General features: G+C 34.2%; 4 protein-coding genes and 1 long non-coding RNA gene across 12 annotated transcripts; 1 reads left to right on the top strand and 4 right to left on the bottom strand.

Annotated features, from left to right (window-relative positions):
- Nucleotides 1-42,721: 42,721 nt before the first annotated feature.
- LOC128237026 (uncharacterized) lies at nt 42,722-56,123 on the bottom strand. Of its 8 annotated transcripts, none has more exons than XM_052952200.1 (10): nt 55,961-56,123; nt 55,705-55,767; nt 55,336-55,575; nt 53,608-53,685; nt 52,069-52,134; nt 50,756-50,808; nt 49,908-49,961; nt 46,514-46,567; nt 45,669-45,719; nt 42,722-44,170 (listed from the first exon to the last, which is right to left on the bottom strand). In XM_052952200.1, exons 3-10 carry the CDS (start codon nt 55,562-55,564, stop codon nt 44,126-44,128), a joined length of 630 nt encoding a protein of 209 aa, XP_052808160.1. In that variant the 5' UTR covers nt 55,565-55,575; nt 55,705-55,767; nt 55,961-56,123; the 3' UTR covers nt 42,722-44,125. The 8 variants fall into 8 exon arrangements, 5 of the variants coding, with proteins under 5 accessions (XP_052808160.1, XP_052808161.1, XP_052808163.1 ...); XM_052952201.1 differs by lacking the exon at nt 49,908-49,961 and adding an exon at nt 49,059-49,112; XR_008261480.1 differs by having other exon boundaries at nt 44,126-44,170; nt 46,467-46,567.
- On the bottom strand, nt 55,682-65,615 carry LOC128238056 (uncharacterized). Its single transcript, XM_052953633.1, has 8 exons — nt 65,447-65,615; nt 63,701-63,749; nt 63,035-63,177; nt 59,619-59,637; nt 58,342-58,376; nt 57,987-58,061; nt 56,623-56,665; nt 55,682-55,767 (listed from the first exon to the last, which is right to left on the bottom strand). The coding sequence occupies exons 1-8, from the start codon at nt 65,456-65,458 to the stop codon at nt 55,682-55,684; spliced, it is 462 nt and encodes a 153-aa protein (XP_052809593.1). The 5' UTR covers nt 65,459-65,615.
- Nucleotides 65,616-66,761: 1,146 nt separating this feature from the next.
- LOC128238054 (uncharacterized) lies at nt 66,762-119,612 on the bottom strand. Its single transcript, XM_052953632.1, has 8 exons — nt 119,292-119,612; nt 93,518-93,617; nt 91,469-91,606; nt 88,382-88,714; nt 72,774-72,869; nt 70,129-70,178; nt 69,942-70,007; nt 66,762-66,917 (listed from the first exon to the last, which is right to left on the bottom strand). Exons 1-8 carry the CDS (start codon nt 119,610-119,612, stop codon nt 66,762-66,764), a joined length of 1,260 nt encoding a protein of 419 aa, XP_052809592.1.
- Nucleotides 119,613-121,792: 2,180 nt separating this feature from the next.
- LOC128236985 (uncharacterized) lies at nt 121,793-124,960 on the bottom strand. The gene is made up of 3 exons (XR_008261470.1): nt 124,884-124,960; nt 123,880-123,986; nt 121,793-122,984 (listed from the first exon to the last, which is right to left on the bottom strand). It is a non-coding gene; the product is annotated as an uncharacterized LOC128236985 (long non-coding RNA).
- Nucleotides 124,961-142,988: 18,028 nt separating this feature from the next.
- On the top strand, nt 142,989-144,001 carry LOC128238053 (baculoviral IAP repeat-containing protein 7-A-like). The gene is made up of 4 exons (XM_052953631.1): nt 142,989-143,137; nt 143,227-143,339; nt 143,523-143,574; nt 143,784-144,001. Exons 1-4 carry the CDS (start codon nt 143,044-143,046, stop codon nt 143,999-144,001), a joined length of 477 nt encoding a protein of 158 aa, XP_052809591.1. The 5' UTR covers nt 142,989-143,043.
- The last annotated feature ends 178 nt before the right edge of the window (nt 144,002-144,179 follow it).

Below are 144,179 nucleotides of genomic sequence, written 5' to 3'. Positions count from 1 at the left end.
GATGCCGACATATGGTATGTAAGACACTGAGTAGTCTGAACTAGAGTTGTATATGTGTTTGTTTGGCTCTAAATGGGCTTTATGGTGCCGACATATGGTATGTAAGACACTGAGTAATCTGAACTAGAGTTGAATATGTGTTTGTTTGTCTCTAAATGGGCTTTATGATGCCGACATATGGTATGTAAGACACTGAGTAATCTGAACTAGAGTTGAATATGTGTTTGTTTGTCTCTAAATGGGCTTTATGGTGCCGACATATGGTATGTAAGACACTGAGTAGTCTGAACTAGAGTTGTATATGTGTTTGTTTGGCTCTAAATGGGCTTTATGATGCCGACATATGGTATGTAAGACACTGAGTAGTCTGAACTAGAGTTGAATATGTGTTTGTTTGTCTCTAAATGGGCTTTATGATGCCGACATATGGTATGTAAGACACTGAGTAATCTGAACTAGAGTTGAATATGTGTTTGTTTGTCTCTAAATGGGCTTTATGATGCCGACATATGGTATGTAAGACACTGAGTAATCTGAACTAGAGTTAAATATGTGTTTGTTTGGCTCTAAATGGGCTTTATGATGCCGACATATGGTATGTAAGACACTGAGTAATCTGAACTAGAGTTGTATATGTGTTTGTTTGGCTCTAAATGGGCTTTATGATGCCGACATATGGTATGTAAGACACTGAGTAGTCTGAACTAGAGTTGAATATGTGTTTGTTTGTCTCTAAATGGGCTTTATGATGGCGACATGTGGTATGTAAGACACTGAGTAATCTGAACTAGAGTTGAATATGTGTTTGTTTGTCTCTAAATGGGCTTTATGGTGCCGACATATGGTATGTAAGACACTGAGTAGTCTGAACTAGAGTTGAATATGTGTGTGTTTGTCTCTAAATGGGCTTTATGGTGCCGACATATGGTATGTAAGACACTGAGTAATCTGAACTATAGTTAAATATGTGTTTGTTTGGCTCTAAAATGGGCTTTCTGGCGCAGACATATGATAAGTAGGGCACTGAGAAGTCTATATTAGAGTTGAATATGTGTTTGTTTGGCTCTAAATGAATTTTATGGTACCAACATGTTGTATATAAGACACTGATTAATCTGAACTAAAGTTGAAGATGTGTTTGTTTGGCTCTAAATGGACTGTATGGTTGCTCACATATGGTAAGTTGTGCACTGAGTATTCTATATTAGAGTTGCAAATGTGTTTCTTTGGCTCTAAATGAGCTTTATTGTTACTAACATGTGGTCATTTTATGGTAATGAGTAGTTAGTGTTGCACATGGTTTTATTTGGGTCTAAATGGGCTTTATGGTTGCCAACATGTGGTCTTTTTTATATTGAGTGGTATAACTTAGCATTGCACATGTGTTTGTTTGGCTCTAAATTGGCTTTATGTTGACAATATGTGATAACTTTGGCACTGAGAAGTCCTAATATGTGCTGCACATGTGTTTGTTTGGCTCTAAATTGGCTTTATGTTGACAATATGTGATATGTTTGGCACTGAGAAGTCCTAATATGTGCTGCACATGTGTTTGTTTGGCTCTTTACGGGCTTTATGGTTGCCAACATGTGGTCTTTATGACACTGCGCAGTCTAAATTAGAGTTGCATATGTGTTTGTTTGGCGCTTAATGGGCTTTTACTAGGCACTAAATTTCCTTCGATATAACCTACTTTGGATTTGTTTGACACTAAATAGTCTTCAATATAGCGAAAATGTGTTTTATTTAATACTTTATCGGCTCCAAAGACTCCCTTTTATGATATGTTTAACATCAAACTAAGTAATACAAGGCAGTCCAAAGGAGGGCTATATCCCCGCCGTTGTTTTTTAGTATATATTTTTTTCTCGCAACCTGACTGGTTCGCTGAATCTGACCAAAATTGTACACAACCACTGGTCAAGAGTGGGAATATAGGAAATACAAGTTGTTTGATCGGTTACCTAAATATTCTTTGATATATGAACATATTATAAAAGGATACTTCTTAAAGTTATTCATATGGTGTGTAGTGTAAGTTATATCAATGACAGGGTAATTATGGCTAAAAAAGAAGGAAAATGAGTCCTTGATTTATAACATCGATGAAATAGCATTTGTACCAGGTTATATGATAATCCTTTAATGCATAATTTAGTTATAGCGTGGACAGGAGCATGTGTACTCTGGCCTTTGAATGTCTCGTGTGACCTTGATTTTTGAGGTATGGACCCGGGTCAAGGTCACTGCACATCGTCTCAATGAAGATAACATTTGTACCAAGTAATATGGTAATCCATCAAGGCATAAGTATGTTATAGCCCGGACACAAAATGTTGCGGACAGACAGACGGACGGACGGACAGACTGACAGAAAGACGAAGTGCATTCCTATAATCCGTGGCGGGGGATTAAAAATGTTTTTTGAATACAACCCAGACTTGAACAGAGCCAGTCGTTGATGACTGCCTGACCGATTAGGATTGGTTGTAGACATACTGTGGTTGATTAAACTCTGGAATTGCCCTGGGAGAACCTGTCTTGGGTTTTAATAATGGGTTGGCTTGACCGAACAAATTAGAGGGGAGTATAGAGCTCTTGAAATAAAGTTGTTGGGTACCTGTTGGATCTTTAAGGGACTGTGTCACAGATTTGCACCAAAAAAGTTTTTTTTCTGTAACAAATCTCAGGGCAATTATCTAACAGAATGTGTTATGCTTTGATATCATAATTGTTAAAAAAAGTACCAAAAAGTAAAAAAAGCATTGTGTCGGAGACCGGGTTCGAACCCGCGTCGCCAAAATTAGAGTCCATCGTCAAACTCACTGAGCTACAAAAGCTTATGCTAATCGGGTGACATAATTAAATTATACACGTACCTCGGTAATATCACGTGATAACACCGACTAGCCAATCACGCATAAGGAATGAATTCTACCTGGTAGACATACCCAGTAATCTTTTTTAATGGAAAAATGCGAAATAACTGCTAAACTTAAATGAATTTTAAACTATGTGGTACTTCAGTTAGTAAGTTTCAATGCATTGTACACATCGATGCCAAATTTATGTCAGTTTTCGAAAATTTTCTCTTTTTTTTCGCTATTTTATCATACGTGAGACAGCCCCTTTAAAAAGACAATTTGGAACTGGCTTGGTGCTTAGAAGGCACTCGGTAGGCTTAGGTAGAAATATTTTATGGTTTGCTAAACATTTAAATCAAACTTAAATTTATTAAAAACAATTGTTTACCTTCAAATGATCTTGACATTGAAGAAGGCAGTAATTTATGCTATCAAAAAAGCATGGAAAAGCTACATCCCATGCTATTGAAATTTTGAGTGTCGCCCACTTAGGCTAGCACAAATTGCCATACAACTATAATTATAGCAACCTTTCGACAACCCTCGGCATGTTGTAATGACATTGAAAGCTGCACTCTCACAGGTTTATTGTTTTGACAACTTTTTAGTCGTTGTTTTCTTTGAATGAGTCAATTTTAGCGTAAATGTGTGGAAACCAGTGATATGAGACTGCTGACAAAAGATCAAATCTCAGTTTAACATATCTACGTGCAAAAAATGATGGTTTATGGTTTAAAGTATTTCTAATGCTTTAAGAAAATGACATTTCCGGTAGTTAACTAAGGCATCGATGCCAAAATGAGCCGATTCTGGGACATTTTTTTTAAAGTGTCGAATCTGACAATATGTGAGCGTGCAGCTTTAAGAAACCATCTCAAAAGTTTACCCTAAAATATTCTTTTAAATGGGGGAACATACAATTTACACTTCTGCCACAAAATTAAAAAAACACGTAAATTATTTTCAATAAAAGAAAAGAATGCATGAAAATACAAGAAAAATCACATTTTGAGTTATTTTTTGTACTTCAACCTTGAAATGACATAGACCTTGACCTTGAAGTGAACTTGACTTTGCCACACATTTGGGTATATACCATTGCTTGTTTTACTTTTGTTTCCAGTCTTCCTCAAAATTCACCAAAATTGTCAGTAAACTATTAACGCCAATACAGGTGGTGTATAACTTTTAAATGAACAGTAATTTATTCTCAAGTAAAATGCTTCATACAAAATACATGCCAATAGTCCATTCATTTATAAGAATTTAAAGTATTAATGTATACATATAAATTAAATCATTTAATTGTAAAAAAAAATGAATGAATATTGCTTGTTGAATAAAACTACAATGAGAAACCGTTCAGAAAAGTTGATATAAGAAGGTGGTACGTAATTGGCTGGTTTATCTTACCAGAATATCTTAGGCGGTCCTCCTTTGGATTATTATGATGAGAAATGATAATGTTATTTATCTTTTGAATGCAATATCACCTTAGTTTGCAAATTATCAAAAAAATAAGGTAAATAACTGATATTTTAGCACTTTTTCGCATTTCAACCTTGAAATGACCTTGACCTTGACCTTTGGTGACCTTGATGTTCAGTATGTTAGAAAGCTTAGCATACTTACATAACTTACTTCAACCATTTAAGTCAATACATGTTTATGTTAAATAGTTATAATAAACATTGTAAGACAAGTCATTTGCTAAGAAAATAGCGGCCATCTTGGCTGTTGTCTTGGTTACCATCGAAACCTGGAGGATGCCAACTGTCCACCCTCGCTAAAAATGAACTTGAGACATCTTTCGACACAAATATACCAAGAAACGCTCTGAACAAAAAATGCACACAAATACCTCTAGGGACTGTACTGTGAACAATCGCATTATTTTCTTCGTTATTTTATAAATCAAGGACATAATATTCAAGACCTACTAGTTCAATTTCGCCCATATTAAAACTTAATCGATATAGTATTGCTATACATACTCGTGATACACATGATTAGGATTATTTAAGAAATGGTGATGCTGGTGTGTGAACAATGTTAAATATGGCACTTTCTGAAAATTCTAGGATTATTATTAAAGATCATCAAGATTTTATGGTCACACATTTTCGTTTAGACACTAGATTGCATCTCAGTGAATTTTATAAAGAGTGAGTTCTTAAATTTGATAAACAAAGTACTAAACCTTGTATTTTATTATATACAAGATTTATTATTAAATAATTTTTAAAAATTTGATTTAAACTTCACAATGTTACTAGGCAAATTATCAAACTACATTCTTACCGTTGACAACATATACCTTATACATGTTTACTATTCTCTTGGCAATTATTAAACACAATTCTTATCATAGCATATATCTTATACATGTTATCCAGCTATCCTATTGTTAGTTTTAACAAAACATCAACACAAAATATTTTTTCCTGGATTTCATGTATAGCTAAATCAATTCCTATTCGTAAGGTGAACGCATTATATACAATGACCGATTTTGTTATGTTCTTTTTGATTATGTACTAAGAAAAATGTAATGCTTATTCATACTTTGGTTTCAATATATTTAATCGGTAAATACGTCTTTGCTTTAAATAAAACAATATTTATTTCAATAAAACATTTTAAAGATGCACATGGTTTAAGCATAATCAAAGAATTTACTGTAGTAAAAATACAATAAATACATCAAGTGATATATGCACATAACAAAATAATCACGACATAATTGAGAAGGAAACTTTAAAGCTTATACTATGCATCGCGTCTGTCATCTCTTCAACCTGCTTGTACTGGTGTTAATGCTGTTATGATTTGAAGACTACTTTTACTTGTTATAATGTGATGGATAAGTTGGAAGGTGAATGACAAATGTATGACGTAGTAGGTGGTAAAATGCGTTGGAAGTACGGAAATAGACACCGAGGGAGAAACGTAAAGTAACAGGGAGATGGGGGGGGGAGGAACTGATTGTTTGTTTAGGGGAATAGATTATATTGTAGAACAGAGTTAGTTTCTTTGTTTCAGGGATTGAAGTCCTGTTTCAATATACAGAAAGGAAATAAGTTGGGTGATGCTCCGTAGATGATTCGCGCTGCCTTATGCTGAACTTTCTCTAGGTCCTCGTCGTTAGCTTCGCCACATCTGCATATTCCAACAGAGGCCGAATAAATGTTTTATATAAGACTGTTTTTCAATATACGATTACGATTATTAGTTTTTAGTGTATTGACTGTACGATTAAAATTTTCAGTAAATTGTCCTAGCAAATTCAAAGGTCTCAGTAATCTGACAGCTGTATGTGAGGTTAAGGCCTAATCGTCTGCAAACAATAAAGAAACCATCTTTTTTCTCTTGCTCCATCCTCTTCAAACTTTTTGTCGAATTCATTCACAAAAAATACAAAAAGCATCGGTGAAAATAAGCAACCGTTTAAGTCCTAGTGGGAATTCAAATTCTGCCGTATACTTATTTTTACTATCTCTCATTTTTGCCTTTACATTGTAAAATATTAAAATCAGAGCCTTGTTTAGTTTTTCTTGTATTCCATTTTCGCGTAATATTTGAAAAAGCTTCAGTCTTTGTATAAGGTCAAGGGCCTTAAAAAACCCACACATGCCACATATAATTTGCCGCCTTTTTATAATGTTGCTTGTTAAAAATACCATGCACCACAAACGCAGTATATGCCAGGGTAAGGTGCAGTACGATTCTCTAATACCGGCTTAATTTTGTCGAAATTATTAGCATAAACTGTAAGACGCCTGTTCATAATACTGGGGTATATTTTACCGAGGACATTCAATAGCGAAATGCCCTTTAATTGTGTGTTGTCGATTGGTCGCCCTTTTTATAAATCAGTATGATTATTGCTTCGCGCAACTTGAAGATCAAATAGCGATTTATTATAGATAATGGTACATCTATGGATGATACATAACAATCTGGTATGATATTATCGCTGCCTCCACTTTTTTCAGTTATAAGGTTTGAAATAGCTCTGACAGTTTCATCGTCCTCTATTTCAGCGTTGAATATAATGTCCGTAGTCTAATTTATAATTCGTGTAAACTATTTTTGGTATGGCATTATCCACATCAATATTTGTATTAAACATAATTTCAAAATGTTCGACCCATTTATGTTATGTTATTGCTTTCGATGTGTGCACTCGTACTGAGTTGTTATAGCTTTTTCAAAAATGCCGTTATAACACTAATTTAAAAGATTGTTAAGTTGATAATAGATAAGAAAATAGAGTTTTTTAACAATAATCCGTTGGCACTTCCCCCAAAGTCTATTTCGATAACTCCAAAGTTAAGTTTTCCTACATAAAAAAACTTGTATTTGTACCAGCTGATAAAGCAGCTAATAATGTAATCATAGTTTGACGTTTATATTATGTAAATACTATTATTGGAGAGTTGCAATCTTCCAGAACTTACAACTCTAGCCAACTCGATGAAGAAAGTGTTATTAAAAATCATATTGATTATAATGCTAAATTTCAAGTTCTTTTGAATGATGATCATAAAAACATTCCTACAATACACTGGTTGCCTAAGATGCATAAAAATCCGTATAAATCATGATTTATTGTTAACTCTATTTCTTGCTCTACTAAACAAGTTTCAATTTTACTTACATCATGCTTAATTGCTATAAAGTTTCATGTGAAAAAATACTGTAGTAATGTGGAATTAATCTCTTTTGGTCTATCAATAATTCTTTAGATTTAGTTAATGATTTTGAAAATAGACGGTATAAATCTCAGTACTTAATACTTATGACTTTTCAACGCTCTATACATCTATTCCACAATCTTTAGTTACAAACAAATTGACTCCTCTTTTCGAAAAAACTTTTGCGAGGGAGAAAACTACTTACATGGCAGTTAATGTTAAAAAGGCTTTTTTTACTAATGATCGCTCAGATAAATATATCTATTGGACATGCACATATGTCATTGAAGTTTTAAATTTTGTACTTAATAATTCTTTTCTTAAATTTGGTAAATGTTTATATAAGCAAACTATTGGAATTCCAATGGGAGCCAATTATGCACCTTTACTTGCAGACCTCTTTTTTTACTGCTATGAAAAAGAATATATGTTAAAATTATTTAAGTCTGGAGATCTAGCTCTTGTTGATAAATTCAATAGCACGTTGAGATATTGATGATATTCTAAGTTTAGATAATTCTGTGTTTACAGATAACATTCATTCGATATACCCTTCACAATTGCAACTTAATAAATCTAATACATCCGTTTTAAAAGCATCCTATTTAGATTTTCAACTAGAAGTAAAGGAAGATATATTGAGCATCTTTATCTTTATTAAGAATTGTTGGGATAAGAGTGAGGTTTGTGCACATAAACTGGTTTAAACCCCCAGTAAATTTACATTTTACTGACCGTTCCAAGGCGGTACCTAACAATTCTTGATAAACATTCCAATTATTTATATATATATATATATATAGTATTTATGCACTGTGCTGTTTGTAGAGTTGTGTGCTGTTCTATGTTTCTTTTTGTGAATTTGTGTTATATGTCTTTGGCGTTGCCCATTGCCACTAAACCGGGTTTATGTTTAAACTTTTTGCTACTGAGCATGTTTCTGTAGCTTTTTGCATATATATTGATATTAATCGTATTTTAGTTTTTATTTGTTAAAGACCTCTTTGCTTCGGTAAATTCCACTAGGAATCTGTTTTATGCCTTCTAAAACATCTAGTGGCTTTGTTTTTCATTTTTTCAAAGTTGGTAAAAGTTTAGATATTGCAATTGTTTTTAAAATCAAGGGTACAACGATCTACTGTTTCAAGTTTACCCATTATCAAACTTGACTGTATAGAAGCATACATATTCGTCTTAAGGTATGAATTGCAGGGTTGATGGCATTATCGGTGTATGCACGCAATTGGGCTCGTCAATGTGTGTGGAGTCCAAAGGACTCCATGCGAACTTTGACCAGCCCAATTGCGTTCATATCCCCGATAATGACATCAATTCCGCATTTCATGACTTATTTTTAAACCAAAAGTTCTTTATTTCATTCTAGAATTGCTACAAAAAAAACTTTTCAGTAATCCTTTCTTACTCATTCTTTAAAAAGAACACAACTGTTACCGGAAACTCTTTTTTTTCTAATGACGTCACAATAACGCGGGAAAAGATCAAACACTTGAAATCACTTTTAAACGTAAAATTTAAATAGTTATGGCAACAATATATTTGAAATATAATGAATTAACACTTTCTAAATATTGATTTATATTTAACGGGACCTGCTGACACAATACAAACAATAAGAAGATCAATAGTGTTCATGTATATTATTATGCGATAAATAGGGATTGGAACATATCCGAAGATGTTGCGTTCATCGATTGATAAACGCTCAGATTTAATCAATAAACGAACTTGGCCGAGATCTTATTGTTATATACTTAAGAGTGGTAACAATAGGATACACCTTTCGTCGTTAAATGTTTTGTGTCCTTTAATTTTAGTCAATCCATGTTACGTCATGTCCAAACAGAATACGTGTTTGACGTGAGGAGATTCGTGAATTATCACAATACTTTTGTTTGTGTCATTGCTTCCTGTTAAAATAATTATGCGTTTACGCTTTTAATCATCGCGTTCCCAGGTTGCCAATTTCTATGTATTTCCTTTAATCGTGATTAATTGTAAACTTTTCGTTTTTCTTTGTAAATGTCTGTCCGAGTATTTGTCTTAGTATTTTATGTTTATTTGTTGTAGGACGTTTTTATTTTATACTACAACCACGACAAATATATTAAACAACTAGACATACGACCCCTATACTCAACACAGTCATACTGGTTAAATAATAATATATAAAGAAACTGTCCCCTGTTACAAACAAAGGCATAAGCTCTTGACCCATAGTCAAACTTGTCCTAGATCTTGTGGCCATATACAATGTGTTCAATAACTATTGTTTCAGAAATATGTGGCAAGTAGAGCTGATTCTATTGTTTTATGTCATGTATTTAGGTATCTTTATTTGGTCCATAAATAGTTTTAGGTCCTCTGTTAAAGTGTACTTAATGGATGGACTAAGGTGATTCTTATTTTATTATATTTGTTTTTAATTTTGTTTCTTGTCAAAGATAGTTTTATTATTTGTACATTTATCGTGGTCAGATGAGATAAACAGGAAATGTAAAGAATTATTAAAAAATATGATATATGTTGTTTCGTTCAGAGTAAAAGCGTTAATAACCGTTGATACACTTATGGGTGGAATGGTGCTTTACACACATCATTGTGTGATATATGTATTTTACAAAAAAATATTGTGTAATATGTGTGAAGCTGATTTGTTTCAATTAAATGTAAAGGTAGAAAAGAAACTAACATTATTAAGGGATATTTTATTCCGATAGGTAAATTGTTTAATAAATCTGATGGCATATTGTGTTTAAAAAGCATACAGATCTCATTGCGGATGCTGAATCAAAGCAGCATGATTTATGAAACACTATAGGAAGAATTTGTGTAAGGGATAATGTAAAATAGTTTAATGGCTGTAGTACAAAAGATACTATAAATCAAATTTATCCTGTCACTTGCATACACATCGGTCCAATAACAAGGTGCCGTGTAAACTTTAGTGTATTAGGATAGTAGACAACGTGATGTTTATCTACAGTCAGGTGGTCATGTGACCTCGAAAACGGACTTCTTTTCTATATACTGCAATGGAAGAGAAAAGCACAAATACTGTATCAGTATCTTATCAATAGACCGCAACCAATCGAACACAACAATCACTCGCCCATAAACTCCCACCAATCTGCATAATAATGACACTGACAAAACAGTGACCTGAAAATCGACATGTGATGTAAAAATCTTACCACACCCGCCGGAAACTTTTGAAACAGCATTCAACGATACTCGTCGATAGTTTATTCCATTTCTGTGTTGTATGACAAAATCTCACTTGAAATGAATGATTCGTTTGCCGGTGTAGTTCTAACCAGTCAATACTATCAACATGAATTAAATCCATTTAACATCTGGCGTTGTTTGTAAACACTCGTGATCTTTAATATGACCTGTGTACTGTACTCTGTGACTTGCGGAATAATTGTTACATCATCAAATAATGTTTGGGGACTGATCCATGTCTATGCACCTTTAAAAGCTTTTTATGGTTTGAATTGATATTGACCTATTAAAATGCAATGACGTTGAATTTAAACGTATTAAAAAGTTGAACAGTTTTGAGAACTATTTTGGGAGCGATTTAAACATGGATATTGAGTGTGATGATGTCAACAGGGAAAAACAGTTGCTCCCCTTAATTTTAAAGATACTTAATTAATTAATTAAACAAAGTAACAGGATAAATAGAATACTAGGTAAGTGCCGTGGATGGAGAAAGTTTACCTGGCTCGGCTAAACTTCCTCCATCCACGGCACTAACCTAGTATTATCTATTAATACTGAGTTGTAAAAACGCTTTTTTAATTTTTTTAACGTTGGACAATGTGCCTGAAAACCTATCTGCACGTAATAGACAAAGAATCTCATGTAACTTAACAAAATGCAATATAAAAGTGGATCGACTTATTAGTTGCAAACAAAAGTTATTTTTTATGTAGAAACACATCTCTTTTATTTAAAAAAGCGAAACTGAGACTCATGACAGCAAAAAAGTACCGAATCTATGGAGAGATGGTAAGATGAGATTATGAAAGAACGTGCATGTTCTTTCATAATCTCATCTTACATCATGTGTGATAAAGAACTGAACGTCCTCACGTTCGATACCTTTCCATTCGTATTATTTAACAGTATCTACAATAAAATATTATCAATAAACTAGAATACCACAAATCAAATATGCCGCCTCTCGGGTTCTCTATCATTTACAAACCAAATTCAGTAGTAGTATTTTGCTTGCCACATTGAATGCAGATACGTTCAAATAAATTTAATAATTTTTAATAGCATATAATGACAATAGTAAAGTATCACTTTAAATTAATGATAGCATCTATTGCTCTCATATTTCGTGAAAAGCATGGGTAATTAAAAAAAGTCATTTAAAATATATTTTATGCCTTTGCTAGGTAATTGCTTGGTCTATGTTTATAATCTAATCATAGTCTTGACTGTATGATGTCGCCTGCTGAATTATAGAAAGTGTTTTGGTGAAGTTTTGATAATTTCATGAGCCAAAGCCTTGGCATTGCTATAACGATCCGCTTTTTTCCAAAAACAAGGATATATTATCATTGTCACCCCATTATTTTGCTATTGGTAGGATAAGAAATGTTTCAGTATGAGAAGACTGTCATAATATATTGACAACACAGCGTAAATGGTGTGATCTTGCTGTTAATCAAACTTGTTTCAGATAGCATGACCTTCAATATTGTAACCCGATACAAGATTGGTAAAGATTGGATAATAATTGCTCAAGTAAAAGAGCTGTCAAAGTGAATTTGGTCTGATATTGACAATTCATGGGCCATAATATTAGAGTTCATAATCCGATTTGAGCGTTGTTCAAACTCGGTCTACATATAAGACGCCCATTAACACTTCAGCAAAGCTTGACAATGATTGAATAAGAACTGTCAAGTTGGACAGCGGACGAAGTAAGTTTGACAATGTAAAGGTCATAACTCTGAAGCTAGTTGTGTGAGCTGCTGGTGCTGAGGAGCTCATTTCAAATAGTATGCCAATAAACATAGTTAGCAGTAGGAGAGAGGAAATGAAAGTTTGAAGGCGCGTACGACGACGACGCCTGACAACATAATCCCTATTTGTCTGTCATGCTTCGCATGTGACATAAAAACACAAACCATACAAAAGCGTGGCTTTTTTGCTAACGAAACTGTAAACTTTCCACACAAAACATCATATGACTCATTACACATGGGTTATTGTAATTAGGCGTATATTTTCAAACATTATTAACGTCTTTAATGTGCATAAATATGTGTTGCATTAAACCGTAGATTTTGTTAAATTGTAATAACCTTAAATAGTTATTTAGATTGATTACTAAATATGCTGATTTTTTTTCAGAAATTCCTAAAGAAACCCGTCAAGTCAAAATATGAATGTAATATGAAGCGAGATAAGGTTTAACATTTGAATGAATAAAAACCACAATGCGTTTCACCAATGATGAAACTATTTGAATTGGAATTATACTTCAGGTATGAGCGATAAAGTGTCTGATTGTGATATTTGGTGAATGCAGAGAGAAACTTTTTTTTTTTGCATTTTGACTTTAGTTAGAGATAGCATAATTTAAATTATTTTATACGGATACAATACCTACGAATTGTATATGTACCACAAAACACACGATCGTTTTTTATCTCAAGACGGAGGAAGATTTCTTCGAAATTTATAAACCGCTTTCTTTAAATAAAAATCAAAACAAGATTCCAAAGTCAAATCATAGAGAACAAAAAACTATGTTTCCATATCAATTTTTATCTCATAATTTGTTTGTAGTAGTTGTAGTAGCAGTAGCAGCAACAGCAACAGTTATGTAACTGTGCGAAAAGTTTAACCTTAAATGTTAACTTGTTTAAAGTATCAGTGGATATATTTCCTTATATGAATGGTCGCTGAACACAACGATAACAGCTGCTATTTCAGGCGTTAAAGTGTGTTGTCACGGACAAACATAACACAAAGTGCTTTTTCGTCGCACTTAATTTAGAAAAAAACAACACTAATGTGGTATGGAACTTCAACGTTGCCATCTAGTCTTCCCTTCTTTTTCTCTTTCTCCCTTTTCTTTCCCAAGAAACCATTTTCAAAAATCTATAATGGTGAACGGACAAAAGCAGTGAATCTCCAAATGAATTAGTCTAACGATAAAGGGTGACAATAAATGACAAAATCCAATGTACGAGGTATCATAGTGCGGACATACCTAGCATATTTTTGTGGATTTGATTTTTCGTATTCATTAGCTAGATGTTAATCTTTTTTTCTTCAGATAACTAAGATAATGTGTATGGATATCATGCTGATTATGTTGGCGATACATTTGAACAACCGCGTAATAATAAAAATCATGGTTGAGTAAATAATTTTGGTAGGTCATTAATTGATCTCTGTTGTATTCACAATGTACATTTGTTAAATGGTGGGTTACATGATGATACTTCAGGGGAAATAACATGTTAAGCAAATGAGGGACACAGTGTTGTAGACTATCATATTGTTGCCTCAGAACTTTTTCCGTATATATCATACTTTAGCGTCATGATCGATACAAATCGGTACCGCGATGCACGAAGCGATGTTCCATATCGGGCGCAGATCAATAAGGCCCAACAAACAAATATAACACACGATACTTATAAATGGAGACAACATGTGTCGACTGAGTTTTTTAACTTGAATTAAGCCTCGAACGTACTCAAACAAATCGTAAACGAGGCGGTCGCGCTCATATTACATGTATATTAATCGTCTACATATAATATGCGCTCAAATCAAGAATTTAAATCTTCTATACAAGCTCAGCCCGTTTGGTGGGATGACGGATGCGTTGTATTGAAGCGCAACAAGTATTCACTCTTACGTCGCTTAAGCTACACAAATGATGAGCAATATTTTGCTACATATAAAGAAGTGCGTAACAGGTTTAAATCACTTAAGTTTGTAGATCTAAACAGATTTTGCATCAAATTGACCGTAAAATGAACTGTTACGAGCAACCAATACTCCAAAACAGTTTTGGTCATTATTGAAGTCTTACGCACGCCAAACTCATTAAATTCCTTGTTAAATAGATTGAAGAGTGGTTAAGATATTTTAAAGACCTATTATTTAAAGATGGTCAGTTTAACTTGTTAAATAATATGAAATAAGGCACTGCCTTAGACGGTCTCTAGGTATGTTATCAACTGCAGAATCTTTTAATGCAGTACCTTTTTTCTTAGGTAAACAAGTGTCAAAGGCAAAAGTTCATTTTATATGACATACTATGACTTTGACTACACCAATTAGATTATTAAGGTGCATAACAAGTGAGGTTAAGGCAATGCAAAGCAGATTTAATATTTTAGTGTTTGAAAAAACTCATAATAACAAACACAAGTATATTAATTTGCCTAATACTAAATATCATACAAGCATTTACAGTACAAATAAATTATTCCTACTTTAAACATAAGAAGGTAAACGAAACAGATTGAGTTTACTTAAAACTAATTATAACAGTTATCTGACAATTAACCTGTAATAAACTATTTTAATATGTAAAATAGCATTGTGTATATTTTAGATTTTTAAGGTTCTGCAAATAACCTGGAAAAATGGTTTGACCACCTCAGCAGTTTGAAATATATATAAATTCCCTGTTGTTGATGTTGTTAGCACCATTCCATCATTGAATATAACGATGTATGCAGAAAGTATGAAAATATTTAATTATTTAAAGTATAAATCTTTAAACTCAATTATACATCTATAACAGTTAAAAAAAAACAAGAGGGCCCTGACGGCCCAGTATCGCTCATCTAATCCAGTACAGATCATCAAGAATAACATCTGATCAAGTTCCATGAACATATGGTCATGAATGTGGCCTCTAGAGTGTTAACATGCTTTTCCTATTACTTGACCTGGTGACCTAGTTTTTGACTGCACATGACCCAGATTCGAACTTGGCCTACAGCTAATCAATATAAACATTCTGACAAAGTATAATGAACATACAGTCATAAATGTGACTTCTAGAGTGGTAACAAGCTTTTCCTATGATTTGACCTAATGACCTAGTTTTTGACCGCACATGACCAAGATCGAACTTGGCCTAGAGCTAATCCATATAAACATTCTGACCAACTTTCAGGAAGATACAGTCGTAAATGAGACCTCAAGCCTCAATTTCTCGAAACGTCTTAAGTCCCTTATAACCAGATAAAGCTAAGCTCACTATTTTTAGTTTTCATTAATTTGTATAATATTTACTTCTTTAAGAGATTTTATATTTTAGATAGGAATTATATATTTGTTAAATTAAACCATTTTTCATTTATCAAAATTCCATTCAAGTATGTATTTTGAGTAATTGAAATATTAAAAGCTACTTAAGCCTGTTAAGCTTAAGAATATTCGAGAAATTGGGGCCTAGAGTATTAACAAGCTTTTCCTTCAATTTGACCAGGTAACCTAGTTTTTGACCACACTTGACCCAGATTCGAACTTGACCTAGAGATTATCAATATTAACATTCTGACCAAGTTTCCTGAAGATACAGTCATAAATGTGACTTCTATAGTGTTAACAAGCTTTTCCTTTAATTTGACCAGGTGACCTAGTTTTTAACCTCAGCTGACCCAATATCGAACTCGTCCAAGATTTTATTGTGAGTAACACTCTGACCAAGTTTCAATAAGATAGTGCCCAAACTGTGACCTCTAGAGTGTTAACAGTCAAATTGTTGACGACGGACAACTACGACGGATGACGGACACAGGGCAATCACAATAAAAAACAAGCACATAGATTATTCAACAAAACATTAGTTATTGTTATTGATACATATATATTTATGTTGTAAACTTGTAATATATGCACAATAAAGCAATTTAACTGTTCACAACATTATCAGAACAAAAATGTACTATAATTATGCTTACATTAGCTCATTCATAAGCTCATTCAGTTTAAAACTAAAAAAAGTATATACTTTGCCAATACACTTAATTATTCAGAACGTATAAGGCATTGTTTAAATTTTAAAAATGTCACTGTATTTTAGACATAGACCCTTCCACGCCTCCCCCCCCAGCAAGAGTTTAGCAGCCTACTGACAAGATGACTGTAATAAACTATGATGTATTGATCTATTGATAGGGGAATACTCTCCAAGAAAATTGACACTTTTCTCTGCATTTGATACATATGCAATTCTTGTCTCTTATTTAAATTGTTCATGATGATTACAGTACTGAAGTTATCGATCCAAGATACATAATGCACTCTGGTATAGGGTACTGAAGTGATCGTCCCATATGCCAACTCTGGTATCCTGGATAAAATGTTACTGGTGAATACAGTACTGAAGTGATCAAATCCTGATGCCACTCTGGTATCCTGGATAAAAAGTTACTAGTGAATCCAACTTACTGAAGAGATCAATCCCAGATGCAACTCTGGTATCCTGGATAAAACTTTACTGGTGAATACGGTACTATAGTGATGAATTCCGATCTGAAACAGATTAACACCTATTTCAAACTCAGAATATAATAAACAAGGGTCAATTTGTTGACATTGACGCAGATGAAGAGACTATCACAATAACAAATGAAGTCACCGTTGTTAAAAATATGTAAATATGGCCTAAGACCACAGTTATTCTAACTATATGTTTCATATAGACACTAACCAAGCTTACAATGTATCTCTTCAAAACAGTATTTTAAAATAATATTTTTGCAAAAACAGACTTCAAAACTACTATAGTTCAATTCCAGGCTGTATGCAACACATACTGAAAGTTTGGCAATGATATATTAAACACTTTAGAATGAGTATAAGCACATGTGGTGTTTTCATAAAAAGCAAAAAGAGCCATTTCCATCAATCGGTAACTTTTAAAGAGCCATTAATTCCCCATGCATTGGATTAATCTGACCAAGTAAAGTTTATATATATATATATATATATATATATATATATATATATATATATATATATATATATATATATAAGACAGCACCATAAAAATGGCCTGCCTACTCTATTAAGATTTTTTCAAAGCAAAATAAGATTTTTCCACTTTATCAGCTTAGCGTTTATATAAAAAATGACATAGAGCCAAACTGAAATGCTTCCAGGGACAAATGGCGCAGCAAAGAAAATGGCAAAAAACACCAAAACTAAAAGATTCATGACAACTGCTAGTGTTTTCATGTATGAGATGGCTACATGATGTAGAAAATGCAGTGATAGCATAATTATGCTAAGTTTATAAAAAATGCTTAAAGTATCTGTTTTGAAGGCTAGATTTGCCTTAAAATTAAGATTACAGCTCTTAACCAGTGTCTTTATGTTGCTTATTTGCACCTGATTAGTATAAATCTCACTCTTTGGAATCATTTACACATACACAAGTACTACAAAGTTAACTTACATCTTCATTCTGAAATATTAGATTCAGAGCTGCAATTCCTGGATCTAGATTGCAGGACCACTGCCATGGGCGAAAAGCCGCAGCAAACTGGAGCTTATTGGCACATCATATTCTGCATGCAAGACACAAAATCAGTGTTTGACACAGAATAAGACTATCTTCGTCTACTGTAAAAGTATTAAAAATGCCTGTAAACACTCATTTGAGACATACATAACCTTTTATGTAGGAATTATGCTCCAGTCAATTGTGAACACCACTCAAGCCCGGGGAATAGCGGGGACTTTGACTTTCAAAATCCCCGCCCTGCAGGGAAGAAATGATGTTAAAATATCCACCAAATGCCCCTGCACTGCTATATTTTGCACCAAGACAAAACCACCGCATTCACCCAACACTGCAGGGACACCTGAATGGTAAAAACACAGCCCTTTTCCCCGACTATCCCCGGTTTACCACTGGACCTGGAGGGTCCAATGTTACAATTGACTGGTGCATTAATGCGATAAATGTGCAGAAAAGTTCATTAATTTCAAAACAATAATGACGAAAATATTAAATATATACTCTTTTGGACGATCTGCAATAACTTTTTTAACAACTCAAAGGTTAATCTTTACTAATCGAGTACACAGATGCATTTTGAAAGCCTTTAAACCAGACTTTCTTAGAAATCTTTCTTACTTGCTTACAATATTCCTTTCTAAAAACTCCTTGCCAAGAACGGGTATGGAATTCCATCACTAGACCATGTTTTGATCAGCATTGGTTCTTGTCCTTGACAATACCTCTGTGGCTTTAGCAACCAGGCTGGCTATAGAAATAAGCAATAAATTAGTGTTTTAATTCATTAAAGCTGCACTCTCACAGATTGAACGTTTTGATCAAATTTATGAAACAATTGTACCGAGATTCGCTACAGAAAATAATCTTTTTGGTGCCAATCTGGTGTACCCTTTAAGGCATTTTGAGTGTATTTAGGTTTTTTCTTTAATGCATAAAGGGAAAAGGTACTTATCTCAATCCCCCTGCTCACTTTTTATTGCTTTTGCCATCAGAGATGTAAATTTTTTCAATGTATTAACTTCAAGTAAATGAATATATTCATGAATGATTGACAGTATGAATGAATGAAAAGTAGCAATATTTCTTTAGATAGGGATCTCATTGTGTTGCTGTGATTGTTTAAGTAGATGTTTTTCATGTTCATAAGCTTAAAGTCATAAGCACACTTAATGAAACATAATTCTGCATCATGTGTAGTAAGTTGTGATACTTGTTTGCAATTAATGCAATGTTTGCTTAAAAGAGCAAACAAAATGTGCGAATAGATGCACAATACGGTCCAAAGACCATTGAAGGTCAGCAGTTTTATTAGAAAATGATATTATCTCAAAGCCGCAACAAAAACGGCATGAAAGAAATTCAATCCGGAAAGAGACAGTTCATCAATGAGCTATTGAAATAAACACTGATCATGATGTCATAACAAGCGAATGTTTATATCAAAGAGCAAGAAACATACTGGCAATTTATTTCAGGGAAACCTTGACAAAAGTCTGGGTTTTTTCCAAACTTATTGCCTCCAGTAATACATAACATGGCAATACCTGCATTGCTGAAAATCTGTCCACAGCAGTAATGTCAAAAACCAGGTGGCATGGATGCATTCTGAAATACAAAAAAGTCTGTAATTTGTGCTAATCTTACATATTCCATTTACAAGTGATTTACACTGAAATCTAAACTATAGTAACACAACTTCTTTATGACCAAACATATTGCTATTGAGCATTAGTACACTGTATGTACATGACTTTTTTATTTTGTATGTCATGTTTCTTTGCCCCAATTTATGGAAATATTTTATAACAGGTTCAAGCTTTTTAAGTCCGTTACGCTTAAGATTTATCGAGAAGCTGAGGTCTTATGCACCAGTCAATTGTAACCACGCCCCCCCCCAGGTCCGGGGGTATACAGGGGATAGACGGGGAAATGGGCCGTGTGTTTACCTTTCAGGTGGCCCGCAGTGCCGGTCGAATGCGGTTGTTTTGTCTTCGCTTTAAATATAGCGGGGAATGGGCCTTGCCTAGGGTCCCTGGGGTGCAGGGCCATTTGGCGGGGACCTTACTATCTGTTCGTCCCCACAGAACGGGGATTTTAGCCAGGGTTGGCTGGACCAAATGTCAAAGTCCCCACTATTCCCCGGACCTGGGAGGGGGGGGGGGGGTTACAATTGACTGGTGCATTATCGCATGCAGATTTGAGTGAATCGCAGAGAGTGTTTACAGTATTTACTGTCAACAACACAAACTTCTTTAGGCATCTCATTTAGACTTTTTTACTTATTAACAAGCAGAAATTTTGACACAATGGCAATTTTACAACAAACTTGACCATGAAATTGAGTGTGAGCAAGCCAGTACAGTTTGACTTACCATTTTGGTGAAACATTACTAAACGGCGATGTCTATTAAAAAAATGAAGTTGCACCAATTTTTTTAAGGTGCAGGTCTAAGAAAAAGCATGACGGTCTAAATATATAGGTGCAGTTGTATATTAAAGATGTGCACCTCCATCCTAAATATAGAGGTGCAGTTGTATTTATTTTTTTAAATATATATAGAACAGAACGTATGAATAAAGAATTGCACAGCTTGATAACATACAGGTGCACCTGTAAAGTAAGTGTATTTTAGTAACATTGATGATTCTCTCACAAAGCCATGTTGTTTCATTGTAAGGGTATGGCAACTCTCACTCAGTCATGGGGGTTGTTTGGCAGGATGGTTCGCCTTCTCCACACCCTGGACTGCTATTTAGTTACAATATTTCACACGATCTGTGGCCCACAGCAAAACCATCAACCCGCATTTGCCGATTTGTCTTTCAATCACAATCTTGCACTCTTATGGTGTCAGCCTTCCTCTCAACATATTCAATCACAATCTCTCATCTCCCATAGTGTTTCTTGGCACGAGGGGTCACTCGGCACTATGTATTTGCAATCTTTCACACAATTTATGGATCAAAGCAAAACCATTCATCTTTACAGTCACAATAGCTCACAAAGCCATGGTGTTCGACCGCAACCGTCCATTTATCTTTTCAGTCATAATCTTGCGCTCCGCCATGGTTTTTTTTGGCAGGAGGGGAACCCCTCCCGCACCCTCCCCTTCCAACTTCTTAATTTAATAACATCTGTCACAAAAACGTGGTGTTGCATTTCAGTTACCTGGTATTTGGACTGCCGTTGTGGCTACCTGATTGGGGCGATTCGGTCCCTTGGATGATCTCTTGGTCTGAGAATTATAAAATATGTGTTTGTCACTGTGTACTCTATGATACATATAATAAACAAATAATCCACTTTTGGTCGTATATTTTTACATATTAAATATTTTAATATTACATACAATCTTTATCATTCACATGGTGTCGGACCGCAACCGTCCATTGATCTTTTCAGTCATAATCTTGCGCTCCGCCATGGTTTCACTTGGCAGGAGGGGATACCCCTACCGCACCCTCCCCGCCCAACTTCTTAATTTACACAAAAGTGATGTTGCATGGCACAAGAGTTCACCTGTCACACAATTCCTGTATATCTTTAAAGTTTCAATCTCTCAACCAGCGTGTTGGTAATTGAAAGGTGTTCCAATCCTTTGATCTCAGTCAAAACATCTCACTCATCCATTGTTGAGGTTCACAGACGGTACACCCCATCCATCTTTTCAGTGACAATATCTCGCTCAGCCATAGCGATTTCTGAACTGGTCAACCGCATGTCATAAGTTTATGAAATTGATATCTTCATTGTATGATTTACTGAAAAGTGTTTTTACAAAATAATCATACTGTACCTGGCTGACGTGACAAGCTCTGCTATGTGTACCGGTATAATCCATGGTCGTAATTAAATCGGTAATCCAACAGGAATTAATTCTTCGCAATTTCTATCCGATCAAAAACTGTCAAATATCTAAAAAGTATCGATATTGTAAACCCTAAAATGACAGCTACTAACTGTCAAGTGTGACCTTCGTATAGAATGGTAAACAATGCGTATGAATATCTTTAATAAACAAGTGAAAACAAAGTATATATCTCAGACAATCTATAGAAATATGTTTTATTTGTATTTTTTAGTTTACCAAAAGAATTCATAGTAATTGTTTAAAAGCATATTTTGAATTATTTTAATAACTAGTGGGGCGCTATTTCGCCGCATCGCATAGTTGAAATTTCATGGGCCTGTTTTCTTCCGTGTCGTCACGCTCTGATGACGTTGCTGTCCGGCATGCACGCGCTCAATATAGTTTATGAACAGAAAAAAATACTGGTTCCATCACTTTTACGTCTTTTTTTCAGGCTGATAGTATGTGCAACTTTTGAACGAAAGTAGTGCTATGTGTGACCGTCATAGGGCTCTGCCGAGCTTCGCTCGGTTTAGAGCCCGTATAAACACGCATGATATACATAACCATGACATGGATTCAGTATTGAATTGTCCTATTACAAACGAGGAAGTGTTTCGGAGTATCGGTAAACTTAAAACGGACAAGGCATGTGGCGCTGATGGAATAGAGGCAGAGATTTTTAAGCACACGTGTGACCAAATAGCACCCATCGTATTGATACTTCTTTAATAACATTTAAGATAGAGGGTCATTCCCAGATGCTTGGTGCGAAAGCATTTCGGTGCCTATATTGAAGTCAAGCTCGAGAAACGATCCATCTAATTATAGGGGCATTTCTCTCATCAATGTCATGTACAAAATATATTCTTGTATCAATGTATGCAAATTTGACACCCACCCCAACTTTCGTGGTCAGATGCAAACCACCAATTACCATTGCGCGCCAGAAAAGCAGTTTTCGCTATCAAATCTTACGAAAGACCTTTTGGTCGCTTTTAAAACAAATATTTTTTTAACTATTTGACTCTATGGTTGTTCCATCCTGACATATAGAGCGGAGATCTGGGGTTGTAGTTACCCCCTTGAAATCGAAAGAGCTGAAAGTTCGTTCTGTAAAACTTTAATCGGTCTAAATATAAGTACTAAAAATTGTTTGGCACTAGGTGAATATGGTCTTGTTCCGCTTTGTGTGATGTATTATTCAAAATGTATTAAATACTGGTGTAGATTCTGCATATGCAAATACATCGCTACCCTAAACATTGTTACGTAATGTTAAAACGTTAAGACGATTTTGGAAGAATAAATAGGGTAACAGAAGTTAGAGAATTCATATTTCAGTATGAATTTGGCTACGTCTGGCTATGTCAAGACGTAAACGACATCAATAATTCACTTAATCGACTGTATGACTCAGGGGTGGCACGACACCGTTAATACATCTTCAAGATGCGATCTTTATAAACATGTAAAATCCTTACTCAATCCGGAAAAAATGTATTTCCATAAACTTGTCACACAAAATTGTTCGTGCGCTCGCGCGATTTAGGCGTTCAAGTCACCGGTAAAATATCAAAGTTGGTCGGCATCTTAACATATACCATTTTGAATATATAGTTTTAAATAATGTTTAATAAAAGGCTACAAGTGCCCAACCTTTTGACATGCACCCCTCCTTCGAAAACTAAATTGATGTAGTTTAAAATGTTAAAGCTGCACTCTCACAGATTGACCATTTTTACATCATTTTAATTTTTTTTGTCTTTGAAAGAGCAATTTTTCTCGTAAATATCTGCAAACCAATAACAAAAGACTGCTGACAAAAGATCAGAGCACAGATAATCATATTTAAGTTCGAAAATTAATGTTTAATGGCTTAAACCGTTACTAACGGTTTGAGAAAAATGCATAAAAAATCAATTTTCGAACTTAAATATAAAAATCTGCGATTTTATTTTTTGTCAGCAGTCTTATATAACTAATTTCTATGGATTTTCGAAAAAAAAATTGCTCGTTCCAAGACAAAAAATAAAAACGTTGTCAAATGGTCAATCTGTTTGAGTGCAGCTTTGAGAGGGTACTACCCAAAGAAATGTTAAAAATTCAAGTCCGAAATGATGCATTTTGAGAGTATTTTATTACGTTTTTCTTCGATATTGACATGAAAAATAAACTTAATCATTGATTATATGATTATTTAGTTCATAAATTCATTTTAATGTTTATGAAAATTCTAAGAAATCGACTTAAAAGACACATATAATAGACTATAACAATATCGCTATCAACAAATAACGCAAACGCTTCCTATTGGCCGTCAGCAAAACGGGAGTTTACTCGGTGTACTTACCTGTCCCTACATATATCAACCTAAGAAACATTGATCTAATAATAATACAATGAATATACTGATTCCAGTCAAATGTCACAAGGGTGAATGCCCAACAGCCACTGAAAGATAAACCTAAAAGTTACCAATATTTATGCGAAAAACTACAGAAACAAGCTCAGTAGTAAAATGTTTTAACATAAACCCGGTGTTATTGGCACTGGACAACCGCCAAAGACATAGAACATACAAAAAAATCAAAAACAAGAAACAAGGAAGAACAGTACATACATGTTATTTAAAAATACACTAGGCATGTTTATGAAGGATTGTTAGGTACCGCCTTGAAACGGTCTGTAACTAACACAAAATTTACACAAACATTAAACTATCGTTTTCAATTAATATTTTTGGAAAATGTTTAGCATATTGGGAAGGGAGTACATCATATTTAGCGTTCAACCTCAGACTTGCCTCGTCGGAGCCAGTACCAACTTAATGTGAGGAAAAAAGGATATACATTTAAAAAATACAATGGAAACTACAGGGACGAGCTTAGTAGCTACAGCACCATGTTTAAAGGTACTAGGCTGAGGCCTTGCTAACATTAAACGGGAGACAACACATAGATTTCACACAGACAGACAGCATACCTCAAATAGCTGTATTAGCAAGTGATGGAGTCATCGCCTCGGAAAGGCCAGTTAAACAGGAGTTCAAACTCTACTTTCATATGATCAATTTGTATTCAAACTCCTGGGCAGTAGTACTGGGCGATCGGCTGGAGATTCATTATCGATATATCGGACAGGAAAACTTATTAATCGGAGTGATCAATATTTATCAAACAAATAATGTCCATTTTGTGACATTTTGCATTTACTTACTAGGTACTGGTAAATAAAATTACACTTTTCGCATGGCTTAAGAATCAATAATATAAGGAATTGAAAAATTTATGTAGTTTGTAGCGTAATATGTTTTTCCAACTAAATGCTAATATACGACAAATTGTCAACACACAAATCAAAAACAAACATGAGATAAACTCTATGTAAACTTAATGTTAAGTCATAAAACTGAATAGTCAATGCATCATGATGTCAGTATCTGACTTGAATAAGTTGATTACAAACTCATAAAATCATAAGTGCATTTACACTCTCAGCAATAATGACTAGTTATATTGACTAGTAATGCTAGAAGTTCAACATTATAATATTAAAGAAATAGCAAGGCAATGGAATCATCTCTGACAAATTGTTAAATTCTATATTACTAAATAGATAATGCAACTACAGCTGAGATACAATTCCTCCTCAGTTTCCAGGGAAACAGTATATAAATTCATAAACTAGAGTACACGGCTGCGTAAAATTATATAAAACGATTCTACTATGTTAATCCATCTGTATCCACATTCCATCAATTGTTGGTATCATGTGATAAAAAGGAAGTTAAGAGTGTTTGTAAATATATGTATGAAGTATTTGTTTACGCAACTCACTTATAGATAATTTAACTTAATCTGGTAGTTATGAAACTTTCCCTCACTGCCAAAGTTAACATTATAATTATTTTGTATTCAATTCGCATTATCTTTTTGCCTTCTTTACATTCTTTTTTATAATATTATGTTTTTAAGTTTAGATACGTGACATTTTTATATAATATATATACCTATATATATCACGACCATGTACTCTTGTATAAGTCGAATTAACTGTCGGTTCTGTTCTGTTCTGTTCTGTTCCTATATTATATATCAATGCTTATTCTGAAAATAATGTAATGTTCTATGCTTTTAGCTTTTTTACCTATATTTCGAACTGCCATGAACCATGTTTTGAAATTGTTGTGTTGCGTTGTTGTTTTCATATAATGTATGTTTGTTTTTGACAAGACGTCTTAAAAAAAGTCTTGTTGATCTCAACTCCTTACAACATTATTTGAATTATATTTATAACAGAGTTGGTCTTAAGATTTCCCAAGCTCGTGCTTTCATTCTCCTTCTCTGAATTCAGTGATGATTGTTGAACTTTCATTTCAATAACTTTCTGTTTTTTTTGTGGGGATATAGGGTTATCCTTCAAACAATCATACAAAGAAACCCTATTAAATGTATATTTTGTTCTAAAGAATAGAAGTCTCGCATGTGTTTCTTTGGCTCTGAATTGGGTTTATGGTCAAAATGTGGCGCTTTGAGAAATGAGTCGGCTTCATTAGAATGCACATAAAAGTATTTTGCTTTGAATGGGCTTGTATTTTATGGAGCACAGATTAGGTTTAATTACATCTATCGATAAACTCTAATTAAATGGGATTCATGGATGCTATATTGTAGTCTGCTTGGCACTAAGTAAGCTTTACTGAAGCTGCAGATGTGTGGTTTTGGTCTCTATATTGGCTGTATGGATGCATTCATGTGATCTCTTTTGTATTGAGTATGCGCGCGATTAGTGCATGGGTATGTTTTGTAAATGGGGCGTCTGGCTGCAACAAGTAGTATTTTTTTGCACTGCAAAAGTGTTATGAGAAAAACACAGTTTTTTTCTGCTCTGAATCTGCTTCATGTTGCGAATATGTGGTCTATTTGGTATTGTGGAGATTTTTGATTAAATTGGACAATACTTTCCTGCTTTCCTGTGTTCACTTAAGGAATTGTTATACGCTGGAAGGGTGGTTAAGGATGCCGGTTGTAATGTTGCTTTGTTGTCTGCTTGACACATGAAGGACCTAACTGCAGCTGTAGCTGCATTTGTGTTTATATGGAACTGATTCGGATGAGGAAAGCCCTCTTGTGGTATGTTTGACATAAGATTCAAACATTGCAGCAGAATTTGATTAACTGGGCACTGAATTGACTTCATAACCTATATAGGATTTATCTACACTTAATGGTCCCCAGTATAGAACAACTAGTGTTTTGATATATGTTTAATACCACGTAGGCGAATTTGCACCTTGGGTTATCTTTTGATTTAAAACATTGAGTTATATCTAATACTCTTATTCACTGATTTAATTTTGCAGAATTTAAAGGAAAGTTAAAAAGATATGTGTCTTTCAAAAACAGAAATGTATTACCGTCAGAAAAAATAAACTGCACTTATATACGTTTATTTCATTCTTAAAAAAATACAAGAATGTATTTTTCACTGAAAAGCCCTGCAAAATTAATATAAATACCCTAATATCGACCTTTGTGCTTATACATGAAATACCAGGGGTAAAATTCAAACCGCCTCCTGACTAAAGGCAAGTTTGTTTCCATGGGTATTTTCCCATATGGGTATTTGCGTTTACATGCACATATTGCACATGGGGTTAATGTGCACCCATAGAGGTAAATCTTTTTATATAAACGTAAGTTTGTACTAAAAGTCAACCAGTATACTATTTAAATCTCTTGGAAACAGCAACAGAGTCTTGTCAAAGAATGCTTTTAACTTGAGGGAACTTCACACACACAAAAAAAAAAATAAAAAAAAATACAGACAGACCCAAGTACTTCTATTATTAGAGATCCCATTTGTCTGTGGTCATTGTTTGAAACTATAAAAATCAAAACAGTCTAAGCAAATGAATGGTTTAAAACTGAATGTCATACAGTTTCATAATGAATAACATTAATGTACTAACTCTGTGGATAAACAAAGAAAACATTATCAAAAATAAAAACACAATATAAATTTGCTTAAGTATTCTTTTAGATCATAAACTTAAGTAAAATATTGAACAAGGAACGTCATACGCTGAAGCATTTCGAGTGGATAACCCGAATGAAAAAGTCAAGAAGTGAACTATATTTAAACATTACATTTTCACTGAATTATAATTTTATGGCAGCCATTTTTAAAATTTCTGGAAATAATCGATCAATACCACGCGTTTGAAATCCGTACAACTTACTTTGACGAGCAGTTTGATATAAAAAAATGGCCTACTCCTACTCCTTAAAACCACCCCTCTTTGGCCTGATTGTCATTCCATTACTACGTACGGTTATTTTCAAGTTATTATTATAAGCATGAGGTGAAAAATGCTTTGTGTTGCTATTGGAATCGGTTTATAATCAATTTCTAAAGCAGAGACTATTGACAACATTTATGCTATACATGTTTTTACAACACGTTGATTTAATAGCATTTTGACACGTTATGAGCACCTAGTGAACAAGTTACTAAAACCATGCTGAAAATATTTCCTATAAGACATTTCATGCCAAACCAAAATAATTATATTTACGATATATTTATAAACAAGTTTGGTTGAGTGCAGAATGGTAGACACAAGACACAAATATTAACAATTATGAATTAATGGCTAATGAAACTTGCAACATAAATATACTCTTAGAAAAGTGCTACGTTTTAACTGTCAGTAGTAGTTATTCCGATTAAAAATGGGAATATTATTTGCTAAATATATTACTTTCTTTTGTACACAAAAACAATATATTAAATTTCTTGAACTACTAATGTAAATGAATAATCAAATATCATATATTATTTCAATTAGATACTAATGATAAAAGGAAAAAAAACTAGTTATGGAATAGTTTTATAGCTATAAATGAAAACCTTCGTTGCACATGTCATACCCAAAGTGTCGTAACCTTGCGCGGGATTATTTCTATCATGCAATGAATACGCCGCGGGGTGGGCCATAAAACCATTATCGTACAGTTGAATACACATTTTCATGGCATACATAAATGTTCAAAACAGGACCAAATTATATATAAAATTCATTATTTCGAGTGCATATGAAAGAGAAAACAATTCTGCATCGTAATCCGCTTGAAGTTAAGCGATTGAATGTCTATAAATATATTTTAATAGCAGAACAATTTTTAGCTTTTTTTATGTAAAAATCATACAATTAAAAAAACATCATCTTCAAGGGCAAGAATGATCTTAACATGTATGTAGGAAGTAAGTTTATCTGTTGAAAGACTAATTCGTGAGACTGTTTAACCATATCTTCCCTATTTTACTCTATTGGCATTTTCGCTTCAGCGGATTTCTCCAAAGTTGGCAATGAAGTTAGACAGCGGACAAACACAATTAGGTTAAATTAGACAACTCGAAGGCAATATATTAGGAGTTAAAAGTGCGAGCTTAATATATTTAAAATATTATACCAATAAACATTTTCATAATGTTTGTGAAATATTACACAACAAGTATATAAATAAGAGAGGGAAATTAACGCCCTGACGCGCAAGAAGACGCGGGCGCGAACGAGTACGACGCCCGACAACATAATCATTATATGTAAGCTATGCTTGCAGGCGCCATTCCACCACAAATCATACAATAATTTTGCTTTCTTTCGCTTACGGCTATGATTTTTTTTCCACCAAATCATCGCATTACACATGGATCGTGGTTAGACGCCGTACATTTTCAAACAAAATGTTATTTATGTGTGTAAGTATGATTCCCATTAACCCGTTGACTATGCTAAATGGTACTAACTTTCAACCCTCAATGTGATAAATTAAAGGCTGAATTTAAATTTATATTTTAAATTCCGTAACAAAACCGCTATTTCTAAATAAACCCAAGTAGTAATGTTCACATTTTGGTCAAATTTGATAGCACTTGAAAGAAAGAAAAAACACAATGCTTCTCAACAAAACCGTTGATACTTTAGTAAAAAGAACACATGGGTTTAAGGCTTCAAAAGACAGAAAACTTAGTTGAATGAATGAGGTAAGGATTGTATCCATCTATTGCTAATAAGATTTTACTTCAAAGTATACCGGTATGTGCAATAAAGCTAAAGATTGTATCCATCTATTGCCAATAAGAATTCATTTCAAATTATACCGGTATGTGCAATTGAGTGTCGGATTGTAGTATTCAATGGATACAGTAAGAAACATTAGCATTTGGGTGACAATATAAGCATAATCACACCAAATAAATTCATACTCAAATGTCGTTTGACTTTATTTAGAGATAGCATATTTGAATGTAAAAACCCCAAAACAAATATCATATACGGATACCAATACCAATTGTATTCGTACCATAAGTATGTGGGGTTTTTATCTTTATACTGCGTAAATATACTTTCATAACAGCAAAACAACATTCAAAAGACTTATTATTAAATAAATACCCGACATATTTTTTTATATAAATAAATAGTTCTTTTTTTTTTAAATAGAACGAGTTTTCAATTTTACAACCGCCTAATAATTTCCCATTCTTATTTTGTTTTGACTAACCTTACAGACACATAAACCAAACATGTTAACGTCATTAGTAATTGATTACGCTAGTGCCAGCTTAATCAGTTTAATTTGAACTAATTCTAGGTGCATTATCTCTCGTTTCCATACGGTTTTGCACAAAGGAGAAAACCTGTACTGTACATTGTTAATATGAAATAATAGGCTAAGCGACTATATACATTTTCACGGCGTTAATATCTGCATAGGCTGTTCGAATGGTTTTAAACAATTTTCGGGCTTTTACAGTTTAAACGACCTTAAACATATATAAAAACTTTATAATGCAGCGACATCTAGTTATTTATTGCCCAAATATTTTAAAGGCATTTGTTTCCAAAATTGCGGCGTTCCTAATTTTTATGTCTTTTATTTCAATTGAAATGACCTTTTGTGTAATATTTCAAATGTTCGTTATATTATTAATCAACATACTATTTACATAAAATTCGATACACATGCCAACATATTTAGCATAAAAGTAAAGGTTTGTACGCAACAAAGTGAATAAGTGAATTAAAGAAGCACTAACTAAATATAATTTGTGAACGCAATAGAAATATTGCAGTGTTTTAACTTAGTAGAAGTAGAAGCAGTAGCAGCAGTAGTTGTTTTAGTAGCAGTAACCCGTTATCAGTATTCTTATTGTGCACAACTGTATAATGTTATGCTTGTATATAAATCAAAATCTTTACATCTTTTAAGATAAATTATTTTGCGAAAACCTAACCTTACGGAACACAAACATAACGGAAATAAATTTCGCACTTCATTTAAGATATCGTAGAAAACAACACTTACTTGGTATGTACCTTCAACGTTACCATATACTACTGCCTTCTTTTTATCCTTTTTCTTTCTCAATAATCCAGAAAACATGTTCACAAAGTTAAAATGGTGTACGCACAAAGACAGTGCAACTCCAAATAAATGCAGTGTAACGACAGGGCCACAATGAATGACATAATCAATAATTTGTATCAAATAAAGGACGTACATGGCATATTTTTGTGGTTTTCGGTTTTCGTACTCATTAGCTGGATATTTTTATTATTCAGAAAAAAGGTAACAAACAAAATATCGATCAAAAACAAAGTAAAAGTAGAAGACAGCAGTACTTTATTACAAAGTACGTGCATTAATGTATCATTTATTACTTTTGGGGGTATTAGTTTGGTATTGATTTTCAAGTAAAACAAGGAAGAAGCTAAAAGTGAAAGGTTTTTGACATACTGGTATTCTATATATGCTTGATTGTTTTGTTGTTGCTGTTGTTTATAAGATAAGGCAGCCCATTTTGTTAAAGATAAAAATTAAGCTTGTATTTTTTTTTCTTTTTAAAAAAGTTTTGTTTTCAATATATATTCGTATGTGCAAGTATATTTTTCAATATAATTTCTTCCACAGGTTTTGTTTTACAGGGCACTCTCAAGAAAGTGTGGACTTTACTACATTGCTAGAACACAGAACGCTTATACCAGAGTTGGCTCGTCTTACCAAGTACAGGCCGGAATAGTAATATTTGAAGATTATGAAACCTATATTGTAGAAAACATTTGGTCAATGGTCAACTCATCATAATATCATACATTTGGTCAAGAGATTTCATGCCATCAAGTGAGTATAATATCTTTACTCAAGAAAACAACGAAGATGTGTTCAAAGTGCTAAAGGAATTCGTACATTACTTATTATATTTAGTTTATTATTGCATTTATTAATATTCAGAAATGTTCCGGATGATGAACTTGTGAACATCAATACTTTTGGAAGGCGGACATTTTTACTACTGAAACCTTTCAAAACAAGCCTATGTTGGTACTTATTAATTCATTATTTTAAATAGTATAATTTATTATGGTTTAAATCATAACAAATCAATACAAATCGAATTCTTTCACTAAATTGTATTTTAGTTTCTTTCGAACTCTCTTCTTAAAACATTATGATGCAAAATACATGTTTAAAACTATAATTAAAATATTCAAATCAAAAGTTAAAGCAATATGATATGCATGGTTCGATGATTTATTGAACACGGATAAACATATAGCTTTCTGTCAATTTATATTTATATCATGCTTATGTTTTAATGCGATATTTAAGACAATTTCAGCTGGCTAGTGAACGTAAGCCTGACATCAAAAATAGTTAACACATTGTATTAAGATACGATTTCCATGCAACAAAGCAATAATTTGCTAATCAATCAATTACTTGCCAAAGTTTTCCAACAAGAAGATTATATTGAAGTTGCACAATCAAATCCCGTTGTTGGGAGATTTCAGAATAACAGGCCTTCTTTTTTCCTCCTTTAATTTCACTTAAGCTACCGCTGTTCCCTCTACTTCATAGTAAAGCATGCAGTCCGACATGATGTTTGGTTAAATGCGTTTTGCTTGGCCTTCAAAGTTTTAATATGTTTACTTACTACTTCAGTGTGCAAATATTGATCTAATGAATACTAAGAATATATATACGAACTTCTTAACTGTCGGGATTTATTTGTTATATGTTCTCCATATATCACTTGTCTTCTTATCATATTTACTACCAATTCTTTTAATTGTGCTAAAACTAAATATAAAAATGAATTTGAAATTGATATGTTGCAAAACATATTGTTTAAATCAAATTAAAGTTTAATTTTTTGCAAAGGCATCGTGCATTAATATCTTACGGTACAGGCATTTTGGAGGAATGCCTGTATGATAGAAAAATGTCTTTCTTTTAAGCAATGTAGTTGCTGCAGTATTGCAGCCCTTACTCGACTTGTAAATCCTTCCAATAATAACAGTTCTTTTTACATTAGGGATGAACTCAAATTTGGATTCTTGACGTATTTCTTCAGTAGAGGCCTTCTAAACCTAATACAATCAGTCAGATGTCGTCCTTCTAAATATATTGATTGGGATTCTGAGAAACTGCATCTCTAGTTCCTGGTTTCAATTTGTCTTTACCTTTCCACGCCAAATTGGTGAGTTTATTTTAACAAAAAAGGAAATTCTTAAAAACCAGCACCTAATTTTTTACATAAATTAACGGATTTGCAATTGACAGGATTTAAGCGATTGAGTGCGCTTTAGTGTCTTTAAAGGCAAAGAAGAAAAACAACAATGACGCTGTTTTATTTCAATATTTACATTCCTTAATTTAAAATGTATTTGAATTGCCTATAAAATACGATGAACGATAAATGATTGTATTTATATAATCTCTTGAAAAACTTCAACATGCAAGCTTTCAATAGCCAAGTGTTTGCACAATTTTACATGTCAGCTTTAAATAGCCAAATGTTTGCACACTCTCACATGTTTAAATAGTTTTACACTTTAGCCATGTTATTTAAATACTCGCTATATAGACCGCTTCCATAATTATATGAGTGATTTGTTACCGTGGAAACAAGCAAGGGGTCCATAGGGAGCGATACGACAGGGTTGCCTAGATATTGCCCGAGGTAATTGCACAGGTAAATAGCCATGGGTTTTAGGTATGGTCTCGGCGAGCCCAGTTCGTTTTGACGCATTTTATAGCACCTTCAGGCCCTTTAAGGGTGCCAACAGTGACTGTTGGTAAAGCTAGAACCGCAGTGTTATTATGTTACGGTGTTCACACTGTAGTAGTTGGGTGTTAAGATGCAAGCAAAGGAGTGGGATGGTACAACCGCGCTAGCACTCAGTGGTATGGCGGTACGGCGCCAGCGCTCAGTGGTATGGCGGTATGTTGCCAGCACGACAGTGGAATGGCAGTACGGCGCAAGCACGACAGTGCTATGGCGGTACGTTGCCAGCACGACAATGGTATGGCAGTACGGTGCCAGCACTCAGTGGTATGGCAGTACGGCCCAAGCACGACAGTGGTATGGCGGTACGGTGCAAGCACGACAGTGGTATGGCGGTACGGCGCAAGCACTCAGTGGTATGGCAGTACGGCGCCAGCACTCAGTGGTATGGCAGTACGGCGCCAGCACTCAGAAGTATGGCGGTACGGTGCCAGCACTCAGTGGTATGCCGATACGGTGCAAACACGACAGTGGTATGGCATTACGGCGCCAGCACTCACTGGTATGGCAGTACGGTGCCAGCTCGACAATGGTAAGGCAGTACGGCGCCAGCAATCAGTGGTATAGCAGTACGGCGGCAGCACGAAAGTGTTATGGCAGTACGGCGCCAGCACGATAGTGGTATGGCGGTACGGCGGCAGCACGACTGTGGTATGGCGGTACGGTGCAAGCACGACAGTGGTATGGCAGTACGGCGCAAGCACCCAGTGGTATAGCGGTACGGCGCCAGCACGACAGTGGTATGGCAATACGGTTCCAGCACGGCAGTGCTATGGCGGTACGGCGGCAGCACGACAGTGGTAAGGCAGTACGGCTCCAGCACTCAGTTGTAAGGCGGAACGGCGGCAACACGACAGTGGTATGGCGGTACGGTGCCAGCACTCAGTGGTATAGCGGTACGGCGGCATTAATCAGTGTTATGGCAGTACGGCGCAAGCATGACAGTGGTATTGCAGTACGGTGCCAGCACGATAGTGGAATTGCAGTACGGCGCATGCACGACAGTGGTATTGCAGAACGGCGTCAGCACGACAGTGGAATGGCAGTACGGCGCATGCACGACAATAGTATTGCGGAAATGCGTCAGCACGACAGTGGAATGGCAGTTTGGCGCAAGCACGACAGTGGTATGGCAGTTCGGCGCCAGAACGACAATGGAATGGCAGTACGGCGGCATCACGACAGTGGTATGGCAGTACGGCGCCAGCACGACAGTGGTATGGCAGTACGGCGCCAGCACTACAGTGGTATTGCGGAACGGCGTCAGCATGACAGTGGAATGGCAGTACGGCTCCAGCACGAAAGTGGTATGGCAGTACGACGCCAGCACTCAGTGGTATGGAGATACGGCGCCAGCAATTAGGTAGTATGGCGGTACGGCGCCATCACACAATGGTATGGCGGTACGGCGCCAGTACTCAGTGGTAAGGCAGTACGGTGCCAGCACTCAGTGGTATGGAGGTCAGCTCAAGCACAACAGTGGTATGGCGTTACGGCGCAAGCACAACAGTGATATGGCGGTACGATGCCAGTACAACAGTGGTATTGCGGTGCGGGGCCAGCACTCAGTGGTAGGCGGTACGGCGCAAGCACGTCAGTGGTATTGCGGTACTGCGTCAGCACGGCAGTTGTATGGCGGTACAGCTCCAATGCGACAGTTGTATGGCAGTGCGGCGCCAGCACTCATTGGTATGGCGGTACGGCGCCAGCACTCAGTGGTATGGCAGTACGGCGCATGCACGACAGTGGTATGGCGGTACGGCGCAAGCACGACAGTGGTATGGCAGTACGGTGCCAGCACTCAGTGGTATGGCAGTACGGCGCATGCACGACAGTGGTATGGCGGTACGGCGCAAGCACGACAGTGGTATGGCGGTACGGTGCAAGCACTCAGTGGTATGGCGGTATGGCGTAAGCACGACAGTGGTATGGCGGTACCGCGCAAGCACTCAGTGGTATGGCGGTATGGCGCAAGCACAACAGTGGTATTGCGGTACAACGCCAGCATGACAGTTGTAAGACGGTGCCAGCACGACAATGGTAAGGCGGTACGGCGCAAGCGCTCAGTGGTATGGCGGTACGTAGCCAGCACTCAGTGGTATGGCAGTACGGCGCAAGCATTCAGTGGTATGGCGGTACGGTGCCAGCATGACAATGGTGAGGCGGTACGTGGCCAGCAGGACAGTGGTATGGCGGTACGTGGCCAGCAGGACAGTGGTATGGCGGTACGGTGCAAGCACGACAGTGGTATGGCGGTACGGCGCAGGCACTTAATGGTATGGCGGTACGGTGCCAGCACTCAGTGGTATGGCGGTACGGTGCCAGCACTCAGTGGTATGGCGGTACGGCGCCAGCTCTCAGTGGTTTGGCTGTACGGCGCCAGCGCTCAGTGGTATGGCGGTACGTTGCCAGCACTCAGTGGTATGGCGGTACGGTGCCAGTACGACAGTGGTATGGCGGTACGGCTCAAGCACTCATTGGTATTTCGGTACGGCAACAGAGCTCAGTGGTATGGCGGTACGGTGCCAGCATGACAGTGGTATGGCGGTACGGCGCAAACACTCAGTGGTATGGCGGTACGGCGCAAGCACTCAGTGGTATGGCGGTACGGTGCCAGCACTCAATGGTATTGCGGTACGGTGCCAGCATGTCAGTGGTATGGCGGTACGGCACCAGCACTCAGTGGTATGGCAGTACGGCGCCAGCACTCAGTGGTATGGAAGTACGGCGCCAGCACTCAGTGGTATTTGCAGTACGGCACAAGCACGATAGTGGTATGGCAGTACGGCGTTAGTTCGACAGTGGTATGGCAGTGCGGCGTCAGCACGACAATGGTAAGGCAAAACGGGGCAAGCTCGACATTGTGGTATGTTGCTGAGGTGCCAGCACCCCAGTGTTAAGATTAAACGGTGCTAACACCATAACGTGATGGTGTTTCGGAAATAGCATCGCAATGACATGGTGCAATTGTGCTAGCTTCCGATTGGGATTTGTTGCGGTACAATCATATGTACAGTGATATGATACAACAGGGTTAACACACAATGATATGGTGTAATGGTGCAAGCACATGAGTTTGATGGTGTTACGGTGCTAGCATTAAAGTAGTAAGGTGAAACGGAGCTTGAATTGTCGTGTTTTCAGATTTCATGAAGCTAGCACGGCGTTGGCATGGTGCTAATATGTAAGCACCTCAGCGGTATGATGTAACGGTACTAGCAGCGAAGTGGTATAGTGATACGGGGTAAATACATCCCTAGTATGGTGGTAAAATGCTAGGACAGTTGTGGGACGGTCATACGATGCTTGCATCGCAGAAGCATGCTGATACGGTGCTAGCACCTACATGCTGTGGTGTTACCGTGCAGTTGGTTGGTTTTACGTTGGTAGCACCGCTGTAGTAGTGTTATAGTAGAATTAGCTAACCAGTTTGATGTTAACACAGTACATAAACCGCAGTGGGATGGTATGACAATTCTGTGACTTCGGTTGGGTGGTATAATCATGCTGGGACCGCAGTGTGGTGGAGTTACGGTGCTAGGACCACATCGGAATGTTGTGACGGTTCTTGCTTCGAAGTGGTATGTTTTTTTTCGGTGCTACCTATGCAGTTGTTTAGTTATACGTTGCTTTTGCCGCAGTGGTATGGTACTATCGTGCTACCAACTCGATGGGGTGGTGATTTGGTGCTATCGAAGCAGTTGGATGGCGAACCAGTACGAGCACCGCAATGATATGGTGATACAGAGCTGCCAGGGCAGTTGGATATCAATAAGGTGCTTTTGACGCAGTGAGATTGCTTTGCGGTAATAACGACGCAGTGGGATGGTGATAAGGTGCATCCGACGTAGTGGGATGGCGTTATGGTGCTGTCGACGTAGTGGGATGGCGTAACGGTGATACCGGCACAGTGGGATGGTGTAATGTTGCTACCGACGCAGTGGTATGGCGTCATGGTGCTTCTGACGTAGTGAGATGGCATTACGGAGATACCGACGCAGTAAAATGGTGATAAGTGATACCGACTCAGTAAGATGGCGTTATAGTGCTTTCGACGTAGTGGGATGGCTTTTTGGTCTTCCGACGCAGTGTGAGGACGTTTTGGTCGACCGACATAGTAGGATGGCGTTACTCATTTTAATAGTTAAATAGTGCTAGCGCAACATTGGTATTGTTTAGCGGTGCTAGAACCCTAGCAGTATGGTAGTTTGGTGCAAACAACGCAGTTCTATGATGGTACGGTGCAAGCACAGGAGTGTGATGACGAAAACTAAAGCGGTATGGTATTTCGATAAAAGCACTAAAGCGGTATTTCGGTGCATGCACTGTTACACAAGTCCATTTACGTGTTAGTATCGTTATTCAATCTAACAGCGATGTAAGCACCGAAACACTATCCATCCGCGATTCTAGTACAGTAACACCATCAAACTGTTGTGCTAGCACCTTATTTCCAGACCACTGTTGGTTTAATAGTAATAACACCGAAGGGGTTTGGTGATGCGTTCCAAGTAAGACATTTGGATGGAGTAACGCGATGTGTGGTGATAACGTGTTTGAACGACAATGTTATGACTGTTTGTTACAGGGTTCTCATTAAGAGTTGGTCGAAACATCCCGACAATAATGTGAACTTGCCAGCTTGGGGAGTCCAGAGGCATGGCTCCCGATTTCTTTTTAAACTGAGCATTTCATTTAATATATTCTGGACCATTCTGATGGCTTGTGAACACTAAAGCCCACAGTGTTGGCATAACCTTCATGAAACTTGGTCAGATTAGTTGTCTTGTCAATTGTAAAACTGGGTTACATGGGGTCAAGAGGTGTGCAGCGGGTCAAATCTTAAAATGAAAGCTTGGAAACGCTCTAGAGCCAACATTTTTGGCTTCGTCGTCAAGGAACTTGGTCAAAATGCTTGTTTCTATAACGTAAATAATTGATTTGATCAAGTGAGATTGTTTGTTTATGGTAGGTCACTTGATCAACTGTTTGAAAATTCTTATGAACACATTTGAGAAACATTTATAGTTCAAACCTTAAGAACCTTGTAGTTTTACACCAGTGACTACATGTTAACTCAGGTGATCGTCCCAGGGCTCTCTTGTGTATCTGGTCCTACTGACTGTCAATATTCATGACGTCTTAATGACAGTAAAATGAAGACAATACATAATTGTAGTCTAAAAGACCATTGAATAATCTTTGCTACTATATCTCCTTCACACATAGTCTGAAAGGGGCTGTTTTAGCAGCCACATTGTCTTGTCCTGTAGCGTCCAAAATGTTTGGGTTTTTTTTGCATTGTGTTTTTTAAGACTCCTTTTCATGCTGAAAATGTTTTCTAGATGAACTTTAGTAAAATAAATATTTAACAGATAGACTTTTATCATACTGACGAGGGGTATTATGTAACAGTCTTGTACTAATTTTGAATGTATCCAACTACGTCATATCACCATGGATTAACGGAATCTGAATGAAATGTAGTTTTAACTTCGTCACAACAACACTCTCAATTGTAACTGTTTGATATGATGAGCACGGTGGCAACAGAAAATACTGGTGTCAAGGTCACTGGTACTTAAAAAAGGAAGACAAATTACGGTCCATACATTGACTTTGCATAGACCCATTGTGACCAAATTTAACGTAGATTAAGATCAAGGATGGATCAAAGGCAATTTGTCAGTGTTGTCATTGTTTCTAAAAAAAGGTTTTCCGGTCCATAACTTAAGTTTTCACCGATTTAGTGTGATCAAGCTTAGTATACTGGAAGCTTATATGAACTCAAATGTTGGTATTGTTTAGGGTCAGCGAGGTCAAGGTCAGAATATTTCAAGACCGAATAACTGTATAAACAATCTACTTACTTACTTATGTAATAGGGAACTATTGGCTTTTAGGTAGGTTATTGGAAAAAAGGTTATACTACTTGCCCTGTCAGTTTAAAGTTTAAGATCAAGTTGGGATTTTTACTAATAGCTTCTTTACTCTTCAATAAATTGACTTTATACTTAACACAATAATTGACAACCATTTTACAATAGTGTTACATAACATTATTTCTTAAGTGCAAATTATGGCCCCTGATTGAGGAACTTAGGTTAAAGTTTTCAGGCACATTGTGTCCGGTTAAAGTTTAAGGGCAACTTGGCCGGTAAAGTCAAGGTCAAAGTTACTGTTACTTAAAGTATAAAATACAGTTGAAACTGAATCTCACCATAAAGGCTGAAGTTCTTCTGTCAATCATTGAAAACCTGGTTAAGTCGCATTGTGGCGCTAATTGTTTACTTTTCAATTTGACTTGTTTATTGCCTTTGACAGGTACATAATACATCATTATTGTATTCAGTATTGTGAAGGATACCTAACATGAACTTAAGACCTGCCAAAAGTGTTCAATTTGGGAACCTAACGAAGCAGAACTGATTTAATTTCAATTGACATACATTTTACAATATTTAATATATTTTAGCAATGTCTAAAGAAGCCGGCCACTTTATAAAGATAAGAACGTCATATTTGTGTAAATGGTCTGGTTTACAATTTCTGATATATTTGTTTCCACTGAAATGGGCAGTAACCGACACAACGATTATACGAGAAGCATTTAAGGAACCCCTACGGAATATATCCAGATATAATGTCATCATATACAATTTTAGAGGCACAATTCAAAATAGTGTGACTTATAATTTAAGCTTATCGAGCAAGAAGTGCTTATGGAGAATATTTTAAAACGGTCAATGTCAGTCATGTGTTGTCATCAACTTGTGAACAATTTTATGTAGCAGAATATTTGTCTCTTTGAAACCTAGGTATGTTTTGAAATCGATATGAGTTAGATAAACTATGTCAAATCGGAACAAAAGTTTTTGAACACTCAAAAGGAAACATTTTTGGCCTAGTAATCAGGAAACTGGGTCAGAATGTTTGTTGGAATACAACTGGTTCATGTGGGTCAAAACGGAAGTCAATAGGTCAAAATTAAGAAAATATTGGCAATATGATCGGTTATTCTTCTTTAAACTTGGTCAGATATGTTACGCCATGTATTGCAGGTTATGTTCCAAAAGTTGTCATTTTAATATTTATCCAGATCAAACTTTAGATACAAAGCTAGCAAACACTGTCCATAAGCTACACTTTAACCAAATACAATTTAGTGGACATGTTAGGGTTGTGTGCGAGGTTTGCCAAGGTAAATGAAATTCTCAGGCCAATTAATTTATTAGAATGATTTTCAGTTTCAACATTTAACTGGAGGTTCAAACCAGTTTACCAGTTCAAACCTCACTCTTATCCAACAATCCGGAATAAAGTACAAACGTAAAAGGTAAATCTTATCAAAATATGCATGAAATTGAGAAAACTTAATAATAAAACAAATTATAATAAACTAATAGGTTAACCTCAAGTACTTCAATGATTAGGGACCCTGACTCTGTAGACGAAGGAATACAATTCAGAGTACCTAATGCAAATCTTTTCAATGATACGATGCAGTTATTGTTTGAAACTATAAACATCACAAGTCTGCTTTAGAAAATAACAGGTTTAAAACTGTGTGATCATATGGTTTCATATTGAAAAGCATCATTGCACTAAAACTGGGAACTAAAAAGAAAACATTATTACAAATAAAAACCGCATTTTGAAATTGGGAATTCAGTTTTGTCAAACGTGTACTCACAATGCATACGAAAAGTAAAATTTAATTATAAGAAGTAATCCATTTCTATAAAACAAATGAAGTTGCAAAACTGATAGAACATAGTAAGCAAAATATGGATATCTTTAATACACATGCAAATAACGACTATGCAAATAATTGGTATAACAATGGACATACAACATCAAAGAGTTTTTAATCATCTTCACCATGGAATGTATCGATACAAAAGGAAATAAATGAAATGTCACATACTATATAACTGTTGCTAGTTCGGCGATAGGGTTCTTTGACCAAGCAGTCTATTTTATAGCTGCCTACAGCTGAAAAAAATTTGATTGGTAGATTGTAAGAGCTGGATAAATATTTCCCAATCAATAAACATTTCGTAGGAGTATTTAGCAGTTTTATACATTTGGTTGGTAAAGGTTCTGTTCTGTCACAAGAAACAAAATATATCATTAAGATTCGATGGTACTTCAAATCGTTCTGTAAGAAATTATATTCCATAATAATTTTGCCGACTGAGTCAGAGATCCCAATTATCATATTCGTCGACTAAAGTTTGTATCTACAAAACCCATAAAAAAATCGTAATTAAAGTTTTATTTAATTTTGAGATAGTATACCTCACAAACACTGGTAAATAATTGGACTGTGAAATGGTATAAGCACTTCTGAATCAAATTTGAATTTAAATTCATTCAAAACACGTGTATGAAGAGTTGACAGGTACAGATGGAGATATGTATTATTTTAACTGAGAAACTGAGGACTTGGAAGGACAATTTCTTGTTACACGACAATGTTTAAGTCGATTTAGCTAAGATGGTGTTATTTCTAAGCCAAAACAAATGAAATTATGTTAAAACATCGTGTCTATCTGCTAGAGATACTCATATGCTACTTTCCCAATAACAAAGTCTCAAATAAGCTTTCGGGGCTGAGATATAATACTAGAAAAATCCTTTGATGCAAAACGTGTCAGTGCCTTAAACATATACAAGTGACAGACTACTCTGACGAAATGACACGTAGGATTACAAAAATGCGTTTGTTTACAGGGGCATATACTGCGAGATTATACTAAAGCCTGTTCGTATAGTATTGACTATGTAATATAATCTTTTTAAAATACTTATTTGACATATTACAAAAAAATGTACTTATTGATTAATTGAAGAAATGCATGTATACCTCTATATTGTTTTGAATCTTTAACTTCTTGGCCATTTCAACATACCCAAACAAATATAGACGTTATTTATGCATTTTTTTTCAATTAATCGATACATACAAGCTGTTTTGTTATAGGACGGATAAGGAATTAACAATAAAATCCAGCAATAATTGTAACGAATGTAAAATAGCACAAACGGGCGACGATGTATTTTAAGTTACGTTTTCATAGGTTTACACGAAATTGTTATACCAATTAAATCAACATTATAACTGTTAAAAACAATGTTTTCAACAGTCCTGTTCCCGAGTTATGATTATCTCAAAACAAACCTACATTTAAGCAAACATAATCAGCACTGAATTAGGTTACATAAGCACAAGCACCTGCAATATTACCACGTGATACTATCTGTAACATTATTGTACATAAGCGGCCTTCCATTTTTATATTAATCTTGTAACTAACGCAATTCAAATACTTATGTGAAAAACTGAATAAACAAGCTCAGTAGCAAACAGTTTAAACATAAACCCGGTGTAATGGCACTGGGTAAACGCCAAAGACATAGTACACAAAAACATCACAAGCAAGAAACATGGAAGAACAGCACAAAACTCCACAAATAGCACATTGCATACATACTATATATAAAAAACTAGGTATGTTTATCAAGGATTGTTAGGTACCGCCTTGGAACGGTCAGTAAAATGTAAATTTACTGGTGGTTTAAACCAGTTTGTGTGCACAACTTCACTCTAATCCCAGTGACTGTATAGACAAGGTTTGAACATACGTTGGCATTTCATGTATTGTACCAGTTTTTTTTGTATTCAGTATTAATGATACTTACAATTTGCAAAACTTGCATTTGTGCAAGATTTTTTCCCGAATGTTGCCTTTTTGACCATTTACGATAGAGCCTCTATTAGCAAAATAAAAATTTAATCGAACAAAGCCAAAACCTATTATCATGTTTACACACATACTTACTCGTGTATTAAACAATGTTTAAATTACTCATGTGAAGTAAAACTGATAATGTTTCCTGGATAGTACTCTATCGTATGCATTGATTAATGAAAAAGGAGGAATTGATTTCACTTGTATGTACAAACATAAAACAAATCAAATTTCACCACTTTCAAATGTCCACTTCACAGTTGATGCATTATAAATATACATTGTGTATTGTGTTGCTGTGTCGAGGTTCCATCTACAAATAACAAAAGTGAAAAAAACTATTAATAAATGATCGAGAAGGCATATATCTCATTAGGTTACATAAATCATATAAGACGTACATCCAAACATGGGATTATTGATTGTTTTAGTGAGATATCTAACGGCGAGTATACTTAAACCCCATATAAAATGATATCTTATATAAACGATATATTGCAAATATTGTCACATCATTTTGGAAATAAGTGTTCCAAATGACGTTTGATACTGGACGGTAATTAGAGCCCACATTTCAAATCAGTTACTAATATTAAACTATAGTTTCAGTTTTAATACAGGTAGATATAATTCATATTTAAAGTAAATTATATAAGAAAACTGCTTTCATTGTAACAAAATGCTGCAATAACGACACCGTTTTTCACTTAGTCGCTCTGTTCAATAGGGTGAGTATATCTTGAAAGCTAACCATGGACTTTGAAGCTCAATACCTAAGTAGATATGTTACAGGAGATTAGTAAACAATGTCACATCTCACGTGGCAAAATCGGACTAATGTAAAAGTGCAGTACTTATTGAAATATATATTTATATGTTTATAACAATAAACCATAGCTACAGCAACTAATTGGGAAAGGACCATCGCCATACGGATCAGACAATATGGACCATGGTACGGGATATAACGGACTTGTATTGAGCAGCGTTCAATATGGAGAAATATCATTTGAAAATTATCAATTTGATCGCGTTTTTACATAAAGTGTGCTAACTTTACATTACGGTCTCCATATAGGAATCATGTCACCAGAATTGAAAAGTAAAATGAATCTTTTACAGCAGAATCGAATTAAGGTGACACGATCGATAATTCATTTCTTGGGCTTCGTTGGCTATAAGCAGTGATAAGCCTGCTTAATCTAAACTTGTTATGTGTTATGGGTTTTGAATCTTCAAATATGTGTTTGAATCTTTTTATCATCTTATTTAAAGTTAGTTCATTCAAATACCATTCATCCAAAACATGCCTTACGAATATAATGTTGTTAAATACTAAATTATAAATGAATAACTACAATACAACATTTTTAATTGAATATCAACATAGTAGGTACAATATGTATATCTATAAAGAAAAACTCGAGGCATTGTCAGAAGCATTGTTGTCAATGTCGTCCATGGCCGCTTCATGCAAAAAAATAAGTTTAAACACCCTGCAAAATTGCTTAATATTAAATGCGCAAATGTGAGGAAAAATTATAAAATGTTTAATGGTAATATATTGTTTGAATTTGAATATGTGACAAATCTTGACTGAAAAACGATTCCTTATTGACAATACAAGGTGTCCGTGATTCATTTCGTGTGTGACAATGCAAGAGGTCCGTGATACAACAAAGGCCTTATAAAACAACTAAGGCGATTTCCTAGCGTATATACTTTTCTAACTTGAGTACTTTATTGGTCAATATTCAAACTGACGTGATTCAAAGTCCTTTTCTGTTCATGCACTTAAACATTTCTTTAACCTGTTCGTAGCAGGCGTAGTTATCGTCTGTTGGTGGTCGCTGGCATTCCCCCTATAAAAGACAAGAGTTGTATTTTGTATTGAAAAAGCAATTTGGCTATTTTAAATCACTTAACCACAAATTAATTTACACAGTTTTGAATTACTTATAAAATATGGTGTGAAATATGCTGTAATTTCACAATGGTACAAACAATTAGTTTTAGATCATGCTTGTTATTTATTAAAATGGTTAATCAACTGTATTTGTAATTGTATTCTAATCGTACCGGGAATGACGTCAGTGATTTTATTCCGAGCACTAAGGACCTTTATGTTTGTTTCATACAATTAATGGGTCTAAATTTCCAGAAGTAGTGTAATTATATTTCAAAAAGTGGTTATATTATGTTGAAATAATCCACTTTTAATTGAATATCAACATAGTAGGTACAATATGTATATCTATAAAGAAAAACTCGAGGCATTGTCAGAAGCATTGTTGTCAATGTCGTCCATGGCCGCTTCATGCAAAAAATAAGTTTAAACACCCTGCAAAATTGCTTAATATTAAATGCGCAAATGTGAGGAAAAATTATAAAATGTTTAATGGTAATATATTGTTTGAATTTGAATATGTGACAAATCTTGACTGAAAAACGATTCCTTATTGACAATACAAGGTGTCCGTGATTCATTTCGTGTGTGACAATGCAAGAGGTCCGTGATACAACAAAGGCCTTATAAAACAACTAAGGCGATTTCCTAGCGTATATACTTTTCTAACTTGAGTACTTTATTGGTCAATATTCAAACTGACGTGATTCAAAGTCCTTTTCTGTTCATGCACTTAAACATTTCTTTAACCTTCATCACGTAGCAGGAGTAGTCATCGTCTGTTGGTGGTCGCTGGCATTCCCCCTATAAAAGACAAGAGTTGTATTTTGTATTGAAAAAGCAATTTGGCTATTTTAAATCACTTAACCACAAATTAATTTACACAGTTTTGAATTACTTATAAAATATGGTGTGAAATAGGCTGTAATTTCACAATGGTACAAACAATTAGTTTTAGATCATGCTTGTTATTTATTAAAATGGTTAATCAACTGTATTTGTAATTGTATTCTAATCGTACCGGGAATGACGTCAGTGATTTTATTCCGAGCACTAAGGACCTTTATGTTTGTTTCATACAATTAATGGGTCTAAATTTCCAGAAGTAGTGTAATTACATTTCAAAAAGTGGTTATATTATGTTGAAATAATCCACTTTTAATTGAATATCAACATAGTAGGTACAATATGTATATCTATAAAGAAAAACTCGAGGCATTGTCAGAAGCATTGTTGTCAATGTCGTCCATGGCCGCTTCATGCAAAAAATAAGTTTAAACACCCTGCAAAATTGCTTAATATTAAATGCGCAAATGTGAGGAAAAATTATAAAATGTTTAATGGTAATATATTGTTTGAATTTGAATATGTGACAAATCTTGACTGAAAAACGATTCCTTATTGACAATACAAGGTGTCCGTGATTCATTTCGTGTGTGACAATGCAAGAGGTCCGTGATACAACAAAGGCCTTATAAAACAACTAAGGCGATTTCCTAGCGTATATACTTTTCTAACTTGAGTACTTTATTGGTCAATATTCAAACTGACGTGATTCAAAGTCCTTTTCTGTTCATGCACTTAAACATTTCTTTAACCTTCATCACGTAGCAGGAGTAGTCATCGTCTGTTGGTGGTCGCTGGCATTCCCCCTATAAAAGACAAGAGTTGTATTTTGTATTGAAAAAGCAATTTGGCTATTTTAAATCACTTAACCACAAATTAATTTACACAGTTTTGAATTACTTATAAAATATGGTGTGAAATAGGCTGTAATTTCACAATGGTACAAACAATTAGTTTTAGATCATGCTTGTTATTTATTAAAATGGTTAATCAACTGTATTTGTAATTGTATTCTAATCGTACCGGGAATGACGTCAGTGATTTTATTCCGAGCACTAAGGACCTTTATGTTTGTTTCATACAATTAATGGGTCTAAATTTCCAGAAGTAGTGTAATTATATTTCAAAAAGTGGTTATATTATGTTGAAATAATCCATTTTTAATTGAATATCAACATAGTAGGTACAATATGTATATCTATAAAGAAAAACTCGAGGCATTGTCAGAAGCATTGTTGTCAATGTCGTCCATGGCCGCTTCATGCAAAAAAATAAGTTTAAACACCCTGCAAAATTGCTTAATATTAAATGCGCAAATGTGAGGAAAAATTATAAAATGTTTAATGGTAATATATTGTTTGAATTTGAATATGTGACAAATCTTGACTGAAAAACGATTCCTTATTGACAATACAAGGTGTCCGTGATTCATTTCGTGTGTGACAATGCAAGAGGTCCGTGATACAACAAAGGCCTTATAAAACAACTAAGGCGATTTCCTAGCGTATATACTTTTCTAACTTGAGTACTTTATTGGTCAATATTCAAACTGACGTGATTCAAAGTCCTTTTCTGTTCATGCACTTAAACATTTCTTTAACCTTCATCACGTAGCAGGAGTAGTCATCGTCTGTTGGTGGTCGCTGGCATTCCCCCTATAAAAGACAAGAGTTGTATTTTGTATTGAAAAAGCAATTTGGCTATTTTAAATCACTTAACCACAAATTAATTTACACAGTTTTGAATTACTTATAAAATATGGTGTGAAATATGCTGTAATTTCACAATGGTACAAACAATTAGTTTTAGATCATGCTTGTTATTTATTAAAATGGTTAATCAACTGTATTTGTAATTGTATTCTAATCGTACCGGGAATGACGTCAGTGATTTTATTCCGAGCACTAAGGACCTTTATGTTTGTTTCATACAATTAATGGGTCTAAATTTCCAGAAGTAGTGTAATTATATTTCAAAAAGTGGTTATATTATGTTGAAATAATCCACTTTTAATTGAATATCAACATAGTAGGTACAATATGTATATCTATAAAGAAAAACTCGAGGCATTGTCAGAAGCATTGTTGTCAATGTCGTCCATGGCCGCTTCATGCAAAAAATAAGTTTAAACACCCTGCAAAATTGCTTAATATTAAATGCGCAAATGTGAGGAAAAATTATAAAATGTTTAATGGTAATATATTGTTTGAATTTGAATATGTGACAAATCTTGACTGAAAAACGATTCCTTATTGACAATACAAGGTGTCCGTGATTCATTTCGTGTGTGACAATGCAAGAGGTCCGTGATACAACAAAGGCCTTATAAAACAACTAAGGCGATTTCCTAGCGTATATACTTTTCTAACTTGAGTACTTTATTGGTCAATATTCAAACTGACGTGATTCAAAGTCCTTTTCTGTTCATGCACTTAAACATTTCTTTAACCTTCATCACGTAGCAGGAGTAGTCATCGTCTGTTGGTGGTCGCTGGCATTCCCCCTATAAAAGACAAGAGTTGTATTTTGTATTGAAAAAGCAATTTGGCTATTTTAAATCACTTAACCACAAATTAATTTACACAGTTTTGAATTACTTATAAAATATGGTGTGAAATAGGCTGTAATTTCACAATGGTACAAACAATTAGTTTTAGATCATGCTTGTTATTTATTAAAATGGTTAATCAACTGTATTTGTAATTGTATTCTAATCGTACCGGGAATGACGTCAGTGATTTTATTCCGAGCACTAAGGACCTTTATGTTTGTTTCATACAATTAATGGGTCTAAATTTCCAGAAGTAGTGTAATTATATTTCAAAAAGTGGTTATATTATGTTGAAATAATCCATTTTTAATTGAATATCAACATAGTAGGTACAATATGTATATCTATAAAGAAAAACTCGAGGCATTGTCAGAAGCATTGTTGTCAATGTCGTCCATGGCCGCTTCATGCAAAAAAATAAGTTTAAACACCCTGCAAAATTGCTTAATATTAAATGCGCAAATGTGAGGAAAAATTATAAAATGTTTAATGGTAATATATTGTTTGAATTTGAATATGTGACAAATCTTGACTGAAAAACGATTCCTTATTGACAATACAAGGTGTCCGTGATTCATTTCGTGTGTGACAATGCAAGAGGTCCGTGATACAACAAAGGCCTTATAAAACAACTAAGGCGATTTCCTAGCGTATATACTTTTCTAACTTGAGTACTTTATTGGTCAATATTCAAACTGACGTGATTCAAAGTCCTTTTCTGTTCATGCACTTAAACATTTCTTTAACCTTCATCACGTAGCAGGAGTAGTCATCGTCTGTTGGTGGTCGCTGGCATTCCCCCTATAAAAGACAAGAGTTGTATTTTGTATTGAAAAAGCAATTTGGCTATTTTAAATCACTTAACCACAAATTAATTTACACAGTTTTGAATTACTTATAAAATATGGTGTGAAATAGGCTGTAATTTCACAATGGTACAAACAATTAGTTTTAGATCATGCTTGTTATTTATTAAAATGGTTAATCAACTGTATTTGTAATTGTATTCTAATCGTACCGGGAATGACGTCAGTGATTTTATTCCGAGCACTAAGGACCTTTATGTTTGTTTCATACAATTAATGGGTCTAAATTTCCAGAAGTAGTGTAATTATATTTCAAAAAGTGGTTATATTATGTTGAAATAATCCACTTTTAATTGAATATCAACATAGTAGGTACAATATGTATATCTATAAAGAAAAACTCGAGGCATTGTCAGAAGCATTGTTGTCAATGTCGTCCATGGCCGCTTCATGCAAAAAATAAGTTTAAACACCCTGCAAAATTGCTTAATATTAAATGCGCAAATGTGAGGAAAAATTATAAAATGTTTAATGGTAATATATTGTTTGAATTTGAATATGTGACAAATCTTGACTGAAAAACGATTCCTTATTGTCAATACAAGGTGTCCGTGATTCATTTCGTGTGTGACAATGCAAGAGGTCCGTGATACAACAAAGGCCTTATAAAACAACTAAGGCGATTTCCTAGCGTATATACTTTTCTAACTTGAGTACTTTATTGGTCAATATTCAAACTGACGTGATTCAAAGTCCTTTTCTGTTCATGCACTTAAACATTTCATTAACCTTCATCACGTAGCAGGAGTAGTTATCGTCTGTTGGTGGTCGCTGGCATTCCCCTATAAAAGACAAGAGTTGTATTTTGTATTGAAAAAGCAATTTGGCTATTTTAAATCACTTAACCACAAATTAATTTACACAGTTTTGAATTACTTATAAAATATGGTGTGAAATATGCTGTAATTTCACAATGGTACAAACAATTAGTTTTAGATCATGCTTGTTATTTATTAAAATGGTTAATCAACTGTATTTGTAATTGTATTCTAATCGTACCGGGAATGACGTCAGTGATTTTATTCCGAGCACTAAGGACCTTTATGTTTGTTTCATACAATTAATGGGTCTAAATTTCCAGAAGTAGTGTAATTATATTTCAAAAAGTGGTTATATTATGTTGAAATAATCCACTTTTAAATGAACCACCGAAAATCATGAAATAAAAGTAAAGTAAAATAACAATTTCTCTTTGTAAAAAGAATTGACGAAGTTAATATAATGACGTTTCTGTTAAACGATTCTGTACGATACGCTTGACACTGACTGTAACGATCAGCCCCGATTTTCACCGACTCATAATAGGGGTAGGGATAATGATGAACCTGGAGTGAATGGCCCACAATAAATAAGTTGTAAGAATGATGGCGATTACACGACAGAGTATACATAGCGAATATTAGGTTAGTGCCATGAATTGAGGAAGTATATCTGACAAGGCGGAGGAATTTATCGGGTGAGCCATATTCAGAAATTGTTTGGCATTATTTGAACTTTGTTTTGTTACAAATCTGATAAACTCGTGCAGAACTCGCCATTAATGAAATGAGTCGAACACATGCCGTACTGATGTCGCAACACATTGCACTTTATCGTTAACACTCCTTTAATTTTTGAAATTATAGCCAAATCTTATAAAAGTCATACATTATCGTGCATTTCTTTGCTAATACCGATCGAATATCGAAGGACTTTCGTACTTTTGTCAACGCAAATCGATATAGTATAACGTATCGCAAAGGTGTCGTAGAACAACTGTAGAAACAATTTTACCAAAGTTTTCTCAAACTTACGACGACGGTGTCCGTGATTCATTTCGTGTGTGACAATGCAAGAGGTCCGTGATACAACAAAGGCCTTATAAAACAACTAAGGCGATTTCCTAGCGTATATACTTTTCTAACTTGAGTACTTTATTGGTCAATATTCAAACTGACGTGATTCAAAGTCCTTTTCTGTTCATGCACTTAAACATTTCTTTAACCTTTACAGAAACTGACTTAAGTTTTCAATTACGTTAAGATGTTCTGTTAAACGTTTACCTTCGTCTGCTTCGGTATGATGATCAGATTCCTCTCCATTGTCATCTCGGGGAGGAACAACTGGGCCTTGAAAATGTTAATTATACATCATAGATGTTAAACAAATAACAGACAGAGTAGATTCTTAAACAAAACAGTCGTTGTAAACAACGTGACAGCTCTACTTGGTTACTGTTTTAATATAATTTATCATCATTATAAGTATATACTACTAGTGCTTACATTCTGATACCGCAGCGTGTAACATCACACTGATTTTAAACGGATAGTCTTCACATTTAATAGCATAGTATGTATTGCCGCCATGTTCTTTCGAATAACAAGTATGGATAATGGGAGGATGTTTTGGGGGATGTACGTTTATTTTTCGAACGCTATTTTTGAGCGGCGGCCCTATTGACCGTGTGACTTTTGTTAGGACGTAAGCATTATGCATATTTTTGTCAAGCAATAGATCACTAGAACACCTTGCGACAAATAACAACGACGAGTCATTGCGACAAATAAAAGCGGCGAGGCATTGCGACAAAGAACAGCGACGAGTCATTGGGACAAATAACAACGACGAGTCATTGCGAAAAAAATAACAACGACGAGTCATTTCGAAAAAAATAACAACTATGAGTCAATGCGAAAAAAATAACATCGACGAGTCATTGCGACAAATAAAAACGACGAGTCATTGCGACAAATGACAGTGACGAGTCATTGCGACAAATAACAGCCACGAGTCATGCGACAAATAACAGTGACGAGTCATTACGACAAATAACGACAAGAAGGATAACAGACGTCTTGCTTCGACATTATGTGCGGAGTGATGGCAAATCCACATATTATTGAGTGTATTTGACATCTGTTCGGCAATATGCGAGTATTCTATTACAGTCGTATCGATACAAAACCATTTAGAAGAGCTGCATCGTTTAAAAACATTCAGTTAGTAATTATTAATATGAGAGACGAACAATTGGTTTTCATTATTTAATCCTTGTTTTGTTACAAAGCGGATAAATTCGTGCAGAAATCACCATTTATGAACTGAGGTAAGCTCTTTCGTACTGATGTCGCAACATATCGAAACTGGTCGTTAACACTCATATAACTCTAGAAATTTCAGTAATAGCGTATACAAGTCATACATCATCCTGCATTTCTTTGGTAATGCCCTCAAGTATCGACGGAGTTTCGTACTTATGTCGAAGCAACTCGTGATATGCCTAGCGTTTCTTTTTCAACAATATATGTAATCGAGCGACTAGAATGCGCAACATAAATGGAATAGACATTGTTTCCCTGATGCCAAAGGCCGCCCCTAAAGCTGCAGGTCATTTCTACTTCAAGCATCGGTACTTGCAAAACAGGTTTTCCAACACTGCTGATGCCAAGAGCGAGTATGGACAAAAGAGGGGGGTGTACGGTTACCTTACGACACCACGATACATAAGCCTTTTCCCATGTTATAATATTAGTTTTATAAGAATTAGAAAGATATCCAACGATGGTCTGTTATATGGGCTTTTTATGAATGACACAGACCTGGGCCAGCTACCAAATAACCATTTACGGTTTCGTAGCAGTCGTTGTTATCGTCTGTTGGTGGTCGCTGGCATTTCCCTATAAAAGACAAGAGTTGTATTTTGTATTGAAAAAGCAATTTGGCTATTTTAAATCACTTAACCACAAATTAATTTACACAGTTTTGAATTACTTATAAAATATGGTGTGTAATATGCTGTAATTTCACAATGGTACAAACAATTAGTTTTAGATCATGCTTGTTATTTATTAAAATGGTTAATCAACTGTATTTGTAATTGTATTCTAATCGTACCGGGCATGACGTCAGTGATTTTATTCCGAGCACTAAGGACCTTTATGTTTGTTTCATACAATTAATGGGTCTAAATTTCCAGAAGTAGTGTAATTATATTTCAAAAAGTGGTTATATTATGTTGAAATAATCCACTTTTAAATGAACCACCGAAAATCATGAAATAAAAGTAAAGTAAAATAACAATTTCTCTTTGTAAAAAGAATTGACGAAGTTAATATAATGACGTTTCTGTTAAACGATTCTGTACGATACGCTTGACACTGACTGTAACGATCAGCCCCGATTTTCACCGACTCATAATAGGGGTAGGTATAATGATGAACCTGGAGTGAATGGCCCACAATAAATAAGTTGTAAGAATGATGGCGATTACACGACAGAGTATACATAGAGAATATTAGGTTAGTGCCATGAATTGAGGAAGTATATCTGACAAGGCGGAGGAATTTATCGGGTGAGCCATATTCAGAAATTGTTTGGCATTATTTGAACTTTGTTTTGTTACAAATCTGATAAACTCGTGCAGAACTCGCCATTAATGAAATGAGTCGAACACATGCCGTACTGATGTCGCAACACATTGCACTTTATCGTTAACACTCCTTTAATTTTTGAAATTATAGCCAAATCTTATAAAAGTCATACATTATCGTGCATTTCTTTGCTAATACCGATCGAGTATCGAAGGACTTTCGTACTTTTGTCAACGCAAATCGATATAGTATAACGTATCGCAAAGGTGTCGTAGAACAACTGTAGAAACAATTTTACCAAAGTTTTCTCAAACTTGTGGTTACGACGACGGAATTATAGCGAGTTCTATTTCGGTGTGTATGTCGGGAGTATTGTTGTGGTTGTGTATACAAATACCACCATTAAATCGTTGCAGCATACCACGACAATTTAAAACAGTTCAAAAATGACATGGCTATCCAATCTTCACCAGATCTTACTAAGACACCTCCAGATTCACCTCATTGCAATGACATATTTTTTTACGAATTGTCAATATTTGGCAAGATTCAAGTAAACATTTTGAAAATCGTTGGCAATCTGGGATGAAATAGTTACAAGTAGAGTTAGACAAAAATGTGTGTTAGCAAACGAATTTACAACCGGTTTTATTGAACGGAAAATATATTCGGTGTTATGTTCAAAATTTAAAATACTGAATATGCAACCTTTTTTTTCAGAGCAATTGTTGAGGTTCGGGTCTTGTCACTTACAACCAAGTCGCAAAAACGGGTGTACGAAAGAAACATTCAAGAAATATTACTCAAATAGTTTAAAAATACATATATTTTATCGACCATTATGTTGAAGAATATTTTTATGGTCGCGAATGTATGTGTCATAGCGGTATTACCACCATTTTTGTTCGGTTCTGGAAATATGAAATCCAAATAGTAGACGTTTAACGAAGCACTTACCTGTCAGTTTTGAATTGTAATAATCTTGGTAAATAGGTGTTTCAAACACTACATTCAGTATTTTCTGATGCTCTGCAATTGACGACTTGATCTCTTTTTGGGATTCCATTATATTTTTGTTTGCTTCTAATAGATCTATCAGCAGATCTCTGTCGGACTTTTTGCCAGTATCGTTTTGATGTGATTGATCTGAAGGAGGCGCTTGTTTATCGGGTTTTGGAGTTTGCATGTAACCGCCATCTTAAACATAAAATAACTGATAAGTATGAGGTTGAATTGCTCAATCAATCTCGCATATTTATATAACGATGAATTAGTGTTAAAGGAAACAATCACAGTTCATGTATCAAACTGCCTTAACACTCGTACCTTCATTAGCCAAGGAGGTCCTCTTTTTCGGCGTGGGTATTGGTTTCTTGTGAAATATTTTCACTGTAAACACAAATTCAATTTATAATTAATGTGCAAATTCAAACTTCTTTCCAGACGAATTTATGTATTGTTCCGGCTACACTACTTTTGTTTGGTTTGCCCATATTTTAATGGATGTTAACTAAGGAATTGTTGTTATTTTTTAAATAATTATAGAAACATATTTGCTGTCAAATAATATGTATTATCTTACCATTGTCTTGAGGAATTAATTTGCCCTCTATCGAACGATAGAAGCCATCGTCATCTCCACCTAGTAGAGGGTTTTGAATGCGATACACATCTCCGACTTTAAGGGAGTGCTGGCCGCTCTAAGGAATTGAGGACATTTTAACTTCAATGTAATGAAGACGCTGGGTGATTACAGAAAGCAATATTTTTACACGACGAGTGGATCATATTATATCCAACATTATCTTTGTTTCTGTTTTTTATAAACCAACAATATATTAAAAGCAAAAAAAGAAAAGTAAATTTTATGTGATGTTTGTTTATCGGAAAACCGCTTAACACATACAGCGTTGTAAGCGACATTCAAAACATGGCATAATGATCGCTGCGTTTGTTTTTTTACGTACTACGTAAACCAAACTACATTACTAACAGATAGTTTCACTGCAGTGACATAACACGATGCTTTGCCAAAAAGCAAACACTAATATCAACAAAACACAATATGTGTTTTTGCTTTTATATTCTAATGAATCTCATTATAATAATAAATTGCTCGCTCACATTTCATAGGGCAGTAAATCGAAACAAATAATATCTTGTAAAATATTGACAACATCCTTCAAACAGTGATCACTCATCGTCAAACATGCACACAAGAGCTCTTTTGTTATTTATAAATACCTTCATAAATGTCTCCATAGTCATCTGGAAAAGTAGGGGGCACCTGTCAAAACATAAACAAGAGGAATTGATTAGAGTGTGTCAAATGCCCTCGGTGTGGCCTTGTCGGAGTGATAGCCAGCTGACCTCGAAAGGTGACAATAACCTTTGAGGTGAGAGCACGAATGATATGAATGACAAAACCTTCAAATGCAGCTGTACATTTCTCTGAAGTCTGATCGATACACGGATTTGAAAACAATTGCGTAAGTAACAGTTGAAACACGGTTGTATCGAACAGACGGACGCAAGGAGGGAGAGATAGTGCAATTACTATATTCCTCCTTATTGAGGCATACACATATAACTAAGAGCACTATATGGTACAACATCGTTTATTTGTATATCTAAATTAATCTCATCAATCAATCAATATCTATATTTTCTTATTGGCTTTCCCCTGTAGTTTTAGCTGTATTATTAAAATCGATATGTTTAAATTTCAACAAAAACACAGCAATCAGTTAATCTATCAGATGAAATATTATATCAACTTGAGTTGATATGCATGTAGTAATTTTTTTTATCAACGCAAATAGCGCACGACAGCTTTTCCGAATTGATAATTTTCTGAGCAGCTTTAAAACATAATTCGATGTAAAACATAATTCGATGTGTGTATATATTCTTTGTATTCATCTGTATGTATGTTAATCTATTCACTTATGGGGGAATACAAAAATCTATCTAACTAACCTAAATATTTTTATATCAACGAAGTCCGTTTTGTTTTGTATTCTTAATTCATTTAGAACTATCTGTGAGTACATTTGTTTTCTCGATTCCATATGATAGTTTATTTAATGCAATAATATACACCCTTTTGGCATTACCATTTGTACAGACCTTTTGGTGCTATAGTTGCGTTTCAAATGGTAACGACCTTAAAACAGAGCTATTAAGCACTATAGCGATTTTATTTATTACGCTCAGACATGAGTTCTCACGAAATGACGTCACGTTTATTATTGAGTACAAAGGAATGACACAAGGCAATACTCTAAATAGCTCTTTTTTATACACCAGAATTTTGTAATGCTCTTCCATATAAAACAGCACCACACGGTTGAACACACTTATTATTTTCGAAAGGTCATTCCAATTTGCATTGTTCCCATAAATACTTGATTGATGTATGCTCATTTGTTCTAGCCTTTGTAAGCACCATAATTAAAGAAAGAATACCACAAATCATCGTGTTTAAGCTGTGTAAAGTTGTGGAAAATGAATTTATGTTCGTACAAACAGAATATCATCTTAGACACACTGGAACGCAGCCTTTGTAGTTTGCACAACTATGAAATATATTCCTAGTATAATATTACCAGATCCGGTGTCGTCACTATTGGTCTACGAGGTGGTAACAATGGTAACAAGGGTGGTGATCTTGATCTGTATTTCTGTGAAATCATATCAAATTATAGTATAGAAAAAACACAGCGTTTGGATAATTCTTAACAAATGGATGTTATACATACATTTATCATCTAGGGTGTTGTTGAACACAATACACATTTGGAAAATTTATCCTTAACATATCACTCATAAGGTTGTACAGACACTTCAGATGCAGATTAAAACGAAAATGATAAGCATGGATATATTTCACTATCATCCGCAAATATATAATATAAGGCTACTAAGCAAATAAACAACGCTCGGCAAAATAAACATTTTTACCTGTGTTATTTTGTTTTTATCCTCTTCAACATTCGCTTTAAATGAAAAACAGAAACACGGTAATTCTACAAGTGATATTATGTTGATAAGTTTTCAAAGTTTTGTAGTGACAAAGAAGAAGAAAACATGTATACATTCTGATATGATTCAATAAGATATAATACGAGGGACATTTGAAAAGAAATAGACACGAGTAGCTTTGAATTGTATCACGCATCATTCACTCAAGACAAACAATAACATTATTTCCATAATCTTAGATACTACATGTTAAACAATTTTCAGATTTTAAAATTGATTTAAAAGGACAGTTTAAACGTGTTTTGGCATTTAAGTGTTAGTAACCGGTTCGGCTTATTATTTAACATAGGAATGCGTTTTATATTGCTTTGGCACATTTATTTTCGCTTTCTATATACAAGTGCAGCGTTAGAAAAAGCAGTAAATAAGTGTTGAGACCACGAAGCGCAAACGCGAAAGGTGATACCTAGAATAAATAGTTCACAAATAAATTCACCGATCCTGGTATTTTTAAGGTTCATAGAATCAAATCCATATGAAATTTTTAACACACTGTACATGCAATGTTTAAATTCAACAACACTATCAAGATAAATGATTGAATTGTTATACTCTTGAATTAAAGATTATAGAAATGTTCAAGAACTGGTGAAAGACCCAAAGTATGTGTTTTTTGTCATTTTATTCCAAGTTGGATTGCTCCAGAATATACATGTAAATTTTCTCTTAACAAATCCTGATAAATACAATCTAAAAATACCATACGAAAAAAGACATAGTTTACTCTAATAATCTAGGTTTCCTAGCAATGAAACTAGATTTTAAAACAATGAAGTACATAAAATATATATTTGCATGTACCAAAACGGGCTCCTAAACCATACTGTTAAAACATTTTTTAACAATTTTAACATTTTACATTTATTTCGAAATTCCGGGTGCACCCTTTGTTGCCCTTTTTTACCGAACGCGATTATTTAGATGAAATAAGGCACCAGATGATACAAAGTATGTTCGTTATAATCGTGTATGTAATAAAGAGTATTAGATATTTGATTGCCATAATAACCTTCAACTTTCAAGTTAAAAGTTAGTTATTTTATAGAGCAAAAGCATCTTAAGTTATAGGACACATTAGGATGTTTTTGCACCATGTTGTTTCCAATGGGTCTCCTTTGCATTTAAACAAATATATATATATATATATATATATATACATATATATATCTACATGAATATAAACATATAAATATTACCTGTATCATCATAATCGGTCTGTAATTTGAAAGAAAATAAAAACATAGTTCAAATCAAATAACATCACAGTCGATACTGCTACTGCTGCTGCTGCTGCTGCTACTACTGCTATTGCTACTGCTGCTACTGCTGCTAGTACAACTTCTTCTACTACTACTACTACTACTACTACTACTACTACTACTTCTACTACTACTACTACTACTACTACTACTACTACTACTACTACTACTTCTACTACTACTACTACTACTACTACTACTACTACTACTACTACTACTACTACTAACACCACCACCACCACCACCACCACCACCACCACTACCACTACCACTACTACTACTACTACTACTACTACTACTACTACTACTACTACTACTACTTCATCACCACCACATGTATGGCGTATGTTGCAAAGGATCTGGGGTAAGAATTTGTAAACTACAACATTTTCTAAATGCTGAAATGGTAGACTTTCGTGACAAAACTGAACATTATCAGCTTCTTGATAATGTCTTATGCGATTTAGACCAACTGTGGATTCACTCTTGACGGTAGGACAGAGGCAAACTGCTCCTAAAGAAATTGTTGAATAAAAAAACTTATTTTGCCTTTAACAGGTGCGTTTTAGTTATGAATGAATGAAAATATGTACCGTTTAACTTTAATGTAAGGTGACTGATTTGGTAACAAATGCTGTTTCGCAATTTATATTTGCTTGAGTATGACACCCTTGGTGGTGCTTTCGTAGCTACTTATAATGTGAGCGATACTGGTTTAATATATCACTATGACAGAGGGAGCGAGATATGACTGGGCTAAGTAATTAAGTCCGAAAACGCCTTCTACATCCATTTACATGTTGCGCCGGAATCATTTTTGTTCTGTTGGCCAACAAAGCGCGGCCAAATACGATAAGTCTAGCATAAGCTTATTTGAAAGGTCCAGGAGGATCAAATGTGGAAGTTTCTATCTTTCCTGTTTGACTGCGATATGTTTCGGCACGTGAAAGCATTTTATGGACAGATTGTTCTTTTATTTATACGCACTGATCGTGCAATTGTTTTTGTTGAGAATTCCAAGGCGCCTTTATCCCTTGTAAATAATGTAACATGTATACTCAGATTCCTGTTTTGGTGAAAAGGGCTTATCGCTACTCGAATGAGTCATATTTACATTTAAATATATATTTCTTATGTTTGGTCGTTTTGCACATAAGATACAAATCTATAACCTCAACCATCTAGCGTTTATGAAACTCTTAACAGGTTATTGTATTCAAATCGCTTGCTTGAAGAACATTTTACACACTAGAATGTAACGAATAATTCCACACTTTATGTGTCCCTTAACTTATTTTGAGGGGTATTTATATAATATACATGGCAACACTCATACCAATCATGCTTCATAATGTGTAATTTCTAACAGTAATTTTTGTGAACATTATTATTTCCATATTTATACATTCAATAATAAAACCGATTTTTTAATTTAAAATATTCAACTGAGCCCATATGGAGTTGAAAATCATACCAGAATGTACCAGATTTTAATGAAAATTAGTTTGTGAAACATACCTGCAAAGGTGTTTGATTTACAAAAACAGTTCATGTTTAGTTAAATGTAAGAGTGCGTAATATTGTGCGTATATTAAGAGTTAACACATTTATAAACTCGGATATGAAAGAGAAAACTCCTGTAAACTTCTGGCAGTTCTGGATTTACCTAATAGGAATAATATTTCATTATAATTCTACAAATAAGGTAAAACAGAGGAGGGGATAGTGAGTGAATGAGTTTTGTGGGCAAGCAAGTTATCAATAGAACGATTCATCGCTCAAGCCTTTCAGCACTATCAGTGCTTTCATTATTATAGCGGTACAAACAATATGATACGGTTTTGGTTCATGATAATCAATGCCTAAGAGCATAAATAGTATTAGTGCTGTTTATAAAATAATGTTAAAAGATATTGAGAAATGACCGCGGTGTCAAAATTGGGTACGTTGTATAAAAATTATTCTTACAGAATTGTTTGTTTATGTCTGGTTATTCTAGGGTGTTAGTGATATCCCTCTGTTCTAGTCGTTTACTATGTGTTAGGGATAATTTTAATCAAAACCTTGCAGGAAGGATTTATTGTTTCGTAATACTTGTATTTTATACAGTGATTTTACATAGTGTAGCTGTGTAAAAGATATAATTGAATAATTGTGTTACCAGCTATATACATTATTAATCAGAATAGAACTTAAATATTTATAATAGTAGAATTAACAAAATTGTTAAACTACTAAATCATGTTAATCTGCTTATTTATAGAATGTATACCGATTGCTATGCATTTATGCATAAACATAATTCAGAGTTCATTTTGGACATATAATATGTTGTATATTTGTTTTAATTGTTTAAAACGAAATAAGTTTTGTTCTGTTTATTTTACAAGAAATAAAAGTGGACCCTATATGATGTATTTAGGAACACCACAGAAGAGACATCTTGTTTTCAAAGTGTTACACTTTAATTCTGATTAAATATGTTAAATATCAAACATGTGTGTTAGACAGGAGTCTGAACAATTGTTAAGACGCAAATTATGAAGAAGGAATTCGTTAGAACACTATTAGACTCCCATATAAAAAGGGAAAGGCAATATTTTCCCAGATTGACTATAGTTCACCTAAATTTGGTCAGCATTAGAAGAGAAAAGTGACAACATTAACATATGTTGTCAATATTCAGATTGAAAGACGACGCTGTCAGTTTCTAGTGATAGCAGTTACTTGACATAACCCAAACAAACAGTAATAGAAAACTCCCAAAATACTGAATTATCATTTGGCAAAAAGTACTTTTTAACGAAATTGATGTCAACTTGGTTTGAATATTAGCTTGTTTTAATAGTGCAAGTCAGTGTTGAGATATACTTAAACACCAATACCAAACAAATATGTCTTCGAAAGCATATCCTGGTATGAGTAGTATTCATGTTATAAAACGTTTCACACTGTTATAACATGTTAACTGATTTAATGCTTATTACAAATTGTATTTCTTTTCCTTAACATACCAAAATGATATTCATTTGTAAGTGCTTATATTGCAGTAAAATTATGTTTCAATTCTTTATATTAATTTATATAATGAAAGTCTAAGTTAAGATGTTTAAGTTGTGTATTTCTATTTTCATCCATATCAACACTATCTTACAATACATACCGAAATTAGTATCTTACATGCAAAACAATCAATTTAAAATGTACGTAAAACAACTATGGTGAGTGTTCACACATGACTCTTTGCAACAAGGGAAATTGAAAGAAAACCAAGGGGTTCACTTTTCCAAAAATATATTATTTCAAGTGGATTATAACTCAAAATATTTCACAGGGTGTGTTAAATGGCAAACCTGAGTCGAATATGCAGAACAAAGTTCTGTGTTAGTTGTACGACTTTTGGCGCCAAGGTGACGAGAATAACAATGCAGGTAAAAACTTTCATCTTCATATTCGTAGACCTCGGCAGGTGTAAGCCCGTAAGTACATTTGCTATCTGAAAACAACAAAATGATAACAACTGTTCTTACTTTTTAAAGCTTTCGGCAAAATAAATCAAAACACAAGAGCGTGTTTATGTAACGTGTTTCCACTTAAATAATTGTTTCTTTCCGTCTAAATATTTATGCGAAAAGCTACAGAAACAAGCTCAGTAGCAAAAAGATTAAACATAAACCCGGTTTAATGGCACTGGGTAAACGCCAAAGACATATTACATAAAATCACAAACAAAAAACATGGAAGAACTGCACAAAACTCCACAAACAGCACAGTGCATATATACTATATATACAAAACTAGGTATGTTTATCAAGAATTGTTATGTACCGCCTTTGAACGGTCAGTAAAGTATAAATTTACTGGGGGTTTAAACCAGTTTATGTGCACAAACCTCACTCTTATCCCAACAATCCTTAATAAAGATAATACGCACAAGTATCGTTAATAGTTCTTTACAATCAACCAGAAAGCATTTACTAAAGGTAAATTAACAACCAACAGTCAACATTTTGACTTACCTTCCTCTGAACAAGTTGCTCCACCAGTGAATTGTACTTCAGGTTTTACCTGAAAATGAATAATAATGATGTAATAAGTCTATGATAATAATAAAAAACGGTCTCGTTTTACATCGCATGTAGAAATTAAATATTTAGTTCAAAGCACTATTACTATTCCTTTGCATTTGTCAAGCAAACAGCGCAGACATGGACAAAGAAAAAGACGTTCGTTGGATCTCTAGCCAAGTCTCAGCATCAATAATGTCTGCTCATAGTAGTTCAGGCATAAGAAGTATATGGAAATAATTAAATAATTATTCCATTCCATACAGATTAATTATTATCGGTCACTGGTAACAAATTTGTATCGCAAAAAAGCTTCTCCGTATTCAACCGAATGCATCTTGAATTGCGAGGTTGTTTTCAGCCTACGTGTATGTTGGAACTGTGAAAGAAGAATAGTATTACAACTCTTTAATATATTTGAATAATCATTGACTACCAATGGTAAAACATTAAGATGATTGCATCATTTTTTATCATCAAAACGTGTTTATCAACGTTGGACTCCCAAATTAAATAAATATTGTTAATTTTAGTGACTTGTACGTACAAGCAAAGTTACGTTCCTTTATTCGTAAAAAAGGATGATGACTTCAAAGTTTTAGCTTCTCTTAATAAGTTTCTGTTTTTGATTTGTTTATGTACTTCATCTACATATAAATCATTGCTTGAAATAATAAACTGACATAACTATGATTTAAAAATCAAAACGATGGCGAATTCAGTCTTCTGATCGGAATAGGACCTACGCTGTAGTTGTATATTATAAGTCCAACCAACGTAAAACATCAATCGGTTGATGCTTAAAAACGAGAAACGAATGTTACGTTCTGCTTTTCACAACATTAACGCTTTAACTTTTAACAGCGCTAATTAAAAGGGTAAAGTTGAGTAAACCATTGCGAGTTTGACAAGTGAAGACTACACATGGCAGAGAAAGTAAAATATGGGTTTATGTATAACCCTATAGTAGTACATGATAAGAACGTCTCAAGAGCTGGTTAGCCCCTTGCCAAATAAATGAGTGATTTTTTTTATTTCCTAAGCTTCTTAACAGCACCCAAGCTGGACGAGAACACATCCCTAAAACTAGTATTTTAATCATGCACTGTCACTTAAAGCGCCGATCTAATACAAAGTGATCTCCCCTGAAGAACATGAATGATCTCTGAAACCATGTACAAAAACGGCTGGATTTCAGCTATATAAGTTTGGTTTTGAAAAACAACGAATGTTTGCAATAGTTTTAGTATTTAGTAAAGTTTTATTAAATAACAGGGGGCCGAATTGTCAAAGTAAACAACGTTGTTAAAGTCATCGTAGTTATCTTTCACTATTTACTGCTGTTCAACTTTCATGGAAACCCTTTAGATTTGCAGTATTCTAAACAAGATTTCAGACAACTGTTTCACCTATACTTAAATAGTTTACCTTAAGAAAATAAAAATATGTCGTTAATCACGTTGTTAACTTTAACTGAACAATTGGCAAATGTTTTAAAAGTTTTGAAAAGCAAGGAAATTTTAACTTTTTAAATGGCGTCAATGATTTTGATTGTCATCACCTGACATGCGTGATGGAAGTGGTGTTTGTACGGCAAAGGAAAATTAACGTTGTATGGAGTATGTCACTGAGAAATACTTAACGGTAAAATTCATTCACTTTGTGATCCATTTTCTTACATATATTTTTATACAATACCTCATCGCGCATTTTCCTCAGCAGTCTCGTTGGTACGTTTCTGTCTGGCAATGATTTGTGAATGCCTCCATCAAGTTTATAACAATTTCTGTTTTCTTCTAGTGTCTGGAAAATAAAAAGGGCTTTGTAAATCTATCGGAATATTGTTGTTGTCTATGTGTTTATGACATTGGCGTTGACCCTGTGCCATTGAACGGGGTTTATGTTTCAACTTTCGACTACTGGACTGTTTTCTGTAGTTTTTCATATAAATATTTATATCACTACTTATTCTTTCATAACTTACTACATTATTTTAAAATTTTCAGACAGTAATGACCGTACACATTAAGGAAACTGTTTTCTACTGCAACAAGACGAAGTACACTAGCAACATGGCTAAAAATGACGTAACCGTTTCTCAACGATAACGGCGTATTCCTGTTTTTGTTTTTTGCAAACGAAATAAAACAGCCTCATAATGAACGCATACGGTTTGGTTAGTTGATAACCCTATTTCTTGCGTTTAATAAAGCAACAGTTTATAAACGACTAGACACTGGAAAATGAGGTGGCAAAGAGGTGACAAGTGTGCTTTTTTCAATCTGGTGGCCAAGACTTACGTACTCGTTCCCACGACTAACTATCTCGTTCCCATGACTAAGTTATGTCATTCCCACGACTAAGTATCTCGTTCCCATGACTTCGTTATCTCATGGTCAGGAATTAGTTCTATCGTGGCCACGAGCTAACTATGTCGTGGAGACAAGATATTGTATGGTGACCACGACATACTTTGTTGCGTTCGTAGCCAGGCCATAACTATGTCGTGCCCACCAGATATCTTAAGGGATCGAGCTAGTAATTAATTGACCTTTATAAACATTTAAAACGAAGCAGATGAAACTCCCGCTCGACCTAAACAAATTGTTAGAAACGTGTTAGGCTCGAACAAAAAATAGCTACGGAATGGCATACAGCAAACTATTTGAGACGGTATGGGAAGATGGACCTAAACAGAAGTCTGTCGTAAGGGGATTCATCGGAAATAGGAGCGGCCGGAAACAGCGCAGCATTGTGTGCAAATTTTGTTTTTTTCAGTCTTCGGTATCATGTCCGTTGTAGCGGTAGGAAATTGAGGAGCACATATTTTACGTAAGAGAGACAGAGACCGGAATGAGGGCATGAGGGTCATACGACACCTGTCGGCTCTATATACCAAACGAGTGCCGAGTAAAAATGTACTAAAACACGTAAGATAGATGGCTTGGTGTTATAATTGAGAGGTCCACCTCACCATATGCGAGTGAGAGTATTTCTCTAAGGCAAGCAATGTCTAAAAACGCAACCAGAGTACGCTTAAATCCTTTATGTCCTCATGCTGAGAAGGATTTTGAGTTGCATCCACAGCACATTTGGTCTTTTTGGTGGACGTATCGTCCTTGAAATCGCGACGTTTCGGCTCTATGGACGTAGGTTCGAATTTCCGAGTCTATGAGGCGAAGTATATTTGCTAATCTTTTGATAACACTCAGACTGTTTATTCAATATATTTTAATACGATTTGATATACCTCTTACAATGTTACCCATCCACCCATCATCTTTGCACAAAACCAAGTATTATATATCTGATGCCATTACAACTGTACATGCTTTCAACTTAAATGGTTGCATACCAAATAAGAAATAGTACAGACCACTGAGGGCCTCCTGACATTATAGCCACCGAACTGTTATCCCATAAACATTGAACGCCCTACAGTGGCCTTAACTTTGTCTTAACAATATATGTCATGTGTTTCCGTTCCGGATAGAAAAATCCGACCCGAGGGCACCTGCGTTGCCAAGTAACGAGGCTTGCCGAGTTACCGGCAACGCAGCGTGCCCGAGGTTCGGATTTTTCTATCCGGAACGGATACACATGATAGATATTTTTTCTAGCACAATTTAATTACATTTTTTGTGAAGTAAATACATAAAAAAGCGCATTTTGTACATATCACCAAAAAGCGCGTGCGATGATGTTTACTGACGTCATGACGCGCAGTAATTTGTATTCACTGCATACGTCAATAAGTTCCTTTAATACCACGTCTTTTAAGGGTTATTTTGTTTTATTTTCGTAAAGTTAATGTTAATGGAACTCATCTATTTAAATCTCATAAATATGATTACATAAAGTGTACTATAAAAGAAATTGAAAATATTACGTCACAGCGCGTGATTCATCTGGCATGGGGGGATGCCAGATGGAGATTTCCAGCACGGCTGAATTCACCGGAAATGCCTATCCGGTGTGCTAGAATATATTATATTGCACTGTAAAGCTCCGAAGTTCTATAGGGAGTTTGTTCTTTGTGGAAATACATCTAATTCTATATAAAAAACACATTCTCTTTCAGACGACAGTCTTGTTTCGACTGATAATTTTAAAATGTCTGTCCTTGTAAGTCTCCTCAGTGGTAACACACATCTAGTCTACAGCAGGCCTTATCAAAAAATAGTGACCGGTTTCCTTTTTTATTAGGCCCGCTTAACTACAAGTTGAAAAGTATACTGTTTAATGTCCCGTAGCCACGTATAAAACAGGAACATAATTATGTAAAATATACTATTATAAATTATACAAATGATATCATGAACTCCTAATAGGCCTTTACATTTACTCTTAAAGAGATGCATTTTGCATACAAAATATGTCTAATGAAACAAATTAGGCAATAACTATTAAACCGTTCTCTTCTGTAAAACCGAAATTAAGAGCATAACACTCCATGTCAAGATATAGGCTTGGTTTGAAGCGAGTTTCAAAATATAATCATATAAACATATGCATTCGGAATCGCTACGTTGAGAAACCGGCGGAGACATATACAATTCTCCCTCATGTGTTCATCTTTTATTTATTCGTAATTATAGTTCCTTGTGTTTTTCATATTTTAACAATATTAAAGCTCTAAAAGTAGAGCATTACATTCGGCGTTGGCATTAAAGTCATTAGGTGAATTTTGCATACGAAATATCATCAATGGGCTTTTGCACGTGCGGCGTAAGCCTTATTGTCGAACTTTGCATACAAGATTGTGTTCGTAGTAAAAATGTGTTTTAAAAAATAAAATAGTATATCTTATGATGAACTCTGCAATGATATACACAGTCATCAACACAGTGTTTCCGATTCAGGTATGTTGACCTTTGGCTAATGACTTATTTCGTTATAACGTCTTTATTAATTTATTATTCTTGAAGGGTTTACCGTCTTCACGTTTGACATTCAATATGATAAATTCAATTTTACTTTAAATTTGTCCAGTTAAAGTTTCTTATTCGTTCATTAAATTTTAGTGTTTTACGGTTAACATCAATTTGTAAAAGAAGTAATAACAAAATTTGATACAAGTACAAATCAATGTTATCCGGCAGAGTTCCTTAAGTCAGAATTACGTTAAGTAAGTATTAAAATATTTGGTCAAATTCCACTTCGCTCAGACGTTAAGAGAGCAGTTAATATACTAGATTGACCACACCATGCGATCAACTTTCAAAACTTCTCAAAATGGACAATGTTGCTGATATTCCAACTGCACTAACCACTGTGTAAATTAACTCGATTCAATCATATTGTCAATTTGCAAACCAAAAACAGCATGCATGAACTTTCTAGATTTAGTTCTCTTTGACATGTATATTGAAGCTTAATTTCAAAATTTTGTTAACCTATCTTTTATTTCAAAATACTTTAAAAGTAAAAGTGTAACAGCAGCGAATGATTCCAGATATCAATAAATGTTTGTTTTCGTTACAAAATTATGTACTTTTGAATTCACATTTCATATTTATTTATATACACACAAAACATATACATTTATTTTGGAAAACTCTTATATGTTCCATAAAATTCTTCAAATGTACAGTGTACGGTACGGTGCACGTAGCCGTTTTCATAACACGATTTGTCATTTCCTAAATTTGCAGCGACTGGTAACCAAACATCAGGGAAAAGTTGTCAAAATATTGTTTCCTCCCTTTTCATTAAATACGAACAAATAAAATCAAACAGCGCATAAACCTTTCAATTAAAAAAACATCGTTGTTGCAATATTTTGAGAATGATAGCAAACCTTGAATAACTCATGGCAGCATAACAGTTCTTACCATGGACAAAACCAATTATCGTTCAAAGAGGCGCACACTCCAGTGCGGCGCCAATAGCAAGCCAAGGGGCAATCTTAAGCAATTTATTCAATCGTTCAACTTTCATAATGTACAAGACGGTTTTCCGCATTCATAAATTTGGCTATGACTTAAAGAGGCATTTCACTCATCCAACGTAGGGTTTGTCTTGTTGGCTTGTTTGTTAATCCTTTTTTCTGTATAATCACAACATACATGTATAGAAGAAAATATTCAGAAAAAGGAATCCAGACACCGAAATCGCCTACACCGCCAAAAGGTGAACCTTTATGCCGCCTTTTTCAGAAAACACAAATCAGAGAGAATAATGTTAAACTTACATTAAGTTCAGTATCGTCGATAGCCGCGTATATCCGTTCATCATCCTCTTCATCAGTACATGTTCGCTAATGAAATTAACAGATAAACAATTGTCTTAGACCAGGTCCAATTTAAAATGGTCATATTTCATTGACACGAACATTCCACATAAACGCACTTAAGAAAATATACGTAAAAAATACTCACCAATGAATAATCGGTATAGCCATGTTCTAAATGTGTTGTAGGTCGTTTATCTAAAGAAGATTAAATAGAATTATAATAAGTTTGAAATGCATAATCCTAGTTTTTGAATAAAATATAAGTCGTTGTTTAATCACTCATTGAGTATACATGTTATAAAAAAAATTCATAACACTCGAAAATAGGAGAAACCAGTAGTAAAATATAGTGCACAGGGTTAAGACCCAAACAGACACTTAATGAGATACACAAAGCGCCATAAAACAAGAAAGAAACACTACACATGCATCAATAATATTTTATAATGATATTATCATATATATATATGTTATTATTCTATTCTGCTAAAAAGCGGTAGATATGTCTCATTTTGTCTAAATGCCCGGTTTTACAAGCGTTCGTATAATACTTTGTCCAAATGTATGCGTTTAATTTTCGTATTCATACCAGTATATGAGTTTGGCAGCATATCTTGAATTCGCAACACATTGTACTTATCGCCAAGTTCATACCAGTGAAGTTTCAATTAACGATGATTTTCATGTTTGAAAAACAAAAAAACTACTATGGCGCCGTTCTAAGACCATTCACACCTAAACATTTCTAAGTTCGACGAAATAGCTATGTGTTTTATTGTTTCTAGTTATATAGTGCAAATGTTAGTTTTTATTCAAACTATTTTTTTTTCTTTTTAGCATGGATTTTACAGCCTTTTTGAGGTAGAATACTTCATAGGTTTTTTTTTAACTTTCCATCCTACAAATGTTTGAGGCAAGATATCTTTACCTCCTGATTTTCTTGCACTAAATTACATATAAATCAAGTGTTTGTACATAATGATAATAAAAAAATCTACAACGAATCTAAGATTAATAATTCGTGTATTTGTATATCAAATAATATATAAGATATACGGGCTTTGAAGCGATATGTTTCAATGTAGTGAATCTTATCAAAGACAATTTTTAAAGACAATATAGCTATTTTATAAAAAAAAATGCCAGAATTCGAATGAGAAATGTATGTTGCAAATTTAAATAAACACGTTGCAATCTATGTTACTGGGTTAAGTAATTAATATACAAAAGGGCCATGATTACCCTAAATCGCTCACCTGAGTAAGGGTTTTGACCTTTTTAACCACTATACAATGTTACACATCAAATATCTTAGTTTCTTTTCCTTTATATCTCTATGTAATACAGGTGACCCTCATGGCGGGGCCAATTTTGAAATTTCAACAATCTTGGTAGCGAACATGTGACAATGCTTCAAACCAAATATATAAGCTTGGCAACTCAACTCAACTATACTTTATTGTAAATAAAGGCCTCCGGCCCAGAATACAACATTACATTGTATATAGTATATAATTAAAACAGTGTCCCCTTGCTATCTCGATTATCTATCGGTTTTCAATAGCAATCATTATTTTTGAAACATAGTATGCTACTTGCTTTAAAGTATATGCATCTTGGGTACTCATTAAGTTAATAAATGTTGACTGACATGTCTGACCATTGAACCAATTAAAAAGGTAATTTGTTCTTATTTCCCCGGATTGAGGACACTCAAAAAAGACATGATACTCATTTTCAATGATATGTACGTTCAAACGTGTGAGACAATAAAAATAGATGCGATCATAACGCTGAACATTATAATGTCTGCCTAATTCTATATTTAGTTTATGGTTAGAGCATCTAAATCGCGCTAGTGATCGTCTTATCTAAAATGTTTTGTCAATGAATAAATACTTTTCAGGATTCAATAACGATTAAAAGCATTTATAAGTATCGCAGCGCGAAGAGCTGTCGATATCGTTATGCCAACTTTGCGCCATACAGTCTGTAACGCGCTGTTTGAATGAATATAAAAACATGGTCATGTCCCCGACATCTTGTGCAACCCAAACATACCCAAACCCAAACCTAAACAGCAAATCTTTAATACAAGTTGCCCACGTCTTCCAATGTCGTCTAAGGATTTCAACATTAAATAACAGTTTACTGGAAATCTATGGTTTGGCATTTGCAGCAATGTACACCAATATTTTATACATTTATAATAATATATAGTGCAAAGTGTAAGACGTCCGCATTCACCCAATACCATGCTATTATTTATACTAGAATTAACACCCAAAAAGGATCTGCAATACTCTACATGTGATCGTTCAATGATTTCACTGTGTTCATAGTCCCATATTTCAGACCCAAAGGTGAGTATTGGGGTGACCATGCTATCAAACAATTTAAAAATATCAGAATGGGTAAAATATCCAAATGGTTTTTGGTATTGTCTGATAGAGAGGCTAGCCTTGCGAGCCTGTGATGCCAATTTTGTTTTAGCCCCTTGTAACCCCCGGGTGGGGGGAGCAGTTTTGACCCCCGGGCCATGATTTGAACAAACTTGATAGAGGACCACTATAAAATGACACACAAATGTTTGTTTTTTATCCCTGGTGGGGCCAGTTTTGACCCCATGGGCAAAATTTAAACAGACTTGGTCGACGACATGTATGAGATGATGTTTATAAGCAAGTGTTGACTCTACACGTCGAATGACGGACAACAGACATATACCTATCACAATAGCTCACATTGAGCACTTTGTGCTCAAGTGAGCTTAAAAGGGTTTAGACTTACTAGCTACTTTTGTCGCTGTAGTTGATTTTTTCCCGGTTCGCATTAACTCTGAGTCTGACTGAGAACGAGGTGGATACTTTTGCGTGGTTGTAGGTTCTGTAATTGCGGAAACTATTTAGGTATTTAAAGTACAATGAAAACTACAAGAACAAGTCTAAACGAGCATCGCACAACTGACAAAACAACACAGATATACCACATAAAAAGCAAAATAGACAGACCAAACATGCATCACAATATATGTATAAGCAACGGGGGTTACTGCTTTGAACAGTCAGTGGAACAGAAGCTCGCTTTGGTTTAAACTAGGTTATGAGTATTTTACTTCAAACATCTATCTTAACAAAACATTTAGTAAAAAAATAGAACAAAATATAATAAGCCTATTCAAAGCGGGCATCAACTTGAATACAATGTTTAAGAAAACAAATACTCTTTACTAATTAAAAATTCAAGAACACAACGACCAGATACAGACATATGCAAACGAACAAATCCAGCCGGAACAACAGTGCCAACTTCACAAAGATACGACGCAAATACTCATGACACCTTTCCGACATAGGCCTTCGCCTAAGTAAATATCACGTTAAAATATATCTATATATATAGTCTTATTATAATGTTCTCATTGTGCAAATAGGAGGTCAAAAATTGAAAACAAATATGCTGTTGTATATTCTTCGAGCTGCGCTTAGTGTTCTTATACATTAAAACCATGTATATTACCATATTAAAGAATGGACACTACGGAGACAATCCAAGTACCTTTATATTAAACAGAACCTGTTTAAAGGCACAAGAGGCAATGCCTTCACAAGACACACAACGCTACGAGACAATAAATATAACACAACTATAAAACAAATGTTGGGCTTAGTTCTGGCTCCCAAAACTTTAATGTAAATATTTATTTTTTATGTTTGCTACACATTAAAGGGTTAGGTTGAAAATAAATTTTAATAAATAAAAACAATAAATTTATTCCAAATTTGTTATCTGTTAGATTTCTTATCATTCAAAATAGAAAAATAACAGCAAAATAAACTTAACATTTGTCAGGTCAAATGTAGGTCACGTGGGTATTTTTTGAAAATCTTGTTTTCACGTGATTAAATTTGCAAACATCTATGACCTAATTAAGGAATGTTTATAATCGGATTTATTATAAAGGAATATACCTATATATTAACCGTTTTGAGAATGTGTTTGTGAACTTCATGTTACTTCATAAACCTGATAATATAATTAGTTTGTATGTACAATGCATACAAGTGAAATAACAGCGTGACATAAAAAAGTCAAGAATTCTGCTTGGGTTTGGATACGACGGTCTATACAGCGAACACGTCCCAAAAGGTAACATATAACATTGAAGTTTTTAACTATGTTGGACTAAGCGCCTTGGTTAGGTCAAAATGTTGCCTGAATATGCAGCAAAACACAATCTCAACAAGCTATTATTGACGTTACTTATGAAATAAATATTCAAATTAATTTTAAAGATTTATTGTTTCATTTTACACTAAATCGTGTCTTACGTTTGATAAGACTTAAAATACAACAAAAAAAATCGCAGGTGTTCTCGTCAATCTCCCACGTTGGATACCTATCGTTATCGATACCATATGTTTCTGCCATGTATTTTGTAATGATCTCGTAATTTAGTTAAGCGGGAGTCGGTACTTTTTTTTTTTTTTTGGGGGGGGGGGTACTTTTCGGATTAGTGTTTTATTTTACACTTGATCGAGTTTTATTGGCGTAATATACAACAAGATCAACACTGAACTCAGTGCAGCATTTTTGACGTACACTCGATGGGTTTCAACGTCTCGTTCACGTGCGACCACAATTCTTTTTTTAAATTCTTTGCTACTAGGGTCTACACAGTAGTTTACATTTTATATTTTGAGTCAACGGTCTGCTTCCGGGGTGCTGGATTTTAAATCGACCATCACCCGCAAGGCCGTTTCATGGTAAGCTAGATCCGAGACATAAAATAATGACAGCAAGTCGCCACCTGTTTTTTGTTTAAATGGTTGGTACATCGCAAGTGATATAGGTTCTAGTAGTGAAACCATAGTTCATTCCGGCTGCATCGTGAGGAAGAGGATTTTGGGTTAAAAAACGATAAACACATATGGTGCTCATATTTAGTAAATATGAGCTATATATTAGGATAGGTAACTATTTAACCACTAGGCCTTCGCCATGAGGTTGTAGACCACGTTCCGCTGCATGGATACAAGGGTCACCGAAACGTGCCGAAATGCCGCTTGCGAACTCAATAGCCAGTAGCTCAATATTTAGCCCGTAAAAGAAAGAATGCAATTGCCCATTACACTATATAAAACCTTTGGCTTCCGAATGATTAAGGTTAGAGACCACTAAATAAATATAAATATTCAATAGTCAATTTACCAATTTGAACACTAAAATTACTGACTTCTATTGTTTCAAGACCCACAACATCATATATGGCAAGAATACTCAACTTGTGTTCATATCATTAAACAACGTCAGAGCTGATAAGAAAAGTTCGTTGAACCTTACCACAATGTATTCGAGAAAGTAATCACATCCGGTGTAAAACCTTAGGCTTCCGAATGATTAAGGTTAGAGACCACTAAATAAATATAAATATTCAATAGTCAATTTACCAATTTGAACACTAAAATTACTGACTTCTATTGTTTCAAGACCCACAACATCATATATGAGAAGAATACTCAACTTGTGTTCATATCATTAAACAACGGCAGACCTGATAAGAACAATTCGTTGAACCTAACAACAATGTATTCGAGAAAGTAATCACATCCGGTGTAGGAGTACAAACGATGCGGTAAAAACTTTCAATACTCTAAAAATTGAAAGGAGCCAATTGTTTGAGGTTGTTAGTGTGACCATGAATGATGAGAAACGTTGTTACGCAATATATTGACATAGCATCGTGATGTCATTAGGAATGTGTTATACGTGTGCGTAATTCACGATTACATATTACAAAATTTCACCTTTTCATTCCGTATGTTTGACACCACTTATGCTTAAAACTTTTAGAGAAAAATAATACAATGAAAACTACAGGGACAAGTCCAGTAGTCTGAAATTCAAAAATAAAACATGCTTAGGGGCCCAAGGCAAGGGTCCAAACGACAATACTAGGGACACAAACATATTAACACCACATACACAAATATAAACACAACAAACAGACCACAAACGCATCAAAATTGCTTTACCGTTAAATGATGGGATTAAACCTTGGAACGGTCAGTGAAATAAGGGGTCACTGGAACCCGAGTCTACTGGGGACTTAAACTAGTAAGCAAAGCCTTAGTAGTCTCAACCTTTATTACTAAGTTAAAAAATATATGCCTCACCAGAGCATGCTTCAACTTGAAAACAATGAAGAATAAAGTCGCCTTCGGCTCAGCCGATAAATTCCTACGCCTTGATAGATACACTTCCGCCATATACGGCACTAATCTGGTATTCTCTATTTACACGAATTTCTTACTCAATAATTTTAATGGCAGGATTATATTTTATTGCTTTTTGTTTTGGAATTTTTCTGAAATTTGGAATTTCAGAGGCTTATTTTGGGAGAAATAAACAGGGTTAATGTTTCCTATAAATAATTTACACAATTCTTCCGATGAGAAGCACACGACACATAACTGGAGAATACGAGAGGCTCGCAATGGGGTAATAAGTCTCTATTGACGAAAAATTACTGAAACATATTATGCTCTTAAAATAAATTAATAATTTAATAGTTTGCACTTAAATATAACATTTCATGTTTCAGTATCCAGAAAATTTCACTTCAAAACTTCATTTTATTAGTGCCTCTCGTAGGTTCGCCGACTCAACTATAAACCAATAAAAACGGTTCATTTCCTTGATTTCTTCTACATTATTTTTAAGCACAATATTTGATTGGTCTACAATCTAAATTTGTATATGAAAAACTACAGAAACAAGCTCAGTAGACAAAAGTTTAAACATAAACCCCGTTTATGACACAGTGTAAACGCCAAAGACAAAGAACCCAAAAACAAACAGTCACAAACAAGAAACATGGAACAACAGCACAAAACTCCAAAGAAGAATTTGTCTTAACATCTAGGTCAAAACTGAGGTTAAACAGCTATCGCCGAAAACTAACAATAAAAGCTAATGTCAAACTTTATCATTGCTTCAGAGAAGAAGAATAAGAGCACCACTTTGGGGGAAATGTTATAAGTGTTAAAAAATGTTAGTCAATTAATGCCTTGCAAGGAGTTGAGATCAACATGAATTTCATCTTCAAGAAATTCCTTTTCAAGTACTAGAAGACCTGTATCATGTAAAATAGTACCATTATACCCTCGATTCAAATAAGTATTAAAAAGGTAATTTAGTCGTTCAAGTTTTATTGGAGAAAGCACTAAATTTTACGTAGTTTTTTAAGAATGTAGCCATTGAAATCCGGATGGGTAATACAATTAACAATCAGAGATTTAAGACTTAACTGTATTTAAAAATCCATGTAGTAATTAGAAACATCAGGGTATGTCCAGTTAATGTATGTGTCAAACTGAGCATTAGTAAAAAATGCTGTTTTATCTTTTACAGCTATGAATGTAGTCTTTTCTCGCGCAAATGTTGTTGTTGTTTTTTCAATCAGAGGTGTTAATTTCTTGATAAGCAAATGTAAGGAATAGAGGTATATACTGTATAGTGTTGAATAGTATGGGGTTTTTTTCGTGGTGGAGACCAACCGTTAACTTTCAATACTACTAACAAAATCTAAACGATGATTGATAGACCAGAATAGGTTTATTCAAGAGATATCATAATCGAAGAAATGAAACGTATTTTGTTACAATATGTTTTAACATGCTTATCGCAGGCATACAAGATGTAAGTAAGGCAGAAACTTTTTCAGTTCAACATTTAATGTAAATTAACTATAAACCGTGATCCAGTGTATTGTTGGGACTCTATTATGATTCTCATTCAACACTACTTAGAATTGAGCATTGGATTCAATATATATTTTTAATTATACTAGTTTCATCAAGTGGCTAGGAATGTAAGTTCGACGCGACTGTTATTTATGAATGTGAATATTTACTAATTCGTCAGATAATAATAACATTATTAGCAGCTTTGTCTGTTGGAACAAAAACAAACGTTTTGTGTAAAGATTTGATATCTGCAATTAAGTAAGGGGTCATTAAAATAGGATTTGGAGGGATGGCCAAAGGATTATTATTATAAAAAAATATTTTACTTTCTATCAATGATGCTACTTTCCAACATTCTCTCTTTTGATCCAACTAGAACAGCATTTCATTGAAGCATACGTCAGTTCATTTCTACATGTATCATAATTAATATCAGATGATATTTAGTATTTAGGACCTATGTTTGACTGATTCCTCAGTAAATTATTTCCTAAAATTTTAAAATCTCTATTGATAATATGACTAACATTTTTGTACCAGTATTGAGAGCTGAGACAGTAGCAGGAGGAATGTGTAATTTTATGTCGTTATCAGAAACGGCTTTATTATACTTAAATATTAAACTTCGACTAGAGGTTTTACATTTATGACAGGCATTTCCTTACTTTTTAAATATTGTGAAATGCATTTCTCGACATTTTTATTTCTAAACAGACTATTAATATTGAAAATAGCTATACTTTATTACAGAAGGAAAATGTCATAAAATGCCTTTTCCGATAATCATTATCTTCAATGGATGGCCACAAGTAGTATTTTAAATAGCCGTACACAATGCAGGCACAGTTGTACATAAGGTATGTTCTAAGAATAATATGGTCTGCTTCATTATCAAGTGAATGTAACGAGGCCACAGACAAAGAACAAAACAGAACTAATTAATCTGTGTTTGCCATTTTGTATTAAAATATTAAAGCATTGGTCAATATTTAACTGTCTTTTTAGAATCCCATTGCGTCTTTATCCGTGTGATCTAGCTTTACGTCTTCTCTGTTTAAAAAGTGAAATTAATATGCCAATATCGGCATTTTTAAATATTTCCTTGATTTAATATGTTATTATTCAACCTTGTGTTATGCATTGTGTGCAGAAAGCACATTTGTATTCTAAATATATACATATTTTTACTTGAAACGTTTGCCATAAGACAATATAGAGGATTAGTGTTCATTTTAGTGTAAGATCGTAATATATATCTTCGTGTGCGCATCAAAATATTTACTTTTGGTGTTCACGAGGTGAAATATATTCCGATCTTGCACTAAACCTAACAGTTTTTCTTTTTTATTGTATGCCTAAAACGGATATAAAATGACATTTAATCGTTGATTTTCAAAAAAACGCGCCAAATTTTATGCGAACGCAACGTCATTTTGGTAACTACGTCATCGAAATTATGTCCCAGCCCTGTGCGCGCTGGTGATTAATTTAGAAATGAGAGCCGGCCATAATTCCAAAACAGTGAAATATATCAAAATATTATTTCACTGTTTGAAACAGTGAAAACTTATTTTCATTTCACTGAGAAATCACTATACATTACCGCAAAGCATATCAAAAAAGTTATATTTCGTGTTTGAGACATTGTTGTTGTTGTTGTTGTTGCTGTTTTGCAGTAAAATATACAGATAATATGGATTATATTTTGTTAAATCTGGTCCATTTACGTTTAAGCATTAATGTATAATAAACACAGATGTTAAGAAATCAAAACGGTAAAAAGTCATATGAAGCTAACTAGAAACTTCAACATCAAAACGTAAACACTTTTAATCCGAATTCTATCAAAATAAAGACATACTTGAAAACCTAAATGCCCTTCTACCTAAAGTATTATCTAACTATTTACTATAAACTACTACGCAAAATACCAGACATAGATTTTATGTGTATTTTAATCCAAAAACAAAAGGAAGCAAAGACGGTTGTGCCTCAAATTTCTTTAGAATTCAGTTTTTATCATTTCTTTAATCACCCTTCTACCTAATATATATATATATATATATATATATATATATATATATATATATATATATATATATATATATATATATATATATATATATATATATATATATATATAAAAGCTGTACTAACTTTTGCGGATCTTTGAAACACTAAAGTACATGCTTAATTAAGAATATGACTTTCGAAGATAAAAAAATACCGCATGTACAAAATACACGAAAACGTTCAATCACTAAAATTTAAATGGCAACCTTTTATGATTGGGAAATGGCGGTCGGTATCAGTGATACATTACATAACAAGTGAGAAATTTGTATTAACTATGGAATTTTGCGTTTTGGCAAAATTTATCTCTACGTATAAAAATTGTTAGGATGGCTGATCGATGAATCGATTTCGCAGAAACTGTTTGGGGACACTAATACGAGTTTACATTTTCACGATTTTCAGATAAATTGCGTTAGTTAAATTTGGAAACTAAACGCAAACGTATAAATTCATAATTAACAACCTGTGGGAACAGAGCTTCAGCAAGCGATGACTCTATTGACTTTGAGATCTCCTAGTTGAATCTGAATGCTGTGGGTTTGTATGTTTAGAGTGCGTTGAGACTGGGATTCGTCTCTCTTAATCAGTATGCCGTTTAAAAAGGCCGTTTATGCCGTTTAGATATCAACACCAAGTTATGCGTAATGCCAGGCGTATGACAGAAAGTAGATACGCTATAAACAGGGATTATCCTGGTCAAAACGTACGACATATAGAGAGAAACAAGCACAACAGGGTTCAGTTATAATGTTGACCGAGGCAGACGTAAAATAAGCACAATGAGCGTTTGTATGATACGGATTTCAGGTCATATGTAACCCAGTCTCTTACGCAGTGATCTCCCCTGACTAATAATAATAATAATAATAATAATAATAATAATAATAATAATAATAATAATAATAATAATAATAATAATACTTATAATAATAATAATAATAATAATAATAATAATAATAATAATAATAATAATAATAATAATAATAATAATAATCATTATTTTCTTTCCGCAGTCGATAATTTGAACGGTTATAGTGTTCAATCATATTTATTTTGTGGGTATCTCATTTAATTATTTAGGTGGCAATTAAAAAAATCGAAAACGAACTGGCATATTTCCTGCACATGTGATATCATTTCGCAAGTCGACAAAAATATTGACCGCTCGGGTATAGGGAATTTCACATAGAGAATATAAGTGAGGAATAATAATGTACGTTTGCGACCGGTTGTTAAGGGATGGTAAGGGTCCTAAATGGCAGAAAATATTTTTCCCACGCATAATCGCTGTTGTCCTTTCTTTCTGCATTCAGGAGCTCGCACTTTCTCCACGCCCATATCCATTTCTTTCAGAAATCCATTGTCCACCACACAGCCAAGAAGGAGTTTGTTCGTGTTTTTTGTTGTTTTTGTTGTTGTTTTATTCGGGGGGGGGGGGGGTATTATCAACTTATATAAGATAATATTGTATCGCTATTAAATGATATGGGTTTTTTTTTATCACAAACTGATCTTGATTCACATTTATGGATTAGGAGTGACAGAAGCAAACTAGTGATTAGTATGTATGTTTGTGTCACATATGACAAACAACATTTAGTAGAAATGTTATTTTATTAAAAACGATATATTTGATATGATTCAAGATAATATCATAACTAAAAAAGATGTATACTGTGAGGAAAATTGTTTATTCATGAATATTGGGAAAGTTACTTCACGTGTAGGTTCATTGTTGGATTACATTGTTAGTGGTATTTTTTGCCCGATAATTACGTAACTGATCTAGGCAATACGTAGAACTTTTTAAGAAAAAACAGTCAACCAATAGACCCGTTTACCGATATTATTATGCCCCCCCCCCCCTTCGAAGAAGAGGGGTATATTCTTTGCACATGTCGGTAGGTCGGTCGGTCGGTCGGTAGGTCGGTCCGTCGGTAGAACAAAACTTGTCCGAGTAATAACTCAACAATTCCTGGACGTATGGTCATAAAACTTGACATGAAGGTTGGCCTGACCAGTAGATGACCCCTATTGATTTTAGGGTTCATCGGGTCAAAAGTGAATGTCGCAGTGACCTTTAATAGTAAAATAATTTTAAAGCTTGTCCGAGCGATAACTCAACAATGCCTAGACCTTTGGTCATCAAACTTGATAAGGAAGTTGGGCCTGACAAGTAGATGACCCCATTTGTTTTGGGGGGTCATCAGGCCAAAGGTCAAGGTCACAGTGACATTGAATGGTAAAAGGTTGTCTGAGTGATAACTCAACAATGCCTGCACCCATGAATTCATAATTGACTTGGAGGTTGGGCCTGACCAGAAGATGACCCCTATTGTTTTGGAGGGGTCATCGGGCCAAAGGTCAAGGTCACAGTGACCTTGAATGGTAAATGGTTGTCCATGAGAAAAATCGACAATACCTGCACCCATGACCCTCAAACTTGTCTTGGAGGTTGGGCCTGACCAGTAGATGACCCCTATTGTTTTTGGGGGTCATAAGCCCAAGGTCAAGGTCACAGTGACTTTGAATGATATAAGGTTGTTCGAGTGATAACACGATTGTGCCTGAACCCATGGCCCTCAAACTTGACATGGAGGTTGGGCCTGACAAATAGATGATCCGTATTGATTTTAGGGGTCATTTGGCCAAAGATCAAGGTCACAGTGACCGTAAATGGTAAAAGGTTGTCCGTGTGATTTCTCGACAATACCTGCACCTATTGCCCTCAAACTTGACTTGGCAGTTGCGCCTGACCAGTAAATGACCCCATTTGTTTTTGGGGTTATCGGACCAAAGGTCAAGGTCACTGTGACCTTGAATGGTAAAAGGTCGTCCGAGTGATAACTCGACAGTGCCGGCACCCATAGCCATCAATCTTGACTTGGAGGTTGGGCCTGACCAGTATATAGCTCCTATTGATTATGGGGGTCATTGGGCCAAAGGTCAAGGTCACAGTGACTTTGAACAATAAAAGGTTGTCCGAGTGATATCTCAACAATGCCTGAACCCATGGCCCTCAAACTTGACTTGGAGGTTGGGCCTGACTAGTAGATGACCCCTTTTGATTTAGGGGTCAAAGTTCAAGGTCACAGTGACATTGAAAGCAAACTGGACAATTCATGGACCTATGATCATCAAATTGGACATGAAGGTTAAGCCTGACCAGTAGATGACACCTCTTGACTTTGGGGGTCATCAGGCCAAGGTCAAGGTCACAGTAACCTTTAACGCAAAAAAGTTAACAAATTTTCTCCCAGTGATATCTCAACAATGACTGAACCTATGATCATCAAACTTTACATGGAAGTTTGGCCTAACCAGGAGATGACCCTTATTGATTTTAGAAGGCATTGGGTCAAAGGTCAAGTTCACAGTGACCTTGAATGCGAAAATGTTTCAAGTGAAAATTCGACAATGTCTGCACCCATGGCCCTCAAACTTGACTTGAGTTGTGTCTGGTCATAACATACTCTATCCTCAAACTTTGAATGGTCATAATCTTAAAACGACCTCAACGGCATCCAATGTCAGAGACAAATCAGCTGTCATTTCGGTCCATGCACATTTCAATTAATTGTCCATATAATCCTGACAACATGGGGCTCAGGGGGGGGGGGTATAATGTTTGACAAACATTTCTTGTTATTTTTAATCAGACTGACTTGAGATAAAAAAGGTCGGGTGTGTGAAGATAAAAAATATGTTTCGAATAATGTTTGTTGGTATTAATGACTCTAAGGTTGTTGACAACTGTATTGTTAAAAAAATCTCTTTGCAGGAACTTACATATTATAAAGTACATTGTCCAAATATTTTGTTGTCAGATCATTGTTTGATTGAATTCGGCATTAATTATTACTATACTAAAAATTCAACATTCCATTTTAATGACGGCGCAAATAATAATAATAATAATAATAATAATAATAATAATAATAATAATAATAATAATAATAACAATAAAAATAACAATAATAATAATAATAATAATAATAATAATAATAATAATAATAATAATAATAATAATAATGATAATAATAATAATAATAATAATAATAATAATAATAATAATAATAATAATAATAATAATAATGATAATAATAATAATAATAATAATAATAATAATAATAATAATAATAATAATAATAATAACAATAATAATAATAATAAAAATTATATTGGTGTGCTTAAATTTAATGAGGATAATGAAAAAAGTATCTATAAACTCAATCGCTCATTAGTGAACAATACAAAGTTGTGCTGGCACACCTAAAATAGGACATAGGAAGTGCGTCTTCTGAAAATAATATTGACAGTAATTTGAATCATTTCCTTACAGGTATTGACAATGCTTGGCAGCCTTTTTTCTCTATAAAATCTAATGTGAACAATAGCACATGTAATCAAGAAGACATAATACTTTCAGGCCATAATTGTTCCATACGATGTATTTTTAAAGCTGAAGATGTTATTTATTTTAGAATAAATATATACAAAAATAACAGTACAGCAAAAGTAAGATGAAATGGATTGGAAAACAAGCAATGTTATTGCTGATACTAATTCCTTTCCATGTAGCAGTGTACAGTTACGAATTGCATAGAATGTCAGTATATGAAGTGTACAGTATTGAATAATAATAGTAGAAAAAACAAACAAACAATAAAAAAAACGCAAAAATATCCTGTCACACACTCTGCCCCGATGAAAAGCGATCGATACACCAATGGGGTAGACTATTAGGCTTCAAAACGCTTTGATGCTGCAATGAATCTCTGGACTTTTTAAAGCAAGCTTTAATTGGCATCAAGGGTAAGGCGATCATTACCGAAAAAGAGATTTTTTACAGTAGCAGCACACGGTAAATCATGGATAAAACGGTCACGCATTATTGGTATCTAGGACACTGAGTGAGATAATGTGACACAGTTTCAACAGCATCTCAAGCACAAGGGGAAGAAGGGATTTTGTTTCTTCTGTAAAGGTCATAATTTGATGGGCTACAACCTAATCGCAGACGAGCGTAATTAACTTGATGTTGTATGTTTCCTACATTATACAGGGGTAGTGGTTTCTTTTGTTTCGTGTTAACTGTGTTAAGTGATTTTCACTGGTCAGGGGCAAAATTGAAGTAGCATAGGCTTGAGTGTTACAAGGGATGACTGGAACATCTGAGCGATTTCGTAGGGCATATGGCTGAGCTCTCGGCTGAGGAATAAGATTTGTAAAATACTCTGGAGAAAGACCATTTTTCATTGAAAGAACAGAATGAAGCGATGTTTGCGTCTCTTTTCCGCCAGTGTATCCCAGTTAACGTCAGCCATAAGTCGATCAATACTACAAAGTTTGGTAGCATCGGTTACAATTCTAGCCGCCTCGTGATGGACAACTTCGATATAATTTTAAATTCATTACTACAATTGTCCCAGACAACATCGGCATACTCGAGTAAATGTCTAATAAATGTGACATTCATTTTATCCAAGGCTGCACGGGCAATAACAAACTTTAATGTCCTAAGAATACCAATTCTCTGCCATGCCTTGTTGATGTTTGAAGATATGTGAGATTGTCATTTGCCATCTGAAGAGAAGGTTACCCAAAGTTGTTTATGAGTACTGATTTGAGATATGGGAACGTTGTGGAGATAAAGTGGGGATTGATTTTGTTGTTGACGTTTACGTGACGAGAAAATAGAACAGATTCTGTCTTAGATGGATTAAAAGTTACTAGCCATTTTTCTTCGTCCAGTATGATATTTGAGACAGGTCATGGTTAAGGTCGGTTGCAGAAGTTACGGAATAAAGTTCGACAATAATGTAAAGTGTCATCTGCGAATAGGCGGATGTTTGCTTAATGCCAGTGACAATGTCATTAATGAGGAAAGGAAGAGCAAAGGACCAAGGATATATCCTTGAGGAACACCAGCGTTGATAGTGAGGATTCCTGAAGCAGAGTTGGGTAAGACTACCCGTTGTTTGCGGTCAGAAAGAAAATCAATGAAGAAGTGAACCACTTTAACCGATTTATGACAGCTTATGAATACGGCCATGGTGCAAAACTCTGTCGAATGCCTTTGATACGTCACAAAAGACAGCCCGTACTTATTTCTCTTCATCTAAGGCTTTGCTGACGTCGCTGTAAAATAAAGCAAACTAGTTGACGCTAGAATCGCCTTTGATGAAACCAGATTGGAAGGATGTAAGTATTCTGTTCGAGATGACGTAGTGGTAGAGGTATTTGTGGATGCAGCGCATGAGTTTGCCATTACAAATTAGAAGTGATATTGGTGTATAATTGCAGGGAGGACTGGATGGATCAGATTTTTTGAAAATGGGGCAGACGTTCGCCCACTTCCAATGAGAAGGGAAAGTCGAGTTTGCCAACAATTTGTTAAAATAACTCGAGGGAGGTACAGCAAGTTTGTCTTTGCCCTCTTTAATAAGTTTGGGACTAATCGAGTCAGGACCACTGGCTTTACTTGGATCAAAACAGGAAATTGCATCTGGAACGTACTGGAAATATTTCCGAGAGGAAAGTGGATGGAACGTTCTCAACTGTAAAAAGGGTATGTTGCTGCGGTTCTATGGTTGATTGTTTGATAAAGTACGAGTTTAGAACGTCTGCCTTTTCTTCGTCGGAATCTGCCTTAATTGTTTCACCAAGAAGAGTTGGTATTGGTAAAGATGATTGTTTTTGAGTTAGTTGTTTAGCTAGTTTGAACCATAATTTAGTTGTTATGTTATCAGAGTTAATTTTGTTCATTATTTTATGTTCGTATTCCTTTTTATTTTTTCGAATTAAATTTGTTGTTTCGTTGCGATAGTTTCTGAGTTGTTCCCAAGTCAGTGCATTATTTGAAAGTTTAGCTTTTCGGTGTAATTTGTTACGTTATTTAATTCCTTGTTTTACCTCTTTGTTTATCTAAGGGACGTCGCCTGGACAAATAATAACATTTTTATTTGGAATGCTCTTAGGGGCTAATTTTAAGATTGAGTTAGCGATTGTGTCTGCGGTAGCATCTAGATTTTTTATTGTTTTTTTTATGAACGACAAGTCGGAAGATCTGAGTTAACCGTTATATTTTACATAATCGCCTTTGTCATATAACCATATTTGGCGCTGAAGATAAGTCTGCTTAGGTTTTGTGAATTATAAACAGCATCAGTCGGACAGTGAAAACGGACAAGATTTGGAACAAAAGGATCTGCGACGAGACTTGAAAGAACTTGATTGGAGTGTTTATTGAACATGAGGTCAATAAAATGAACTAGAGTGCTCGGTGAAGTGAGTTGGTGAGTTAATGGGCTGTTCAGAATTTATGGAATCTACACATTGTATTTGACGGATTCAAGCTGATGTTGATGTTAAAATCGCCTGCTACAAGTACGATGTCCACATGCTGGTTGAAAGCTTGGTCGAGTGAATGTTCCATGTTTAGTCACTGTGTGTTGTTTAGGCCCTTGAAAGTGTGAATAGTTGTACTTTGGTATAGTTTTACTGCAAAATCTCCAGCTGGTAAATCGCAAAAGGCAATATACATATTTAGAAAATATTTAAATAAATATGTTAATATAACTCCTGAGCATAAAGTTGAACTCTTTGATAAACTTAGTGAGCTAATTTTGTTGTACGGGTCTGAAGTATGGGGCTCTATGAAAAGAATCCATATGGAAATAATACAAACGCAATTGATCATATATATATATTATTAAAAACTAGTAAATAAAATGATTTCATCCTAGAAGCGATGCTAAATAAACATGATAAGGTAATGGCTTAAAGTCATTTGTTCTCACAAAACGCAAATACAATTATCTTGTTTACAAACTACCTTTAGATGATATTAAACTTAGTCCTTTGAAACAAACTGGGAGAAACAAGTTACATTTTTTCAAGTTTATTGGGATTCTATCATGTTTGGTTATCACAAAGTGTTAAAGATAACCCTAAATGTTTGCTACTTTTTAAACAAACACCAACATATAATTTGGTTCAAGATGTTCATGGCAGTCGTCTATGAAATTGTCTTTGTTATAGAAATATATTTCAATTTAATTTCAATTATATTTGAAATGTGTTAACATCGAGCAGTATAGGAATGCTCTCAGCAAATTAAGAGTATCATCTCATAGACTACGTATTGGAACTGGCGGATGTAATAATACATATATTTTTGATTGGACTTTTCCGACTTGTAGTATTTTAGAAGATGAGTTTTACTCTCTTTATGAATGTAATATGTATTCCGAAATTATATAATTATTCATTATGTTGAATATAAACTGAAATAAATCTGTGTTCTGTCCTATGATTAACATACTAAATGATTAATTTTGTATGTAAGTTAATAAATTTGTTACAATTTAACTGTAAATGCCACTTGAGCGTATCCTTAAACAAGATTACATTTACATAAAAACCTTACAAGAATTTTAAATCTAATTTTAACTTAAAGAAACTAGAATGTATTTAAGATTGGTACTTAAAAACTTTTATACTACATATTAAAATGTCATAATGATTGATTGCATTGCTAGATACTGAAGTCGAATTACTGAAAGAACTTACCTTTGCAAAAACCGACCTTAAGCATATCCCCAGCACCTTTGTGTCCATGCTTTAGAAGCAGTTTTGTAAGAATTCCATACCAATTCGGATGTTTCCCGGAAACCCGTTCCAATAATAATTCCGAAGCTTCAATGGCTCCTTTGTTGGACATCACGCATTCTATTTCTTGCTTGTCGTCCGATATCAAGAGATCATGGTGCAAGAGATGTGCCATTATTTCTCGAGGGTTAATCATTTCTCGAAGCTGCGGCATCATAATTGATACGTATTTCCTTTGTTCCGTGTCATCGACAATTTCATGGCGTCTTATTTTCTTCAGCAGACATGTGAATTCTGAATACAATTGCATTATTATTTGGAATACAATATAAACATATTTCGTTTTCACAAATCAAAGCTAAATTATTTACACGGAACTTAGTATTACAATTACATTTACATTTGCCAAGTCACTATGAATGTTTAACCCATTACTTTCCCTACATAAAAGTCGAGATTTGCCCTCTGTCTTATTTCAACCGAGTAACACCAAAAAACGTTGGTTTCCGCTTGCGGTATTTTTGTTGCTCAATTATGGTTTTCAATATTCCGATTTTCCGAATGTTTTTTTTATTTGGTCGAAATTTTTCGTTTTTGATATCTTATTGAGCAACACGTGTTTAAAAGAATCATAAGTATTGCTAAGAAATCTGATTGGTTTGTTTGTAATTAAAAGCTGTATTGAAACTTTATTTGTTTCAAAAAGGTTGCCCTTTTATTTATATACATGTATATGAATGTTTCTTCGATGGCCCTCTACCAACCATACTATTGTATGAAATGTCGAAACAAACTTCATTCCTTTTAAATAAATCTCTAAGCTATCAAGTGTACATACAACTAAAGGTTTTACAAAGAATGACCGAAAGGGTCCGAATTGGTTCTTCCCAAACTCATATCGCTTGTGCTTTGATAGAATTGCAAATTAGATGATTTTCTTGACTAATAATGAATGACCTTAAATATTTCCTCAGCTGGCAAAGGACGTCGGATAGACGTCGAATGACCATCGGATTTACAGTCGGATATGAAAGTTTGATCCGACGTCTAGATCTGACAACTTTCCGACCAAAACCGACCGTAGTGCGACCAATTTTCAATCAAACATTTACTTTACGTAAGACGGTGACATGAACTTAAGGTGCGCCCTACTCATAGCGAAAAGAAATCGGGTAAATATAACCAGAGCTATAATTAAATGTTGAACGGTATTTTGGATGTCATCATATAATATTTAATGTATTATATGAAGTATTATTTGAATGTTTGAAATAAACAAAACTAAGGATTCCAAACACAATCCTATGAAAGGTCTTCATAAACACTTGCTTTATACTAAGTTGGGTCAAGATATGTCAACCCTAACTAAAGTTATTCAGTTTCAACCGTTTTTCTATTTTAAGTTAAAGTGACCTTGACCTTGACCCTAGCGACCCTAAACACAATCCCATGAAAGGTCTCCATAACATCTTCCTATGTCAACTCTAACTTTTGTTTGACGCCGCCCGGCCGAACAACGACGTTCGTCATTCTAATAAACAGGTTTTACTCTGTGAAAACCTGGTTAATAATCTGATCAAATGTGTAATCTGACTATGGGATGTAATAAGACTATTGAAATAGTTTTCAAGAACTACCGATTTATTAGTTCAAATGTATACTATTTGTACGCACGCGCGCATACGTACTTATTCCTTCTGAATTCTTTTCTTTGATATTTTAATTTCCATTTTACATCGTTTGCGACATTCCATTACTGTGGTGGTCGATGGCACTATGGGTACAAAGGCACGAACACCTACGTTCAAAAAGTGAATGTAATGTTTACAGGATATTGGATTGAAAGTGAAAGGGCAAGAAATTTGATGTAACCATAAGTGTGAACGACAACAGTGACCTTGACACAAAAACAAGTATGCTTTTGACATTTTCTTACTAAATACCGGCTTCCATGCGGTATGCCATTCTTGGTGATGTATCTTGGTGATGTAGCTTTTAAGAACATTCAAAAACACATTTGGAATCCGGATCCTAATTCTGTATTACTTTCTGCTATTTGCAAATGGCTCTTTACGAAAATCATATATAAAGGATAATTGTTTGTTTTAGGGTAAGATCGTAATATATTTCACCGAGTGAGCAGCACAAGTTATATTTCACGAGCGGCATAGCCATGAATGAAATTCACTTGTGATGTTCACGAGGTGAAATATATTGCGATATAACACGGAATCAAGCAATTTTTCTTTTATTATATGCCTTAAAATGGTATTAATGACATTTAATTGATTCTAATAGAAAATCGCGCCAAACTGTATGCGCAAGTGACGTCATTTCGTTAATGACGTCTTTGAGTTTGTGTCCCAGCCCTGTGCGCGCTGATGTTTGTTTTGTTTGTGATTTTATGTTCTATGTCTTTGGCGTTTACCCAGTGCCACTAAACCGGGTTTATGTTTAAACTTTTTGCTACTGAGCTTGTTTCTGTAGCTTTTTGCATAAAAAATTTGATAGCAGAACGGGTTGAAATTTTATAACAGTGAAAATTATTAAATAATTTTTACTGTTTGAAAGACCATTTTTATTTCACTGATAAATCTCTAGAAACCATCGGCAAGCATAGTAGTCTTTGTCTTTATATTAGTGCTATTCTGAACTACAATGTAGCTCTCCGGTGAATGATAACTGTTCATTGTCTTACCTTAACATATCACTTGCATTAAATACTTAAACTATGTCTTTACGAGACGGCTAGCTAACTAGTCATTTAAAGAGTCGTGATGCCATGAGCAACTTCCATCAGGCAAATAAAAACATTAGTGAAAAGACTGAATAGCCTGCAACCTACACTTGATGTTTTCGTATATTATCTACAAAATTTATCGATAACTATCGAAATGATTCAGTATTTCAAATGTCATATAGCATACTTGCATTTCAAAATGAAATATAATTTCTTATTTCTTAACTATTCTAATGAAGAGAGATATACTAAATACAATGAAATGTGAACGTTGTGTAAAAGAGCACATTCTAGCGGCGTTTACATACTGGTTTTCTCAAGAGCATTTAGGAATTCTCGCCATCTGCCTGGGTCTGGTGAAGACTTTATACTGTCCAAAAGTAAGTCTGTCGCAACTGCTGGATCGATATCTCCAATTTTTCTTATTTTATCCTTTTCCCTTTCATCTGAAAAAAAATGTAAATGGTTAATTTATTTACATCGATTAACAAAGGTGAAATTACATGTCAATATATTTATTATTCATATTTTACACTTACAGTAAGTCATATACGAGTAGTCCTTTAGTTGATATTATTGAGAGGTTATGAAACACGGCATGCACGTGTACTTGTTAAGCTACACGTGTGTGTGAAAGTTGAAGTTAAGTTTAAAAGGCGTTTGAAAAAATTCACTTGAAACTTGTTCTCTTAGGCTCGTTGATGCCGCATATATCACGTTCCTCATTCTATCGAACATTTCCTTCGAAACTTATACAATGACCTAACCCTGGATGAAGTAGGGCATAAACAGTGGTCCGCTGGTACATGTAACCGTACAAGTAATGTTTCGCAACTTCTCTTTTAAACTAAGACTTCTCTTTTGAAAAACTACTTTAAACATATAACTCTTACATAAAGTATTTGACAACCCTTAGTCAATGACAATATATATGTGAGAAAAAAGAAGGATCCATGGAAATGGATGAATCACTTCATACATTTTGGCGCTCATTTATATAAAAATACTGCATTATTTTATTAAAAACAAGCAAAGTCGTTGAATTGATATCCCCCGCCTGATTAGGCAAAGTTCATGGATTTGAAATGAAAAGTAGGTGGAATAATCCTATATTAACATGTAATATGGCTGCAGAGAAATGGGCCGTTATGAACGATGGATATAAGGTTTAGTTTGTTTGGAATTATTTGAATTAAACGTTTTGTATATACAGTAACATTTGTAACAGTTTCTATGAATTTGAATGATATCAAAGTGAAAGTTCAGATATGTCTGAAGTGATACAGTAAATAGCGGGAAATGACTCATGGTGAATCATGAATAGGAGCTTCATGTTGGTGATTATTTATTATAACCTATCATAATCAATTATAATGGAATTTGCTGAAAGTAAATTATCATAAAATACATATATTTATTATCATGTGTTCAGCCGTACATGTATGAACATAATCCGACCAATCAATACCATGCAATGGTTTTGGACAAGAGTTTTGTAAGATTAGACCTAGTGACCTAATCTTTTATCACATGTGACCCAGTTTTTTTATCACATGTGACCCAGTTTTAAACTTGTCAAAGAGTTCATCAAGGAAAACATTCTGGTCACGTTTCATGAATATTAGACCATACATAATGCCTATAATGTGTTCCAAAGATTTTTCTAAGATTTGAGCTAGTGACCTAGTTTTTGACCCCATGCGACCCATTTTTACAAGCGGTGCATATTTCATCAAGGGGTACATCCTGACCAAGTTTAAACATAATCTTACCAATCATTACCATGGTATGGTTTCTGACAAAAAATTTCAAGGATTTGACCTAGTGACCTAATTTCCGATCATATGTGACCCAGTTTTATATACGTCCAAGAATGTCAAGGAAAACTTTTTGATTAAGTTTCATGAATGTTTGACCATGTATAATGCCTCTAGTTTGTTCCAAGGATTTTTCTAAGATTTGACCTATTGAACTAGTTTTTGACCCCATGTGACCCACTTTTACAAGTGGTCGAGATTTGATCAAGGAGAACATTCTGACCATGTTTAAACATTTTCTGATCAATGCCTACCAAGATTTGGTTCCGGACTGACTAACGGACGGAATGACGGACGGACGGCCAACGCCAAAACAATATCCCCCTCCCGAAACCTTCGATTCGGCGGGGGATAAAAAAGTCAATTGAAGTTAACGCATCGCATTATGGTTCATTATGCACTCGTTTACACGAAGTACTGTCTGAATCTGCACATAATACCAATTTATTTATTAAAAACAATGATCTGCACTATGTAGGAGGTTAGAAAATATTTACGAAAGAACGCATGTGTATCCTCTTATCATGCACGATAACTCACCAATTAAAAACAGCAAGTGCAAAATTTGTTTTGGGATCAAACGAAGTCGAATATCTCCTCTGAATATTCCAACCAGCTTTTGATATTCCGGTTCTTCATCCTGTAAAACGAGTTTCATATAAATATATAAACATGCTAAGTTGTATTTTATTATAAGTTTCTTCTGGTTTTAGTAATCACAATGATGCAAGGCAAAAATAAAAGTGTGCTCCGGAATCAGAATTTTCTCCACATCGGGCATTTTATGGACGTAAAGGGATAACATGTTGTTTTTGATCTGAAAGGAAAAGCCATGGCGTTTAGTGAACATATTTTGGTGCTCAACATCACAAAAACAACCCCTATTACAAAATGATATTGACGCAAAACTTGCATCTTGCTTTCTGACTGTCCATATGCTGGATTCACCTGAAATTATTCCCATTCTTGTAGCAATTTTGGGTTTAAATACAACTACATTTTAAACCATTCTGTTAAAAATGTTTATAATAAACATGCCAAACTATATAAACATCTAAACAGGTTTTAAATACCAGCATAGGAAAAAAGTAAACCTTGTCAAGGACCTTAAAAATACAACGAACTCGACTGTTTGGAAATAATTACATTATTATCTGTAGTATTAATGCTTAAAGGAAGATTTAGAATAGATTTTGATGAATATCTAATTTAGCTCTAGTGGCCATGCTGTATTGAGCCAGAACTGTTTGAACTAGCGTGTGAGAGGTCAATGCTAATAAGTTTCAGACCAAGTATCAAATGAATCGTCCAAGCAATTCATAAAATATTTACCTATCGACCTGTTTGGAACCGGCATGACCTATATCCGACTTTGATGTAGATTTTATTAAAGAAAATAATTTTGAACAAAGTTGTATGTATCGATGATGTTATGGTTGAATGCAGAATAATAGTGATCTTTGTGATGTTTATTCATACGGAAACCCTTATATTCGAAATTGGCCTAGATTTGATAAAAACGATCATTCTGCACAGAATTATCGATGATCTTTCTGAACGGAATTCTCGATGATTCGTTGAAAACGTTTTTGTATGCTTTGACCAAGTATTTTAGTTTTTTAAGTGACATGACCCACATCTAAACTCGAGGTTATTAAGGAGTTATTTTATATCTGTATGACAGTATTTGAAAAAAAAATATTAGATAAAAAAATCGTGTTGTTCTCAAATCCTTATTAAAAAAACACATTTATGACACTGCCATTTTACGACAGAGATGAGCGTTAGGTTCCCCAACGTTGAGTTTTTATTCTCCTACTCTGAAATAAGTGAAGAATTTTAAACTTTTTCTTCAATAGTGTCGAATATGGTATTCGTGGGGATATAGGATAATCCTCCAGGCCGGTTTCATGCCAGACAATTGCCACTCGAAGAAGATTCGACAGCATATTTTTTTTTCTCCTGGTTATGAAAAAAGGTTTTAGTCTATATGAACGTTGAATTTGCTATGCGAAATATTATTTTAAAGAGGACCTGTCATAATAAATAAATTATAAAATGAATCAATACATTATTTAAGTTGTATTAACCTTTTGATACAATCTAACAAAGAAACTCTAAAAATTATATATAAGGTTCTATAAAAATTATTTTCCCCATTGTTAAGTACCAAAAACCTGTCATGTTCTCACTTGTTGTCAATATTATTTAAGTGTCTGTTGTTGAAAAGAATTATGAAAACATATCCAATAGCAAAGTTTCTTTCATCTCACGAATATAATTATCATTTCAAAATACTAGAAATAATAGTTAAATGCCAATCACCTCAAAAGTTGTTTATTCAAGGAGTGGGTGACATGCAAAAGTATATATCATAATGTTCGGCAAAGTCTGTAGTATATTCAAGTGATAGTATAAATTGCCAACGCGTGGTTTGGACCGAGATATCCAATATTGGCGTCCAAAATGACAGCCATAAATTCGCTAAGTATGTAATGGTTGAATAGGACAATTGTCTTTCATTGGATAAGGCTGAATATTAACATGGATAATACTTGTTACATAATGTACTTCAACATAATATACAACATTGACCACTTCAAGGTCAAGGTAATGACCAGTTTAAGATCAGAGTACGAATAAGTTATTTTTAGTTTGTGTCAAAAACAGGTGGAAAATTGAAAAATGTATGTTCCTTTATTTAAAGTCGATCTTAGGGTAAAGTTTTCAGATCTTTCTGAAAAGAAGATAGCCATAATGTGTTTCTATCTGAGTCCACTGAGACTTAAAACCTCCATAAGGGTATAATTCCTATTTTTCTCTTATAGACACAATGGGTTCCAAGCAGCCCTCAGTATTCCTTTTTTGCTTACAGTCAAGACAACTTATCCATCTGTCTATAAAAAACAGACGTGCTTATCAAAAGCCACGCCAGTGCTCAATTAGGCTCATGTTGGCCACAATCAACCCTTATCTGTCGAAAAACGCCGAAACAAATGCGGATGTAAACAAAATAATTATAATGACGTAAACGATTTTAATAGGTTAGCCATTTGAAGTTGCTTGATAGAATATACATTCGGCTCCAATACGACAAGGACGGCTTTTGAATAGAATTTACTAGAGTGAAAAATAGTGATATTCACCATTTAGACCAAGTTGTCCAACTTGGCCTATAAGCATACTTAACGTTCAAAGCTTTTGTTCAGTAATTGTTTGTAGATTTTAATATAAATAAGGGTGTAAGAGTGTAAACATAGTGACTAATTGCATTATTATCTCCGGTATTTTATAAATCAAGGACATAAAACTCAAGACCTACTAGTTTTATTTCGCCCATATTCAAACTTAACCGAGTATTGCTATACATACTCGTTAAACAAATGATTAGGATTAATTAAGAAATGGAGATGTTGGTGTGTGAACATTGTTAAATATGGCACTTTCTGAAAATTCTAGGTATATTATTAAAGATCATCAAGATCTTATGGTCACACATTTTCGTTTAGAAATTGCATTTTAGTGAAATTTATAAAGAGTGAGTTCTTTAATTTGATAAACAAAGTACTAAATCTTGTATTTCATTATATACAAGATTTATCAGTTAATAATTTTTAATAATTTGATTTATACTTCACAATTTTACTAGGCAAATTATCAAACCACATTCTCACCGTTGAAAACGTATACCTTATACATGTTTACTATTTTTTTGGCAAATTATTAAACACAATACTTAACATTGCATATATATTATACATGTTATCATGCTTAACAAAAGACCGGTTATCCAGCTATCCTATTGTTCGTTTTAACAATACATCAACACAAAATATATTTTCCTGGATTTCATGTATAGCTAAATCAATTCCTATTCGTAAGATGAACGCATTATATACAATGACAGATTTTGTATTATTATTTCTTATTCTGTACTAAAATGTACGGATTATACATACTTTGGTTTCAATATATTTAACCGGTAAAAACGTCTTTGGTTTAAACAAAACAATGTTTATTTCAATAAAACATTTTAAAGATACACATGGTTTAAGCATAATAAAAAAATAATGTAGTAAAAATAGAATAAAAAATCAAGTGATATATGCACAAAACAAAATAATCACGACAGAATTGAGAAGGAAACTTTAAAGCTTATACTATGCATCGCTTCAGTCACCTCTTCAGTCTGCTTGTAATATGGGGTTAATGCTGTTATGATTTGAAGACTATTTTTACTTGTTATAGTGTGGTGGATAAGGTGGAAGGTAGATGGCAAATGTATGACGTAGTAGGTGGTAAAATGCGTTGGAAGTATGGAAGTAGACACAAAGAGGGAAACGGAAAGAAACAGGGCAATGGGGGGGTCAGGTCAGAGGTAGATATTAGATAATAAATAAACAGAAGTAGACAAAGGTCTGATTGCAGACAATTGGTCGAATAGGTTATGTTTTTGAGCATGATTTCGGGGACAGGTGTAGAAGAAGTGCGATTCTCAATTTCTCTACATTGGCAATTTGGGCTATTGAGAACATTAGAGAGCAAGTGATCATTAAGATTACTACAGTGCATCCCCAGCCTGGCACGAGTGACACTCAATTTGCGTTCACCCTCATAGTAAAAATGAGGAACTGATTGTTTATTTTTGTTACGTTTATACTTGAGGGATGGCAAGGATGAAAAAGAACGAACTGATTCCGGCAGTGCATTCCATGAGAATATTGCAGATGGCCAAAAAGAATTGATAACATCTGGGTTTTACAAGACATATTAAGTTAACAGAATTTCGAAGATTGTACGAGGTTGTATCAGGACTCGGGACCTTGCTTAGGGGAATACAATATCTTGTAGAACAGAGTCAGTTTATGTTTCCACTTTCTTTGTTTCATGTATTTAAGTCCCGTTTTATTATAAAGAAAGAAAAATAAGTCGTGATGCTGCGGAGATGATTCGCGCTGCCTCATGCTGAAATTTTAGGCCCTCTTTGCTAGCTCCGTCACATCTGCATATTTCAACAGAAGCCGAATAAAAGTTTTATATAAAACTTCAACGATTTATATCTAGGACATATTTGAAACATCGCATGAGGTAAATACGTTGCCAGGCCTTCATTTTGACGGACTGAATATGATCATTCCATGAACAGCTACTAAATAGAACGACACTGAATTGTTTGTGAGTTGTAACTTTTCAATATCAAATTCGTATACGATGATTTCGTGGATGAGAGGGAGATGTGCTTGTATACGGACGTTTGATGTTTTAATATACGATTATTAGTTTTTAGTGTGTTGACTGTAAGATTATCTTTTCAGTAAATTGTTTTAGCAAATTCAAATGTCTCTGTTATCCGACAACTGTATCTGAGGCTAAAGCCAAATCGACCGCAAACAGTATATAAATAGTTGTCTCCAATCTGGAATTTTTTTATTTCTCTTGCTATGGCCATCCTCTTAAAACTTTTTGACGATTTCATTCAAGAAAAATACAAAAAGCATCGGTGAAAATAAGCAGCAGTATAAGTCCTAGTTGGTATTCAAATTCTGCCGAATTAATATTTTTACTATCTCTAACTTTTGCTTTTACTTTGTAAATTATTGAAGTCAAAGCCTTCAAAAAAGTTTACAGATGCCACATATAATTTGCCGCAAATTTTTATTATGTTGCTTGTTAAAAATGCTATGCAGCACAAACGCATTATAAGTCGAAAATATTAGCATAAAATGTAAGACGCCTTTTGATAATACTGGTGTATATTTAACCGATGATATTCAATAGCTAAATGTCCCTTTAATTGTGTGCTGACGAGCGGTCGCCCTTTTAAAAAAAATCGATATGATTATTGCTTCGTGCCATTCTCTCGGAAGGTAACCTCCATTGAAGATCAAATAGCGGTTTTATTATTGGTAATAGTACATCTATGGATGATACATAACAGTCTGGTATGATATTATCGCTGCCTCAACTTTTTCAAGTTATAAAGTTTTAAATAGCTCTGACAATCTCATCATCCTTTATTTCATCGTTGAATATAATGTCTGTAGTCTTATTTATATTCGGTTTCAACTATATCAGGTATGATATTATCAACATCAGTATTTGTATTAAACAAGTTTTCAAAATGTTTGACCAATTGATGTTATTTTATATTGTTTTCTATTTGTGCACTCGTACTCAGTTGTTTTAGCTTATTCAATGCCTTTGCGTTAGAAGATCGTTAAGTTGATATTCGTCGTATTTTAGTTTTTGTTTGTAAAATACCTCTTTGCTTTGATAAAATCCACTAGGAATATATCTGTTCTATACATTCTATGGCTTTGTTTTTCGTTATTTCAAAATTTTGCAAAGTTTGAATATTGTAATTGTTTTTAAAATTAACGGCACAAAACTCAAGATCTACTCTCTCAAGTTGACCCATTATCAAACTTGACCGATCTTTTATAGAAGCTTACATAATCGTTTTAAATATGATTAGGATAAGTGAAAAATAAAGTTGCTAGAGTGTAAACAAGGTTAAATATTGCAAGTTTTGATAACTCTTGAAGTATGGTCAGATTTGATCAATAATCGAACTTTCCTTTTGTTTAGCTAATTCATGTTAAGTCATGTTCAAACAGAATGCAATGAGATTCGTGATTAATCACAATAGTGTAATTTTGCTTGTGACATTGTTTCCTGTTAAGATAATTATGCGTTTACGCTATTTAATCACGTAATTATTCTCGTCTAGTTCCCAGGTTGCCAATGTCTATGTATTTCCTTCAATCGTTATTCATTGTAAACTTCATACTTTTCGGTTCTCTTTGTAAATGTAAGTTTGAGTATTTGTCTTATTATTTTATGTTTATTTGTTGTATATTTTATACTACAACCACGACAAATATATTAAACAACTAGACATACGACCCCTATACTCAACACAGTCATACTGGTCATACTGGTTAAATAATAATATATAAAGAAACTGTCCCCTGTCACAAACAGAGGCATAAGCTCTTGACCCATAGTCAAACTTGTCCTAGATCTTGTGGCCATATACAATGTGTTCAATAACTATTGTTTCAGAAATATGGATATTGGTAAGGAGCTCATCTCTTATCTCTATCGATTATACCTGTGGCAAGTAGAGGTGATTCTATTGTTTTCTGTCATGTATTAAGGTATCTTCTAAAAAAGTTTCTTCATACATGATTGATCATTTTATCCCTGCTAGCTCAGTTCATAAGTATAACACTAGGTTTATAGAGACCATATCAACTAGTGTCAATGATACATCTTCATTTGTCGACAGTGGTCGCTTTTTCTACCCAAAGGCCAAACGTTTTAGTTAGAAGTACTTTGCCCATCATGGTTGTTCATTGTTTAATAAGTTACCACAAGATATTAAGTCCATTAATAGTTTTAGGTCCTCTGTTAAAGCGTACTTATTGGATGGACTAAGGTCATTTTGATTTTATTATATTTGTTTTTAATTTGGTTTCTTGTCAAAGATAGTTTTATTATTTGTACAAGTATCGTGGTCAGGTAAGATAAACAGGAAATGTAAAGAATTATTAAAATAAAATGATATTTTTTTTGTTTCGTTCAAGGTAAAAGCGTTCATAATCGTTGATACACGTGTTGGTGGAATGGTGCTTTACACACATCATTGTGTGATATAATAATTTTACAAAAAAATATTGTGTAATATGTGTGAAGCTGATTTGTTTAAATTAAATGTAAAGGAAGAAAGAAACTAACATTATTAAGGGATATTTTATACCGATCGGTAAATTGTTTGATAAATCTGATGGCATATTGTGTTAAAAAAGCATTCATATCTCATTGCGGATGCTCAATCAAAACAACATGACTTCTGAAACACTATAGGAAGAATCGGTGTAAGGGATAATGGAAAATAGTTTAATGGCTGTATTACAAAAGATACTATAAATCAAATTTATACTTGTTGTAAAAACGCTTTTTTAATTTGTTTAATGTAGTACAATGTGCCTGAATACCTATCTACACGTAACAAACAATGGATCTCCTGTAATTTAACAGAATGCATTATAAAGGTAGATCGACGATTTATTAGTTGCAAACGAAAGTTATTTTTCATGTAGAAACACATCTCTTTTATTTAAAAAAGCGAAACTGAGACTTGTGACAGCAAAAAAGTACCAAATCTACGGAAGGATGTGGAAAGAACATGCACGTTATTTCATTATCTCATCTAACATCGTATGTGATAAAAAAAAAACTAAACGTGTTCACGTTCAATGCCTTTCCATTTGTATTATTTAACAGTATCTGCAATATAATATTATCAATAAACTTGAATACCACAAATCAAATATGCCGCCTGTCGGGTTCTCTATCATTTTCAAACCAAATTCCGTAGTTATATTGTGCATGTCATAGAGATTGCAGATATGTTCAAATAAATTTAATGATTTTTAATAACATATGACAAAAGTATCACTATAAATAATGATTACATCTATTGCTCTCATATTTTGTGAAAAGCATGGGTAATTAAACATTTGAGCCATTTAATATATATTTGTATACGTTTTATAAGTCATTGCTTGGTCAATGTAGATAATCAAATCATGGTCCCGACTGTATGATGTCGCCTGCTGAATTTTACAAAGTGTTTTGGTGAAGTTTTGACAAGTTCATGGGTCATAGCTTCGGCATTACTATTACGATCCGCTTGTTTTCCAAACACAAAGGGGATATTATCAACATTTATATTGTCTCCCCATTTGCTAAGTGTCGGATATGAAACGTTTCAGTATGAGAAGACTGTCAACGTATATTGGGACAAATCCTGACAACACAGCGTAAATGGTGTGATCTGGCTGTTAATCAAACTAGTTCCAGATAGTATGGCCTTCAATATTGTAACCCGTTAATAGTAAAGATTGGATAATAATTGCTCATGTAAAAGAGCGGTCAAAGTGAATTTGGTCTAATATTGATAGCTTATGGGACATAACATCATAGTTAATAATCCGATTTGACCGTTGATCAAACTCAGTCTACATATAAGACGCCCATTTACACTGCAACTAAGTTTGACAAGGATTGAATAAGAACTGTCAAGTTGGACAGCGGACGAAGTAAGTTTGATCAAATTTTGACAATTTAAAGGTCATAACTCTTGAGAGTTGTGCGAGCTGGTGTTGAGGAGCTCATTTCAAATATTATGCCAATAAACATACATAGCAGAAGGAGAGAGGAAATGAAAGTGTGAAGGCGCGGACTACGACGACGACGCCAGACAACATAATCCCAATTTGTCTGCCATGCTTCACAGGCGACATAAAAACAAAAATCATACAAAAACGTGGCTTTCTTTTGCTAACGAAACTGATGACTTTCCACACAAAACATCACATTACTCATTACATATGGATTATTGTAATTAGGCGTATATTTTCAAACATTATTAACGTCTTTAATGTGCATAAATATGTGTCGAATTAAACCGTTGATTTTGTTAAATTGTAATAACCTTTAACAGTTACTTAGACTGATTGATAAAAATGCTGAATTTAAAGTTTCAGAAATTCCTAAACAAACTCGTCAAGTCTAAATGAACAAAAGTGGTTATGTAATATGAAGCAAGAGTAGGTTTAACATTTGAATGAATAAAAACCACAATGCGTTTCACCAATAATCAATAATGTAAACATTTGATATGGAATTGTAACTCAAGTATGAGCGATAGAGTGTCGGATTGTGATATTTGCTGAATGCAGAGGGAAACTTTAATTTAGTTTTTACAGAGATAGCATAATTGAATGTAAAATAGCAAATTAAATTATTTTAAACGGATACAAAACCTACGAATAGTTATCGTTTTATGCACTGCTGGTATATATTTATGCTTGAATATAAAACAAACGCTTTAGAGCTTTTAAGTTATGTTATTGTGCGAAAAGTTAATCCTCAAATGTTAATTTATTTAATTTTTTAGTGAATATATTTCCTTAAATGAACGATCGCTGAACAACACGATGACAGCTGCAATTTTTGGCGTTGAAGTGCTTTTTCATCGCACTTAATAGTTCTCCCTTCTTTTTCTCCTTCTCCTTTTTCTTTCCCAAGAGACCAGAAAACATTTTTAGAAAGTTGAAATGGTGTACGCACAAAAACAGTGTAACTCCATATGAAAGCAGCCTAACGACAAGTGACAATGAATGACAACATCCAATATACGATTTGTAATTATTCAGATGTAAACGACAATAAAAACAATATCGATCAAAAAGTGTACATTTACAGAAGAAGGTAGCAGACATTTACAGAAAATGTTTGTTAATCTATTAACTATAACTTATTTTCTATGTTAGGTATTGATTTTCAAGTAAAAAAGAGAGAAGGCCATAAACCAAAAGGTTTTTGCTATACTGTTATTCTATACATGGTGGATTGTTTTGTTGTTGCTGTTGCTGTTGTTGTTGTTGTATAAATGATACGGAGCCCATTTTCTAAATAAACCTTAAGTTTATTTTCATGATAGCCATTTCGCTTTCAATATATATATATTCGAATGTGAAATTATATTTCGAAATTTCGAAAGTTTAGAATGACTTGCCGGTACTTTAAACCAAAAAAAAATGAAACGTTTATCAAATAAAAACTTTATTAAATTTAGTCCAATAAGTATACCATTTGACTGGAGATAGATCTTTATTTTATTCGACAGGTCTTGTCATACGGGGCACCCCCAAGAATGTGAAGAAAGTTTCTACATTTCTAGAACACAGATCGCATATGCAAGAGTTGGTTATCCTTCTCTTCTTTGTTTGACTTTGAATTGTTCTATACTGTATCCGTGTATACTAGTGAACATTTTTATATTTCCTCTTCGGTCTTCATTTCAGTAAATTGTGGCATATTATTGGCCAATGGGAGATGTTTCAAGAACTTACCATTATGTCATAACTTTTGGAAAGAAATTTCATTTCATCAATTGAGTAGAATTTCAGTGCTCTACCATCAAAGATGTGTCCAAGGTACAGACAAAACTTGTAAATACCTCATAGTATTTAGTTTCATTATTGTATTAACATTCAGAGATTTCCGGATAATGTATTTTTCGTATATTAATTTGTTCTTGGTTTCTTTGTAGTAAGTTCAAAGAGATTATTTAAGGAATTAATTGCGGAATTGATGTCATTATCGAGTATGAAAGCAATTGGACTGGTCAAAGTGTGTGCAGTCCGAAGGACTCCACGCGTACTTTAACCAGCCAAATTGCGTTCAATCCCGCAATTCATTACTTATATTTACACCAATAGTTCATTTTTTCATTCAAAAATTGATAAAATAATACTTCATTTAATTTAAGTTAACCTTTCAGTAATCCTGTCTTACCTATTCTGTTAATAGAACGACCCGACTGCATCCGGAAACATTTTTTTTTCAAATGACGTAATCCAGTACTCTAATCCTTATTTCAGTAATCCTTTCTTACAATACCCATTCTGTTAATAGATTGACCCGACTGTATCCGGAAACATTTTTTCAAATGACGTCACAATAACGCAGGAAAAGATCAACCACTTGAAATCACTTTAAACGTAAAATTGAAACACTTATGCAAACACTACATATAACATGATAGTTGACCACTTATTAAAATAGTGATTTATATTTTACGCGACCTTCTGACACAATACTAAGATCAACAGTTTTCATGTATATTGTTATGCGATGAATTGCGATCCAAACATATCCGAAGATGATATCATCGGATGACAACCGTAATTGCCGAGAGGCAGTTCATTTAATGAATGGAAGTTGAGGGGTTAATATAATGTTGTGAATACTCATATTATAACAAACGTGTTCTGTTTTTTTTTTCTGCCTGACAAATAAAACATTTCCCCCTATCGTATGTTAAACCTTGAATGTTTTCATCGATAAATCTTTGAATCAAGATTGTTTTAATAACATGCAGAAGTATTATTTCATGTCTTTCATGGAATGTCAAGCCACCGTATTCCCAGGAGTTTCTAATTTTTTCTCGCTTGATTGAATATAGTTTGTTAATAGAATAATACATGGTTGACCATGGCTTTTGGTTGACAATTGCCCCAGTGGAAGGAAGGCAATTATCAACCAAAAGCTGGGGCAATTATCAACCAAAAGCCATGGTCAACTATATATTATCCTGTATAAAACATATGTTTTGTCATTTGTCAATGATTTCAAATGGATTTAAAAACATGATTTTGTAAAATAATGAAGGATATGTTATATAATTAACCTGTAGTCTGAAAGTCTTAAAACTGAGATATAAAAAAGGTTTTAGATGGCATCAGCTGCGAAAAATAAAGATAACTGGAAATCAAAAAAGCACAGCTTTTTGTACGTGTTTTCCGAAAAAGCCTGCAATTTTTCAATTCTTCTAATATCTTCTGTTTTACATCGGCTGTTTTTGATGTTCATTTCAATAGGTGAGCACAGCTAGGGTCGATATATAATTAACATTTCTCAACTAATAAAGTAAAACAAAACGTTTCAACAAAACATTTCCTTGTCTCACTGCTTTATGACATTTACCGAATGTAAACATCCGGTAAAGTTTCGTGTAGTACTCGTTACTAAAACACGGAATTTGTCATTATTGGTTAAACTAATTTCACTATTATTGCACCGATAGTTCCATTTTAATTCTTTAACTATTTATAGTAACATATGTATTATTATACCAAAACAAGCTAATATAAATTGTAATATATCATCTGTTAGTTGATACGGTTGATTTTGTAACAGAGTATAAGGGAAAGCTTATATTTGAAGGGCGAGCGTTTTCACGCAAATCAAAAACAAACATGAGATAAACTCTATGTAAACTTAATGTAAAGTCACAAAACTGAATAGTCAATGCATCATGATAACTCAATGTCAATATCTGACTTGAATAAATTGATTACAAACTCATAAAATTATAAGTGCATTTACACTGTCAGCAATAATGACTAGTAATACTAGAGGTTAAACATTATAATCTAAAAGAAACCTCAAGGCAATGAAATTATCTCTGATAATTTTTTTGAAATCTATATTACTAAATTGATAATGCAACAAAAGCTGAGATACTATTCTTTCTCATTTTCCAGCGTAACCGTATATAAATTCATAAGCTTCCGTAAACGAAAATATACTGAACTAGAGTACACGGCTGCAACACTTCGATTACTCGATACCGGCAAGAAATCGTCGACGATTGTAAACTTTAAGCCCGCGGCGACAATAAATCAACCATCGCCGATAATCGCTCTACAACTACTAGGTAGTACCTTATCACTGCTCTTCTCCGATTTTGATTGATGAATGGTCATAAAATGTAAAATATCAAGCGAATGACCGTACAAAAATTGCAGCTTTCTTCCGCAATAATTATTTCACAATAAAAACATATCATTTCATACATACATCAAAAATAGGGAGGACATGGTCAAATACGATAACACGATACGAGTGTAATACAAACCGCACGCACAAGCACAAGCTTATACAAAAAGACATATGTACGAAAGCAATCAAATACCAACCAATGGTGTCCAACAAGAAAATTATAATAAGCCATTATTAAAAGATTTCAGATTGTTACGGCTTTCCTTTTTTCATCTTTCAATATCACTTGAGATATCTCTGTCCCCTTAACTTCATAGTAAAGCATGCAGTCAGACATAGCTATTTACTTAACTGTGTTTTGCTTTGCCTTCGAAGCTTATTTTATTTAGCGGTAAAAGATTTGTTACATCCTGCTTTGGTGTGCACCGGGTACCAATTTCATCAATGCTCAGGAGCGAGACATTAGTACAATATCTATATGAAAAACTACAGAAACAAGCTCAGTAGTCGAAGACCTTGACTGTGACCTTTTCTCATTCTTTCTTAGTTTTGAAGCTATAGCAATGTAATTAGGACCATGTGTACAGTTTGAAAACAAATATTAATGTTTTCCTCGAATGACCTTGACTGTGACCTTTTGAATTACGTTCTTATTTTTTTAGCTACAGCAATAATATAAAGACCATGTGTACAGTTTTGCAAACAAGTATCAATGTTGTTCTTGGATGACCTTGTTTTTTACCTTTTTTACCTTCTTTTTTATTTTTGAAGCCAAAGCAATACAATTTGGACCATGTGTACAGTTTCGAAAACAATGTTTATATTGTGCTCGGATGACCTTGGCTGTGACCTTACAACCTACTTACTTATTTTTGACACAACAGCAATGACATTTAAACCATGTGTTCAGTTTTGAAAACAAATATCAATGTTTTCTTGGGATAACCTTCACTGTGACATTCAGACCTACTTTCTTATTTTTGAACTAACTGCAATAAAATTAGGACCATGTGTACAGTTTTGAAAACAAATATCAATGATGACCTCGGATGACATTGACTGTGACCTTTTGACCTACTTTCTTATTTTTAAAGCTTCAGCAATGAAATGTGGACCATATGTGCAGTTTTGCAAAGAAGTATTAATGTTGTCATCGGATTACCTTGACTGTGACCATTTGACCTACTTTCTTATTTATGAATTTAAATCAATGAAATTTTGACCATGTGTACAGTTTTGAAAACAATTATTAATTTTGTCCTTGGATGACCTTTACTGTGACCTTTTGACCTACGTTCTTATTTTTGGTTCTACAGCAATGAACTTTGGATCATGTGTACTGTTTTGTAAACACATATATATTTTATACTTTGATGACCTTGTTTGTGACATTTTGACCTTCTTTCTTATTTTTGAAGCTTCAGCAATGACATTTGGACCATGTGTAGAATTTAGCAAAGGAGTATCAATGTTTTTCTCGGATGACCTTGACCGTGACATTTTGACCTTCTTACTTTTTATTATGCTAAAGCGATTTAAATTTGGACAATTTGTACAGTTTTGACAACAAATATTAATGTTGTGCTTGGAAGACCTTGACTGGGACCTTTTGACCTTCTTTCTTAATTTTGAAGCTATAGCAATATAATTTGGACCGTGTGTACAGTTTAAAAACAAATATTAATGTTGTCCTCGAATGACCTTGACTGTGATCTTTTGAACTACGTTCTTATTTTTGTAGCTACAGCAATAACATAAAAACCATGTGTACAGTATTGCAAACAAGTATCAATGTTGTTGGATGACCTTGTATGTGACCTTTTGACCTACTTTCTAATTTTTGAGCTTTAGCGATTCCTTATGACTAGGAAAATGTACTAAAACCTTTGTAAACAAGTTCTTCAACAAGGCTACGATTATGTAAACTAAAGACTACCGTTCTCAGTCTCTGTAAGACTGGAAATTATGACTACATTAATTGGAAGTTCAAGGGGACTTTTTACAGCTTCCACACGGCACTCACAAAACTGCTGTAAATATCAATAATTATATGGAAACAAGCTCAGTAGCCAATGTCGTGATTCATTCGTTTTGTTTGCATAATTATATCACTTGTCTACTTTTCATCTTTTAGTAACATAGTTAATTTTTTCATTGTGCTAAATCTGTACTTATCTTGAAAATTGAAAATAAATGTTCAAATCAATATTGTTTAATCCAGTCAAAGTTTAATTTATGAGAAGGCATCGTTTATTATTATCTTACTGTACGAGCATTTGGAGGAATGCCTGTAAGACGGTAGCATGTCTTTCTTTAAAGCCAACTAGTTACTGCAGTCTTGCAGGCATATCTATGAATGCATTGGTATTGTTATACAGTGCTAGCACCACATAGGAATGGTGATACAGTGCTAGCATCATAGAGGGATGGTGATACGGTGCTAGCACCACATAGGGATGGTGATACAGTGCTAGCACCATAGAGGGATGGTGATACGGTGCTAGCACCACATAGGAATGGTGATACGGTGCTAGCACTACACAGGTATGGTGATACAGTGCAATCGCCGCTGAGGGATGGTGATACAGTGTTAGCACCGCATAGGGACGGTGATACAGTGCTAGCTCCGCAGAGTGATGGTGATACTGTGCAAGCACCAGAGAGGGATGGTGATACGGTGCTAGCACAACATTGGGATGGTGTTACGGTGCTTTAACCGTATAAGTATAGTGATACAGTTCTAGCACCGCAGTGGTATGGTAATTCGGTGCTAGCACCGCACTGGCATGGTGATACAGTGCTAATATCTCAGTTGTATGGTGTTACAGTGCTAGCAACGCAGAGGTATGGTGTTACGGTTCTTGCATGTCAGTGTAATTGTGTTACGGTACTCAGTGGGTTTTCATTACGATGCAAGCACCGCATTGGGAGAGTGTTAGTGTGTGCTAGAACCGTATTGGTATGGTAATACAGAGCTAGCACCGCAGTGATGAAGTAATTTTGTGCTTTCACAGCACTGATATGGTGATACGATGCTAACACCGCAGTGATGTGGTTATAAGAAGCTAGCACTGCAGTAATATTTTTTTACGGTACTAGCACAGTAGTATGGTGATACGGTTCAGGCACAGTAGTTGTATGCTAGTAAAATGGTGCTAGTGCCGCTGTGGTAAGGTGAAGTGCGATGGTGTTACAGTGCTTGAACCGCTTTTGGAAGGTGTTTCGTAGCTAGCAATGAAAAGGATGGTATTGCGGAACTAGCACCGCAGTGGAATAGTTTTACGGTGCTATCACCACAGTGGGGTGGTGATAAGGTATAAGAAACGCAATAGGATCGTGTAACGGCGCTAAAACCATAGGTTGATATTGTTTGGTGCTAGCACCGCAGTCGGATGGTATAACAGCGCTAGCGTTCGGATAGTGTTAAGGTGCTAAAACCACAGGAGGAAGCACAGCAGTTGCATGTTGTTAAGGTGCTCATAGCGCAGTGAGATACTGTTATGCTGATGGGATGGTGGTTTGGTGCTAACAACGCAGATGGATGGTAAAAGGTCGCTAGCACCTCAATGGGAGGCCGTTGCGGTGCAAGCAACGTAGTGATATGGTTCTACGGTGCACAACATAAATATGGTGTTACCGAGCTAGCACCGTAGTAGTTTTGTGAAACGGTGCTAGCACATCAGTTTGACGGTGTTGTGCTGCTAACACCGTTGTGTAACGGGGATACGGTGCTAGCACCGCAGGGAAATGGTGACACGGTGCTAGCACCGCAGAGGGATGACATTACGGCGCTAGCACCTCAGTTAAATGGCGTTACGGTGCTAGCCCGCAGTGGTATGGAAATGCGGTACTAGCACATCATTTGGATGGTGTTGGCAGCAGACACCGCAGTAGTGTGGTGTAACGATGTTAGCACCGCAGTGTTATGGTTATATTTTGGCGCTAGCAACTCAGTCAGATGGCCTTACGGTGCTAGCACCTCAATTGTATGGTGCTACGGTGTTATGACCGCAGTGGAATGGTGTTACGATGCTAGCACCGCCGTGGGATCGCGTTACGGTGCTAGCACCGCAGTGATATGGTATTACGATACTTAGACCGCACTGGTATGGTGTTTCGGTCCAAGCACAGCAGTTTGATGGTGTTAAGGTGCTAACACCGCAGTGGTAATAGTCATTAGTGTATTTTTATTTGTTTAAATCTCCGATATTGAGATATGAATTTGGACAGTTTTATAATGGAGAATGTCCCCAAACCCCACCCAACCACACACACATTCAGACACACTTATACCCTAGAGAATAGGGATCATTTTATTGTATTGCTATCACACTAGGCTACATGTATTCAATGATAAAACAACGGGTCCATCGCAGTCTTTAAATGGTCGTTGTTAATTTTACGACGGTAAAATGGTGTAATAAAGGTTTGTCTAAGAATGTCATAATGCATTCACGAATAAATACGAAATGAATTCAGTATTTTATTGAACACTTGTATTGATGACCTATGATTTGACTTCAGACACAAGAAGTCTTGCGTTTTTATTGTATTCGGTTTGTAATACTGGAATGTCCATTTGTAGCTGCAATATACACGGTTTTGTATGATAAAGAGAAAGTGAACTACTCTGGGCATTATAATCATAGTTACAGTAAAGGTGGCCAGTAATGCCCGTATTATAGCTGTATTATTGTTGACTCTATACCAGTGCGGAACGTCTGACACTATGCTTAAAATAAACACGTTTATATAGTTTGTGTTTGTTTATGCATTAAAGGCAATAGCTGTATTTTAAACAGACGCGCGTTTTTTAATGACTATGCATATGTGTATGCAAACAGATTTTATATCCATAATTGTATTATGTGCAATCTATGAAGCCCTACATATGTAATATTGTTAAAAGAGTTTCAAATATTCTTTGAAGTGGTGTGAATCAATGCTTAAACATTGTATATCTCTGTGCCTATCTTACGTTTCATTTTTGTAAGTATTTGTGATTTAGGCATTCGGAAACCCTCATATGTGTTATTGGCCTAAATCATAAACAAATGTTAATTCTGAACAGATTGTTCGATGATTCGTTGCATTTACACATTTAAATTTTATTTTGATGTAAATTATGTTCTATGCTTTAACCTTTTAACCTGGATTTGAACTGTCATGAGCCATGGTTTAAAATTGCTGTGTTGCTGTTGTTGTTGTTGTTGTTGTTTTTATATATTGTATATTTGTATTTGACAAGAAGTCTTAAAAATAAAGTTGTGTTTATCTCAACTCGTTGCAACATTATTTGACTTACATTTATGAACCGTTTCGACAGAGTTGGGCGTTAGATTTCCACAGGTGGTGCTTTCATTCTCCTTCGCTGAATTCAGTGATGGATGTTGAACTTTCATTTCAATAACTTTCTGTTCAATAGTATTTTCCTACGATTTTTGATCAAGGATGGGTTTTTTTTGTGGGGATATAGGGTTATCCAAACAATCTTACAATGAAACCCTATTAAATGTATATTTTGTTCTAAAAAAATAAAAGTCTCGCATGTTTCTTTGGCTCTGAATGGGGTTTATGGTTGTCAAATTGTGGCTCTTTTAGAACTGAGTAGGCTCTATTAGAATGCACATATTAGTATTTAGCTCTGAATGGGCATGTGATTACCATATGGAGCAAAGATAAGGTTTAATTACAGCTATTCATAAACTCTAATTTAGTGGGATTCATGGATGCCGAATTGTAGTCTGCTTGGCACTGAGTAAGCTTTACTGGAGCTGCAGAAGTGTGTTTTGGGGTCTTTATATTGGCTGTATGGATGCATTCAAGTGATCTATTTGGTATTTAGTATGACCGATTAGTGTATGGGTATGTTTTGCAAATTGGGCGTAAGGTTGCAACAAGAAGTCCTTTTTGCATTGCAAAATCTTTATGAGAAATACACAGTTTGTTCTGCTTTGAATCTGCTTCATGTTGCGAAAATGTGATCAATTTGGCATTGTGGAGATACTCTGAATGTGATTTATTGTAGTCCAAATTAAATCGAAAGTGCACTGGACTGACTCACGTAAATACCCTTTGAGGTTTGTTTAAATAGGACAATGCTTTCCTGTGATCACTAAAGAAATTGTCAGACGCTAGAAGGGTTTGTGTTGATAGCCTTCAGTGGTTAAGGATGCCGGTTGTAATGCTGCTTTGTTGTCTGCTTGACCTACGATGGACTTAAATGTCGCTGAATTTGTGTTTATTTGAAGCTTAGACGGATGCGAAAGAGTCCTCATGTGGTATGTTTGACACTTGATATATAGATTGCAGCAGAAGTTTTACTAACCGGTTACTAAATTGGCTTGAGAACCTAAATAGGATTTTTTTTACACTAAATGGTCTCCAGTACAGAAAAACTAGTGTTTATATGGCACTTTATAGTGTTTCATAGCCTCTTTATTGTAAGTTTAGCACAATATCGACTGGCAAAATGTTTTAGACACTGGGTGGACTTGACAACAGTAAATGGTGGCTGAATGGCAGATTTGGGTAAATGTGTTTGAATAAGCTATAGCTTAACCTATGTTAACTCTGACTGGTGCTTTAGAACAACTATTTTGTTTGCTAAATAATTACTTAACCTTGGAAATATGTTGTTTCGGGGTTGTTTGCGACTAGAATAATAACTCGGGTTGGAAAAACACTGAATAGACTTTAAAGTGAAAAGAGGACTACAGGAAGCCCACCCAAATACGTTATATAACGCTTGTTACGCACTGGATGCGCTAAGGTAGGGCAATTGTAAGGTAAGCTTGATTATTATTATTATGTTACAAAAGAGATTATATATTATTAAGAATGTTTTGTGATTTTATTAGTGTTAAGACATCTTCAAATAAAATGAAGAAATAAGTAATAGCGCTGTCGATATTGGTCATATTTGCATTTTGACATTCGAAAGATTTTGAACTTGATTTTGAAATCTTTAAGTGCATTATGAAACAATTATATTATATATCCATAGAATTACATGTTTTAATACCACGTGGGCTAATTTGCACCTTCAGTATTCTTTGGACGCGTTCAAATTTTAACTTAGGACATTGATTTTATTTAATAGAATGCAAAAAGTTTGTGTTGAAAAGAACATTAATCAATAATTGAGCTTAAATTACCAATGTTAATTATTAGTTTCTGTATCTAATACAACCCTTATTCACTGAGCGATATTATGTTGCAGAATTCAAATGAAAGTAAAAAAGATATGTGTCATTCAAAAATTGAAATGTCATACACTTAGAAGAAAAATAAACTGCACGTATTAACATTCGTTTCATTCGAAAGAAGAATCAAGAATGTGCTTAAAGTTGACAACTTCTAAGCAAATATGTGTGAGATAGCTTTTATAATTAAATGAATTTAAAAGTTTAAGCATTCCATTTTGATAGCAAATGAGTGTCCAAGAAAGACCAAATAGCTAACCTCGTAAACAAAATACTTAAATAAAAATTCACATGATATTTCAAACATTTCAGTCCTTAGAAGAATCAGTCTTCCGAGAAGTTTCAAAAAAACGTTTTACAGAATAAAAAAAGTTGTATCAATAACAATTTCCCTTCTTCACTTGTTTACTGAAAAGCTCTGCCAAACTTAAATAAATACCCAAACATTTATTGTTGTGCTTATACATGAAATACCACGGGTAAGATTTAAACTGCCTGCAAACTTAAGGCAAGTTTGTTCCCATTGGTAATTTTTCCGCATGGCTATTTGCGTTCATACGCACATATTGCACCTAGGGTTAATCCTAAGACATGGGTAAACTTGACCCTGAGGGTTAATATTGTTATAAAAACGTAACAATATACTTAGGAGTCAAAAAGTATAATATTTAAACCTCTTGGAAACAGCTCTTTTTTGGTGATCACCTTTGGTAGTATTCATTTGGAGAACACGGAAGTTGTTTTCATAGTCTTAAAAGCATTTCTTTGAAAAGTAACTGAATATTGAAAAAAGAGAAAATTTCCTAAATCGCCAGTCTCTACAGAACCTTGTGTAAGCAAATAGACGAACATTCTCAGTTATTTGCCGTTTTGGTATTGACCTTGACCTTGATATTAAAACGGACAGATATGTATGTTAACACGAAGAACTGTAAGTACAATATATCTGTCGTATATTTAAACTGCTTTGAATTAACACGAGCACAATTTTCCATAAGACTCATACAGCAACAGCAACGTTGTGAACACCTTTGGCATGTTGTAATGCTATGAAATTTTGGCTTTTTAAAAAAAAAAGATCTAAAAATTCCACCCTCTATATCTTTTAGTTTAAGGAAAATAATATTTTCAAATAACATCTTCTTCACAAAAACTAAAAAAAATAAACTGAAAAAGATGAAAATGACATGGGAGTTTGTTTGGTGGGGTTTTTTTTTTGGGGGGGGGGTGTTCATATTCTGACCTTAAAATGTCTTTTACATTGACTTTATTTTAATCAATTGTGTACGTAATTTTAAGTACCATATCTATATGTGAATAATCATACTTATCTAAATTCTAAATTTAAAAAATACAGAAACAAGTCCAGTAGTTTAAACATGAACCCCTTTCAATGACACAGGGTCAACGCCAATGATATTTAATGGAAAAAAAATTCAAACCAGAAACATGAAACAATCACACAAAACTCTACAAACATCAACTACATATATACTATATCAAACTAATGATGTTTATCAACGATTGATAGGTACCACCTTGAAACGGTCAGTAAAATGTAAATTCACGGGGTTAAACTAAGACAGTGTTTCTCTTTTCACAACAATCCCGAATAAAGTAAAATAATTAATACGTAAATGGTAAATCTGATCAAAGTATGCATGAACTAGAGGGAAGTTAAGATAGAACAATAGGTTATAAAACTAATAGGTTATACTGCTATGATAAGTGATCCAAACTCTATATGAAGACGGAGGAATGTAATAGATACGATAAAGTTATTGTTTGAAACTATGAAAATCCCACACAGTCTGCGTTAGCAAACAAATGGTTTAAAACTGCGTGATTATAGAGTTTCATAATGAATAGCATCATTGTACTTACTTTGAGAATAAACAAAGAAAACATTATCAAAAAAATACAATATATATACTAGGGATGCAAACGAATATTCGAATATTCGATCGAACGTTTGGTATTCGAATGTCAAAATAGGTATTCGAATATTCGATGTTTTTGTTGAATTAATAAATTAATAAACTTTTTGCCTACAACTGTCATCTTCGTCTGTCTTGTTTTTACAACGATGGACCCCTTATGCCATAGGTGTGAACTTGATGACACTATACACGCGTCATATCGGATATATCGCCGGGAACTATAAACAGTCCCCGTAATTTTGCATTTACTGGCTGTTAGACAAGTGACATAAAACACATTCCAATTATTTTGGGTACATTTAAATGACCATGCCAATTAAGAGTTTAAGAGATCGGCCTTTATACCAATGTTTTGTCTTCATTGCTTATCAAGCTTGGCGATATTGCTCAAATCGCCTTGATGATATGAAGGACATGTGCTTTAAACTGTTTCCATGTTTTCAATATAACGCTCTTGCGTACAAAAATTAACTGTATGGTTTAACGTTTAAGGATATATGTCCTGTATTGTTGTACAATACCTAAGGCAAAAGCGACGTTAAGTCATGGTGTCGTTTTCTATAAATATATTTCGTAAATATCAATCCCAGAACGAGGCTGCAAGTCCAACGTTGGCACATATCGTCATTTAACCGGGACAAACGCAATTCCCTGATCTTATATTGCATTGTTTACAAAAATGAACGCAGGGTTTGTTTTTTTTGAAAGATATATCGCTTTTTCTTGGGATATATTTTGAAAATGGGGAAATTCAGAGGCTAATTTGTGGAACAATAATGGTCCGTCGCGTGTACCGAATACGACCAGGAAGGGTAACAGGGCCCCCACTATTACGTTAGTGAATAATAATAGTTTACTACAATTCTTAAAGGTTCATTTTGGTGTTCGAATATTCGAATATTCGATCGAAAGAATTACCGAATATTCGAATATCACTTTTGCCATTCGTTTGCATCCCTAATATATACATATATGTATCTAGTTAGGGCATTAAGGAGACCGTATATTTTTTACGGCATTAAGGAGACAATTTGTATATTTTTTTGTTTTATACTTTATTTTGCTTTTTTGTTGATAATTTAGTATTGAAATGATCATTTATTATATGTACAAAATTTAGGCTTCTTAAATTAATTAACAAAAAATATACGTAATTTGCGGTCTCCTTAATAATTTGTAAGTATGTTGCAGGTTTTAAGGGGACAGGTATATATGTAGAAGGGTTTATGGAGACCAGTGTATATATAATATTATTTTTGAGGCATTAAGGGGACCATCCATATTTTATGGCATTAGGGGGACAAATTATATATATTTAATTTTTGACAGTATAGGCTCCCGTAACCTTAAGAGACAACTTGGTAATAGTATTTTTTATAATTGTGTATAATAAATCCACAAACAATGACCAGTCAAAACGGGAGGACTGCAAATTTCATAGGATATTCATCGGAAATCTTTTACAGACCATCTCGTTCATTAAATGCAAGTCAGATTCAGTCACTTGGTCTCTGTACCGTTTGATAAACAAAATATATAATGACCAGAGGCGGATCCAGGAATTCTCGTTAGAAGGGGGCGTTACTTAGGGGCGTTTGCAGGAGGATTGAGGGTTACTCAATCAAGTAATTTTTAACAATTTGTAGTCGGAAATGATGCATTATGAGTATATTTTATTATTTTCTTCTCATATATTGACACAAAAAGTAAACTTGGACGATTTTAGAGGGAGCGCACGCCAACTGCACCCCTTCTCAATCCGCTAGTGACTGGTGACTTAATATTTGATATATTATGGTTAAATAGAACTTTCAGTTGAATTATATAGAAACTGTAAATGCTAAATACAAGTTCTGTGCTTGTAAAAACAATAAAAGGTTTCTTCTGCACACGAATGTGTCTGTTAACGCATGAACAGTTATATAGCTCATGATAAAAGAACATTGTTCATTGGGTTCATTGTGACCCATGGAAGTTTTTTTTATTAAATTCCAACTTCCCCTTAAATTTTACTTGCCTAAAAGTTTAACCTAAGTCAATCAGGGGCCATAACTTGTATTAAGGATATGGAGTTATGTAACCTCATTGGCTTATGGTCCTGAACAATTGTGTGAAGTATTAAGTCAATTTAATGAAGGGTATAGAACGCCTTAACCAATAGGCTACGGAGACGGTTTTAATGCATGTACTCAATTGCAGATTCAGGGGGCGGGTTGGGGGTGGGGGGAATCGGTCCCAGCGCGCGCCGTCCCCCACCCCTTTGAATCGTCCGTTTATAATATGTTCTCAGTCAATATCGGGAAAAATACAATATCAAGATAAAAATGCACTATTTCGGACTATAAATTAGGGGAGTCTAACCCCCACCCCGGTCCAACATTTTAAGCTATTCAATTTCTGTTCTGAGGGAGGGACGGATGTGGAAAGATTAAGCCCATGAGTTTCACGTACCCCTTCTTAAGTCAATTCCTGGATCTGCCACTGATATCTGTAATCAGATTTGTTGTTTCATAATGTTATTGTTCCTTTAAACAGTTCAAACCTTTTATGTCATCAACATAAACAAACGCATGTTCAGTAAAAAAATACTCTGTATACAACGTTCTCGTACTCCAGAGCGATGATGCTATGCATTATATTTATCACCATCTGACTGACTGAGTTACTGCCAAAACTTTTCCGTTAAAGAGACTCTCTCATGTTTTGGCACCAAACATATTTTTTCTCGTAATGCATCTGAAAACACTTACATGTATATTTATTTTACTCCTTGGTACTGAAATTGCAGAAATAATAGTAACCAGGTTGATTTTCTTACTTCAATTGCATTTTTAAAAAACGATTGAAGTATTAAAAATTAATCTTGTTCAAGTTGGGAGCAAGCACATAGGGGTGCAGATAACACATAGAATAAAAAACGGATCGCTTATCCACTCGCCCACAGGGACTCATACTAAGGTGTTGAATATTTTAACCTTAATGGAAGTTATTGGTTTATCACGTGATTATGTCAATCAACTGATTGTGCAACAGCCTTTTGTTGAATCGGATAAGTAACGCATTTCCAAATATTGGACTTCAAAGACTATATGTTAGCACATATCAACATTAATGGAAGGGTTTCAGCCATCAATAGCTTAGCTTTAACACTTCGTTTGATACGCCATACTTTATTTCGTTATAACAATCTTTAAAATCCAAGTAAAAGATGCATTTTTAAAACCCTTAACGCTTCGCTTATATTCACTCAAAAACTCATGTTCGAAAGATTTAAAAAAGTATGTCATAATCATATCCTCTTTAGCGGCTGATGAAGCCTCTACAAGTCACGCCTCAAAACCTTAAATGGAGAACATAACTGAGGCTTATAACATTTGTCGCGTTTTGCGTACTTCATCAAATATAATTAAAACTAACACTTATACAATCCCATATTTTTAATCATAAACTTTTTAAAACATTGTTTTATGCAGATTTTATCAAGTCCTAAATATTGATAAAAATGAATTTTGTTATACATCACTTTACCTTTTAGTAGGAAGCACCCGTCACAGATTGGCTCTGCGGAACTGCATGGAGTAGGATAACACCGTGCACATCAAAGAAGAAAATGAACATATACTTTCCTATCGAGCAGGATGGTCGTGCCTTCTTCGGAAGCGGGGAACCGGTAGTCTTCCACTGACTGCTTTGCTGTTTTGTCTCAGGGTCGAAATAAAACAGTCAGGTTTCATCGCAAGTGACTATCTTCTCAAGAATACGGTTTCCTTCCTTTTAGTACCGAGCTAAGAATCGGCGTGATTCCCGTACTCTTTTGCTCATCTCATCTTCTGTCAGCAGCCGTGGAACCCATCGCGCACTCACTCGACTCATTTTCAAACTGTCTTTCATTATCCTCCGTACCGACCCATCATAACTCATGTCCAACATCTTGCATATTTCATAACGAGTGACTCGACGATCAGCGTCAACGATGTTTTTCACGGCCTCGACGTCACACACCGTAGTTTGTGAAACCGGTCGCCCAGACCTCACGTCGTCACAAATGCTTTCCCGCCCCTCACTGAACCGCTTGTGCCACTTGTAAACGAGCATTCGCTTCACTTGAGTTTCACTCGATGCTTTATTCATCAGTTTAAGTGTTTGCGATGGAGTTTTCCCTAGGTTTACACAGAACTGTATCACTGCCCGTTTTTTTTCAATCTGTCGTCTGGCGTCATTTTAAACAAAATTTAACTATTCCGTTCAAGCTAAAATGTTTCCTTTGAAATAAACAAACAAACGCACTGACTTAAAACTTCACTTCATCACACGTTATTAACGTCACGTCAAATGTGCAAACCTTCGCGCCGTTTTATTGGTTTCAATGTGAGTGGTCAACAAAACAAGATATTGTCATGGGTTATTTTAGCAACTGCGGAGGAATGCGCGACCACCTGTTTCCATAGTGATCACTACGTTGTCGTTATAACATGCTTAACGATGAATCTCGCATTCTTAATTTCAAATTACCTGATTATTATTGTATGAAAGTTTAAAAGATATGCTGCATATTGTTTTCATTTTATCAAGCTTTTCCACGAACTTCTGGCTATGCCCTTGTATATAAATCTCTTATAAATTTGCCAAATAAAATTCATCATGGGTAAACAATTATAAAAAAAATACGTATTTTATGTATTGTAACATATTTATAAAAAATAGTCACTTGAATCAAATGAACATTTTCAATGTACTTTCTTTCTCGCGGAATGTGGACATTTCATCTTACTCCAACAAGTGTGGGGTATAGTTGATTCTCTTCGTGACTGAAATCAACTTTTTTAAACACTTGGTGCATTTCAAATGTAGTCCATATAAACATCCCCTTCAGATTCTTTGACGATTGCATTTCCATGGGAGATCACTGCGTAGGTAAACATACAAGTGTTGTTTAGCCACACTGTGGTTTCAATTATGTCAGGGGCGTAGCTACCCCTCTATTCATGAGGATTCATAAATGTGCTGGGGGGTTCGGGGCAAACTTGAAAATTTTGAAAACCATGGTGCAATCTAGTGCATTCTGGGCGTTCCGATGTGCATTATTTAGTACTGGAAAATAACCAGTTTTAGATTCATGTAGTCAAGTTCGCATACTGCATACTGTTTGTTTTTTGTCAGAATCATGTGGATTCAGCCGCGTATTCACGTATAGGCGGCTACTCGCCTGTATGTTGTGCATATGAATGTATAATTTGGTTTAAATGATGCATCCTTAATATAACACCTCCTTGCTGCTACACCAATAGAAACTTCATGGGATGTTAATAGTAAAAGAACTAGCACTGACGTTCCCATTTTTGTCTGGGTCATTTAAATAATAGAAAACAATTTACAAGATAAACAAATTTGTTTTGACTTCTTTAATGAATTATATAAAAACATTGTACAAAGATATCATGACACTTTTAAACAATAAGTATGGTTGTTAATTAAACAGTATGCTAGCTTTAAAGATTTAGGCAAACCATTGGAATTTTACAGCGGTCTTAAAAGGTGTATTTAAAGCTGCAATCTCACCGATTGATCGTTTTGACTACCGGTACTCTTTTATTGTTTGTCTATAAATGGACAATTTTTTGGCAGAAATGTCTAGACCCAATTTTAAGTGATATAAGACTGCTGAAAAAAGATCAGATAGCAGTTTATCATATTTATGTTAAAAAATGATGTTTTATGGCTAAAGCATTACGAACAATTTAATGTAAATGAAATTTTCGGCACTTTTACATTTCTGATGGATTCTATTGTGAATTATCTAATATGACTGAATTAAAGGAATGATAACCAAATCAGCAGATTTTGAGACAATTTTGTGTCTTAACTGACAATCTGTAAGAGTGCAGCTTTAAGTGTTGATCGAAAGATTCATATACACATTGTTATATTGTCAATAACTGCTTAAAAGGTCTCATGTACTAAATAAGATAATAATTTTCATACAATATCTAAAATTGATCAAAATAAATAAAGTACCATTATACCTATTTCTTAAAAGTGCCGTTTCTCATCTGACAATACCATTCAAAGCCATCATTTCAACTATGAATTTATTTTTAACTTTCAACTTTTCTATAGCATATGCAACAAAATATACCAAAAATACAAGCCATGAACAATATGATTGTTCAACTTGCATTATCTTTGACCTTTTGAAACGACCATTTTCCAGTTTTGTCTATTTGTAAGTTATGCCCTGAGAAATAAAGTATGACTGTATGAATCATAAAAAGCAATAAAAACACTAAAAATATGCCGAAACCCCTGTAATTTCTAATACAGTAGTAAAATCAAGAAATTAAACATTTAGAGCTGCACTCCCACAGATATACCGTTTTCACAACTTTTTTTGTTTTTGAATGAGCAATTTTTTGCGTAATTATCTGCAAACCAATGATAAAAGATTGCTGACAAAAGATCAGATCACAGATTTCATATTTCCGTTCGAAAATTAATGTTACTAACGGTTTAAGAAAAGTGCATAAAACATCAATGTTTTAACTTAAATAGAAAAATCTGCCATTTAATTTTTCGCAAAAATTGGATGTTTCCAATCCAAGACATAAAATGAGAAAAGTTGTCAAAACGTCCAAAATGTGAGAGTGCAGCTTTAACGTTTGAAAGTAACTCTGTTTGCCTCGTGCCCCTAAACAGGGTTTAATTATATTATATGCCCAGTTGGTTTGTCCCTGTATATTTGATTGTATGATTGCAGTAATGGATACTGGTCTAATTATCTTCTGACAATTTTTCACCAATTTTAAAGAAACAGAAAACACATATTAAGCTCATATAACGCTGTACAATTTAATCTCATTCATTAGGATGAGAAAAATTCCCTAAAAATATTAATTGTGGAAACATATCTCATTTAAATACATACAGGAAATGGCGACATCATTTACCCTTTAGTATGAAAAATGCAGTTTCCTGATATTTGAATAGCGGTTCTTTATTTAAGCATCTCAATTCATTCAACATACACATATTATGTATCAAGTTTCAAAGGAAACCAAATCATCGTAACGATGGTTTTCAAAGCAAATAGATTCACACTCTTGACAAACTTCTTTTCCTAGTTTCAACTTTTGAGACTTTTTGATGAGCCTGCACCTTCCCCCTCTTATGCTGTGGCTTCAAGCAATAAAGCTACCAGCTCAAGTTGCACAACTGGTGAACAAGACTGCTGATAGTCGACAAACTGCACACCTGATGCCATGATAAATCATGTCCATCGACTTCCAGAATGAAGAAATGACGCAGCACAGAATTGATTTCAATTGGACCTCTCTGTACTTTCATCCCCTTGTTGTAGTCAAAGACTTTATCTAAGTGTGCAGTGCGGGATCTTGAGAAGCTTTCTGCTCCTCTGATGAAGTAAGTTTGGCAGAGTGTGAAACTCCTGTCTACTCATATGCCTGGACACATGTGATCTATGTCTTCTTGTGTGTGCCCAACCATCACCTGAATTTTTTTTAGAGGAAGTTAGTGCTTGATTACAAGTCAATGTGACAAAACAAGGTCTTTCATTTATGCCACCAAGAACTAGTATTCCAAGTTTCATAACTCGTATGTTAACTCAAAGCAATTGAGCAGAAACTGTTTGGTAATTAATTTTAAGTCACTGCTTCCACTTATACTATCAGTAATATTGAACGTGAACCGACTGACCCAAATGCTATTCTAAATAATTTTTATGTGCAGAAACCTTAATCCTATTGACACAAAAGTAATCCAATTGTATGTCTTCACAAAACATTCTACAACAATATTTTGTCAAATTAACTCAAAGATTGATTATTGTTTTTTTGTCAGACAAACACAGAGATGGCCCTATATCGCTCACCTGATTTGAGAAAGGATTCTAACTTAGTTATTGTTTGGACACTAACTGGACACTTTTGGTCTGACTTTATAATGCTGCTGGTGAAAATATTAAAAGTCCCTAAATAATGGGCTTACAAAAACATGAAAAAAAATGTATTTGTTTAAAAATTACAAAGGGCCATAACTCTTACAATATTTAAGTTTGTATTGAGCAGAATAAAAGGCTTTGCCTAAAATACAAACTTAAAACTATATTTACAAGTAAAACAAAAAAATCTACAAATATGTTTTTTGTATCTGGTTTTTGAGAGAGAATGATCGGAAGAAAACATCACACATTCACAATCATATTAAAAAATATATTTATTTTTTTTTTAAATTATATTCTATTTCAAAAACACTGCAAAAGACAAGACACTTACGTTTCAATTTCTTGATTTAATACATTGATGATTATCAATTCTTATGAAGCGAGATGGGTCTTACACTCTAACCAGTGCAACGTGCATGTTCTTAGTTGCTCAGTAATTACCTTTCTTAAAATTCTCCTCTTGATCTGAGCCACGCCAAAATGATGGGAGATGCTTTTGTTGTCTTTTCAATCGGAATGTATAGCACCTCTGTGTTTCTGTTTGTCTCCTGAAATAGTAAAAGTTTATTAATAATAATCACAATAATAATAATCAGTGACTTTTACTGAAATTATTTTCACCGATTGTGACTTGCACATTGGGGAACAAAGTTGACTTCTGAGGAGAAGATTTTTCCATATAGACATATAGCAAAAAGTAGCTCCGCACCCTGGAGCAATGTTTTTTATGAATCAATATCCGGTGAAGAAAATTCATACAGGGTATTGAAACATTTTTTTGCTTCAAATAAAGACTTTTAAAAAAGATAACTTAACTAGCTCTTCATCATATTAAATAATAATTAGCAGTCTATGCCGCACACGGAGCCCCGCATTTGATCTTTTACCATAGTTTGATTGAGAGTTAAGTTTCACATCGACAAGTCTTTACAGGTCTATTAAAGCTGCACTCTCACAGATTGAACGTTTTGAAAAAGGTTATAATTTTTATCTTGGAATGAACCAATGTATGCAAAATGCATGGAAACCTGTGATATAAGACGGCTGACAATAAATGTCTTTGAATTCCCGTCAAACATGTCCGAACCAAATTCAAACTTTGGATAATCACTGTGATTCACGATGAAATTCAGCACTTCTTGCCCAGTATATATACGTTTACTTTAAGCGGAAGGCAAATTAAAACAAACACATTTGTCCGAAAATTAATCAAACTTTAAATGGTAGTAGAATTGTCATTTGTTCATGTAATTTTCAAGAATCAGGAAATGAAATAAATGTTCTCATGTTGCCAATTTAGTCTCGATCATCTAGACGCTTGTATCCAGATCTATATCGTTCATTGACTCTAATTAGAGCGGCTTCATGATTGAGACTAGCCGGTTCTTTGATAATTGTTACGATCGAACAGTGGTTGAAAATGTAAAGTGAGACCAGTTTTTTACCTGTTATTGAACAAACTGTTTTGTTGGCAGGACTGTCCTCCTCAGCAATGCAAAGAACAGCAATGACTGGCTGGCACTCTGTAAAATGGCGATTAAAACATTATGTCCAATTAAAACTGTCCCATTCTAAACAATCCATCAGCAATATATATAAATGAGCTGCGCCATGTGGAAATGTGTCTTGGGAAGTTGACATCATTCCATGTAATAATGTCATAAAGATGAGCAGAAGACATTACTTACTATGCAGTAAAAGTTCTTACTTTAACAGTAAAGATATCTTTTTTTGAGAAAATTAATCAAAGTGAGCTCTTTTATGTCATGTTTCTACAGTACCGTAGGTCTTGTACACATCTATGTTACATATATAAATAATAAACAGGAATAAAATGAGGAGTTGTGTACACACTAATTCCTCCTTATGTACTGTGTAACTCAAGAAAAACAATTCATAATTCTAGTAAAAACAATCCATAATTTTAGTAAATCTCTAGAATTCCCTTACTTTTCTCGCTGTACAAAAATGAATGAGGAGTTGCAAACAAGCAGGGCCATAAAACTTTTGCCATTTAAACTGTACCACAACAGCAATTTAAAGACAGTGATATCATTGATGGAATAGGCACTTAGACAGCTACATTTTCTGAGAAATGGAGATCAGACTAAATTCTCCAGAGATAATTTATAGCTTTATTAGAAATAAAGAACATGTTACAGTGTTTATGTTAAACTTGTTACTTATCCCTGATTTAACACAATCATTACCTTCAAAATGGTGATAAAATAAAAACAAATATACCTTATTAAACACTGTTTACTATCACATCTGTACCCCCCCCCCCCCCCTCCCCCCTTCTTACATACCTAAGCGGCTCTTACCAAAGTAAAGAATGAAAGGTTCACAAGGCCAATTATAAACCATGAACCATGAGAATCCTGTTTAATAATTTGATTTTAAATCACCCAAAAGGCTTTCTACACATAATGGTTCCTTAATTTAAATATAGCCTCCAAAGTTGTGATTTTATTGAAAGACTTGAGATACCTTATTTAAAAAAATGACGAAAGGAAAGCTTAAACGCAGAAGTCTGGACGAGTATACGAGCCTGGAAATAAATACACAAAAGCTCACCATGCTGCTAAGAATTCTTATATAATTCCCGGCCCAAGTTCAGCTGGAGATGTTGATTCCACACGGCTGGATAACCGGCCCAGTGCACCCAAGCTTGGCAGTATCTGCAAGAGGAGTGTGTATATCTGGGAAAACGCATTTATAATCAATTTGCGAAAGTTCTTATCCGCCATAAGTAGTGAACATGTATGTGGCTTATAGATCATCTGAAATGAAGTTTAATAAAGGAGACAAGGTTCGGTCTGGGATCTAAACCTGGATTTTGATGCTGAAATTGTAAGTTTTGTTCAAATGAAGTATAAACTTAAAGTGAGTACAGAGATATCTTGAAGCCCAGATTTATCACTTACCTGAAGTTTGTAGGGCTACAATTTGCTGATAACTGCAGGAACTGTCCCCATGAGCCTTTTGTCTGTTAGGGGAATGGTGGCTTAGGTGATTGGTGGTACCACTGTGCATTTCTTATCCACACACAACACAGTGTATCTGAAAATGACAGAGAATGGCCATGTACTTATGAAAGCTATGCTAGAAATACGCCGTTATGAGTGTATCAGATGACATTTCAACACAGAAATTGTGAGGCCACCAATACAGCAGTACTGACATGAATGACGAAAACATATATATCTGTTAGGAGCTGTGCTGGTTCTGTGGCGTCAAAACCACTGCAACTTGGCAATTCACTAGAAACATCTTTTCAGAAAAAAGAAACAACCAATACTGGGTAGCCTTTGTCACCCAGTGAACACCCAGAGCATCTTGTTACTTTGAGCATCTATTTACTTAGAAGTACAATGTAGCGTCATTAAGATCTCAAATTAAAAAAAGTGTATCCGAAAGCTTTAAATACTGAACGAAGTGTAACTTTGAGGCGGGCTGCGAGCAAATACTTTCAAGGGCAGAAATCTCCCAGAAGTTTGAAAAAGATTATGCAAAGCTCTAGCTTGATGATTTTGGCCCAATTTCAAATTGTTACTCAGTAACACGACGGCGTAAATTTAATCAAACATCAATATAGTTACACAGGAAAATAAGAAATAGCTTTAAACTCTCCCACATTCATGGCAGAGTGTCTGGTGACGGTTAAACATTCAGCCTGGTGGCTGGGGTAACATATCTAAATCCCTAAATGGATGATCTGATCCCAGCCAACAGATCAGCGAAACACGAATTGTATTGCATGTCCAGGGGGGGGGGGGGGGTCCCAAGGATATCTTGACGCAACTTACCATAGCCGCCTTGCGTTTTTGTTCACAAAGCCGGCACACACAGTTCATTCTCAGTTTGCATGTTGTGTACTGAAAAGTTCCAGCTTTCCATGACCCTCGCAATAAACCTATCCATGAATTTAAACAAATTAACAAATAACTACCAGGTAATTATGGAAATATAAATGTCATTGTTTACTTAAATTATTGATAAATACAACTTATATTGCAGTCAAACTGGATAAAATATCAGGAAAATGTGTCCTGTTCCAAAAAGTGTGTTTTGAAGTTGCAGACAATAGTCCAAAGACCAAGAATTTAAGTGTTCAGACAGGGGCAGGCAAATCTTAAAAAAAATATCAAAATTTTAAAACTTAAATAAAACTAAAATTATACAAACCTTATATAAATCATGTGTTAACTTGAAAATACATACAAGAATACAATGTACACATAATCAAATGGTACCTCAGAGAATCATTTTTTTCAAGAACTATTTAAAGGGGTACTGCAACCCGCATGCCTTTCGTTGTGGGCCGACACCTTTAAACCTCTTTCCCGCACATTAATTAAACACGTCTTATGTTTTGTCAGTGCCGGTTTTGATGACCAGTATAAATCCAAAAGCAGTTTTTCCGCCAAAATTTACCCAAATGATTTGGATGAATGCTTAACAAGAAAGTGCAGTGTACACAATCAAATAAAGTATTTAGTGTTCCAGAAATAATGAGCAATCTGAAATCTGACCCCTTACATTCCTTAAATATTCACAAAGTGTTAAGTTCTTGTGTTTGTTATCTTTTTATGATTCAAATGGTAAAAAATGGTGCAAATGTGAGAAGCCCTGAAGAAGAAAACTGATATTTTAATAGAAATAGTGATGAAATCACTGACATTATGTTTACTTAGCAACTAAAGCAACAGACCAACCAGACCTACAAGTATGCTAATCTATATTTAACTGCTAAATTTTAAAAACCCAAAACATACAGATAAGATCTGTGGCGCAGTTGTTTACATTGTGTGATTTAAATGCATATATTTTTGTTGGTGATTAGTTTAAATCCAACTGAAGCAATCTCTTATCAATATAAACCTTAGTTCATCCAACAAATTAAATATTTGAATGTTAGAAGATTTGTTTTCAAAAGATCAGCAATAATGTTTTTTTCTTTAATTGTCTCAATGAAAAATGTAAGGTTCAAGTTTATAGGCGCTGTTTTATCTGAGAATTTCCCTGGGTGTGAACCGCTTACTGTGTCCAAGTTATCCAAGCTGGATCTAAGACATTATACTACAATATGGGCAATTTGCTCTGCCATTTTTATAGATAATACCCGGTAGTGTATACCAAAGGTATTCTTTTGGTACATTGAACTCACAACAATATTTGAACTCCTGACGTCCAGCACCGCTGTCAGACCACTATGCCATTGCATGCTCTTTACTGAACGAAAGATAAATGAATACTCACAATTTTGAACAGTATTTTTTTGGTCACAGATAGCAACCTTTTAACCCCACTTAAACCTGTCTTCCCTATTTGGCAAACAGAGAATTTTTAGAAAATTTGTTATCTGATGATCCTGTAAATTTTGTGTGGATTGACTAAATACTGTTCGAATTTAGCAAATCAAAACTAACATTTTGGGTTTATTCAGTGTAGACCCTAAAATATCAATTTTGATTTATAAGTATGTAGGTTTGTTTAAAAGCTCAGTACAGTTTACTTTACTTGTTAAGTTATCCAATTTCTGTAAAAAAAATATTACTAAACTTGACTATAAAATACTATAGGGGGGCGTGTCGTAAAGTTAAGAAAAAATCCAAATAATGCAACAGTCAATTGCAGCATGGGCCCCCAAGGTCCTGCTGATAGTGGGGACTTTGACTTTCATTCCAGCCAATCCCAGGTAAAATTCCCGCTCTGCACAGACAAACAGCTGGTAAAAGCCCTGTCAAATGAATTATGATCATTTCGTAACCGCTCATTGTTGGTCATTTCGTAACCATTGTGTTAGTCAATTCGTAACCGTTAAGAAATCGAATGGTCATATCTTAACCGTTGACTCCTATAATTATGAGGAATTAATTTAATACCATTTGAATTTACAAAATAAGTTTACTGTAAGTATAAAACATAAAAATAACAACATAAACAAAGTTAATTCTAGTAGTTGTATTCCTTCTTTATTCCTAATAGTGTAGTGCGATTTGCCAATAAACTCTGAAACTATGACAAATAGAAACATTCACACTAGCTATTTTTTATGTTGCGAATGAAATATTATAAGCAGGCTGAATATTAAATGTAATAATTTTTTAATTCATAGATGTTCTACCATTGAGAGGAATTGTGACCTTAAGCCAATATTTTTTAAATATATAGACCATATAATTTTAGAATTTCTTTTTTATTAAATTGCATAGAAGTATTGTAAAATGTAGTGAGTTTGCCGAATGAGATTATGCGCTTTTTATATGCTTATTGTATTAAAAATGTGCCGATATGTTTAATTTTGTATCTTGTTATTGGAAATTAATACCATAAGGCCAAATTAAAAATTAGGTGTGTTTCAGGTAACACTGCTAAAAAAAATAGGGTAGGTAGGTCGGAATATTTTTTTTATTTTTTTATTAGTTTTTTTTTGATATATATATTGATTTCAGTAACTGTTGACTCAGAAAGTAACAAAAATAAAAGTCATCAATTTTCAGGTTTATCAGTAGTTTTTAAACATGGTACATGCTTCAAAGGAAACATTCTTTATTTGTCTGGTTAAATACTTTTGACAATGATGGTTGGATTTCCACTAAGTTATGGTACACCACTCTGCTATTATTTGAGACTTTCCAGGAACGGTTTTACTTTTCTTTATGCACCCGTTTGCTTTCAATCACCCTCTGTAGAATACTAACCTCCCTGAAACATAATTACATGAAGAGTGGGACAGCAAATTTACCATATAAGCCATCAGCCAAGGAATCCTCAATGCTGTCAAGAGGACCTGGGGGTTCAGGTTTGAAGAACAAGTAACATGCAGGTTTTATTGCCATTTTCAAAAATAATTTATTTTAGGTACCTAATTTTCGGACACCCAAAGGACATCGACTGAACTTTTACAGTTACTAAGTCTCACAGACAAAAATTATTGATCTTTATCGTTACAATGCCTGGCTAGATTACCTAACCGTATACATCACTGTGATAAGTTAGTTGGTTACTACCCATCCTAAACAATTTATTGCCTGGTGAAAAGGATGTGTGATATATTCAATGGAGGATTAAAGAAACAACAAGGGCAATGCAGAGATTAAGAAAACACAGACATGACATGTTTGTAAAACGATCCGCCAATTAACTTGTATCACACTTTTAATATAGACTTTATGAAGCAATAATCGTACAGTAATACTCATTGAAACATCAATCATGCCAAGAAATACCAGCCAATTTTTCCACTTTTCATTTCTACACAAGAGCCAATTTCAGCTACACATTAACCCCTAATTGACCGAGAATCTGACCATGTGTTTAATCATGTTTTCATATCTAGGGAGTTACTGTAGTTTGGGTCAAGATTTGGAAGAATGTATTTAATTTTGCCCAGAAGGACGTGAAGAAGTATCAAGTGTTAACTACAATTAATAAAAATTACAGAGTACTTAATTTAGTAAAACTTATTATTTACTTATTCTTAAACAAAAATATGATGTTTTTAATGAGTAACATTATCGTTTTAGACATATGACAGATGTTAATGAAAATGGTATGCTTAACCAACCGTTTTATTTGGAATGAAAATGTAACCTATATTACATTATATATGAATCTGGCCGTCTCGTAGGTCGAATTATATTTAAGGGTATGCTTTACTAAGCGTATGGATATTGATTTTAAAATGTCAGATTTATTGGGTTCACATTTTTTAACAAAAACACACACTCTTATTGTTCATTTTTAAAGTTTTGTTGTTGTTTTTTCACTGTAAAAAATATTGAGTTCGTAAGTATACGTATACACCATGGAAAATGGGAAATACAAACGAAACTTGAAAAAATATATCACATTGGCGAAACTGAATCTCCGAATGTTAAATTTACTTCAATTTTGTTCATATTATCATGAACACATGAGGCGGTTAAAATGCATTTTCGTATAACTGATTGGGATTTGTTTTTGCAATGTTTCAATCTAAAAAATTGCTTAGTTTTGTGTTCATCTGGCATTGTCTTCATACCGTGACCTGTGAAAGAACATGTTTTGACCGACATAAACTCACAACAATGGTTGCTGTCTTTGAGTGACTCCTTTTCTGTAAAATATTGACCCACCCTCACCCCAAATAATAACATGACTCAGAATGATCGTTACTGTAAATAGGTATTTAACACCACCGAACAGAACCGACTATGTTGGTCATTTAATATGTGTGCTCTTTAAGTCTTAGTAATACAGGTGGTAATGCTGCAGCTATTGTTGTTGATACTACCACTACTGCTTCTGCTATTGCCAATGTCAACACCACCGCCACATCACCACCGTCAGCACCACCACAACCGATGATGATGATGATGATGATGATAATGATGATGATGATACCCCTAAAACTACTGCCGCTCCTGCTGAATTGTTGTTGTTGTTGTTGCCACTTCTACAACAACAGCTACTACTATTCTTTCTACTAACTATCATATAACTTCTACTGATGCTGCTAATCTTGCGTTCGCAGATTCGCACCAAAAAAGTTTTCTTCTGTAACGAATCTCAGGACAATTATCTAATGGACTGTGTTACGCTTTATCATAATTGTAAAAAAAAGTACCAAAATGTAAAAAAAACTGTGTCGGAGACCGGGTTCTTCAGTTAGTAAGTTTCAATGCATTGTACACATCGATGCCAAGTTTATGTCAGTTTTCGAAAATTTTCTTTTTTTTCCGCTATTTTATCATACGGAGTATAGCCCCTTTAAGCAGATTTCGACATCCACAGATAAACAACTCCCCGGTATCATTTTATTAAATATACATGAGTCATAACATTTTCAGCCGGAAGTTGATAAGTTAGACTGGGGTTTGTGATTCTATTTGTTTCCAAAAACTTCCTCACGCCGGCCAAATCCTAAGAGCCTCTTATAGAACAATACCGTACTCAAGTTGTTAAATTAAACGACTTGATTACGGTATTGTTCTATAAGAGGCTATTAAGATTTGGCCGGCGTGAGGAAAATATTTAGCTGTCGGGGAACTAAGAAATACAGTTAGTACATTTGTACTTGATGTTTTAAACATAATTAAACATAATAACAAGAGTGTGGTTTAGATAGTTAAATATTGTTATCAAGGAAATTGTTCATAAACAATATCAAAGATGTAATGCTTAGCTTAGTTAATTAATAATTATACTTTTTATAGTTAAGAAAATCATGTCAATACTTAATAATAAACTATTATTGAATTTTTATTTTTATTTTTGACAAGTGTCGTAATAAACAAAATGAGATGAAGCGTTAAATCTAAGAACCATGCACTATAGAAAGATTTTTCCGAAAAATGACCAAAATTATTGCTCCCCTGAATTTCATGCTGGTCGTAATGGCCATTAAATGAAATGAATTAGCTGTAACAGCAGATAACTGATAAAAATTTCATGGAGAACCAAGTCAGACTGTCCTTTAACCCTTAGCACAAAACCACTCAATGGAACATAATGCATATGCTGCTAAAATCCAGGTATATGCTGGCAAACAGGGGTTTCCTTCTTAATCGAAAATTGGATAGGATTTCTTGGCATGAAAACAATTAAGTCAACACATTCAATGATACAGGTAACTATTAAATGTGATGAATTAAAGTTATAAATGCAATACTCAAGTTACAATAAAAAAACACAAGACACATTAATCCTGCATAACAATATCCATGCTCTCCATGAGATCCTCGTGGGTATAACTGAGTTATGTGACGTCACACAATGGGACTGTTTGATCTGAAGCCGATAAAAGGTGTTTATTCATTTCAATGCATGTATAAAATGGTGTTGAATGGGATTTTAACTATCTTGATAAAGGAGCTACAGTGACTTATAGGCGTAATAACCATTGATAACTACGGATAAATTAATAAGTGGTAAAATGCAGACATGAAGAAAAAAGACAGGTTTACCATACATGTAAATAAAATGTAAAAATGGTTATTTTCTATGAATTCGTAGAGCGAAAAATTAATTATTTTAAGGTGTCCGAACTCTAAGGTGAAGTACGGTAAATACATTCAAAAAATCCAACTCTAATATTGTCAACTTTACTTACATACATTTCGTAACAAAATCACATTCTTTTCAGGGAAAAATAGGTTAGGGTCGGCGGGAAAAAATAGGGTCGGTCGGGTAACCTGAAACAGACCTATTTTTTTATTTGGCCTAACTAATAATTTAAGGTTGTTTTTTGTCGGTTTCTGATATAAAGTATGCAGAATATGAATCAATTGAGAAAAAAACAGAACAAAATTTTGTTTGTTTTAAACAATTCAAACAAATATAGTCAATGAAATAGGTCAAGAATGATCATTTATGTAATTTTACTCAAAAATACATCGCGATCAGTCTTTAATTATTGTTTATAAGTAAGCAAAATGTAAGAAAATAATTAACATATTTCGGTAGTATAACAAATCATTTCTAATTTAGCATGATATATATCTAATATATCTAATAACTATTGAGTAACATAAATTATTGGCTTGTTACTAGTGAGAATTTGAGTAATGTCTCCCAATTGGTGTCTTGGTTGCTGTGCCATATACATCCAGGTTCGAACAATACACTTAACGAGGCGCTAAGTGTACTATTTATCACCTTGTTAAATGGTGGTTATTATATGAGCAATTGATTACTTGACGGTTACGAATTGACTAACAGAATGGTTACGAAATAACCAAGATCAGCAGTTACGAAATGGTAAGGTTACGAAATGACCAGATCCCCGTCAAATGCCCCTGGGGACATCCTAGGTTAGGCCCATTCCCTGTTATCAGCGCAAAAACAATAACACCGCATTCACTCAGCACTGCCGGTCCACCTGGAAGGTAAAAGCATGGCCCATTTCCCCTGCTATCCCCGGTATAAACAAGACCTGGGCGCCATTGTTACAATTAACTGGTGCATAACTGTGGCAGAATAAGGGAAATATTTTATTGTTGCATTTATTATCAAATATGAGGATTTAAGACACATGCAAAAAGCCACAATACGAATTGGTGATAGTGTTCGTTCTGTTCTTAGCGATGCCAAGTCAATTGTAGTAATCTCCCCTTATGAATCTCAGGAATATTAATTTTTCACGGAAGGCGACCCAATACTGGTACCGATTTTATACACCCTTAAAAACACATATATCAACATTTGCGGAGAACCATGTGGCTATTTATAGTTCATTAGATGATGAAATATTCTGGAAACCAGTCAGAGTTCACTGAAAACGTGGTTTTTCTCAAAGAAAAACGAAAGTGAAAATTTGATTAAACGTTTTTTTCATGTTTTCAGGCAAGTACAAAGGATTATTTGGTTTGTTTTTAAGCATGGGATGAATCTCTCATAGATTTTTATCACTTTTGATACGAAAACAACTGGACTATGAACGTTCTTAGACCATTTATAGACTTCGCCAAAATGTAAACAAAATTCCAAAATGGCTGCCGCAAAGTGTCGTTTTCACTTAGTCAGATGCTTGATGATAAATGCATGAAACAGTTGCTGACAGCTTCAAACTGCAAGTACACCCTGTGTAATTAGGTGTTAACATTCAGAATGAATACATTTTATGTCTATTCATTAAATAATTGTAAAATAAACAATGTTTTTTCACAAAGTTTGTGTTTGTCCCCAGTTTCATACCGTTTCCTTCTCAAATATGTTTACAGTATGTAATAAAGAAGTGTTTATATAGAATAAAGCCCTAGAAAAATGCCAGATTTAGGTTACATTAGTAGTTTTCTAACTGAAACGTTGTTTTTGTGTAATAAGAAAAGATAAGATAAATTTTATTCCAATCATGGGTCATGTTATTTGAAATATAAATCACAGATTACATAATGTAGAAAATAAATTGATACAGTAAGGCAACACATTTAGTAAATGCAAATAAGGCTTCATTTTGATTTTTTTAAACACAAAAAACATAAGCTTATTTGGAAAATTAATAAGCATGTTTCCCATTTCCTTTTTATGCCTTAAAGTAATGTAAATGTACTATTTAAATCCAGAGTTGATGTTTATATGTGATTATAACTTACACATGGGAATCATGTTTATAATCAACCACAAATTAGTATTTATAAAACATTTAACAGGAGACAACAGCAAAAAGAAGGAATTCACTCATAAATTGACAATCATTATTATATATATTATAATATTAATATAATAATTGGTTTGATCAATATACCATTATTAAATAGCAGTGTAATAAATAAAAAACTGTAATTGCAATTAATGTACAACTCGTTTCAGTTTGTAACGAAACTGTTTATTTATTTTAGTTTGTTTATTTGCTGTGTTTTATTCAGTTTATATGTTTGCATGTAGTAAAAAAAGCCTTTTGGGCAGTTCTACATGCCTTACAATGAAAATAAAAACTTGGGTCAGGATTTCGTGACTTTTCAGTTAGTGCATTTTAATGGCGGTGAAGGGTGGGTGCATACAAATTGCTATATCTTCACTTTGAAATGAGATATTAGAATAATTCTTGCATTTTTATTCTCACAAAATATGTATATTCACAGAAATGTAAGGTTTTTGCATGTCAAATTATTTAAAAAAAGTCATGTTGCAATGCTACTGTTCTGCTATTCAAAGGTGATGAGAATGACTAATGACATGACATTGACAAACAAAATGTAAGGCATAAATTTGTATCCTTTCGTCTTTTATTTATTAAAATCTAAGATGTTAAGGGAGCAAATCACTTTTTAGATTGGAACATACCAAATAATAATAAGCGACGATGTAGTGGTAAACCAAGTTTGCTAGAAATCAATCGAGTTTCTCCAAAATACAAGCAAAAAATAAACCGGATGTTGATACTAGTGATTTAGTTTCGGATGAACAAAATCCGGATAAATCATTTGCTTTTCATCCAAAGGGTGAACGATTTATACAACTGTACAAAAGTCATAAAAATAAACGAAAAAACGTTGAATATGTATTTTAAACACTTACCAAGTTACCATTCTCTTTCCGTAAGAGATGAACGCCATATTGCATAATTGCACGGAGATGGTACCACGGAGATACCCGATAATTTCCGTTATATTCCGGAAAGTTAAATTTCTGTATACTTGAAAATTTGGATGCTGATGGTACACGAAATATCGAATTTCCTCATTTCTGTTTTTTATGGAATGAAACTTCGGGATAATATACAATAAGCTTTAAATAAAGTAAAACAAATAAAAAATGCTTAGTATATAGCTATTTTTGACCAAAATTATGATTTTTTCCCTGGTCGCCTTAATAGCTATTTTTATGGATACACAAATATACTAACACAAAAGTTTAAGAATATTTTTTTTAATATTAAGAATAAGAATAATATTTAAAACAATGAAATGATCTCGTAAATAAACATTCAAGCTTATCAACTTACTGTCAATGGACCTTTTTATTGACATTTGATACATCAAATCTGGACTGAAAATATTAAGGAGACCAATTTTTGTCGCCTTAATCCAGCGGTCCCCATAATGCCTAGATTAATATATATATGGTCACCTTAATATCTGTAGTAGATATATATATATATATATATATATATATATATATATATATATATATATATATATATATATATATATATATATATATATATATGTTTTTGCTAAAATCTACTTCCAATTGATTACCCTGAGTAAAATATAGATATAAAGTAACGTCATACGTTAAATCATTTTGAGTGAACCGAACGAATGAAAAAGTCTGCTATATTTAAAATTTACATTTTCACTGAGTTGAAATTTCATGGCAGCCATTTTTGTACCATCATCTTGATATTATCGATCCACACAACTCGTTGGAAATCCCTACACTTTACTTGGCCAACCACGTTGATATATAACATTGCTTGTCATCTACTCCTTAATTCCGCCAATTTTGACCTGATTGTCACTCCATTATTATGTACAGTCATTTCAAGTTAAGATTATAAACATGTTGTTGCTTTTTGAACCGTTTTATACCTTATTTCGAAAACAGAGGCTATTGGCAACATATATGCTATTGATGTTTACAGAACAAATATAGGAACATAAATGGACTTCAAGAATTGTTGCAATTGCAACAAAAAAAAGCTCATTGTATGAAAAAATATATATTTGAATTTTTTAGGTTTTCTTTGAAAGATTGTAACACTAAAGTAAATATAATTGTTGTATTTACTGAGCTAATACAACAACAAAAATATGACAATTCATCTTAATAACATGAAGGGTGATGGGCCACATCTTAAATTGTGGTGGCCATCTTTGACGTAATTTAGGTGGGTCCCGAGCTTTTTTAACCTTAACATGCGAATGTTTCATCAGACAAAGAGTTATGATTTTAACCCAAAGTGCACATTTTGGTAAAATTGTGTCACGATATGACTGGCCTTAAATTTATTGTTATATGGAAGAAGTCGTTATTTTGTAATTTATTTAATGTATGCCAATTTACCTGACCTCATATGAATGAATAATGCATTGTTAGGTGGATCGGTGGTTTTTTATTTGTCAACGATAAAGAAACAGATCTTTTGTATCTCAATAAATACAGTAACTGAGATTTATGTCGGACAAAGGAACCTTTTTTGGAAAAATTGGAATTACATATATGTACTTTACTTATCTCATCTTACATTGTGTGGGATAAAAAACTAAACGTGTTCAAACATGTGTAATGCCTTTCCATTTTGTAGTTTTTAACATGATCTGCAACATGTCTTAACTAGTAATAATATTATTAATAAACCAGCATTTCACAAATCGGATATTCCGCCTGTCAGGAGCGCCCATAATTTTAAATCAAAAGTAGTAGTGATGTGTTGCATTATTTCTTATATTTATGAATAATCATTGTTTTCAAATAGAACAAATTTCTAATTTGAACAACCGCCAAATGTTATCCATTGTTATTTTGTATGGATTTACCTTACAGGCGCTCAAACCAAACACGTTGACGTCATTAGTAATTGGTAGTTACGCTAGTGCTTGTTTAAACAGGTTAATTTGATCTAATTCTAGGTGCATTTCCTCTCGTTTCCAAACGGTTTTGCAGAAAGTAGAAAATTTGCTTGTATATAACTCAAAGTCTTCACAGCTTTTAAGTTATGCTATTGTGCGAACATTTTAAACTCGAACAAACATAACAAAACAAAATGGTCGCACTTAATTTAAGATATCGTAGAAAACAACACTTACATGGTATGTACTTTCAAGGTTGCTATATAGTTCTCCCTTCTTTTTATCCTTTTTCTTTCTCAAAAAACCAGAAATCATTTTCACGAAATTAAAATGGTTTATGCACAAAGACAGTGCAGCTCCAAATGTTAGCAGTGTACCAACAGGGCGACAATGAATGCCATAATCAATAATTTGTAACATATTGAGGACGTACCTAGCATATTTTTGTGGTTTTCGGTTTTCGTACTCATTAGCTGGATATATTTTTATTATATTTCAGATAAAAAGGCAACAAAGAAAATGTCGATCCAAAACAAAGTAAACGTTTATAGAATAAGGTAGCAATTACTTTAACAAAAGTTGTGCATTAATGGATCATTTATTACTTATGTGTTGTTAATTAAAGTTTGGTATTGATTTTCAATTAAAACAAGGGAGAAGGCAAACAAGTATGTGCAGGTATTTTTGTTTAATATTACGATAGTTTGGAATAATTTGTCCGTATTTAGAAAAACAAATGAAATGTTTGTCAACAAATAACTTTTTTAAAAATTATTTCAATAATATAATCCTTTAACTGATAGTTTTTTATATTTTCCACAGGGTTTGTTTTATAGGGCACTCCAAATAATGTTTGGAATATTTCTTCATTGCTTAAACACAGATCGCATATACTACAGTTGCCTCGCCTTTTCATTTTGTTTGTAACTGAAATTTATTATACTGTGTTTATCTTGTGTACAGAATTTGGATATTTTCTTCATTTGATCTAGCATGGAAGTATATTCGACCGGAATAGTAATATCTGAAGATTTGAAATCGTTTGTCATCCAACTTATATTGTAGAATATTATTGGCCAATGGTAGGTGTTTCAAAAACTCACTATCATATCATAAATTTGGTAAAGAGATTTCATGTCATCAAATGAGTAGAATTTCTTTACGCAAGATGTGTTCAAACTGCTAAAAGAAATTTGTACTACCTTATAATATTTAGTTTTATCATTGCATTAATATTCAGAAATGTTCCAGATGATGAGCTTTCGTATATCGTATATCTGTTCTTTATTTCTGTGTAGTACGTTTCAATAGGTTGTCGAACTATGAAAAACTACATTAAGAAAATGTGTCCTCTTTATATCATTTCCGCTAGCATTTCAACTTTTCCCTTTTAAAAAACTTAAAAATAGTACCCATTAACCTGTATTCATCGAAAAATATTCATACCCAGGATGCTTTAATATCATGTATAACTATCCTTTCATTTGGAATGTCAGTCAACAGTATTTTTCGGAGATGTAAATGTGTTCTCGCTTGGCTTTATACGGTTTGTTATACCATGAAATATGAATAAAGATATTTGTTAGTTGATCTGGTGGATTTTATGTCAGAGTAAAAGGGAACAAATAATTTTGGAAGGCGAGCATGTTACTACCTTTCAAAGCAATATTATGCTGCCACCTTTTAATACATTTGTTTAAGGAACTAAAGGTCTTATAAATCGTAAACACTTCAAATTAAATTTAAGGTAATAAATACGATATGTGTGTTTCGTTGATTAATTGAACACGGAAAGAAATTGATTCAGCTGTTGACAACTGAATTTGAATCATCAATTTTATTTTGTCTGTATTTGTTGTTCTTTTATCTTTGTTAACAAACGTTTGACCTTAGTAGTATAGGGGCCTCTCCGTAGTCAAATTTGCATAATGACATCATCAGTTATAAATAGCCCTGCGTAGTCAATAAAGTAGGGGTCACGCCAGTCCAACTCTTTTGAGCGGATGATATTGAATAGCAGCAATGAATGAAGAATCTTTACGGGGACTGATTTAATGTATCAATAAAGTAGGGGTCGCGCAAGTCCAGCTTTTTTATTAATGTTAATCATGTGAGTTGTAACACGACTGTGATCTTGATAACATCCTCATATTTGGCGGGAACCAATGAAAATGCAATGGTCAGTTAGTCTTCTCATTAAATAGTTTGCTATATTATTTTGCTGCTCTTCATCATGAAAGGGTGCATATCAGCTCACGTTACTCAAAAACATTTGGTTAAGAATACCGACGCCTCTGTCTTTTTGAATAAGGACATCATGATGTTTTGTATTCGACAATGTTTCAATGATCCAGATAGAGTAAAACTAACATCAAATAAATTTGGTTTCGACCTAGCGTTTTGTATAATTAAGATTTAATCTATTTACATTAATAAAGGTGAAGTAGGTGTCTCGCCAGTCCAGCTTTTTTAATAAACAGCGGATGACAAGTTAATCATGTGAGTTTGATTGAATAGCAGCAACGGCTGAAGAATCACAAAGCTTGTACTTTACGGGGACGGTCCGTCTTCATTAATCAAACACTTGAACTGTCAATGATCACTTAAAAACGTTCGCATGAATTCAGCAATTATGTTAAGAGCTCCTTTATATAAAGTCTTGACCCTTCGCGCCTATCATTGTAGTGAGATCAGTCATTAACACACACAAAGAAGTCAACTTCAGAGGTAACTACATTTATTGTACATACCAATTTGAAAATAAATGAACAAAACCTTGTACACAATTTTCAATAATCATTTTCTCAAGGAAATTCACTAAGATGTATGTTATAAATATGAGTATGTACTTGATAGTTTTAAAAAAACATTGATAAGAGTAATGTAAATTCATAAGTAATAATGTTGGTTAAATGTTTGAAGCAATAAAACGTTATCTAGGCGACCATTTACAAAAGTCTTTGTTACATTTCTACTGTATGGTTTTATAAAACGTATTTCAAACAAAATTTCAGATAATCACTTGAAATTGTTAATCTTGGGAGACTACACGCCATAAGAAAGAAAAAAGGTCAAATATTCAAACAAGTATGGTTTACCCCCTTTTAGTAAATACAAACTAGCTTTCTGATTAATTATGAACAATTCATTATCCCAAGGTGGTCTATCGCGCTTTTGAGTGATTAACTCTGATCCTGAAAGGTCTGAGGTTTGAAACACCCCATAGTTTTGTTTCAATGCAAACATGTTTAAAAGTATCAAACTGGTAAAACAGAATACATGCTACAATCACATAAAATGTGACTACTCCCGTTATTAACTATTTAGTTGTCATCCGTTAAGTCAATGATGGGCGGTGTATTAGAAGGTCCAACGGGACACGGGGCATACGTTGAAACTTTAGATTTTTGAATGATATCAGTGTTGTACCCTTCAGGCATATGGAAAACTAAACACTTTACATTCTGACTTTACGAATAGAAAATGCTTATATAACTATTAGTTTGTAAACCGCACTCTACTTTCAAACATAAACTAAAATGACCGTGTACTTTATCAAACCTAAAATGTCCGTGTACTTTATCAATTTGATTTTAGTTCATTTTCGCCTTTGAAATAACTATAAGAAGTTCAACAATACACGCTGAAAACTTTAAAATACATAAAATTTGCTTAAAATAAGATTTGTGTATGAATTATTTACGGCTAGCATGAAGTAAAGCGATAGATTTGTCAAAAGCCGTGTACTTTGCCTAAGATTTCAACTCTGAGAAATCAGTTGGTCAAGATTTTCAGGAAAACTTTAGAATATTAGAGAAAGTTCTTTATTACTGTGGATAGAGCTCTTAAATGCGGGGTTTATGGTCTTTATTTCACAAAAAAAAATATCCAAATATTAAGAAAGTTATCTTTAAAAGCCTTACCTGAATCGAGACTTGTTGACATTTGTTGCCGTGCACTTTACCAATTAAGTCACGTGGGTTCTCCACCGTGATAGTCGCAGACTGTTTTATGCAAATCGTAAGCATAGCGACACCAATATACGATTATGTTAACTTCTTGGACAATCCACCATGGAAGGTGTTTAATTATTTGTGAAAATAAGATAATTCAGGTAGCCACGTGCTCTTATTTTTTTATTACCGAAATTGTCGACAAACTTAAATTGTTACGGTTACATACCACTATTATCTAAACGGAGAGCAACCCTAGATTGCCCATAGATACAACCAAATGTTCTTATTGAAATTGAAAGCGACAATATATACGCGTATGCATTTTAGTTTTTGCAGTTTCAGCGAGACCACCGAATGTATAAAGTTCAACAAAAGAAACTTCTCATTTTTTGATGGTGCCAATTAAAAGTCAAAACGTATTCATAAGTTGAATGGTTATCACAAATCTATATAATTTTAAGTTTTATGTATTTAAAACCGTGAGTATGTTTGATTTATGTAGACTAAATTTAGATCTTCTTAATAAAAGGGATCCCGATTACGTGTATACATTTATGTGGATTCTCGGAAGTTAAAGTTTACGTTTCTTACATATTCAAATACTGTGTGAACATTCAAGCATATAAGCATTGCAGAAAAATACCATTATGGATATCTTAAATGATAGACTAGAAACTTTTCAAAACTGGCAATACAAACCTTCACCTTTAAAGTTGGCTGAAGCTGGTTTCTATTCAACAGGTATGTATCATCAATATGGATTTCGGAAGTACTTTAAAGGACCGTTCTTTTGAATCTAACTTGAATTCGGTTCATATTTTCTCTTCCAGGTTACCATGACATAGTGATGTGTTTTAGCTGTAGAACATCGCTTCGTTATTTCAAGGAAGACCCAATGCTGATACATGAAGAAGTGTCAAAGATGTGCCCTTTTCTGACAAATGTAAGCAAGAGTAGAAACAACCCTTTAACAGATTGTTTTCCAATTATAAAGTAAAATTTATATTCAGCAATGCTATCATATACAATAATTCCTATAACAATAATGATAATAATTAATGCGTGTTTACTCCAATTGAACGTTTTTTGTTTTCCAATCTCAGTAACTATTTTGGAACATTTTTAGAGGCCTGGATTTTCAAAACCTGCTGCATTGTCGTCAGATGTTTCAATAAAAGGTTGTTGTTTTTTGGATATGTTAATTTTATAAAGTATTACATAACATGAAACATCACTGTACCATTGTCACTGATGAAATGGTAGGAAGTAAAATAAAGAGCTGTGAACAACATTTAGTTCGACGTTTATATGATTTATATATTTTCACGAACATATCTGAGTTAAATTTGAATTAGATTGCAAACTTCCGTATCTCCCTGTGCTTCAGCACCAGTGACCTCAGATATGTCAATATCTGAACTAGAGGAGGACAACCGGCGACGACGGGCCATGTTGGAGTGCAGGGTCTGTAGAGAGAGGCCGGCCTGCATGTTGCTGATGCTCTGTGGACATAGGGTGATCTGTGGGGAGTGCGCATCGAACACCAGTACGTGCCCAGACTGTGAAAGAGAGGTCACAAAGACAGTGAAGACATACATAGCCTAAATGTTCTATTTAATCGAACATGAACGCTATATATAGTCGTTTGACTCCCTCATGTTACAATAGCTTGAATTTGCAGGTAAGAAAATTTGCTAGAGTAGTGTTGGCCATTTAATGACAGTTAATCCTTGTTATCATATCGAATTACTGTATTGATTGTCATGTATTTAATTGACTATTT

This window comes from Mya arenaria, chromosome 6, assembly GCF_026914265.1.
Source record: "Mya arenaria isolate MELC-2E11 chromosome 6, ASM2691426v1".
Taxonomy (NCBI): Eukaryota; Metazoa; Mollusca; class Bivalvia; order Myida; family Myidae; genus Mya; species Mya arenaria.
Note: the sequence above shows the minus strand (reverse complement) of the source record. Positions and strands in the feature narration are given on the sequence as shown.

What these genes read in the sequence shown, in the direction of transcription:
- LOC128237026 (XM_052952200.1), bottom strand. Translation starts at nt 55,564, where the DNA reads ATGCAAACTCCAAAACCCGATAAACAAGCGCCTCCTTCAGATCAATCA. An exon ending in TTATTTGGTAGCTGGCCCAG is followed by an intron (nt 52,135 to 53,607) that starts GTCTGTGTCATT and finishes AACATTTTCAAG; the next exon opens with GCCCAGTTGTTCCTCCCCGA. An exon ending in ACTCCTGCTACGTGATGAAG is followed by an intron (nt 46,568 to 49,907) that starts GTTAAAGAAATG and finishes TGTCTTTTATAG; the next exon opens with GGGGAATGCCAGCGACCACC.
- LOC128238056 (XM_052953633.1), bottom strand. An exon ending in AGCAACTTGTTCAGAGGAAG is followed by an intron (nt 63,178 to 63,700) that starts GTAAGTCAAAAT and finishes TGTTGTTTTCAG; the next exon opens with ATAGCAAATGTACTTACGGG. An exon ending in TAGTGACGACACCGGATCTG is followed by an intron (nt 56,666 to 57,986) that starts GTAATATTATAC and finishes ATGTTTTGACAG; the next exon opens with GTGCCCCCTACTTTTCCAGA.
- LOC128238054 (XM_052953632.1), bottom strand. Translation starts at nt 119,612, where the DNA reads ATGAATAAAGCATCGAGTGAAACTCAAGTGAAGCGAATGCTCGTTTAC. An exon ending in GCTATACCGATTATTCATTG is followed by an intron (nt 70,008 to 70,128) that starts GTGAGTATTTTT and finishes TAATTTCATTAG; the next exon opens with CGAACATGTACTGATGAAGA. An exon ending in TCGACGATACTGAACTTAAT is followed by an intron (nt 66,918 to 69,941) that starts GTAAGTTTAACA and finishes TTCGCCTCATAG; the next exon opens with ACTCGGAAATTCGAACCTAC.
- LOC128238053 (XM_052953631.1), top strand. Translation starts at nt 143,044, where the DNA reads ATGGATATCTTAAATGATAGACTAGAAACTTTTCAAAACTGGCAATAC. An exon ending in AGCTGGTTTCTATTCAACAG is followed by an intron (nt 143,138 to 143,226) that starts GTATGTATCATC and finishes TTTCTCTTCCAG; the next exon opens with GTTACCATGACATAGTGATG. An exon ending in GTCAGATGTTTCAATAAAAG is followed by an intron (nt 143,575 to 143,783) that starts GTTGTTGTTTTT and finishes CCTGTGCTTCAG; the next exon opens with CACCAGTGACCTCAGATATG.